Source organism: Mesoplodon mirus, assembly GCF_964341445.2.
Source record: "Mesoplodon mirus genome assembly, chromosome: 9".
Lineage (NCBI taxonomy): Eukaryota > Metazoa > Chordata > Mammalia > Artiodactyla > Ziphiidae > Mesoplodon > Mesoplodon mirus.
In genome coordinates, this window is record NC_138985.1 from 98,548,778 (window position 1) to 98,692,956 (window position 144,179).

At 40.0% G+C, this 144,179-nt stretch overlaps 1 long non-coding RNA gene across 1 annotated transcript; it reads right to left on the minus strand.

The window, feature by feature from the left end:
- Positions 1 to 21,698: 21,698 nt before the first annotated feature.
- LOC309810526 lies at positions 21,699 to 107,153 on the minus strand. Its single transcript, XR_014295012.1, has 6 exons — positions 106,519 to 107,153; positions 103,484 to 103,547; positions 75,822 to 75,912; positions 50,989 to 51,155; positions 25,516 to 25,649; positions 21,699 to 21,717 (listed from the first exon to the last, which is right to left on the minus strand). It is a non-coding gene; the product is annotated as an uncharacterized lncRNA (long non-coding RNA).
- Positions 107,154 to 144,179: the final 37,026 nt, after the last annotated feature.

Consider the following 144,179-nt stretch of genomic DNA (forward strand, 5'->3'; position numbering starts at 1 on the left):
CTCTCCCGTTGTGGCCTCTCCCGTTGCGGAACACAGGCTCCGGACGCGCAGGCTCAGCGGCCATGGCTCACGGGCCTAGCCACTCAGCGGCATGTGGGATCTCCCCGGACCAGGGCATGAACCCGTGTCCCCTGCATCGGCAGGTGGACTCTTAACCACTCCGCCACCAGGGAAGCCCCAAACATGCATTTCTTATCTTTAGACCTTTCAATGGCTTCCTGTTGCATTTTAGGATAAAATTCTAAATTATTTGCTATGGCCTTCAGGGCCCTCTGTGATCTGACCCCGACGGTCTCTCCCATTTCATGACACTCCCCTCCCACCCCACAGCTTCTTTGTTTCCCATAGATCTCATCTTCTGTCAGTTTCAGAAAAAACCAAGCTTATTCCACCCTAGGGCTGTTATGCTTGTTGCTTATTGTCTGGAATGTTCTTTTAATTCTTGCTCACTCCTGAGGTCTCAGTGCAGATGTTACCTCTTCAGAGAGGCCTCTCAGACCATCCACTTTAAACAGGTCCCTCAGTCATGTCTACCATATAGTCCACTTTTTTTGTTTTTAACCTCTTTAAGTTCACTTATCATAAATATCTTCACTATTGTTTTTTGTTGTTGTTACCTATTTTGGCAGGTATCCAACAAATATTTCCCTTTGTCTGCCATCCTAGGCATAAGAGAGAATTGCTCTTCCTGGCTTCCTTGTGGTTGGATAATGTCATGTAACTAATTCTGGCCTATTAGTTATGAGCAGAAGTAACATGAGTCACTTCCAGGCTTGCCAATGCAAGACGCTTCAGAGTGCTTTATTCCCTGTCCCACAGCAGCCAGCAATATTCAATACAATGGCTGCAGTCATCCTGGGTTCCTGAGCAACTTACAATGAGCAGAACTCCTCTTCCATCCCATAGTGGATATCCAGTAAAATAATAATTAAACTTTTGTTGTTTCAAGCCACTGAGATTGTGGTGTTTATTACTGCAGCAACACTGAGTCAATCTTGACTGACACAGAAATTATTGTCAGAAGTGAGCTGTTACTCGAACAAAAACCTTAAATACATGGCATTGGTTTAGGGCCTAGGTAGTACGCAACAAAGGAAGTGATATTGGAAACCATATGGATAGTGAGTCATTTTCACAGGAGTGAAACATTTGGCAAAACAATCTCCTGTGATAGCATGGTGATGCATGGAAGACAGATCATGTACCCTGTAAACTTGTAGCTTTAGTGGAAGAGGCTGGGAAATGGAAAGCTGGTGGCATGTGTTGGGAGCTATTTTTGTGTGTTGCCTGGGGTGGAGGGGAAGGGGAGGGGGAGGGTGGGCATGTTTTTATTTACTTTCTTTCCAGTTTTACTGTGATATAATTGACATATAACATTGTATAAGTGTAAGATATACCACATGGTGACTTGATATGTGTATGTATTGCAAAATTATTACCTCAACAAGGATAGTTATCACATGCATCACCTCATAGTTACTTTTTTTTTCTTTTGGTGAGAACTTTTAAGATTTACTCTTTTAGCATCTTTCAAGTATACAATGCAGTATTGTTAAGTATAGTCACCATGCTGTACATTAGATTCCCCAGAACTTATTCATCTTGTAAATGGAATTTTGTACCCTTTGACCACCTTCACCCATTTCCCCCACCTTGCAGCCCCTAGTAACCACCTATCTACTCTCTGTTTCTGTGAGTTTGGGTTTTTTTAGATTCCACATTTAAATGAGATCATACAGTGTTTGTCTTTATCTGACTTATTTCACTTAGAATAATGCCCTCAAGATTCATCCATGTTACAACTAATGACAGAATTTCCTTCTTTTTTTTATGGCCCACTGTATACGTATATCACATTTTCTTAATCCATTCATCTGTCAGTGGACACTTAGGTTGATTCTATGTCTTGGCTATTGTAAATAATGCTGCAATGAACATGGGAATGCAGACATCTCTAATATCCTGTTTGAATTTTATCATGAAAGAATGTTAAATTTTTTCAAATGCTTCATCTCTGTCTATTGAGATCATCATATGATTTTTATCTTTCATTCTATTAATGTGATTTTTCACATTTATTGATCTGTGTATGTTGAGCCATCCTTGCATCCCAGGGATAAATACCACTTGACCATAGTGTATGATCCTTTTAATGTGTTGTTGAATCAATGTTGTTGAATCAGTTTGCTAATATTTTGTTGAGAATTTTTGCATCTATATTCATCAGGGATATTGGCCTGTAGTTTTCTTTTCTTGTAGTGCCCTTATCTGGCTTTGGTATCTGGGTAATGCTGGCCTTGTAAAATGAGTTTGGGAGTGTTCCCTCTTCTTTTTTTTATTTTCTTTTTGGGGTGTGTGTATGTGATGGCACATTTGTGGGGTCTGTGATGGGAGGTCTCTAGAGTCAGTGATGGGGGAATCCGTAGGGTGAATGATGGGGAAATTTGGAGTGATGGGAGGGTCTGTAGGGTGTGTGACGGGGGGCGGGTCTCTGGAGTCAGTATTGGGTGAGAGTGAGTGTTGGGAGGTTTATGAGGTCTGTGACAGGGTGGTGCTGTTGAATGATGGGGATCTGTGGGAAAAACAAATGTTCTTTCCCATTTTTCTTGGCTACAGCATGGCCATTTTACGAGCTGGCATTTATGCATTTCTAGCCTGATGATTTTGTGAACTTTCTATTTTTTTTGAATTTTTGAATTTTATTTTATTTTTTTATACAGCAGGTTCTTATTAGTTATCCATTTTATGCATATTAGTGTATATATGTCAATCCCAATCTCCCAATTCATCACACCACCCCCCACCAATACTTTCCCCCGTTGTGTTCCCTCTTTTTCAATTTTTGGTAAGAGTTTGAAAGGATTGGTATTAATTCTTCTTTAAGTGTTGGTGGAATTTGCCATTGAAACCATCTGGTCCTAGACTTTTCTTTGTTGGGAGATTTTTGATTACTGATTCAATTTCCTTACTCCCTTACTTGTTATTGGTCTGCTTAGGCTTTTTATTTCTTCATGATTCGGTCTTGGTAGGTTGTATGTTTCTAGGAACATATCTATTTCTTTTAGGTTGTCTAGAACAACCTAGGCATATAATTGCTCGTAGCAGTCTCTTATGATCCTTTATATTTCCATGGCATCTACTGTAATGTCTCCTCATTCATTTCTATTTTATGAGTCCTCTCTCTTTTTTTTCTTGTTGAGTCTAGCTAAAGTTTGTCAATATTGTTTATCTTTTCAAATATCCAACTCTTATTTTGTTAATCTTTTCTATTGTTTTCCTATTCTCTAAGTTTATTTCTGCTCTAATCTTTATTATTTCTTTCCTTCTGCTAACTTTGGGCTTATTTTGTTCTTTTCTAGTTCCTTGAGGTATAATGCTAGTTTGTTTGAGATCTTCCTTTTTTCATGATGTATGGGTCTATATCTGTAAACATTCCCACTATAACTGCTTTTGATATATCCCATAAGTTGTAGTATGTTGTGTTCCAATTTCATTTGTCTCAAGATATTTTAAAATTTCCCTTTTGATTTCTTCTTTGACCCATTGGTTGTTCACAATTGTTTTGTTTAATTTCCACATATTTGTGAATTTTCCAGCTTTCCTCCTGTTACTAGTTTCATGCCACTGTGGTTGGAAAAGATACTTGATATAATTTATATCTTCATGAATTTGTTGAGGCTTGTTTTATTGCCTAACATATGATCTATCCTAAAAAATGCTCCATGCATACTTGAGAAGAATGCATATTCTGCTGCTATTGAATGGAAAGTTCTGTATATGTCTGTTAGGTACATATGGATGTTGGTAATTATTGATTAGATAAGCTATTATAGGAAAAGATGAATCAGAAAATAGTTGTTGAGCTTGCAACTAGAAATGGAGGAGATTACAGAGAGTCCAGAGATTTGGAGACTTGCACTGTTGGAAGATACAAATGATTCTCATCTTTAACTGAGGTGAGCAACAAAGGCTGATTAGAACTCATCCATGTGTCAAGGATCAAATCAAGGATATGACTGTCATACTCATGACTAAAACCTCTGAGTGGATTAAATTGGTTCCCAGTAAGTTGATTTTTCTTTTTTAAATTTTTTCATTTTATTTTATTTATCTTTTTAAACAGCAGGTTCTTAATAGTCATCAATTTTATACACATCCGTGTACAGATGTCAATTCCAATCGCCCAATTCATCACACCACCACCCCTATCCCCCCGTGGCTTTCCACCCTTGGTGTCCATACGTTTGTTCTCCACATCTGTGTCTCAACTTCTGCCCTGCAAACCAGTTCATCTGTACCATTTTTCTAGGTTCCACATACATGAGTTAATATACAATATTTGTTTTTCTCTTTCTGACTTACTTCACCCTGTATGACAGTCTCTAGATCCATCCATGTCTGAACAAATGACCCAATTTCGTTCCTTTTTATGGCTGAGTAACATTCCATTGTATATATGTACCACATCTTCTTTACCATTCGTCTGTCGATGGGCATTTAGGTTGCTTCCATGACCTGGCTATTGTAAATAGTGCTGCAGTGAACATTGTGGTGAATGTGTCTTTTTGAATTATGCTTTTCTCTGGGTATACGCTCAGAAACGGGATTGCTGGATCATATGGTAGTTCTGTTTTTAGTTTTTTAAGGAACCTCCATACTGTTCTCCATAATGGCTGTATCAATTTACATTTCCACCAACAGGGCAAGATGCTTCCCTTTTCTCCACACCCTCTCCAGCATTTGTTGTTTAAAGATTTTCTGATGATGTCCATTCTAACTGGTGTGAGGTGATACCTCATTGTAGTTTTGATTTGCATTTCTCTAATAATTAGTGATGTTGAGCAGCTTTTAAAGTGCTTCTTGGCCATCTGTATGTCTTCTTTGGAGAAATGTCTATTTAGGTCTTCTGTGCATTTTTGGATTGGGTTGTTTATTTTTTTTAATATTGACCTGCATGAGCCGTTTATATATTTTGGAGATTAATCCTTTGTCCGTTGATTTGTTTGCAAATATTTTCTCCCATTCTGAGGGTTATCTTTTCATCTTGTTTACGGTTTCCTTTGCTGTGCAAAAGCTTTGAAGTTTCATTAGGTTCCATTTGTTTATTTTTGTCTTTATTTACATTACTCTAGCAGGTGGATCAAAAAAGATCTTGCTGTGATTTCTGTCAAAGAGTGTTATTCCTATGTTTTCCTCTAAGAGTTTTATAGTGTCTGGTCTTACATTTAGGTCTCTAATCCATTTTGAGTTTATTTTTGTGTATGGTGTTAGGGAGTGTTCTAATTTCATTCTTTTACATGTAGCTGTCCAGTTTTCCCAGCACCACTTATCGAAGAGGCTGTCTTTTCTCCATCATATATCATTTCCTCCTTTTTCATAGATTAGTTGACCATAGGTGCGTGGGTTTATCTCTGGGCTTTCTATCTTGTTCCATTGATCTATGTTTCCGATTTTGTGCCAGTACCATATTGTCTTGATTACTGTAGCTTTGTAATATAGTCTGAAGTCAGGGAGTCTGATTCCTCCAGCTCCGTTTTTTTCTCTCGAGACTGCTTTGGCTTTTTGGGGTCTTTTGTGTCTACATACAAATTTTAAGATTTTTTGTTCTAGTTCCGTAAAAAATGCCATTGGTAATTTGATAGGGATTGCATTGAATCTGTAGATTTCTTTGGGTAGTATAGTCATTTTCGCAATATTGATTCTTCCAATCCAAGAACATGGTATATCTCTCCATCTGTTTGTATAATCTTTAATTTCTTTCATCAGTGTCTTATAGTTTTCTGCATACAGGTCTTTTCTCTCCCTAGGTAGCTTTATTCCTAGGTATTTTATTCTTTTTTTTTTTTTTTTTTTAGTTTCTGCTTTATAACAAAGTGAATCAGTCATACATATACATCTGTTCCCACATCCCTTCCCTCATGCATCTCCCTCCCTCCCACCCTCCCCATCCCACCCCTCCAGGCGATCACAAAGCACCGAGCTGATCTCCCTGTGCTCTGCGGCTGCTTCCCACTATCTATCTACCTTACGTTTGGTAGTGTATATATGTCCATGCCTCTCTTTCGCTTTGTCACAGCTTACCCTTCCCCCTCCCCATAGGTATTTTATTCTTTTTGTTGCAATGGTAAATGGGAGTGTTTCCTTAATTTCACTTTCAGATTTTTCAGCATTAGTGTATAGGAATGCAAGAGATTTCTGTGCATTAATTTTGTATCCTGCAACTTTACCAAATTCATTGATTACCTCTAGTAGTTTTCTGGTGGCATCTTTAGGATTCTCTATGTATAGTATCATGTCATCTGCAAACAGTGACAGTTTTACTTCTTCTTTTCCAATTTGTATTCCTTTTATTTCTTTTCCTTCTCTGATTGCCGTGGCTAGGACTTCCAAAATTGTGTTGAATAATAGTGGTGACAGTGGACATACTTGTTTTTTCCTGATGTTAGAGGAAATGCTTTCTGTTTTTCACCATTTAGAATGATGTTTGCTGTGGGTTTGTCGTATATGGCCCTTATTATGTTGAGATAGGTTCCCTCTATGCCCACTTTCTGGAGAGGTTTTATCATAAATAGGTGTTGAATTTTGTCAAAAGCTTTTTCTGCATCTATTGAGATGATCATATGGTTTTTCTTCTTCAGTTTGTTAATATGGTGTATCACATTGATTGATTTGCAAACATTGAAGAATCCTTGCATTCCTGGGATAAACCCAACTTGTTCATGATGTATGATCCTTTTAATGTGCTGTTGGATTCTGTTTGCTAGTATTTTGTTGAGGATTTTTGCATCTATATTCATCAGTGATATTGGTCTGTAATTTTCTTTTTTTGTAGTATCTTTGTCTGGTTTTGGTATCAGGGTGATCATGGCCTCATAGAATGAGTTTGGGAGTGTTGCTTCCTCTGCAATTTTTTGGAAGAGTTTGAGAAGGATGGGTGTTAGCTCTTCTCTAAATGTTTGATAGAATTCACCTGTGAAGCCATCTGGTCCTGAACTTTTGTTGTTGGAAGATTCTTAATCACAGCTTCAATTTAATTACTTTTGATTGGTCTGTTAATATTTTCTGTTTCTTGCTGGTTCAGTCTTGGAATATTATACCTTTCTAAGAATTTGCCCATTTCTTCGTGGTTGTCCATTTTATTGGCATAGAGTTGCTTGTAGCAGTCTCTTAGGATGCTTTGTATTTCTGCGGTGTCTGTTATTACTTCTCCTTTTTCATTTCTAATTTTATTGATTTGAGTCCTCTCCCTCTTTTTCTTGATGAGTCTGACTAATGGTTTATCAATTTTGTTTATCTTTTCAAAGAACCAGCTTTTAGTTTTATTGAACTTTGCTATTGTTTTCTTTGTTTCTATTTCATTTATTTCTGCTCTGATCTTTATGATTTCTTTCCTTCTACTAACTTTGGGTTCTGATTGTTCTTCTTTCTCTAGTTCCTTTAGGTGTAAGGTTAGATTTTTTATTTGACATTTTTCTTGTTTCTTGAGGTAGGCTTGTACAGCTATACACTTCCCTCTTAGAACTGCTTTTGCTGCATCCCATAGGTTTTGGATTGTCGTGTTTTCATTGTCATTTGTCTCTAGGTATTTTTTGATTTCCTCTTTGATTTCTTCAGTGATTTCTTGGTTATTTAGTAATGTATTGTTTAGCCTCCATATGTTTGTGATTTTAACGTTTTTTTTTTCCCTGTAATTCATTTCTAATCTCATAGCATTGTGGTCAGAAAAGATGCTTGATATGATTTCAATTTTCTTAAATTTATTGAGGCTTGATTTGTGACCCAAGATGTGATCTGTCCTGGAGAATGTTCTGTGCGCACTTGAGAAGAAAGTGTAATATGCTGTTTTCGGATGGAATGTCCTATAAATATCAATTAAATCTATCTGGTCTATTGTGTCATTTAAAGCTTCTGTTTCCTTATTTATTTTCATTTTGGATGATCTGTCCATTGGTGTAAGTGAGGTGTTAAAGTCCCCCACTATTATTGTGTTACTGTTGATTTCCTCTTTTGTAGCTGTTAGCAGTTGCGTCATTTATTGAGGTGCTCCTATGTTGGGTGCATATATATTTAAAATTGTCATATCTTCTTCTTGGATTGATCCCTTGATCATTATGTAGTGTCCTTCCTTGTCTCTTGTAACATTCTTTATTTTAAAGTCTATTATATCTGATATGAGTATTGCTACTCCAGCTTTCTTTTGATTCCCATTTGCATGGAATATCTTTTTCCATCCCCTCACTTTCAGTCTGTATGTGTCCCTAGATCTGAAGTGGGTCTCTTGTAGACTGCATGTATATGCAGCATATATATGGGTCTTGTTTTTGTATCCATTCAGCACGCCTGTGTCTTTTGGTTGGAGCTTTTAATCCTTTCATGTTTAAGGTAATTATCGATATGTATGCTCCTTTGACCATTTTCTTAATTGTTTTGGGTTTGTTTTTGTAGGTCCTTTCTTCTCTTGTTTTTCCCACTTAGAGAAGTTCCTTTAGCATTTGTTGTAGAGCTGGTTTGGTGGTGCTGAATTCTCTTAGCTTTTGCTTGTCTTTAAAGCTTTTGATTTCTCCATCGAATCTGAATGAGATCCTTGCTGGGTAGAGTAATCTTGGTTGTAGGTTCTTCCCTTTCATCACTTTAAGTGTATCATTCCACTCCCTTCTGGCGTGTAGAGTTTCTGCTGAGAAATCAGCTGTTAACCTTATGGGAGTTCCCTTGTATGTTACTTGTCTTTTTTCCCTTGCTGCTTTCAATAATTTTTCTTTGTCTTTAATTTTTGCTAATTTGATTACTGTGTGTCTTGGTGTGTTTCTCCTTGGGTTTATCCTGTATGGGACTTGCTGCGCTTCCTGGACTTGGGTGGCTATTTCCTTTCCCATGTTAGGGAAGTTTTCAACTATAATCTCTTCAAATATTTTCTCAGGTCCTTTTTCTCTCTCTTCTCCTTCTGGGACCCCTATACTGCGAATGTTGTTGCGTTTAATGTTGTCCCAGAGGTCTCTTAGGCTGTCTTCATTTCTTTTCATTCTTTTTTCTTTATTCTGTTCCACAGCAGTGAATTCCACCATTCTATCTTTCAGGTCACTTATCCATTCTTCTGCCTCAGTTATTCTGCTATTGATTCCTTCTAGTGCAGTTTTCATTTCAATTATTGTATTGTTCATCTCTGTTTGTTTGTTCTTTAATTCTTCTAGGTCTTTGTTAAACATTTCTTGCATCTTCTCCGTCTTTGCCTCCATTCTTTTTCCGAGGTCCTGGATCATCTTCATTGTCATTATTCTGCATTCTTTTTCTGGAAGGTTGCCTATCTCCACTTCACTTAGTTGTTTTTCTGGGGTTTTATCTTGTTCCTTCATCTGGTATATAGCCCTCTGCATTTTCATCTTGTCTATCTTTCTGTGAATGTGGTTTTTGTTCCATAGGCCGCAGGATTGTAGTTCTTGCTTCTGCTGTCTGCCCTCTGGTGGATGAGGCTATCTAAGAGGCTTGTGCAAGTTTCCTGATGGGAGGGACTGGTGGTGGGTAGAGCTGACTGTTGCTCTCGTGGGCAGAGCTCAGTAAAACTTTAATCCTCTTGACTGCTGATGTGTGGGGCTGGGTTCCCTCCCTGTTGGTTGTTTGGCCTGAGGCAACCCAACTTGAGCCTACCTGGGTTCTTTGGTGGGGCTAATGACAGACTCTGGGAGGGCTCACACCAAGGAGTACTTCCCAGAACTTCTGCTGCCAGTGTCCTTGTCCCCACGGTGAGCCGCAGCCACCCCCTGCCTCTGCAGGAGACCCCCAACACTAGCAATTGGTCTGGTTCAGTCTCCCCTGGGGTCACTGCTCCTTCCCCTGGGTCCTGATGCGCACACTACTTTGTGTGTGCCTTCCAAGAGTGGAGTCTCTATTTCCCCCAGTCCTGTCAAAGTCCTGCAATCAAATCCCACTAGGTTTCAAAGTCAGATTCTCTAGGAATTCCTCCTCCCGTTGCTAGACCCCCAGGTTGGGAAGCCTGACGTGGGGCTCAGAACCTTCACTCCAGTGGGTGGACTTCTGTGGTATAAGTGTTCTCCACTCTGTGAGTCACCCACACAGCAGTCATGGGATTTTATTTTACTGTGATTGCACCCCTCCTACCTTCTCATTGTGGCTTCTGCTTTTTCTTTGGAAGGGGGTTATCTTTTTTGGTGAGTACCAGTGTCTTCCTGTCGATGATTGTCCAACAGCTAGTTGTGATTCTGGTGTTCTCACAAGAGGGAGTGAGAGGATGTCCTTCTACTCCGCCATCTTGGTTCAGGGCCGGTTCCCCGTAAGTTGGATAAAATTGTCCAGGTCTTCCCATTAACAAAGCCTGATGGGCTCAAGTTACCCACAGAGAGAAATAAAAGAAAAAAATTGTGTCTCAGAAAATATAATGGCTGTGACTATGGCACATGGGACTGACTTGAATCAAATATAGAAGATGACTGGGCCTCCCTGGTGGCGCAGTGGTTGAGAGTCCGCCTGCCGATGCAGGGGATACGGGTTCGTGCCCCGGTCTGGGAGGATCCCATATGCCGCGGAGCGGCTGGGCCCGTGAGCCATGGCCGCTGGGCCTGCGCGTCCGGAGCCTGTGCTCCGCAACGGGAGAGGCCACAACAGTGAGAGGCCCGCATACCGCAAAAAGAAAAAAAAAAAAATATAGAAGATGACTAAATTTTTCGGGTAGTGCCAAAATATCTACCAGTAAGTGCTAAAGGCAACTGTGAATGAGACTTAAAATGACCCTTGGGGCTCCGCTTTCTGTGGTCAGGAAGTAGTCTGAGAAAGCTGCTCAAAATCTAAGGAGGACTTATTCTTCCTGCTCACTTAATATAAGGGCAAGGGGAGATGATTGAAAAGAACTTCCCTAGAAGGTGGAAGGTCAGCCTAAGGATCAGAGAAAAACAATGCAAGGTGGGAGGGGAGCCTACTATGGATCAGGACTGGGGCCTAATCAAGGAACATTCCCCACACTAGTGGAGAGGATCATTGCAATGTCTGCCTGGTAGGATTCCACAATTGCCATAGACTAGTGATTGCTATCTCTATCCCATTCTTCACCATTTCAAATGGGAGCATTTATGTCAGTTATCCTGTTCCTACTCTGCCATTATCTATTAGGTATGGGGTGTGGCACAGATTTTTTTTTACCTCATATGTCTCCAGATCAAGAGACTATACAACTAGGCCTGACTACTGTGAGATCCTGGACTTTGAGCTTGATACTGTTATAGGATAAAACTTTTTGTGTTATTTCTCTAGAAGCGAGTATGCATATATTTTGCACGTGGGAAGAAAAGTAACCCTAATATCTGATGATCAGGGCGGACTGCTGTGGTCACTAGTCTTGCCTGCTCGTGCTCCCTCTTTTGAATCACTTTCTGGCCCCCTAGTGATTGGGTAGGGCTATGTGACTAGTTCTGGCAAATGAGTCATGAACATAAGTGATATATCACTTCTGCGCCAGAACATTTTTTTTTGTTTTTTTTTTTCACCGTGCAGTGCAGTGTGGCTTGCGGGATCTTAGTTCCCCAACCAGGGATTGAACCCAGGCAACAGTAGGGAAAGTGTGCTGAGTCCTAACCACTGGACAGCCAGGGAATTCCCAAGAACATTTAAGCATTTAATTGGCATTGTGAGTTCCTCCAATATACTTTTTCAATAGGGTGGCAACCCTCAGCCTGAGTTCCTGAGTAACTATAAGAAGCAGATTCCCCTGCCAACCTGTGATAGACATGTAGTATCAATGAGAAATAAGTCTTTTGTTTTAAGTCACTACAATTTTGCTGGTTGTATATTACTGCAGAATAATCTAGCCTATCCTGAATAATACTTATTTATTGTCTGCCATTTGCATTATAAAGTAGGCCTAATAAGGACAAGAATCTTGTCTATCTTGCTGTAAGTTATATACCAGATATTTATCACTACACTGGTTCATAGTAGGTGCTCAATAAATATTTCTTGAATTAATACATGGGTGAATTCTCTTAGCATAATTAGGGACCTTAATTTTAATTAACCAAGATTCGTGCCCGAAGAGTCACCTCACTTTTGCATGATCATGAGCCAAGATAATACCAGCAAACAGGGCCTAAAGAGTTTTCAAAACGAATTTTGAGGTTGCTTCAAAATACACACAGTAAGAATAATCTTAAGTAGGGCCATGACAATTTTACCTAAGGCCATGTTCTTTAATTTTCATTTAAAAAGTACTACATGAATCCATGTTTATTTTTTAAATTTTAAGAAAACATCACTGTACATAGAGTAAAAAAGTGAAAATACCCTTTCTTGCAGTCTCTGATCTCCCTCTTACATCATTCCACTTACTTTCCCATAGGTAAGCACTGACAGAGTTCAGCAGAACTGGTGAACTATGGTATGCACTTTAAATTTGAGATAGTAAAGCATATAAAAATGGATTTATAAGATTATTGTGATACTGTGATTTATAATTAGAAATATATATTTGGTCTTTGTCTTTGACACAGAGCTCCTGAAACCTTTGGAATATCCTGAGTGGTGAGAGGTATAAAGGTGAATTATATTATGTTAATGAGATGACTTTGGGATCCCACCTAAGGATGGGGGCTGGTTGCCAGGAGAACCAACCATGTGATGAGAGGGTTGGAACTTTCATCCCCACTCCCTGACCTCAGAGGAGGAAAGTGGGAGCTGGGGGTTGAATCAATTGCCAATGGCCAATGATTTAATCAATCATGACTCTGTAATGAAGCCTCCATAAGAACCAAAAGGATTAGGTTCAGAGAGCTTCTGGGCTGGTAAATGTGTGGAGGTACTGGGAGAGTAACCTACCTGGAGTGGGCTTGGAAGCTCCATGCCCTTTCCCTATACCTTGCCATATGCATATCTTCCATCTGGCTGTTCCTGAGTTATATCTTTTTATAATAACCTGGTAATCAGGTAAGTAAAATGTTTCTCTGAGCTCTGTGAGCTGCTCTAGCAAAGTAACTGAATCTACAGAGAGGGTCAAGTCACCCCTGATTTATAGCCAGTCAGTCAGAAGCACATATAACAACATGGGCTTTCGACTGGCTTCTGAAACTGAGGGGGCGGGGCAGTCCTGTAGGACTGAACCCTTAACCTCTGGAATGTGATGCTATCTCCTGGTAGATAGTGTCATAATTAGGTTGAACTGTAGGACACCCAGCCAGTATCTGAACATTTCTTGTTGGTGTGGAGAACCCCTCTCTCCCCCTCCCCCTACCTCCTCCCCATATACAATGGAATTGGATACAGAACCCTTAACTGTGTGTGTGTTAATTATGCCATTCTCTGAGTTATGGGAGTTTGGTTGATTTCTTCCCTATACTTTCCTGTATTTTCTAAGTTTTCTATCAGCAAATATTAATTTAAGAATCAGAAAAATAAAATTACTTTTATTAAGTCATATATCTAGGTAGAGCAGAACTTATGTCCAATTCAATTAAATGAGTTGCAGTCATTGTGATAAAACAAAAGTGTATAAAGTGAGGTGACAAGAAAGAGTAATGAGGTGGACATAACTTTATCAGATATTCAAACATAATATGAATTTACAACAAATAATTAATTCAATAAATATGCCTGACACTGTTTGGAGAATTGAGAAGAAAATGGTGACTAAAACAGATAAGATACCTGTTCTCAGGGAGATAAGTAGTCTAGTGGAGGATAATAAACAAGTAAATTAGTAAGATAATTTAGGTATTATTTAGTGCTATGAAGAAACTAGAGAAAGGTGTTTTAATAGTGAATGCTGTTGGAGGGGATGACATTAGCTAGATAAGGTGGTGAAAGGTAGTTTCTTTGAGAGCAGAATATTTGAGCTGAGACTTGGGTGAGAAGGAGTGAACCACTCAAGCTTCTGCAGGGAGAGATTTCTAGGCAGAAGGAACAGCAATTGCAAAGGCCAAGACAGGTGTAGGCTTGGCAGAATCAGGGATTGGGTGTGCTCAGCTAGTAGGTATGTGTAAGTGAACAGTCAGGGCAAGTCCTAACAGTAATGTGGACTTACTGTATGTGTTGTAGGGATTTTCTTGGAGGAGAAGAAAGTCTGACCTACAGAATATTACTGACAAACTTTTCCACTGTGGTAAGGACAGTGCAGTGCTAAAATGCCACTAACATCACCTAGAAAGTCTAATGAGTATAAAATTCAGTTTCCTATTTCTCTTGCTTCCCTCAAGTTCTTATTTAGGTTATATGCCTCAGGTAGATTCCACGTCATGAAGAGTTAAGATCCTTATAGTTAAACAGTTTCAAGATGAGGTTTCAAGGAGCCCTGTTCTTCACCATGCCCTGATTAAGTGCTCTAAGATTAACACATGGTATCAGCACTGAGTTCCAGGCAGCAGGTGCTGATGACTGATAGTCCAAGACCAAAGCTGGGCCGGGGGGCAGCATACCGACCATGTTGTGTGTGCTTATGTGTGGGCAAACGGGGATGGCCATGAATCTGGGAGGTCATAACATTTGGGCTGGGCACACAACTCGAGTTATCAGTATGGTGCTAGAGCCATCTAAGTGCCTCCACTTCAAAGGATCTAGATTCATTTTTAGAATGGGAGTCATCTGAACTTGAACAACCTCAACCATTTTAGGAAGATGGTGAATTAACTTGACCAAACAGAGGTGTTTAGTTTAGAGACAAGGGAAGATTCTGACTTACTGCAGACGTTTATTTGTGAGAATTTACTGAGATATTTAAAATTTTTCTTTGTTCTGAATTATGTTTCACTTTATATTTAACTATTAAAGGATAATTTATTGTTACTGCCTTGGTTTATAGAAACAAATCTATTGTTATAAACAAAATACAATCAGTTGGAAAGGATGCTGTTTTTCCTTTTATTAATCCATACCTATGTGGATCCTCATGCCAGGCACTACTACTCGCCTTTGGCAGTACTTGAATTTTCAGGCACATCCCTGGGTTGAGAAGAATAGTCTCTGAGGTGTTAATTTTGAAATCCTGAACCTAAGATAGAAAAGGCAAATGTCATGCTGCCACAAGTGACAGCAATTGCTGAAATGGACCCTTAGGGAACTAAACGAGACAGGATGGATTAAGAAACAGAGATTTAGCTTGCAAAGTCTGCCACATTGAGTTGAGTTCATGACACAACTAATGACCTCTTAAAGGAAGAGCTGAAATCTCACTGGACTATTAAACAACAATCTGCCTTCAAGAGCAGCATCAGTAAATGTCCAGTGCTGATTTTGGTAACAATATGGAGACACAGTATAAAGTCTGATCATATGCATCAAGAATAATTTCCAGAAACAGGCTTGTAGCTGCAGGGAAGTGAATTTTCCATTCAAGACACACACATCAAAATATCTGCATTTATAACATTCCTGACTAAATAATCCTGAAATGTCTTCTTCGTATATACTTACTAAAGAATACATATAGGGGAGAAGGAATCAAATTTTATAAAATTGAAAGTTGGTTTACTAGGAGATAGAGACAAATAGATACTAATATGTGTAACTGGATGGTTGACCCCCATGATTCACTTTGTTGTGAAAAGACTCACTCATTCTGTAGTCTCTGGAGTAGTGTTTCATGCTGCTGTCTCTGGGCAGTAACTCAGGGAGCAACATGATGAGGGGAGAGGATGGGTCTCCATGACCTGCTGCTCAAAAGGCTCTGTCATCAACAGTCGACTCATTAATACCTTCCAATGTTTACAGCCAAAGGACTGGGATTGTCCTTTATGGCACTTATTTCTTTATAGCTCTCCTTATGTGGCTGGTTTTCCCTTCCAATAGTGGAGGACAGAGGCAATGGGGAACTCAAGTTCTTTGGGAAAGCTTCAAATGCTTAGATACTGCAGTGACTCAAGGCCCTCCAAGGTAAATGGATTATTTCTGCTAAGTTTAGAGAAACTTACTAAGGGAAAAGGAAGACAGTAATTCAAACTTTCATGAGCTGTGTTTTCATAACATAAACTATCCAAGTCATCAATAAAAAAGTTTTATAAACGTTAAGACTAACACAAGTATCACGCATCAATCTGAATGACACATTTATGTTTATTTTCTATTGGTTGGAGTAAATCTCTGTTTCAGAGGTTATAGAATTTTGTTTATTGTTTGTTCTTTCTTAGAATTATTTGATGCCATTTTTTCCCTCCAAACCACAAATCATGATTGTTCCTAAGAGAAAATATAGTATTTTGTGGTGATTCATTTTATTTTCTATCCCTAGGTATCTTATAGTAAAAATCCTGAACCATCTATAATTTTTTTTTCTATTAGGTTTGGGGAGGGTCCAATTGCAGTGTCATCCATTCTCTGCTCTTCAAAACATAACTATGTAGATTCACTGCCGATATGGGTAGGAACAAGGGTAACAAAAAAGCATGTTACAGATATGCTGATTTTGTCGCTAAAAGCAAATGTTTAACTGGCATGCTGTGTGACATCCTTATCAAGGAGGCCTACCTAGATTAACCACAGGGGAGTAGGGTGTGGAAAAGAGTTGGCAAGGAGAAGAATAATAATGGCAAAAACATTCTACTGTTTCATAGATTATTAAATGCTTTTACTTTATTTTATCTGAGCATCAAACTACCTTGGGAAGTTACTTTTATTATATTATCTTGCAGGTGTGGAAATGAAGTAGGGAGAGCTTGTATGACTTTCCAAGGCCACCTGAGCTTTAGGTGGAGAAGCAGGATGCCCAGAGAGGACTATACTGTTCAGAGAAACAGGGGGGCAGCTGTGCACCTTTGGTGAGAACAGGAGTTAAGTGTGTTAAATCTCAGGTTCAAATACACATAACTGAGTGTTTCAGAAAAGGCTCAAAACCAAGGAGTATTTACTGAGGTAAATTTGTTCAAAGAATTTTCAGAATGGAAGAGCAGGGTGTAGCATCATTTACTACAGTTCAAGCTTGAGGATGAGCTCTGGGCTGACCACTCAGAAAGAATCTTGCTTCTTCAAAGACCTGAGGGCCAGAAGAGATCTCTAGCCAGGAAGAGAAAGGACTAGGGAGTGAAGAAGGAAAACTGGAAGTGCCTATGAAAGTCACTGTGTTCACATTAGGATTTCTCAACCTGGGTGTTATTGACATCTTGGGTGGAATGAGTTTTTGTCTGTCGCAGGGAGCTGTCTTGTTCATTGTAGGGTATTAAGCAACATCCCCGGTCCCTACCCACTAGATGTCAGTAGCATTGCCCCTCCCTGTCCCCAGCTGTGACAAACAGAATATCTCCAGACATTACCAAATGTCCCCCAAGGGGCAAAGTCGCCCTGGTTGAACCATTATTTAAGATGAGTCAAGCTGGGACTTCCCTGGTGGCACAATGGTTAAGAATCCGCCTGTCAATGAAGGGGACACGGGTTCGAGCCGTGGTCTGGGAGGATCCCACATGCCACGGAGCAACTAAGCTTATGCACCACAGCTACTGAGCCTGCGCTCTACAGCCTGCAAGCCACAGCTACTGAGCCCGCGTGCCACAACTACTCAAGCCCGTGCACCTAGAGCCCATGCTCTGCAACAAGAGAAGCCACCGCAATGAGAAGCCCGCGCACTGCAACAAAGAGTAGCCCCTGCTTGCTGCAACTAGAGAAAGCCCGCGAGCAGCAACGAAGACCCAACAGAGCCAAAAATATAAATAAATAAATAAATAGATTTATTAAAAAAAAGATGAGTCAAGCTGAATTAGATAATGAAGATTTAAACTTCAATTTTACCAACCTGCACATGAATCGTATCTCAGCATTTTTTTCACACTATTGTAAAGTGTTTTTTTAAAAAATAAATCTATTTATTTAATTATTTATTTTTGGCTGCGTTGGGTCTTTGTTGCTGTGCGCGGGCTTTCTCTAGTTGCGGTGAGTGGGGGCTACTCTTTGTTGTGGTGCACAGGTTTCTCATTGCGGTGGCTTCTCTTGTTGCAGAGCACGGGCTCTAGGTGCGTGGGCTTCAGTAGTTGTGGCGCGCGGGCTTCAGTAGTTGTGGCATGCAGGCTCAGTAGTTGTGGCTCATCGTCTCTAGAGTGCAAGCTCAGTAGTTGTGGCGCACAGGCTTAGCTGCTCCGTGGCATGTGGGATCTTCCAGAACCAGACGTTGAACCCGGGTCCCCTGCATTAGCAGACAGATTCCCAACTACTGTGTCACCAGGGCAGTCCCTAGATGTACTGTTGATAGAACTTGATGGATTAGATGGGGGAGGGCATGAGAAAGGGTCAGGGACTTTATCTGCAATTTTGATTTGAATAAAAGGTTGGATGGTGGTAAAGATAGGGAAGATGGGGAAGAAGAGGTTTGGAGGGCAAAGATGAATGTCTCTCCTCTGGTCACATTAAATTTGAGATGCCTGTTGAACACCCAAGTAGTGAGGTAGAGCGGACCCTTTGTTAGATATGCATCTGGAGCTCTGGGAGGTCAGAGTTGGCTATATAAACTGGAGTCACTGCCGTATCAATGCTACAGAAAGCCACGGAACTGAAGGAGATTACGAGGGAAAGCACGGATGTAGGACTGAACCCTCAGGGCACACCACCATTTGAAGAGAAGGAAGAAAACAGAAGAACGTTATGTATATCACACTGTCCAGCTCTCCTTTTCCCTTCTTTATTCCATAAGGAACTGGATTAGTAGTAACAAGATTAATTCCTAAAATGGAGATCGACTAGACTTTTGTGTAACAATACCTAGCTGTTATTTAGAGAACAAAACTGGGGCCTAGAAGTGGTAGTAGGAGGGGAAGAAATTAACTTACAAGAAAGAGCCAAACCATTTCTCATGTAGGTCTAGAAGGTCTACTCTCCAATCTCACTTTGTGCCACACCACCCGTGGCTCACCAAGCTCTAGCTGCTGTGGTCTTTCAGACCCTCAAACTTGCTAATCTTTCCCACCTCTGGGATATTTGCTCCTTCCTCCTTCCTCTGGCTACCTCTGGTTTCTTGACCACTCTACCTATAGTAAGGTCCCTATGTTTTTCTATCTCACCAATAGTACTTATTACAGTTGACATTATTTTACTTTTTAATTGCCTCTCCTGATAGAATATCATCTTCACAAACGAAGAGACCAATTTATGTCTTTTTTTTTTTACCTTTGTATCCTCAGTGCTTGGGGATAAATATTTGTATGAACGAATTTAGTTATTGAATGTTAGACCCTAAAAGTTGTTTAAGAGGAGGTAAAGCTGCTCAGGTCTACGGTGTAGATATTTTTATTCTTGTTTTACAGATGAGACTACAAAACCTGAGAAAAGCTGAGTAACTTGGTAAAACTCACACAGTAACAAATGGTAGAGGCAGCATTTGAAGCCAGATCCAGTTATCCTAAAACGTGTGCAGTAGCAGGTTGCAGGAAGATGGGCAATGTGGAGCAGTACACAAAGAGTGAGGCTGCACTGCCCTCTGAGTGGCAGAACCCAGGAGGGCTGCTGGTTTAAATAGAGTCAGGGCCTGGGCTGAGTTTCAAAGGGGCAGCTCTGATACTTAGGAAGCATGAGATATGGATTCTACTGCTGAATAGGGCTGTTCCAAAACAAGATGGGGAAGAGTGGGAACCAGGCCTTTTCTTGGAAGTAAAGCACAAAGGAATCAGATAAGCAAGTCATTACTAGTTCACTAGTCAGTAACCAAGCAGACTCCTTCTTGTCACCTGGAAAAAATAGAGGCACTGCAGGTATTAAGAACTGTGGTAAATAGACTCATGATTTTTAGGGGGGCAGTCATCCCTCATGCATGTATATCATGTTTATTATTATATATTTGTGAGATTATTTGATTTGTGTTTGTCTCTCTGCAGGTTCCATGAGGGCTGTTTCTTGTTTGCTTTGCTCAGGGTTGTATTATAATGCCTAGAGTAACAGCACTAGCAGAGACCAGTAAATATTTAATGAGTGAATAAAAACAAAAAAATGATAGTAATTCTAATAGGAATACATTGGGCATATGCTATGCATCAGGCACTCTTCAAGTATTTCACGCATATTAACTCAATTACATCTTGCAACAACTCTATGAGATAGGTACAGTTACTTCCCACATTTTATAGGTGAGAAAACTGAGGCACAGAGAGGTTAAGTCACCCAAGGTCACAGCTAATAAGTGGCAGAGTTGGGAATGGAAGTTGTTCTAGAGATGGTGCTTTTGCCACTTGGTTACATCATCGCTAAAGGAATGAACTTATGCACAAATGATTGTTCTAAGGACCACCTGGCATCCCTACTTTGGGGCAGGGAGCATGCTAAGGCTATTTTTGAAGTCGGAATTTTCTTTTGAGGATGAAGATATCCTGTCTACCTGGTCTTTCATTAGTTCCATGAAGGGAGCAGTTTGGCCTGCAAATAACTAGATGCACAAAGCAAACAGCTGGATGCAGCTAGAATAGGATAGGGCCTGGCAGGGGGGGCATGCTGCAAATAACAGCAGACGTTGAGTAAGGAAATTCTGAGAATTTAGTTCAGGAATAGTGTAAAGTCAGAGGAAATGGGGGTGGGTCACCCAAACATGTGGGTCAGAAGGACCCTACAGGTATACATTGAACAGCATTTCCTAAATATGATTTTTTTAAAAAAGCATGAAGATAAGATACAGGATGAAAGAAATTATAAGTTAGCATCAAGATGAACACATATATATTTATTTCTTGGTTATAAAAAAGAAAACCTTGGATTAAAATCTATACTTAAAAATGTTATAATAACAGAGTACAACTAACTGTAGGTAGGAATATTATATAATCACTGTGTGGTCTTCTTGTGCTTTATGGAATAATGGTAGAGCTTAAGATCCAATGCTTTTAAAGTTTATCTTTCTTTTTTCTATGACTATGCTTCTATTTCCTAATCTATTACTGATCCTGAAAGTTTCACCTGGCAAACAACCATTTAAAATAATATAATTTAGTCTTCCACATTACTCTGAAACCAAATAAAATGGAAACAATTATTTCTTAAAAAGCAATTGCATATTTCTGTGCTTATTACTTGCTCCACATATATTATAAAAGTTGAGTGCTTTATGTTAGAGAAGTTAAATCTGAAATCATTCTTAGCTAAATTCATTGTTCTCTGTACTTGTTAGAACATGTAAAATAAAATGGTAGGAACATTAAAGTTAGAGCATTTTTTTTGTATGCTTGACAAACTATGAAAATTAACATTTGAAAATTACTTCACTATGTTGACATTTTTTTATTGTTTAGCCATAATAAAGGTGGAAATATGAAAATATTCCAGATGGTTATAGCTTATGAATATAGGAGAAAATCATATAAACACAAAGCATAATAATAATAATGTTCATGTAGGATTTTGAGAAATATTTTTCACATATATTATTCTTATTGAATACTTATAACAAGTCTAGAAAGTTGATAACATTATTATTTTCATTTTAGGTTTGAGGGAATAGATTCCAAGGAATAACTTACCCACAGTAGTAGATGGGGAAGGTGGAATTAGAATGCAGTTTTCTTTTTCTTTCTTTCTTTTTTTTTTTTGCGGGTCTCTCAGTGTCGTGGCCTCTCCCGTTGCAGAGCACAGGCCCCGGACGCGCAGGCTCAGCGGCCATGGCTCACGGGCCCAGCCGCTCCGCGGCATGTGGGATCTTCCCGGACCGGGGCACGAACCTGTGTCCCCTGCATCGGCAGGCGGACTCTCAACCACTGCGCCACCAGGGAAGCCCAGAATGCAGTCTTCTGACTTCCAATTCTGTATAATTTTCATTCCACAAAGCTGCCTCTGTGTGGAAGAGCAAACAGATTTGGATCTCAACAATGAGTTTAAGGTGATTTTAGGATTTTCAAAACTAAGTGTTTTGTAAGCGGGTATAGATATTTGGTTTGCTGTCTAGGGAAACTGTCAAAAGTGGAAGTGAGTCCTTCCCAGCCCAGGTACTTTTTACTCTTTCCAGGTAGAAGACACAGAGCCACAGCCAGATGCTCTCTTCCTTAATGAGAAGCATACTTTGTGAAGTGTGGTACTTTGCATAAACTCTGGAGGCAGACCTGGGATCCAATTCTCAGTTCTGTCACCTCCTAGCTAAGCGACCTTGGACAAGTGAATTCACTCTTCTAGAACTCAGTTTTCTCATCTGCAGAATGTGGATGAATAAAGTACCTATATGAAAATATTTTTTATGAAGGAAAAATGCAATAGTTGAAGTAAGGGACCCAACAAATCACATTAGGTATATTATTAGCTACTATCTTAACGTCCCACGTTTGGGGGTTAAAATGCTCCCAAAGAAAGTAAATTGAGTGCATGCAATATTTTGATAGTTTACCCACTAAGACATGATCTCAGCAAATTGAACAAGTCCAAGTCCAAATGTGGATGAGCATTGGTCGTGTGACTTCCAAATTTTCTGAGGATACTAATTCAAATATTTTGTCCCATTGTTCCCATAAGTCAACTTTTTTTTGACTCAGTGGATATGGTCACTATAAGTCTCTGAAAGGAAACTCTCCCCTGACACACAGACAAGAAGGTGAACACGTGGCTGGCTTCTGGCTGAAAAGGTGCAGAGAACAAAACATGTAAGTAGTTGGGGGCTGGTGTGAAATTTGAGCAACTTCCAATATTGACTTTCTGGCCTTAAGCTGGGACTACTTTGAGTAACTTCTGATTCGCTCAAAGTATCATCAGGAGTTTCAGCAAGATTGAGGACAATGGATTTGTTTTTACCGTGGTTAATTAGCTAAAACAAGTTTTAGGAACTGGATATTATTTGGAAAATGTTGCAATGGGTATTTTTTACTCATTGATTTGCATATATGTATCAATATATTATTTATTAATAGAAGCAATTTGCACTGTTGACTCCTTGGTGGGTTTTTTTTTTAGTGTGCTTATTATTTGAATCAAAAGACCCCCTTACAGGGCCTCCCTGGTGGCGCAGTGGTTGAGAGTCCGCCTGCCGATGCAGGGGATACGGGTTCGTGCCCCGGTCTGGGAGGATCCCATATGCCGCGGAGCGGCTGGGCCCGTGAGCCATGGCCGCTGGGCCTGCGCGTCCGGAGCCTGTGCTCCGCAACGGGGGAGGCCACAACAGTGAGAGGCCCGCATACCGCAAAAAAAAAAAAAAAAAAAAAAAAAAAAAAAAAAAAAAAAAGACCCCCTTACAGTTATATCCCTAGATACTGGAGAATATGTGCTTCAGGACAATGAAATGTCCCCAAAAGAGCACTGAATCTCTAGCACTCATTGATCCATTTGGACACAGTTAACCCTGAGCTCAGGTCCTGGGATTTTGGGGTGGAGAGAGTGGCATTTGGAATTTCTGGGTTGATTTGTATTGCTATCATATTGATGAAATGTCTTGATTTTTCTTTTCCAAATAAACTCATTCTTTAGATTGGAGAACTGGCTAAACTGAAAAAGCCTTCCATAGATTGAAATGGTATGAAAGGCAGTTTTTCTTTTAGTTGTTCGGAGTGATTGTTCTTTATTCTCTCATCTATAGATAAAATGTTTTATGGGAAATGGACATATTTTGTATCTGCATACATCCCACTCACTGCTTTGTACTCATTGCTTGTCAGATTCATCTGAAATAACTTCACATTAGACACCACATTTTAGGATCTGGGTGGGATTGGAGGAAAAACTATGACATATGGAAAATGGCTGAAAAATTGAGGGTGTTTAACTTGGAAAAGAGAACTGAAGTTATGATCGTTGTTCTTAAATAATTGCAGTGCAACCCTTTATACAGAAGCAGAAAACAAAACTAGAAACAATGAGAAGTTGTCTTTGGGCCCAATGTGTGATTTTATATGATGGGAATTCTCAGGCTGGAGTGGGTCCCTTTGAGGGGTGGAATCTGGACAGTTAGTATTCTGTCACTGCTTAAATGATGTCTTTTCAGAGGCGCTCCTGAACTGGCTTTCGCTTTGGGCAGGACGGATTGGTTTTAAGATGTGTTTTAACTCGTAGAATCTCTGATTTCACAATCTTTAAGAACTAATCTTGAAAAAAGATGCCCTGAGAACTCACTGTGTGACGTGGACAAGTCCTGACTCCTCGCTGGCCTCTAGATCCCTAATCTGCAAAATGAGATGGTTGGACACAGGATCAAGGTACATTCCGTGGCCCTGAAGCTGTGCCCAGCCTGAAATGTTAAGTAGAAAGATTAGAAGCTGCCACCATGTTTTACCCTTCACGTATGTTCTCATGTTAATGTTTTACTGGTTCATAAAACTGTACCAATCTTCTCATTCACATGTAAAAAATGTATTAAAGTGGATAATCCAAGTTGTAGGAATGGTTTCCTCCCATAAGAAGCAATGATGTCATTATCATTTGGAAGGAAGACAAAAATGTAATCTCAAAAATCTTGATTTTTCTTGATTTGGTCCTTGTATAAAACCATCTGACGACCGTTGTACTAGATGATGTTTATGATCTCTGCATCTTGAATATTGTTTCTAATTCCCTCACTGCTCTTAGAATAATAGATTCTAAGACTAGAAATTTGAAATTGTTGGCACAGGAAGCTTCTACCTCTAGGTCAGTCATTTCCTCTCAGAATCCAGCATTGGCTGGATCTCAGGGGAGGCTATCGAAGGAACGGAGGCAATTTCTCTTCTAGTTGCAGGAGGGAATACATCTCTCAGAGTACAGAGGAGAACAAAATCAAATTGAATATGTACTCCAAGTCTTTTCAAAGTACTTACTTTCTCAGCAACCAGAATCATTCCCTCCCCAAATGAATGTCCTAGTAATAAAAGCTTTTACATAGGAAACAGTGATTATTTCCAGTAGAGGTAGCTAAAAATTAGAAATCAGATTCTAAGTTCCCTGAGAACAAAGGCTTCCCTACTCTATTCCTGGAAAGTAACACAATTTGGCAGTTAGTAGGAGCTCAATGATATTTTGGTGAATGAGCAAATGAATGAATGAATGAACAACGGAGTGAATAATTTTAAATAACGTTTCCCATCTATACTTCTAATGATGAGAGAGCCCCCTGCTGGAAGAATGGATATTCTATACACTATAGCTCTGTGCAGTGTACTGAAAATATTTCAGTTAATCAGTCCTGTTTCTAGACCAGGTCACAGAGAAAGGGTGGCACCTTATCAGACGGAATATTGTAAAAAGCTCTGTGAAGAATCACTGGATAGAATAGGACTCAATTTGCACTAACTGGATATGTTGTAGGTCAAACAACGGATTTCAAAACTGAACCTCATATTCCAAAACTTTTGATATGATGTTACAAACCTATAACCTGTAATATGCATAATACAAGGAACTGTAAGCATCATTGTCAAATGAAATTTATAATCTGATATATACACATATATTTATGCAGCACAAAATTATATATAATATATATAAAATATTCATGCTGCATAATGATTATGCAAATAATAAACAATTCATGAAAATCACTTGGTATTACTTTTTTTGGAATCAAGACGAGATGTTACAGTTTTTCTTCCCATTAGTTATTCAAAATGAAAACTGCTAGTACTTTTTACACATGCAGTTTAAAACACACACACAGGCACACACGCTCCATCTGGAACCAACCTCTCGATTCTTTTGGGGGCTTAGGCAGCTGTCTTCTTCCTGTGTTTCATTCCATGCCCTCACTTCCACCCTCTGAGTGTTTCTGGTGCTGCTCTGCTCTGGGCCTCTTGGATGTTGGAAGCCTAAAACAGAGACTGGGCCAAGGAAGTGGGAATGACCTTTCCAGAAAGCAAAGCACTGTCGCCACACTTTGGGAGGGGGCTAGGATGGGGTAGAAGAGATTTAGGCAGCAGCTTCTATCATGAAGCAGGGGGAGAGCTCAGTGAGATGGTGGACTGGATCCTGGTAGCTTGGAGGCTTGGGTCCAAAGGAGGACACAGAAGCCCTTGGAGACAGTGACGAGGACAGGGTGCCGTTCACCCGAGAATGGAGGAAAAGTATCTGGAAGTAGGTGGCAGCCAACTGGGAGAGCTGCAGATCCCTTAGCCTATTGGGAACACGTCTTTAATCAAAAACCCACAGGAAGAGGCCTTCACTAATCACCAAGTACCTACACCATGGGTTTTCAAACTTGGCTGCATATTGGAGTCACCTGAGGAACATTAAAGAATCCTGATGTTTCCCATGTTCAGAGATTCTGATTTAATTGGCATAGGGTGTGAACTGGTTATTGGGAGGTTCTAAAACTTCTTAGGTGATTGTAATGTGTAGCTAAGTCTGGGAATCACTGGTTTGTCCTCTGGTGAAACAAGGAGTTTCTAACCTCAGATGCATGGAGTTAACAGACACATTGTTATCTCTATTGTTAATTTATCTTTCTCTTGCTCTATTTTATTCTTTCCCCCTTCATCACTATGGTAGGCAATCTAATCGCACCTTCCCGCTCAAAGATGTCCATGCCCTAATCCTTGGAACCAGAGAATATGTTACCTTATATGGCAAAAGGGATTTTGCAGATGTGATTAAAGGTTTTGAGATGAAGAGGTTATCCTTGATTATCCAGGTAGCCCCAAGTGTAATCTCGAGGGTCCTTATACATGAAAGGAGGAGGGAGGAGAGTCAGAATCAGAGAAGGGGATGTGATGACAGAAGCAGAGTTCAGGGGTAATGAAACTCCTGGCTTTGGAGATGGAAGGTGAACATGAGCCAAGGAACGCTGACGGATTCTAGAAGCAGGAAAAGACAATGAACGACTTCTCCCTAGAACCTCCAGAAAGAACACAGCCTGGCCAACACCTGGATTTCAGCCAAGAGACCCATTTTGGCCTTCTGACCTCCAGAACTAGAAGAAAAGAAACTTGTGCTATTTTAAGCTACTAAATTTTTGTTAATTTGTTGCAGCAGCAATAGGAAACGAATACAGTCACCAATCCCATTTCTCTGTACTTACTTCTTCCACCACCTTAAGCAATCACTGTAAGGAATTTACGATATATGCTTGGATACGCATGTGTCCTTAAAGAACGTATACATTTTACCTAAAGGGAACGACCTAGTGTGACTATGGAGGGTTTCCCTAAGCTTCCCAAAGCCCTTACTAGGAAACAAAGACCTTCTCTTCTTTATTTTTATAAAAGTTTAAATGACAAATGCTTGCAATGAGCCTTGGATCATTTTTACTAGTACATACCAGACAGGTGTGAGTGAATGATGCTGAGTGACTTCTGGTTTGAGGCGGAGGGAGTGGGATGGAGGAAGCATGAAGGGCTGTGAGGCAGGGAGTAAGAAAAGGAATAAGAAAAGGGGGCCAGGGAACCCTCAAACAAACTTCCACTGCTTCACAGTTAACTATCTTCAGTTGGTTGCTGAAGATAAAGATGCAGTTCCATAATCAGAAGTTGTGTCCAAAAGTCTTCCCCCGAGCACACTTGCACATGCACAGAATTTAGCAGGAATATTGGTTTGTACGGCATAATTACCCTCCTATTCAACATTTCATTTTTCTTTGGTCTGCCTGTTTCACTAAATATAAGATCATTTCAATAAAAATTTTTTGTGCACTTAATGGAGTGGGAAAGTGTTGACTATCTGTGGTAAAAGGGAGTTTAGATTTAGTGCAAAGGACAAGAATTGTTTAAATATAATACTAGCGGGCTTCCCTGGTGGTGCAGTGGTTGAGAGTCCGTCTGCTAATGCAGGGGACACGGGTTCGTGCCCCGGTCTGGGAAGATCCCACATGCCGCGGAGCGGCTGGGCCCGTGAGCCATGGCTGCTGAGCCTGCGCATCCGGAGCCTGTGCTCCACAACAGGAGAGGCCACAACAGTGAGAGGCCCGTGTACCGCAAAAAAAAAAAAAAAAAAAAAAATCATAAATGTAATACTAGCTATAAATCAATAAGTGACAACAGATTGGGTAAAATAGAGGACTCCTTTAAAATGTCATTTTTTTACATTGAAAAAATTGTATATATAAACACCAGAATTAAAAGAAAATTACTGATTTAGAAATTAAAAGTTAGGGACTTCTCTGGTGGCGCAGTAGTTAAGAATCCGTTTGCCAAGGCAGGGGACACAGGTTCGAGCCCTGGTCTGGGAAGATCACACATGCAGCAGAGCAACTAAGCCCGTGCGCCACAACTACTGAACTTGCACTCTAGAGTCTGTGAGCCACAACTACTGAGCCTACACACCACAACTACTGAAGCCCATGTGCCTAGAGCCCATGCTCCGCAACAAGAGAAGCCACCGCAATGAGAAGCCCACGTACTGCAACGAAGAGTAGCCCCTGCTCGCCACAACTAGAGCAAGCACACACACAGCAACGAAGACCCAACACAGCCAAAACTAAAATAAATAAATAAAAATTTAAAAAACGAAATTAAAAGTTAATCAGATCCCTGTCCCTCTCTGCCCTTTCTTTTTTTAAATAAATGTAAATACAATAGCCATCTGAAAAAGTTTTGGTGTAAAGAGTTATATAATCTTGGAACCCTCTCTCATTGAAATTTTTATTGACATTACTGTAGATTCACAGGCAGTTGTAATAAATAATATAGACATTCCTTGCTCACTTCACCCATTTCCCCCCAATGGTAACATTTTGAAAGCCTACAGTATGACACTACAACCAGGATATTGATACTCATACAATCCATCAATCTTAATCAGATTTCCGCAGTTTTGCTTACATTTGTGTGTGTGTGTGTGTGTGTGTGCTTATTTTTAAATGACTAGTCAATTGACTCAACACCCTGGTTCTTCTTTTACTGAGGGATTTGCAATGTCTTTTCATCAGACAATAAATTCCTTTGTATATTTTGAACTCTGTTTTCCCTCCACGGACCTGTTTTTCCCAATATTTTGTGATACATTTTAATAGCTGGTATATTAGAACTCTGCTCATTACATTCTTCTTTAAGAAATTTACTGACTGTTTATTCTTCCGGATTAGCTTTAAAATAATTTTGTCAAGTTCCATTTTGAATGAGACTACTTAGAACTTAGAGGAAAAATTGGGAAGAATTTATATTTCTCCAGTGTTGTCTTCCTACCAAATATCTAAGTATGTCTCTTTATTTATTTAGTGTTATGTTTCTACATGTGTTGTTTTTATATGTTAATACTTAGAATCAATTTTTAAAATATAGATTCTTATGTTTATTTTCCATATTTATTTTGTAATTTTACTAAACCCTCATTTTAAAAAATAGACTTTACTTTTTAGAGCAGTTTTAGGTTCACAGCAAAATTGAGTGGAAGGTACAGATTTTCTGTTTACTTCCCTGCTCCCACCATAGTCTCCCCCATTATCAACATCCCCACCAGAATGGTACATTTGTTACAACTGATGAACCTACATTGACACATCACTGTCAGCCGAAGTTCATAATTTACATTAGGATTCACTCTTGGTGTTGTACATTCTATGAGTTTTGACAAATGTAAATAGTTTTACTGCCCTAAAATTCCCCCATGCTCTATTCATTATCGCCTCTCCCCTAACTCCCAGAAACCAAGCAATTTTTATTCTCTCCATAGTTTCATCTTTTCTGGAATGTCATATAGTTGGGATCTTATAGTATGTAGCCTTTTCAAATTGGCTTTTCCCAGTTAGTAATATGCATTTAGGTTTCTTCCATGTCGTTTCATGGCTTAATCATCTCTTTTTAGCAGTGAATAATATTTCATTGTCTGGATGTGCTATAATTTATTTATCCATTCACCTACTGAAGGACATCTTGATTGCTTCCAAGGTTTGGCAATTATGAATAAAGCTGCTATAAACATCTATGTGCAGAGTTTTGCATGGACATAAATTTTCAACTCATTTGGATAAATACCAAGGAGTGCAATGGCTGGATTGTAAGGTAAGAGTATGTTTAGTTTTGTAAGGAAATGCCAAACTGTCTTCCAAAGTGGCTGCAGCATTTTGCATTCCCACCAGCAGTGAATGAGAGTTCCTGTTGCTCCACATCGTTGCCAGCATTTCGTGTTGTCTGTGTTCTGGATTTTGGCTGTTCTAATAGGTGTGTAGTGGTATCTCATTGTTGTTTCAATTTGCATTTCCCTAATGACCTGTGACGTAGAGCATCTTTTCATATGCTTATTTGTCATCAGTATATCTTCTTTAGTGAGGTGTCTGTTCAGGTCTCTGGCCCATTTTTAAATGGGGTTGTTCCTTTTCTTATTGGAGAGTTTTGAGTTTGCTGTATATTTCGGATAACAGTCCTTTATCAGATGTGTCTTTTGCATATATTGTCTCCCAGTCTGTGGCTTGTCTTCTCATTCTCTTGACAGTGTTTTTTGCTGAGCAGTTTTAAATTTTAATGAAGTCTAGCTTATCAATTATTTCTTTCATACATCATGCTTTTGGAGTCATCACCAAACCCAATGTCATCTAAATTTTCTCCTATATTATTTTCTAGGAGTTTTACAGTTTTGTATTTTGCATTATGGTCTACAATCCATTTTGAGTTAATTTTTGTGAAGGGTGTAATGTCTGTATTTAAATTCTTTTTTTCCTCACATATGAATGTCCAGTTATTACAGTACCATTTGTTTAGAAAACTGTCTTTTCTCCATTGTATTGCCCTGGCTCCTTTGTCAAAGATCAGTTGACTATTTTGTATTTGTCTATTTCCAGGCTCTTTATTCTGTTCCAATGATCTATTTACCTAATCATTCACTCTTACCACATTGTCATGTTTACTGTATTTTTTTTTTTTTGCAGTACGCGGGCCTCTCACTGTTGTGGCCTCTCCCGTTGCGGAGCACAGGCTCCGGACACGCAGGCCCAGCGGCCATGGCTCACGGGCCTAGCCGCTCTGCGGCATGTGGGATATTCCCGGACCGGGGCACGAACCCGTGTCCCCTGCATCGGCAGGCGGAATCTCAACCACTGCGCCACCAGGGAAGCCCATGTATCTTTATAGTAAGTCTTGAAGCTGGGTTTAGTGTCAGTTCTCCAACTAAATTCCCATTTCTAAAAAGCTTTTAATCTCATTTTTGGGGGCTCTGTAGTATACAATCATATCATTTGCAAATATTTTTCCCTTACTTTTCTAAATTTATAGCTCTTATTTAATGTTTTTAGTTATTGTAGCTCTGTGATATGTTTTAACATCTAATAAAGCTGTTTTCTTTCAATTACTCTAGTTTCAAAATTATCTTAGCTGTTCTAACTCATTACCACCCTTTCACACCCACCATTCCTTTGGGATATCTACAGAAACTAGAGGTGAGTTATTATTATTATTTTCAGTATTCCACAGCAAGATAATTGTCTTGTATTTTTTAAAAATTTTACTGCTTGAAAATATTTTAAAGACCTTTTTATATATTAAGGTAATGAGACTTCTGTGTGTTCCAAATGGTTTTTTCAGTTTCTTTTGACTTATAAAAATTTTTAGATTTTATATTGGACCATAGTTGATTTACAGTGTTGTATAAGTTTCAGATGTACAGCAAAGTGATTTAGTTATACATATACATATATCTATTCTTTTTCAGATTCCTTTCCCATATAGGTTGTTACAGAGTATTGAGTAGAGTTCCCTGTGCTATACAGTAGGACCTTGTTGATTTTATAGCAGTTTTTTCATGTAAATGGGGGATGGAAAGGGGCAGGGAGGATATCTTAGTCCAAGGGAGCAACAAAGGCAAAGGCCTCAGGGCCAGAGGACTGGAAACCTGTGATGGACAAAAGAGTCTGGTGTGAGTTGAGGTTTGATGAGTGAGTGGGAGTCCTACCAGGGAGGGATTTGTTGGCTGTGGTGAAGAGAAGGGCTTAGACTTTATGCTACTTTCAAAAGGAAGCCATTGGAGGACTTTAAGTAGAGGAGTGACAAGACGTGGTTAATGCTTAAAATAATCATTCTGGCCGCTGAGTGGAGAATGGGCTGTGGGGTGGGGGATACAAGTAGAGTGAAAGCAGGGAGGCCTGCCAGGAGGCACCTACAATGGTCCAGGTTAGAAATGATGGTGGCTTGCACTAGGACAGTGGGAGTAGAGATAGGAAGGAACAAATTTCAAAGATATTTTGAGGGTACAATCAAAAGGACTATATGAGAGAAAGGGAAGAATCAAGAATAATTCAGCTTTTGACTTAAACAACTGAGTGGGTTGTTGTTGGTATTTACTGAGACAAAGAGTGGGAGGTGAGTAACAGGTTTGGGGGCAGAGAGAATAAAGAGTTCTATTTTGGACATGGTAGTTTTGAGATGCCTATTTGACAAGCAAGTGGAGATGTCATTAAGGTAGTTGGATATGAGGAAGGAGCTTGGGAAAGAGGACCAGGTTGGCTCTTTTAATTTAGGATTTTTTAGATGGACCAGATGAGTTTACATGAACAAGGGTTTAGATAAAGAGAAACCCTGAGGCATCGCCAATTTGTAGATGTCAGATTAAAGAGGTATAAACAGCAAAGGACCATAGTGAAGGAGAGGCAGGAGTGTATGGTAGTATTAGAAGCCCCGGGAAAAAAGTGGAAAGAGAGGTAAACTGCATTGACTGCATTTAATAAGTTCAGTAAAATGAGAATATAGAAGTGTTAAGTTTATTTCATGTAACTAAAAAATTACAGTTTGTGTGTGTTGTATCAACCAATGCTGGCCTAACTCCTAATGATGAAAAGTATTTCAAGTAAAAATAAAAAAGGAGACAATGATGAAACCTCACCATTATTATTTAATTATTTTCTGAAAGAATTAGCCGATAAAATTATACAAATGGAAAAAAATTGCAATTACACGAGGTTAAAAGCCTTTCCAGTATTTTTACTTGGATCTTACTAAATTTATAGACTAATCTAAATGGAATTGAAATCTTTACAAGTTTAAGCTTTTTATCCCAAGAACAAGGTATGTGATTTATTTAAATCTTCTTTTATGGATCTCAGTAGAGATATAACATTTTCTTCAGGAATGTTCTACTCATTTCTAGTTAAATTTATTCTGAGGTATTTTTAAAATTTTTATTTTGTATTGGAGTAGAGTTGTGTTAGTTTCAGGTGTACAGCAAAGTGATTCACTTATACATATGCATGTATCCGTTCTCTTTCAAATTCTTTTCCCATTTAGGTTAGTACAGAGTATTGAGCAGAGTTCCTGTGCTATACAGTAGGTCCTTGTTTGTTATCTATTTTAAATATAGCAGTGTGTACATGTACAAAGTATTTTAAAAAAACTTTCTGTTGCTACTGTTAACATATCTGTATCTATATATTTATCAATATCTATATTGATATCAATATACAGATGATCTTTAAAATATATAATATATATTTAAAAGATTATGCACAAAAAGGCTAAACTAGAAATGAGCAGAATCTTCCTGAAGAAAGCACAGGCTCTCTCTCTCCACATGTATATATAAGGTATAATTATCCATATACATTATATAGATATATGGATTATGGTATATATATATGCATATACACATACATACTATATATGTGTATATATATCTACACACACACACACACACACACACACACACACCCTTTCTGGGCAATATTTAAACCTATCTCTGGGTGAGTTTTTTTTTCCTCTGTCTGGTACTAGAATCTTTGTCTTTTTCCCTTTTCTAACTGTAACATGTTATATCTTAATTTCTTGAGATGCCCACACTCTTAAAGAAGAGGTGAAGATAGTCCTCTCTCATAGTCTCTCCAAATGAAGGGCCTGAGCAGGAGGGAAGCTTGCGATAGGTTGCCGAGGGGAGAAGACTGTGGTCATCAGAATACTCCTATCATATTTTCAGTCATGACTAAAACTTGAGCTGAAGTCTTAAGAATCCTATGAACTGAGACATTAAATTACATTTTAATTTTAACTCAAAGTTCCTTTGAAATTCCATTTCTTCAGTAACATCTTGTTTTCTCCTCTCTCTTTAATAAAACCTCATTTCCAGAACAACTAAGCTGCTATAGCCCTTCAAATGATTCCCTTCAAAAGCCTTGTGGGGAATATTTTTAATAAATACTAAAAAGTATTTTTCTATTTTTAAGCTTTTACCTCAGGTGTCTGAACAGTTACTATGAGCTTTCTACTGCTCTGTTTAGTCTAATTCAATATAAAACAGGAAATCAATTATATAAACCCTTTCCTAAAAAAGTATAAAACAGATGCTTGATTTAAAGTACAGGCAAACATTAACATATTTGATAATATTTGGATAATTTATTAAATAGTCAACATATTAAAATAGCATTTGACATATACATTTTGATAGTGTTATATATTAATATAGCTGGCTGCTTCATTTCTGTACAAAACCAATTACTGCATGTATTTTGAGTTACAAACAGTGGTGGGATTAAATATTGTCCTCTTCTGGAAATTTGACGTAATAAGTTAATTCTCTGAAAGAACAAACACATAGATAGGAGGCAGGGTGAACACAGTATGCCAAAACAGGATCAATAGTGAGATTTGATGTCTTCAGAATATTGCTATAAGCGAGTTCGTTAAACTACAGGATTAAAATTATATTGAGAAACTCAATAGCAAATAAATTTATGAATTATGCTTGTTGGAAGACTTAAAAGTTCAAATGATTTATGGAATAACAAATGAGAGAAGAACCCAACTTAACTTGACTAGAGATGCAGTCATTAGGGCTTAATTTCCAAGTGATCACATGCTTGTCAAGAGTTCCCTAAAGGAAGAGGGAGAAGTAGAAATGGGACTAGAGGTTGTAGATTTGATAAACTTCAATGAGGGAGAGCAAAATGAATGTGTCCAGAGACTTTATCCTTCACCTTTGTACTACTTGGTTTGGTTCTTGTGTCTGATATAATTCTCATTAAGTTTCTTAGGCAAATTCAATGTTGGTGTCATAAAGGGGGACTGGGACTGCTCGATTCCATAAGGAAACTCAAGGGAATATTTTCAGTCCTCGAGTAAGGATGGAGTATTTTAGAATATTCCCTTCCTATATTCCAGGTGAATCTTAACTTTTGATAATGTCAGATTTTGCACAAGTAGTTTAAGGCTAAGAAAAATTCTATACCAAGGGATTCTTCCATCAACCTCTAGGAGAACCAAGTGAGAAAATGTGACTCAGTACAACTCATGACTGCAGAGGGAAAGTCAGCCCAAAGTGCATTTTCTAATATTGATGAGTGAGTAACGTCCTCCTCATTCAGGCTTCCTCATACCCAAATGTTCGGGATGCTACTTAGGTAATAGTCACTGTAGTACTACAGAAACTTATTTTTACCAGGCTGCACCCTCTTAGGTAGTTCTTTCCATGGGAAAACAAAAATGTGCTAGTCACAGCTCATACAACTCAATAACAACAAAAAAACAACCCAATCAAAAAATGGGCAGAAGACCTAGATACGCATTTCTACAAAGAAGACATACAGATGGCCAACAGGCACACGAAAAGCTGCTCAGCATCGCTAATTATTAGAGCAATGCAAATCAAAACTACAATGAGGTACCACCTCACTCAGGTCAGAATGCTCATCATTTAAAAGTTTACAAATAACAAACACTGGAGAGGGTATGGAGAAAAGGGAACCCTCCTACACTGTTGGTGGGAATGTAGGTTGGTACAGCCACTATGGAAAACAGTAAGCAGGTTCCTCAAAAAACTAAACACAGTGTTGCCGTATGATCCAGCAATCCCTCTCCTGGGCATATATTCAGACAAAACTACAATTCAAAAAGATACAAGCACCCGTATGTTCGTAGCAGCACTATTCACAGTAGCCAAGACATGGAAGCAACCTAAATGTCCATTGACAGATGAATGAATAAAGAAGATGTGGTATATGTATATATATGTATATACACATATACATACAATGCAATACTACTCAGCCATAAAAAGGAATGAAATAATGCCATTTGTAGCAACATGGATGGGCCTAGAGATTACCATACTAAGTGAAGTAAGTCAGAGAAAGACAAATACCATATGATATCAGTTATATGTGGAATCTAAACTATGACACAAGTGAACTTATGAAACAGAAAGACACACAGACATAAAAAACAGCCTTGTGGTTGCCAAGGGGGAGGGGGTGTGGGGAGGGGTGTGTTGGGAAAGTGGGATTAGCAGATGCAAGCTAGTATATATAGAATGGATAAACAATGAGGTTGTTTGTATATATAGAATGGATATATACAGAATAGATAAACAACAAGGTCCTACTGTATAGCACAGGGAAGTATATTCAATAACCTGTGATAAACCATAATGGAAAAGAATACGAAAAATAATATATATATGTATAACTGAATCACTTTGCTATACACCAGAAACTAACACAACATTGTAAATCAACTATACTTCAATAAAAAATACATTTAAAAAATGTGCTTGTCAAAGTCTTGGAGTTACTGACCTGAGCCTGAGCAGACCCCAGAACTCACAAACATAACAATGTCTTCCAACCTCAAGTGTGATTTAAATTATTTTGTTAAAATATTGATTAAATACAGGCATACCTCAGAGATATTTCAGGTTTGGTTCCAGACTACTGCAATAAAGCGAATATCACAATAAAGAGAGTCACATGAATTTGGGGGTTTCCCAGTGCATATAAAGGTTATGTTTACACTATACTGTAGTATACTAAGTGTGCAATAGCATTACATCTAAAAAATGTATATACCTTATTAAAAAACACTTTATTACTATGTTATCATCTGAGACTTCAGTGAGTGTAACCTTTTTGCTGGTGGGGTCTCTTGCCTCCATGTTGATGGCTACTGACTGGTGAGGGTGGTGGTCGCTGAAGGTTGGGGTTAGGTGCAGCAATTTCTTAAAATTAGACATGTGTCACTTTGAAATTGACATCTCACCATCAAGATGGGAAAACTTTAGCAAGTTTGGCCAAGAAAATTCCTCTAATTTTATCAGTCAAGTTTCTTGGGCCAACCTGCCTACTTATATGGGCACAATTTGCAATGACCCCAATCAATTAAAATAGTAACATCAAAGATCACTGATCACAGATCACTGTAAGAAATACAATAATAATGAAAATGTTGGAATTTTGAGAATTCCAAAATGTGACACAGAGACATGAAGTGAGCAAATGCTGTTGGGAAAATGGTGCTGATAGACTCTGTCGACCCAGGGTTGTCACAGACCTTTAATTTGTAAACAAAACAAAACAAAAACATGCAGTATCTGCAAAACGCAATAAAATGAGGTATGCCCATATGAATAAATCTAGAACCAGATAGCAACACTTTATGCTTATAGCTCTTATATAACTATAATAAAAATCAAATTTACAAACTAGTTATATACAACCTATAAGGCCAATAGAACCCAAATCTACAACACTGATTTAATGATGGTTTGTTAAATACTAAATTACCTTTCATTATGTGAATGGGTACTTTGCAGCTCTCACCTTTTATTGAAGATAGGTCATTTCATGATCACTATCTGTCTTGCGGTAGGGCTCAAAAATAATCTCACAATGCTAGCCAGAATGAACAGGGAATAGGTCTTATTAGGGATAACTTCCAACGCAAGAGTGCTTGTCCATGGAGGAAAAGGTGTCAGAGTTAGCAAGCCTTGCTGGACACGCTGTGGATGTATGTTTGAGTGAAGGTTCTTTGCCCCCTACTGCTTTACCTTTTTATAAGTACAACAAAGTAGCCCATGTTAGAAGTGAGACAAATAGACTACTCAACCCCTTGGGATATCTGAATTTTGGATTCCAGTGTTAAAGAAGTTGTCTGGGAAAACCAGCTACTTAGAGGCATTAGGGTCCCACGTGGAGTTGGGTTTGGGTACAGACTTTCCTGCTGGGGGAAGGTAGCCACCTGTCTTGTAATTCAGGTGACGCAGAGTGAGTTCTTAGGACCATTTTCAGAAAATTCTGCTCATTGTGTCTTAGTGCTAGATGCTATGATACAGGCTCATCTGAATTCGGTATATTTAAATCATCATAAATCAAGTGATGATTCAATTCTCCCACCATTTTTTCCATTTGAACTATTGTAAAATTTTATTTCCTATATTGTGTCATCACTTAATTGTGACACTTATTGTGTCATCACTTCATATTCACATGGAAAAAAGCCTCCTTTGTGTATTTGCTTAGATGGTATTAACTTCATGGCAAATCCGAAAGCAGGCCCTAAAATTTTGGAGCAGTATTCATTTATAAAGTGATAAGATGACATGCTATATCATTCTGAACATGGTTTCTTTTAGATTATCAGAAAAACAGAACCACAGAACTAGAAAAACAAACTACTGTACAGAGGATTCCAACCCCCGTGAATTTGGGAAACACTGGAAAGATCACGGATGTTGGGGCTTGGCAACATTGGACTTGAGTCTTAGCTCTAGTACTTTAGAATGTGGCCTTGGGGTGTCATCAGACCTCTCTGGACCTCAAGTTCTGTATTTGTAAAGTGGATGACCTTCACTCACTCACCATATAGTAACTAAGCTGGCACTGTCCTAAGTGCTAAGGAAGTAGCTGTGAGCAAACTAAGTACCTGCCTTTATAGAGCTCATAGTGCAGTCAGGGTGGAGAGTGGAGGGAGAAAACAATACACATAAAGTAATTTCATGTAGTGATAAGTGGTGTGAAGAATACAGGGCAATGGGATAGAAAGGGACTGTGGGTGAAAGGCAGAGTTGGTACTTTAGCCAGGGAAGACTCTCAGATGATAATGTGGCATTTGAACAGACACCCAAATGATGAGAAGAAATTAGGCATGTGATGAGCCAGCAGATGTGGGAGTGAGCTCATTGTATCTGAGGGACTCAGAAAACTGGTGTGATTGGAGCACAGAGAGGAAGGAAATGATGGAGTCTATTCTGCAGGTTCTTTAAGGATTACATGAGCTAAAGACAAAAAGTGCCCAGCACAGAGTATCAAACCAACAAATGGCAAGTATTATTTGTACTATAGATTATAAATTCATACTTTACGATGTGAAGAGTTAATCTGCTCTAAATGGAAAAGTTTTCCTGATCTCGCTTAAGTTCATTTCCTTTAGAAATAAAGAGAGAAGCTAGCAGGAAGACTATTTTAGTAAGCTGCTTTGTTTACATGCATTCATTGCAAAGTTTTTCTCAGTGATGTCTACAGTATGTTCTCAACAATCTCAGGATATACATTATTCATAGAGTCATAGAATCTTTACTTATTTATTAAAGCTGGTGATACTTAAGAGATCATCCTGCTTCACTCATTTTTCTGGTAAGCAAGGTACAGCCCAAGGAAATGATGCAATTTAAGTAAACAGAATTAGTGGCAGAGCTTGTATAAGATCCAGGTCCCTGGACTCTTCATTGTCTCTTCTTTTTATTATCCTAACTTATTCCCTTCTTCTACTCTCCCTTCCTAGTCGTACCTTGGCTTTTTGTTGCTATTATGGTTAGAAAAATGATACTTTAGGGATGGTTGATGTTGAACACAAACCAGTGATATGACTAGCAATTTAAAGCCTTTTAGACAGATCACATCACAGATGATTAGGGCATTTTTGTGGACTGAATGCTTATGTCCTCTGAAAATTCCTATGTTAAAGCCCTAACCCCCCATGTGATGGTATCTGGAGGTAGGGACTTTGGGAAGTGATTAGGTTTAGATGATGTCATGAGGGTAGATCCTTCATGATGGAATTAATTCCCTATAAGAAGAGACCAAGGGCTTCCCTGGTGGCGCAGTGGTTGAGAGTCCGCCTGCCGATGCAGGGGACGCAGGTTTGTGCCCCGGTCCGGGAGGATCCCACATGCCGCGGAGCGGCTGGGCCCGTGAGCCATGGCCACTGAGCCTGCGCGTCCGGAGCCTGTGCTCCGCAATGGGAGAGGCCACAACAGTGAGAGGCCCACGTACCGCAAAAAAAAAAAAAAAAAAAAAAAAAAAAGAAGAGACCAAAGAGCTTGCATGCTCTCTCTCTGCCATGTGAGGACATGGCAAGAAGGTAGCCATCTGTAAGCCAAGAAGAGAGCTCTCACCAGAACCTGACCATGCCAGCACCTGATCTTAGACTTCCCAATGTCTGTTGTTTCAGCTACCCAGTCTATAGTATTTTGTTATAGCAGCCCGAGCAGACTAAGGCACACCTTTATATTGCAACATTTAGGATATGCTATATTGTTGGACATTTACTAGGGTGGGTGAGAATAAAGCAGTAGGCTGGTTGCCCCAGAAAACTTGACTGGTAAAATTAGAGGAATTTTCTTGGCCAAATTTGCCAAAGTTTTCCCACCTTGATGGTGAAGTGTCAGAGTTACACATGCCTTGAAAAATCTGCTTTAGAACTGGTCACTGTTGATTTTATGATGTGAAGGCAAAAGCTGAAGATCTAAAAGAAAAATACAACCTAATAATATCATATTAGGGGAACTTGCAAGGTCTTCTAATGACTTGTCCCGTACTGATGAAATACATCAATGTCAGAGAACAGTTGTTGAACTAGATGGGCTTGATATATGCTAAAATGTAGGGCTCTTTTGTGCTTGTAATTGAGAATTGGATCTTTGCTAGTAATTTTGTTAGTGATATATGAGCCAGAGGAGAACACTATTCTCTTCTAAAGCTATTTTAAAGATATAGTGCTCACACTAGGAAAAAAGGCTTTGTCAGTAAATAAATACAATACAGACACAAGTAATTGATGTGTATGGTAATAATTGTACTCTCTTACTTTCATAAAGTCCTCTGGCCTACAGATGCTTAAGAAAATATACTACTGAATAGCCCCTTAAAAGGGATGAATTAGTTGAGATATTGCTTCTCAAAATTTAGACTCAGGTGCTCTCTTCAGAATAGAAGATGCCTGAGTGCTTAGGACCAAATATCTAACAAATGAAAAAATAAAGGCAATTTCAGTGTATGCATCAGTTGGCAATTGCTCGTATTGTTTCTGTATCCTATTATTCTTGTGAACTTGTTTGCAGAATATTTGTAGTAATTCTTCAATATTGAGGTAATGGGAAGAGCATATGGAGCTGAAGACTCCTACATGCTCCTCTAAGAGTTGATTTTTTAAATCTTCAAAATAGGAGGAGTAATAACACCTACATCTCATCCTAAGAGTTAAATGAGATAATGTATGTGAAATATGGTCTAAAAAACCACTAAACAAGCATTATATACACATAAAATTATTTCACTTCCAAATCAGAAAATTCAAGCGCAAAGGAAATAAAAAATTTCCTTTAACTTTTATTTTTAATAAAAAATAAAAAAGGTTTTATCACCAATAATAAATGAAGAATGGGTGGCTTATAAATGATGGGCTTGTGAGTAGAAGAAAAAGAATCCAGTGACTAAGCTCATTGAAGGAAGCTGGCTTAAGAGGTCTCATCATCCAGAGCCAGGGCAGAATAGCTTAACCAGCAGAGAAGTTAGTTACCTTCCTGGAAGCCAGTTTGGAAGGAGAGCTGGGGACTCTGGACAAGGATGTGGGAAGCAGTGGAATCTTCTTTTCACCTGATTTGTAAGTGAGGGCAGCCTGAAACACTGCCATGCACGGGTCAGGCCTGCAGTAGCTGAGACCATTCAGGTCTAAGCAGAAGGAGGTATTCCCTGTGGGGAGGTTGGCTGGTGCAGTGAGGGTGGGAATCAGCATTCCCAGTCCCAGTCCCATGTGCAGAGATCTTAGGAAGAAGCTAGCTTGCTCTGCACAAAAAGCCTTAAGGCAAGTCTCTATTCCATCCAGAGTGCCTGTAAGCCCTTCCTATTTAGAACTTCTGGAGCTGTCATTCTTTTCTGCCCTGTTTTAGAAGACAAATGTCTAACTCTCTTTATATTTATTTAGAGTTTATCTTTTTCACCAGACAGTAAGGTCCATGGGACATGCTTCCTGTCAGTTTTCTTTCCCACTGAGTCCTCAAAGCCCGGCCAAGTGCCTGGCACATAACAGGTACTCATTAAATAGATAAAGAATGAACACTTAACACAATGTAAATAGGAGGAATAAGTAAATTAAAAAGGGAGAGGGGCTTGGAGAAGTAACATTTACTGTCTAGTCTGCATTACTTTACTTACAATAACATGTTTGATTCTTTGAACTACCCTGTAGATGGATGTGAATGATGTTTAGTAAATGAGGAAATGGAGACTTGGAGAATTTAGAAAAGTTACTTCTGGTTTCACACCTGGTAAGTGATATAGAATTTGGACGAGACTTGACCAATGCCCAAATCCACAATCCTCCAACTGCTGAGGTTCCCCTAGCACAGCAGGGATGATGCCTTAAGGACAGGCAGATCTAGCTTCTATTCTAAAGGTGCCCCAAGGCAACTTAGAAGCTAGTTGCAGTTCTAGGGAAGAGTAGAACTGAATTTTCTGTTTGTTATTAAACAAAGTGTTTGTTTGAACTGCTTGCAATGTTCGCAGTGAATTAGTACCATAGATATACATACTTAGCAGGACGGGAGATGTGGTAGGGACATGATAAATGTTTGTAGCACAAATAAATGAAAATATAAATGAAAGAAAGAAAAGGATAAATCAACCAGAAGGTGGCCAGTTTTAACCTAAAAGCCACACAGATGAGCATGACTAGCAGCAGGGAAATGGAAACATCAAAGGGGAAGAAACCAGAAAGATGGGGAATAGAGCAAACCCTGAGCCTGAAAGTAATAGAAGGAAATGAAAAACAAGGCAAACACATTTAAAGCCCGCACATAAAGGTTTCTGTGTCTTCTATTTAGTTCTCTAAACAATAATAATGTATTTCTTCAGTTCATTAGATAATCTATTAAAAAAAGAAAAATCACAGCCTTTGCACCATCTTTGGAAAGTCATTGAGGCTTTCCAGGGTGGGGAAGGAAATCTTATGAACCCTCTGGTGCCCTGAATGAGTTACCATTCTTGGACCGCAAATGTTCCTTGTGCTGTAATTATAACATTAATTGTAAACTTTATTTACTCACTAGGCAAGCTGTTTGCTATTGGCTATGGCTAGAATAAGGCCCTCCTCACCCAACCCTGGCAGGTCAGAATGAGGAAGCATCACAGTTTCCTGATAAAGGATATAGGCCCCTAAATGATATTAATGTTCCTAAAAAAGGCTGTTGTGCTTGAGTCGTCCTCTGACACTTTGAGGTGAATGACCTCTTGCTGTCCCACACTCCACCCCTTGGTACCATTCCCAGAGGCAGAATCCTTACGTGAAAGGGGAAGGAGCCTTTTCACACTCATCTTCTCTGTCTCCCTTCCTGTGAAAGTGATGGTGAGGATGGTGCTGTCCTGCTTTGGCCACCCGGACCAGAGGAGGTGAGGAAAGAGCTGAGCGCCTCACAAAACCTTAACTGCAAGTTATTTTCCACTTATTATTATTGTCATTTGAAATGGTTATACGAATTTTAGATGAGAGAACTAAGTACATGTGACTTGTGATTTATCCAACTTGGTACCAGGACTGATATCTACATATACCATAGCTGCTTAGGAGCTCTGTCCACATTTCTCAGAAAAACAGCAATAGCTCAGTTAATTGAATAATATCAAGATAGATTGATTCTTATTATTAATTAATCTTATCTTAATGACTTTTGCTGGCTACTATGCAATTAATTAGGAAGCATTTTGATACACTGATTAAGTTGGATAGGCTGGCCTCAAATCCCAGCTTGATTATTATCTAGCTCAGTGGTCTTTGGGAAATTAATTAATCTTATAACCTCAGTTTCTTCATTTATAAAATGGGCATAAGAGCTGTAGCTTTCTAGATTGTTGTGCAGATTAAATGAATTAAACCATGTGAAGCACTTACTTAAAAAGGTCTATCATGTATTAAGTCTCAATAAAGAATACTAGATATTTGCTTGATAGCAAGACATACATTTTCCACATTTTGACATTTCTGAAATTGGGACGTGTCTTAAAACCTTTCCAAAGAGACTCTCCAGTTCCCGACAAGTTACCATTGCTTGCCTGTGTTCATGTACTAACTTTACCAGATATAGAAGGTAAGTGTTGGCCTCAGTTGAGTTAGAAACATTGGTAGTCCCACAGGTGCTATATTATTTAAATCAAATTTAGAAGTGTAATTTTAAGACTCAACAAAAATATTTTAAAACAAGCTTGTACCATAGTGCAGCATAGAAACAAAAAGTTATTGTCTCAATAGAAGACTGCCTTTTACATGTCAGGCAATGCAATTAGAGGCATCAGAGAAGGCCAAGTTTTTCAGAATACATCATGGAATTTTCAAAGCTAGGAAAAAGGTGTGTATAACCAATTTTGTGAAGGTCTATCACTCAAGCTCAGAACATCAGATAAAAGCTTTTAGCTGACTTTCAAGGAAAGCAGCTTAAATTCCAGTGACATGTAAATCCATTAAAAAATCCTATAAGGGGACTTCCCTGGTGGTCCAGGGGTTAAGACTCCGTGCTTCCCATACAGGGGGCCCAGGTTCAATCCCTCTTGGGGAGCTAAGATCCCACATGCCGCGTGGCCAAAAAAAAAAATTCCTATAAGTATAATCAAAGCAGAAATGTTGACAAAATTCCAGATTCTCCGATATGCTTTTAAATTATATTACCAGTCCAAAAACTGTTACAGCTGTCAAGACAATGGACCTGGGTAATGAAAATTAGAATATCTTTATGACCCCAAAGTGACTCAGAATTATTTTTATATTTTGTAAGTGAAGCTTAGAGTCAAATCAGTATGATGGTCATACTGATTCTGCAGAAGAAAGTGGAATGTGATGATATCAACAAATACAAACTTTTATAGACTCTTGAAATATATATGTGTGTATATATATTTAATATGGTGTTTGATTTTTCTGGAAAAGTTGTCAGTAATTGATGCTTTTAACAATGGCTGATGTCTTAGAATCAAGGGACTATAATATAATCAAGGTGACTAAAAGCTTCATGTTGGATATGGTAATATCTTTTTAGAGTGTGTGCCCAGCTCACAGCAATTCCCTGGCAGCTGGTTTACACAAGGGAACATCATTCCTCTGGCCTCGGTTGATCAGACGAGGCATGAACCCCTGGTTCAAGTTGAGCCAGCATCCCTTCCCCAGGAATCTGGAACTGGGACATAGAACAGGAGTCTCTGAACTTGGGAGGGATGACAGCATGCCCTACACTGTTGGTGGGAATGTAAATTGGTGCAGCCACTATGGAAAACAGTATGAAGTTTCCTTAAAAAACTAAAAATAGAGTTACCATGTGATCCAGCAATCCCACTCCTGGGCATATACATGGAGAAAACTCTAATTCAAAGAGATACATGCACCCCAATGTTCACAGCAGCATTATTTACAATAGCCAAGACATGGAAGTAACCTAAATGGCCACTGACAGATAAATGTGTAAAGAAGATGTGGTAAATATATACAATGGAATACTACTCAGCTGTAAAAAAGAATGAAATAATGCTATTTGTGGCAACATGGATGGACCTAGAGATTATCATACTAAATGAAGTAAGCCAGACAGAGAAAGACAAATATCATATGATATCACTTATATGTGGAACCTAAAAAAATGATACAAATGAATAATTTACAAAACAGAAATAGACCCACAGACATAGAAAAAAAACAACTTATGGTTACCAAAGGGGAAAGTGGGGGAAGGAGGGATAAATTAGGAGTTTGGGATTAACATATACACACTACTATATATAAAGTAGATAAACAACAAGGATGTTGTGCTAATGTATAGCACAGGGAACAATATTCAATATCTTGTAATAACCTATAACCCATAATGACAAAGAATCTAAAAAAGAATATATATATATATATACATGTATATATACACGAATCATTTGCTGTACACCTGAAACATTGTAAATCAACTATGCTCTAATAAATATGAACAATTCAACAGATGCAGAAAAAAGCATTCAATAAAATCAACACTCATTAATGATAACAAACAGCAAACTAGGAAAAAAAAGCACTTAAAAAAAAACAGTGGTAAAATTTTAGTTAAGGAAATAATTGGATACTTTTAAGTAATAAAGCTAACAGAAGAATATCTGTTAATGTGGTGTTTTAGGGGCCTCTCAAGTCTGAGATAGTTAAAATCAAACTTACGGAGCTGGCCCCATGAAACAATATTTTTATATTGCCACAAAATTTCCCTTATATTATCTTTCGGCTGCTGGTGGCTTATTTCATTAAAAAAAAAAAAAACGTTTTCCTTGGAATTTCTTGTGGAACTAACAAAAATCTCTGCTCTTTGATTTTTGCAATTGCTCAGCTTCTTTTTTCCCAATGAATATGGAGAGGAAATAGAAGCTTATTAATTGCTATGACATTTCTTTCTAACGTATTTCAAGCCCAGGTGTTGAAGTGAGCATGTGTCAGGTTTTAATCGTTGGTACTTGTTTCTTCATAGGGCATATTTCTATTTTGTTCCTCTGGGTATCAGATCTTCCTCTTCTTTCTCAGTTCTCTGTTTTTTAAAATTATTAATTCTTTGACTTTATGAAGTATGATATTCACCCTAGGTGCAAGGATCTTCCTGGACACTTCAATTCCTGAAGAAAATTCTCTTCAATGATTTTTAGGGAAAAGCAGAACTTACCCTAAGTTTATTCAATAACAGGAGTTCTTAATTCTATTATGAGCCCCTGATTCTTTTGAGCATCTAATCAAAGTTGTGTAATCATTGCATAGAAAAATGCATCTACATGCCTAGACGTATGTTTTGGATGCATTTATGAATTAATGAACTGGCTGAAGCCCATTCATGACCCCTAAGCTAAAAACCACTGTTTGCCATACTCTTATACAGACCCTGGGAAGTTCCTTTAGTTTCCATCTATAAATCTGACAAATCAAGCATTTTTGAGGGCAAAGACACATTTAAGGCCAGAGCATGGGGGGTTCAATTTCTCTCACCCCTCAAAGTAAGAGTTAGGGGTCTTCCTTCATCCTGAGATTAATCCTCTAGTCTTGAGAGTTATGTTATACAACATCTACCATTACTGGGGCACTCTCTGAGTGCCAAGAACTGATAGAGCATTTCAAAGTACTTCATTTTTATAATACATTTTGAGATACATAAAACCATTCTTAGAGGAATAAACAAAATAGCAGAACAAAATTCCAGAACCAGAAGAGAATGGGATTAGGCTAGCAGACAGAAGTGCTTCTGCTCTGGGTAGTTCATTTTCCTATTAGTTCATTCAACAAATATTTCCTAAGAGTGTTCAATGGAATTTGTGCTATGCTGGAGTATTTGGCTATCATCAAAAAAATCAGACATAGTTCAGCCTTCAAAGAACTCATGGTGCCATTAGGAAGATAAGTCAAAACAGTTTATTAGTCTAGGCACTGGGATCCTTGCTCTGGATCATACCAAAACAAGTAAGACCTATTTTTGTGCTCAAAACACCTATGATCTTCTTAGAGGATATTGCAAGTAAACACATGGCATTGACACAGAGGCAAATAACGTAGGTGTTGGAAGAGTGGAATAAACCCAACAAGATATGCTTGATGGGAAATTGAGAGATGGAGGGTGGCAGACTGGACCTCTAAGCTCACTCTCTGTTAAGTTCCCTGGGGAAACTCTGGGGACCATGCTGGTAGAAGACATAATGTCTGTAACAATCCACTGTCCCTGAGATCCTTGAATATAGGGCCTGAGCCTTATCTGTTTTTTAAAACATGTTTTCAGGTCTTAGCACAGTATTGCCAAAGAGAATGTGCTCAGTAAATGTTGGTTGCATGGAGTTGGAAATGAAACATAAAAAAACAGCACCCCTAAGACAAAACTCCTGCTACCACCAAGATAAAAACATAAAAGCCGATTTACATGCTTTTGTCCTGAATGCTAACCAAGGAAGTACTTTGGTCCTTGACCACTAGAACTTGACAGCCTAGTATAGACACACTAAGGTAGGCATTGGAAACGCTTTGTATATATTATGGGCCTCCTTACTCTCTGAAGGAATAATCCAACTCATTGGAGGAAACAGTGTAAAAATGAGGACCTCTAATTAATTATTTCTATTTATGTGGCTATGTTTTGTTCTGTGTTTTTCTTCTTTGGTACGTGATGATTTGGCTGATCATGATCTAAAAAATGTTGATTTGCTTGCTAGCTGTTATAAACTACTTTATACCCAGATCATCTTTTATTATAATAGGGAGATACAACACTTTGTTAGATATTGCTGCTTTTATTTGTCCTTTGTCATAATTTCTAGTAATTTTTTAAATTATTGGGAATGCTTACATAATCACATACTAACACCTACAGGAGTGAATCACAGTTCATCTTGCAGATTTATTGCATACCTACCGAAAAAGTGCCTTAGGATGCAAACATTAAAGTTTAAGTTATCTCCTGAAAGTCCCACAGACAGGCCATGCAGTTTAGAGGTCAAAATTAAACAGAAATCCATTTAAACTCTTTTTCTTCTTCATTTAAATAATGAGACAAGTTAAAGAAGGATTGGGAAATGCTCTTAGCAAGCAGATAAGTCATTTATTCACAGCACAGTTGAAATAGAAAGCTTCCATGCGTGGGAGGATTCACGAATACTTGCAGCAAGCAAACTCTCTCTTCCCTCTAAACTTTGACTAGCAGAAGAACAAAGTCTGCAGGTCTGCGTAGATTCCAGGTAGTTTTTCAAAGCAGCCACTTTGCTTCTTAGCCGTTTCCATGTACCCTTGTACCTGGTTTGCTGTCTAGTTTTCTTCCATTGATAGCTATCTTCAAAATTCAGCAAGAACTTAGCAAATATTTTTGTAGGAGTCGGGGGGCTATGTAGTTATCTTTATGACTTAATTTTTCTTTTCTTCCTTTCTTTTCCTCTTCATGGCTTCTCCTCCCTTTTCTGGTTTCTCTTTCTGTGTCTTTATTCCTATCTCTCTCCTTCTCTCTCCTGACTCTGTATGTGTGTGTGTCTCTCTCTGTCTCCTGTCTCTCTTCTTTCTTCCATCTGCCTCTCTTCACATATTTATTAAATGTTACCACATACCAGGCACTGGTTTAGGGGTGGGAGATTATAAAGATTATAAAGAAGGCAGTTTATGCTTTCCAGAATTCTCAGTCTAACAGGGTAGGGGTTGAGAGGAGGGGAATAGCACCGACGGAGTAATGATAGCAATTTATAAAGATAGAAACGAGATGTTTTCGCAGCACAAAGAAGTGTTTAACTCTGTCTGAAAAGGTCAGGATGAAGTGAAATTTGAATTAAGTCTTGAAGCATAGGCAGGAGTTTTTAAAGTGGGGGGCAGGTAGGAGAGAGGCCATTCCAGACGGGATAGCACGTGCAAAGGTGTGCAGGTGAGACAATATCAAACATCGTGGAAATGGCAAACGGGGCATACACTTAGTCCACTCGGAACCAGAAAGTGAGGGCAGATCACAGAGCAATGACACCTACGGTCCAATAGCAATCCTTACCTGCATACCTACGTAAGTCCTGTGCAACCAGTGCTTTCGGTTTGTTTTTGGTTTTCTCCCAACAGTCGCTCTGAGACATATGTAATGAGCCATAGTGGGAAGCTGTTCTAACCCACAGTCTGAATCAGTGGTGTCGGGCTGAGGGGAGCTCTCTATGGCTCTGACCAGAGGGGTTTATGCTCTTACCTAAACTGAAAGTAGAAGCCAAATGTTGGAGATTTGAAGGCAGCCAAGACACTATTCCACTTTCCTTTCTATGGAATTTTGAGCCGACTGAGAACTAGAGAAAGAATATGCCAGATGGAATTCCAAGTATCCCCTTTGTTAGTAATAATGGCTAGTTTGGAGAATGTGGCTTAAACCTCTGGCAATACTGAGCTTCTTGGCTTCTTACCCCAGAATTAGGGAGGTTCACCTACTCAGTTGTAAACCACGGGCTTCCTTGCCACCCTGAGGAGATGGAGGATCAGACCAGAATTCTTTGCAGGCAGGCAGAGGAATGGGAAAATGAGGCTGAAGACCTCAACAGTCCCAGAAATCATTCCACCCACCGTGGCATAAAATGAGTGAGTGTGTGGGGAGAGGTCATGAGCTACACTGATGTTCTACGGAAACCTGAAGCCAGGTAATAGAAGATGGTCCCTACCAAGTCCAAGTCTGATATTTGTCATTCCACTTCCTCATCATAAGAAATTGACACGGGTGAGAAGTGTATGTGAAAGGTGGTCCTGTGACTATTTTTATTTGAATCCTTATCATGAACTGGTGTGGCAAGCAGAGATATCTTTTGTAAACAATGTTTGTAGCTGCCTTCTTCTTTAGAGTAGAGGGGTAACATGTTGACCTCCCAGGGATCTCCTAGATCAGGGACTCTAGACTTCTGTGTTCTATTAAAATCAGTGGATTTGAGAAACACTAGCATTAAGGTTGAAAAAGTGTGAGAGGGTTTCCCTGGTGGCGCAGTGGTTGAGAGTCTGCCTGCCGATGCAGGGGACGCAGGTTCGTTCCCCGGTCTGGGAAGATCCCACATGCCGCAGAGCGGCTGGGCCCGTGAGCCATGACCACTGAGCCTGTGCGTCCAGAGCCTGTGCTCCGCAACGGGAGAGGCCACAACAGTGAGAGGCCCGTGTACCGAAGGAAAAAAAAAAAAGTGTGAGAGACCCAGGTCTTTAGAAGAAATCTAGAATTGAGCACAAGATTGAGGGTGTGTGGCAGTGCGACCTTTTGAGTAGGCTAGAAATATGGAAAGAAGATTCTCAGGTTGTTGCCGAGACTTCAAGGGCCTGTGCAGGACATTTTGTCCTAGTAACATTTAACTGAACTCTATCAAGCTAACAAACAACTCCCCTCTCCAGCTCTCAAGGACTCATTGCTTTCCCTCTGATGTAGATTTTGTTGGGGTGCTGTGTTCTTTCAAGATTAAGACAGTGACTCTATGTTAGATTCTCTGACGTTGACTCCTGTGACCCTGCTTTTGCTGCTGGATTTGCCCACAGTCTCTGCTTTACATCCTTGCTCCTACCCAGAGTAGGCATTTTTGGCTTATTGACTCCAATTTTCCCTGATCCCACTTTCCCTTGAAGTCAGTAAATCTCTAGTGTTAGTGAACATACCAGTCACTTGGTGCTTGTTCAGAGTGCAGAACTCCTGGGCTGTACCTTAGAGATTCTGTTGTGTTAGGTCTGTGATGTGCCCCAGGAATCTCACCTTGAACTAGCATCCCCAGATATTCTGGGAAAGGGGGTCCACAGGCCTTACCTTGGAACACCCTGCCAAGTATGACGCTCCGTGCCCTGCTTATGCTTATTCCAGTATGCGGCCTCGGTCCACCTCCAATTTCTGTCCTCACAGCTCTCATTCAGCTGCTGAAATCCTGAAGGGACTGGGCTTCTCTAGCTTGAGATGAGGTGCATTCCATGATGTACCTTGAGGAAGAGAATGAAGTTGGTGAAGTGTTTTGAGATTAAAGGGGTAGACTAAGTATGTCATTAACATGCACTTTCCCTAAGGTTAGTAGTTTACGGAATGGGTCAGCTCTGTCCAGTTCAGCTGAGAGCTCCTCTCAGACTCTGTGCTTCATGATGGGGTCCCCACTCTGAGAACTTAGAATTTTAGAGGGGACTCTGTGCGAGCCTTGTCATTCCTCTCTAGGCAGTCTGCCAAGAAGTTGGTTGGCTTCTGTGGTTGTGTTGTTCATGATGTGATTTTTTTTTTTTTTTTTGCGGTACGCGGGCCTCTTACTGTTGTGGCCTCTCCCGTTGCGGAGCATAGGCTCCAGACGCGCAGGCTCCGCGGCATGTGGGATCTTCCCAGACCAGGGCACAAACCCGCGTCCCCTGCATCGTCAGGCGGACTCTCAACCACTGCGCCACCAGGGAAGCCCCATGATGTGATTTTTTTTGGTTTGATTAGTAGTTGGAAATGTGATCTACAGACCTTACTTTGAGACACTCTCTGGACCACCTGCATCTATTTAGAGATATTTTCCCAGAGGTATCAGGCCTCATGAAACTGCAGCAGTGACTTGCAGTTCAGGGAAAACTACCATTAGTCATCTAATGGTAGTCAAGGGACCCTATTTACTTCTCAATAGGGTATTAATCACAGGACTTCTGAATTTCTAGAAATGTTTGTAATTTTATTTTCTTGTTTTCTGATACTCTTTTAATTGATATTTATTTTTTAACTATTCTTATGCTACTTACATCTTCTAGAATACTTTTACCTAACATTGTTGTTTTTAAAACAATTTACCATTTTATCTTTTTAATACATCTATCTATTTAATCATGCCTCATTTATACCATTCTTTCTTATTCACTTTTTAACTTTTAATTTTATCTGTCCAATTTGATCATTTCATAACATGACTTTTTTTTTGCTATGACTTTTTGTAAACAGTGAAATTGAATTTGGGGTGAATTCTTTGCATTTTTGTTTAGTATAGGAAATTAATTTGAAGTTAGACAGATTTGTACCAGTTTTTATGACTTGCTTTGTCATCATCTCACTTCCCTATTTATACTTTCTTTATAAGAAGCGTGTTTCACTCAATAGTTGTTTGAAATTCAAACTGTTCAACGTGTGCTGCCCTCAGGGCAATTTTATGAGAAGCTAGTCCTTTTAGCAGGTGTTGGCATGGTGCCAGCATGTCAGCTATTTTCAGTATAGACTGGACTGCAAGGTGGTGTGACCAGAGGCCAGTAACTTAAAATTCCTGAAATTGTCATTTTTATTTAAAAAACTTGTGTGCCTCAGTAAAAGGCATGCTGTACGTAGTATTAAAAATTATTATTGTTATTGTTTATTGTGGGTGAGGAATGTTTATTAACTTCCTCACTATCCTCTGGAGGAAGCTGTATAGCAAGCTTCATTGTGCAACACTGTGTCACAGACTGAAATGGCCTGGATTAATTTTTAAGGTTGTTTTCCTTAGAACAATTTGGGGCCGTGTCCAAAGACCTAGAAAAAAAATCTGTTTCCACGATCCCTAAAACGTTGACACCAATTCTCTCACTTGCAAGGATGCTGGCCATGGTTTAGTAAAAGGATCCTGTTTTCAAGCAAAAGAAACCCAAACAATAATTAGACTTTAAATAGTACAGAGACCAGAACAGTTGAAAGTTCCATGAAGTCTCTGTACAGCCATCCCTGGAAGTCCAGGGTACTTAGGTGTTCCCGAAAAGCCCTCGGCCTGGTTGGAATCTATCAGCTTCATTGGCTTCTGTAGTACCAGCTCTTGCTCTTTGTTGTTTACAGGTCTCTGGTCAACCACAAAGCACTTTTTGGACCCACTTCTGTTCACTTCCTCATCTGGCAAAGTCTCTAAACTGACTTTATCTTCCATATTTGAAAAAAATTGGAAGCTGGATTTTAAAGACAAATGCTTAATTCACTTTGCATAAATCATGTCTTTAGCTTTGCATGGGCATTTGTTACTGAGGATTTATGGACACTCATGTGTTTTGTCCCCCCACTTAAGGTAGAAATGATTGCCTTACTTAAAAAATCTTCTAATCTGCCTTCTGTAACAATCATTAACCTATCAACGAGTAGATATGTTTTTTTGTTTGTTTTTTTTGTCTACCCAGCGTCTTTATTTCCTCCTTTAGGTGAAAGTTTCTATGTTAGGTTCTCCAGAGAAACAGAACAAATAGGATATGTCTATCTCTCTCATCTCTATCTTTATCTCGAGAGAAATTTTAAGGAACTGTAATAGTTGTAAGCTCTTGTAATAGTTGGAGGATGGCAAGTCCAAAAACTGTAAGGTAGGCAGACCCTGGGAAAAATAGATGTTTCAGCTCGAGTCTGAATATGGTCTGCAGGCAGAATTCCCTCTTTCTCAGGAGTGGGGAAAGGAGTGGGTAGAGACAATGTCAGTTATTTTTTTTCCTCTTAAGGCCTTCAACTGATTGGATGAGGTTCACCCAAATTATGGAGGATAACTTGCTTTACTCAAAGTATACTGATTAAAATGTTAATCTTATCTAAAATAATATCTTAATAGCAACATCTAGACTAGTGTTTGACCAAATATCTGGGTACCATGGCCTAGCGAAGTTGACACATAAAATTAACCATCACGGGACTTCCCTGGTGGTCCAGTGGTTAAGAATCCACCTTCCAGTGCAGGGGATGAGGGTTTGATCCCCAGTCCAGGAACTAAGATCCCACATGCATGGGGCAACTAAGCCCACATGCCATAACTACTAAACACATGAGCCACAAGTACTGAGCACATGAGCCACAATTACAGAGCCCACATACTCTGGAGCTTGCACACCATAACTACAGAGCCCACGTGCTCTGGAGCCCATGCGCCACAACTAGAGAGAAGCCTGTGTGCCTCAAAGAAGAGCCCTGCATGCTTCAACTAAGACCTGCCACAGCCAAAATTAAAATAAATAAATAAATAAATATTTTTTAAAAATGTTAACCCATGGCAAGTTGGGTCATCCTCTTTAAAAAAAAAATTAACTGTCACATACCCCACCTTACTTTCGGAGAACTGCTCTCCTGACCCTTAGTCCATGTGCCTCAGACGGCGCTGCCTTCATTTTTGGTTCCAAAGGTGAGCATGTGACACAGGCTCATACAATCATAGCATAAAATTACCCTGGCCAAAGGGACTGCTTCAAGGATGGACAACAACCAAACCCAGGTCAATGAGAGCCCTTCCTAGGATTTCTGCTAGAACCACCAGGAACAAGTCATTGTCTCGTTCTCAGAGTCTGGGTGCTAAGGCCTAGTAAGCTTAGAGCTGCAGGGGACATCTTTGCTCCCACATGGGGAAAAGTTGCTTGAAAATTAAGCCAACCTAGGGGAAAGAAGGCACGGCTGAGAGATGGAGAACAGAGATTATTTCTTATAGACATTATATGGACATTATCTGAAAATCTGACTTCAGCTACCTGGATCCATGGATTTATTATTTTTAAGTTATATAAGCTAACATATCCCTCTTCTTGCTAAAGCTAGTTTAATCTGAGTTTCTGTCACTTGCAACTGCAATAGTTCTGATTAATACACAGTCTGCTGGGCAATGTTCTAGGTGCTTCCCAGAGACAGCCACTTTCAACAAACTTAGCTGTTTTTTTTCATATTTATCTCTACATAGCTAAACAATATGCCTTTACCACTACTTCTTGATTGGTTGATTTTAGTCAGTAGTGATTGATTTCCTGTTACAGTGATGAATTCCCTCCTCCCTCTCCATTTCTCCCTCCCTACTCCCAACCCCTCTACAGTTACAATGTTTAGTTAAGTCACTAGTTAAGAGTTACATTATTCTGACTTTGGCCAAAATCAATTTACTCTGTATAATATAAAGAATCAAAATTTTCTAACAAGGCAAAGGATTAATAAATAATTTATGAAGAATTTTGCATAGATTCTTTACAACGTTTCAGGTAAAGTTGAAGAGAACAGAGAATGTATGTAAAATTCTAATTGTTAAATTTTCTGTAGGCCAGGAAGTAAGGAAATATTTACTGGTGCCTGCTCTGTGCCAAACCCCATGTTGGTAATTTTATTGGTTATCTTTTTGATGCTTACAATAACCTATGAATTTGTGTTACTTTCTCCTTTTCATAGATGAGAAAACTGAGGGTCAGAGAAGATCATTATCCATGTGAAGAAGAAAAAAGTTGTCATCATCCTTTTGAATAATATGGGAGTAATCCATGTACTCATGGAAGAAAGGCAAATCCTTTTTGGGAAAATTTATTTACTTATGGAATAAAGGCAAAGGGACTCAGTTTAACAGGGGCTCAACTTGCTCAGCTCTGTGCCTTTATTCTGAATAAGCATAGCTGATGACCCTGGTGGATATTATGGGATTTGGGCTGGTAGATCCCATTTTAGAAGCCGTAAGAATTCAGCCTTGGAGCATCAGTGACTGTTATGAGGGGCAGAACTGCGGGTTTGACAATTGGTTCCGTAAAAACCAAAGTAAAAACTAAAACTTTCATTTAGAAATCAGTAGAACTTCAAGAGATTCAAGATGTTTCAAGTGTGGGGAAGAGTTGGGGAAGCAGCTAGATGCAGAGATGGTAGAGGGACCTTGATATATTAGAAAGAGCTCTAGAGCTGTTGTCTAGAGGCCTGAATTGAAATCCAGCTCCAGCAGTAACTTGACTGTGTGATCTTAGGCAATTCATTTGATCATTTTTCTATTTCCTTATATACAGAATAGTTGTAGAAATTGCCATCTTGCTTCTACTTCACTATTGCTATGAGAAGCAAATGAAATATACGTGAGTAATTTGGAAGTTGCCATGTCAACATAAGCATACGCTGTGTTCATCTCAGAGTAACCAAGGACTAGTAGGGCATATCTATCAATGATTTATTTGTACGCTTGGCCACCCAGCACCTTGAAAAATGGCTTATTTAAAAAAAGAGAAAGCTAAAATACATAAGTTTGGTTCAAGAGTAATGGCCACAGGGAGGGTAACCTGATTCAGAGCAAAAGATAACTTGTCTATTCTGGGGAGGGATGGGTTGAGGGTAGTTTCCAATACATAAGCAAGCCAATACTAAAAACCATGGCTTCTCTCAAATGTCTGGCAAATGTTGAGACCACAAAGACGTTCTCAGCAGGTTGGTGGCAACAGTTTCAGCAGTGATGGGAAATGACCTTTGGTGTCATTCAGAGCACCTGAATGCCCCCTTCGGCAGGTGAGATCTGGCAGCTGCATCACAGAGAAGATGAGAGCTACTGAGAAGGAGCCACCCCATGGGGCTTTGGTGGGCTCTTGTTAGCAGCAGCAACTGGAGATTTTACCAGAGTGAAGAAAAGTGGGAAAGGAGGGAAATGTTTCCATGTGACTGAAAAGGAGGTTAGTTCATGTAGCATGTGGAGCACAACCCCAGGGAATAACTTCTGTGACAGATATGAATGTGGGTGGGAAGTTTGGTCAGACAGCCCTCGCAGAGAAACTGGGAGCAGAGTCCTCCACATGTCTACCATTTTACGGCTTTTACTGTGAATCCTAATTTCACCCCAGCAGGAATGACCAGAAACTTGAGTGTTATTTGTTAGGTAGTTATGCAAATGTAAGGGATCATTTTGAAGGCATTTTACAAGTTTCTTTGTGCTTCTATCTGCTAGGTAGACCTCAGAATGTGTAGAAAGTCGGGACCCAGAGCCAGCAAGCTTTTATTTTATTGCTCAAAGTGAAGCTGCATTGCATACTCTTGGATCTTAGATTTGTATCTTAACGTTTTGCTAGGTTTTCATTTATGTATGTCAAATTAATGCTTTGAAATCCGAATGTTCAAATACTGAAGATAACTGTGTCATCAAACTGAATAGAAAAGGCAGAAAGTTGTAATTTAAAAACAAATTACTGTGCATTCATTCCACAAATATTTGCTGAAAGCACACCAGGCAAAGTGCCAGGAAGTCACTCATTCATACGTTTATTTAATGAACATTTAGTGAGCACCTTGTTCTTGTCATTGGGAGACAGTGGAGACAAGAAAAACAATGTCACTGCTCTCATGAAGCTTAATTTAAATGAAAAAAAGTAGTCAATCAACAAAGAAGCAAATAAATATCATATAGCAGGGGTAATTAGGTGGTTGCTGTACATAGAACATCAGAGCGGGTGACTTTGCCGATATTTGAATGCTGAGAAGGAATCAGCCATGTGAAGGAAGATTGGGGGCAGTGCACTTGAGGCAGAGAACATGAGGGCAAAGGCCCTAAGGCTGGGATGAACTTGACCTATTGCGTGAGCAGAAAGGCCTTAAAATGAGGTTGGCATGGCATGAGGTAGGAAAAGAAGGCGTGGGTCAGATTTTGCAGCACTTTGGAAATCAGGTTAAAGGGTCTGGGTTTTATTGTAATTGTGATCAGTTGCTGTTGTGCAGAGAAGCACTTTGGATTGCAGAAGGAGCAGCAGGGTGCTGTGGCAATAACCCAGATGAGAGGTGATGAAGGGTTGGCCACTAATGATAGCAAAAAGATGGTGTAGCAGAGGGATTCAGGATATAAGTTAGTAGCTAGAGTTGATTGGATTTGCTGATTAAGGTCCTCTGTGGGGGGTTTAGGAGAGACAGAACTCAAGGATGACTCCTTGAGGATAGAATGTGAACCAAGATAGACATGGTCCCTAACTTCATGGAGGCTGGGGAGACATTTATTTAAATAACCCCCAAAATACAATGAAAAGTGTAACAGTCACAATGTTTCAAAGGAGGGACTTTCCGAGCTGTGAGATGGTTGAAAGACAGGTGTGACTGGGGGAGGGGGATCTGGGAAGGCCTGTTTGGACTAAAAATCTAAACGTGAAGTGACTCAGAGGGAACATCCCATTTCCTCCAGCCCGGGATCCTCTCCTGTATCTGGGGGAGGCTGTTTAGCAAAGGAAAGGGTCAGACTTGTACCCAGAGCAACCTCATTCCCATACTCCCCTCCCCTTATTCCCACAGCCTACAAAAGGATGTTGTTTTGTTTTTAAGAAGATGCAAGAAGAAAAGGGAAAAACTGTGTGTGAGAGAGTTCCCAGAAGTTGCCTGCTTGCCAGGCTCCAGCAAAGAGGCTGTTCTTTCTTTTTTTTTTTTTTTTTTTTGCGTTACGTGGGCCTCTCACTGTTGTGGCCTCTCCCGTTGCGGAGCACAGGCTCCGGACGCGCAGACTCAGCGGCCATGGCTCACGGGCCCAGCCGCTCCGCGGTATGTGGGATCTTCCCAGACCGGGGCATGAAACCGTGTCCCCTGCATAGGCAGGCGGACTCTCAACCACTGCGCCACCAGGGAAGCCCGAGGCTGTTCTTTTTATTGGTTAGGAGGTCCACTAAAAAGGGCAACAGCCTTTCTTTCCCAGGAGTCTGCCAGCCCGGGGGTGGCAATGCCATTTCTTTTTCTCTTCCTATCATTATTACCTTGTGAGCCTGCCTTCACCCACAGCTGAGAAAGGTTTGAAGTGATTATTGCATGGGATTTGGCATGAGCATCCTGAGTTTGATACCTGGCTCCACCACTTAGCAGCTGTGTGTGCGTGACCTTAGGTAACTTTCCTAGGGCTCAGTTTCTTTACCTATAAAATGGGGTTAATACCAGCTGGTGTTCCCCTGCCCCTGGTCCCCTGGAGTGATCAACATCCTGACTTCTAACACCATCGTCTAGTGCTGCCTGTTCTAGAACCTCATAAAAATGGACTCTGTGTCCGGCTTCTTTCATTCAACTTTATGGTACATGGAGCTGTGGTTTATTCATTCCTTTGTATGAATTCATCACAATTTCTTTCTTTATTCTTTTGTCAGTGGGTGTTTGGCTTGGTTCCAGTTACAAATAATGCTTCCAACACACAGCTTTTGGCTTTTGGTGACCACGTTTGTGTCTTTCTGTGGAGTATGTATCCCAGAGTGCTGGGTCATAAGACCTACATAGGTTCCAGTTTAGTAGATTCTTTGACTTGGTTTTCCAAAGCCGTTTTACCAATTTATGCTCCCATCAGCAAAGTTTGAGCGCTCCAACTGCACCACGTACTGACTTCGTATTGTCAGTACTTTTTATGTCAGCCACTCTAATGATATTTATTGTGATATTTATTGCAGTTTTAATTGCATTTCTATGATGACTGATGATGTTGAATATCTTTTCATGGGCTTATTAATCGTTTATCTACTTTTTGTACTTTAAATACCTTGCCTCATAAATAAAAAAATAAAATGCGGTAACAGTAGTAACTGCCCCATAGAGCTGTGGGGTGACAGAGTGAAGAGTTCAGCTTTTAGTGTAGCGTCTGCCTCATTGTAATGTGCTGCTCATTAGGATGTGCGGCTATAACAAATTACCACAAACTGGGGGATTAAAACACTACATTATTATCCATGTTCTGGAGGCCAGAGTCTGAAATGGGTCAAGGTGTCAGCAGAGCTTCCTTCCGGAGGCTCTAGGGGAGATTCCATCTCCTCGCCTTTCCAGCTCCTAGAGGCTGCCTGGATTCCCTGGCTGTGGGCCCCTTTCATCTTCAAAACCAGCAATTGCACCACTTTGACCTCTAACCCGGACAATGGGAGAAGCATTGGGAAAGTTGGGGAGCACTCCTGGAGGGAAGCAGTCCAGACCTACAGTGGGAATGTAGGGGTCTCTAGCCCATTTGGGGAGTGAATAGTAAGGGATACAATGGTGATTGGATTGACATTCGATTTTGGCAGATCTGAAGCATTTGGACATTCTCTCCAAGGTAAGAAAGAACTAATACAGACTTGAAACAGGTTGATGGCATGTTTCGAGAGATAGTGTTTTGAGAAGGTTAATTTGACTAAAGGGCAGGACTGATAATAAAGGTGGATGAGACTGAGAACTGGGAGTTCAGTGGGAAGGCTGTTGCTCTAGTGATGGTGTGAGGTCAACAGATCAGTAGCTGGGGTGAGGGAAGTGGGCATAACAGGAAGGGGCTGATCCTTAAGAACTGACCGTGGATGTGGGTGGTGGAGAGAGAGAGAGGATTAAGGAAGGCACTGTTTCAGATGGCAGGTGTTAATATGAGGGGCAGGATCCAACACTTGGTGTTGGCAGTGATGGAGTGAGTGTTAGCTGTAAAGATTTCATGGCAATTTGCCTTGTGTCAGCAAACCTGTTTTTATACAGTAATATTTGGTAACTTTGCAATAGAAAAGAAACTTGGCATATAGACGGCATGAGTCCATTCTTTCAAATGAGATAAAACTCTAATATTTTAATACTTATTGAGCCCCTATAAGATCTTCCCACTGTCCTCTGTGGTGTAAGCGTTCACTTAGGGCAGGAGAGGGCATTTTCTCCTCCCATGAAGTGCCTAGATGAAGTTCTATAATAATCAAAAGGGGGCTTCCCTGGTGGCGCAGTGGTTAAGAATCCGCCTGCCAATGCAAGGAACATGGATTCGAGCCCTGGTCTGGGAAGATCCCACATGCCGCAGAGCAACTAAGCCCGTGCGCCACAACTACTGAGACTGCGTGCCACAACTACTGAAGCCCGTGTGCCTAGAGCCCGAGCTCCGCAGTAAGAGAAGCCACACAATGAGAAGCCTGCGCACTGCAATGAAAGATTAGCCCCTGCACGCCGCAACTAGAGAAAGCCCTCACACAGCAACGAAGATCCAACACAGCCAAAAATAAATAAATAAATTTACCAAAAAAATAAGAAATAAAAATAATCAAAAGGAAGACTAAAATTCGAATCCCTCTCTTGTCTTGAAAGGGAGAGAGGTGTAAAACCACAGTGCAGCCTTCTCTGTTGTCTGAACCCCTGAGGCCAACGCACAAGGGCTGAGGGTAGGCTATGGAGATAATTAACAGAGCTACTTCTGGGCCTGTGACGTCAAGAGCTGACCCCAGGAAGACACAGATGAATGTGGCCAGATCATTCCAGAGGTGCATGGAAGGAATCCCTGGTATGAACAGGGAGATAAAAATACTGGAAAAAATACTGGATAAAAAAATACTGGAAAGACCCCCACGTCTGACATGGGGAGGGCGGTCAGGATTCTTGAGAATTCCCAGAGGACATTTTAGTGTTTGAGCACTTTTGCCAAACCACCAGTTCGGCCCCACTGAACATTTGTGTTAGATGTGAGCACGCATCCTTCTTTCTCCCCTAGTGGCTGACGTTGTGAGTAGAGTAGAAGGACCACGGCTAGAAGAACCTCCCATATATTTTCCTGACTCTCCCCAAAGTCACAGGAATAGGCCCTGAGTGGCCCCGGGGGCTGCTGTCAACTACTTGAAGCTGAGTCTATATTTTGTGTGGCTTATGACAGTCCTGCTGGGATTCTGGGTGCTGAAAGAGGCCCTGTGACAGAGCTGCCCCCTGCTCTGAAATTGCTTGGTCTGATCAGCATGTCTCACAAGGCTAGAAAAAAAATTCCCCCTAAGTCATCAGATAAATTATTAGCTCTCTCATATAGACATTTCTCAAACTGGGGGCAGCTCTGGTTTATGCCTCTGGTTTATTTCCTGACATAATTAAACATATCCTGGTTTGGATGATAAATGATACACTCTCCGGCGAGTGCCATCCTATCTCACTGTGCAGTTAATGTGTTTAGCTGAACCCAGAGTTCCCTTATGCCTGGAACTTCCCTTTTGCTCTGCCTGCAAAAGAGTCATCCTCATGGATTCCATATTTAGAGAGGATGACTCAAACCTCAGTCCTGCCTTGGAGAGGTGTTCCTCCAGAGGGGCCCAGAGAGAGCTGCACTGTGACTGGCAAGAAACTGACTTGTTCTTCTGTTTAGACACGCAGGAGAGGGAGACTTATTCATTTGTCTCAGCTGTTGCCCTGAGTCCTGAGGGCCTGGTCTCATTACTTAGAGGAAGTGTGTGAGTCTTGCTCAAGCTGATTGCGGTTACTCTTATGTGTGCTGGGGAGAGGACTGTCCCCACCATCCTAGTCCTCTCAGGAGCCTCCTAGAAGGCTGACTCTCAAGCCTTGATTCTTTCATCCTAATTATACACAGAGTCTAACAAGATGTCAGAAGTACGTAGCAGTTGAATAAGAAATAAATGCAATTACAAGAGCCTAAGAATTATTTCAATCTCGCAGCTATGCCCCAAGACTTTCTGGATTTTATTGAGCAGACCAAACTTTGTTCAGCAGCCAGAAATGCTGCTTGCAATTTACCAAATCCAAGGCACTATTTTCCTCTCTGAGGTTATTTATAATTTTTTTGTTACTTTATTAGGAAAGTTTTTTTTATAAAGCAGAGTCTTATAAAGCCATGTTTATAAGGAACTTTATAAAGGTAATGATTACCGAAATTAAGATGAGTAATTATGACCTATAATCAACTTAGAAAAACGGTTTGCTTTCATGACGCAGCAGCAGTTATTGTCATCTTCCTTCTCTAGTCTTCAGGCTTGCAATTAATTGGCCTTTGGTGGAAGGAAGAGGCAATTTAGCTTAAAACAATTCCCTGGATTGATTATACTTACATTTCTAGACAGAATCTTGAAGAATGTGTTTGTGTGAATATCCGTATTTAGGAGTATAGGCATCCATTTCAGTGATCAGTATGACTACAACAATGGTAAAAAATGGTGTTAACACACCTAAACAATTTAGTATAACAAATATATTTTTGGATTTTTAAAAACCTCTTCTTTATCTTCTTCCAACAAAAGTTTCTAGCTTTGATCAAAGATAAAAGCTATACTTTTTGCCTCCTCAGCTTACTTAGTAAGTGAAACTTAGGGATTACCTTGTGTCCTGTGAGAGTCAGCCTGTCTTTCAATCACCTAGCAAGCTACCCAGCCAGGCAAATCCCACCACTCACTTCGGTGGTCCGCAGACAACTTTTTTTTAACATCTTTATTGGAGTATAATTTCTTTACAATGGTGTATTAATTTCTGCTGTGTCACAAAGTGAATCAGCTATATGTATACACATATCCCCATATCCCCTCCCCCTTGCTTCTCCCCCCCACCCTCCCTATCCCACCCCTCTAGGTGGTCACAAAGCACTGAGCTGATCTCCCTCTCGGCTGCTTCCCACTAGCTATTTTACATTGGTAGTGTATATATGTCAGTGTTACTCTCTCACTTAGTCCCACCTTACCCTTCCCCCTCCCCATGTCCTCAGGTCCATTCTCCACGTCTGTGTCTTTATTCTGTCCTGCCCCTAGGTTCCTCAGAACCATTTTTTTTTAAGATTCCATATATATGTGTTAGCATACGGTATTTGTTTTTTCTCTTTCTGACTTACTTCACTCTGTATGACAGACTCTAGGTCCATCCACCTCACTACAAATAACTCAATTTTGTCTCTCTTTATGGCTGAGTAATATTCCATTGTATATATTTGCCACATCTTCTTTACCCATTCATCTATCGATGGACACTTAGGTTGCTTCCCCATCCTGGCTATTGTAAATAGAGCTGCAATGAACATTGTGGTACATGACTCTTTTTTAATTATGGTTTTCTCAGGGTATATGCCCAGTAGTGGGATTGCTGGGTCGTATGGTAGTTCTATTTTTAGTTTTTTAAGGAACCTCCATACTGTTCTCCAGAGTGGTTGTATACATTTACATTCCCACCAACAGTGCAAGAGGGTTCCCTTTTCTCCACACCCTCTCCAGCATTTATTGTTTGTAGACTTCTTCATGATGGCCACTCTGACCGGTGTGAGGTGATACCTCACTGTAGTTTTGATTTGCATTTCTCTAATGATGAGTGATGTGGAGCATCCATTCATGTGTTTGTTGGCAATCTGTATATCTTCTTTGGAGAAATGTCTATTTAGGTCTTCTGCCCATTTTTGGATAGGGTTTTTTGTTTCCTTGATATTGAGCTGCATGAATTGCTTGTATATTTTGGAGATTAATCCTTTGTCCGTTGATTCGTATGCAAATATTTTCTCCCATTCTGAGGGTTGTCTTTTCGTCTTGTTTATGGTTCCCTTTGCTGTGCAAAAGCTTTTAAGTTTCATTAGGTCCCATTTGTTTATTTTTGTTTTTATTTCCCTTTCTCTAGGAGGTGGGTCAAAAAGGGTCTTGCTGTGATTTATGTCATAGAGTGTTCTGCCTGTGTTTTCCTCTAAGAGTTTGATAGTGTCTGGCCTTACATTTAGGTCTTTAATCCATTTTGAGTTTATTTTTGTGTATGGTGTTAGGGAGTGTTCTAATTTCATTCTTTTACATGCAGCTGTCCAGTTTTCCCAGCACCACTTATTGAAGAGGCTGTCTTTTCTCCATTGTATGTTCTTGCCTCTCTAATCAAAGATAAGGTGACCATAGGTGCTTGGGTTTATCTCTGGGCTTTCTATCCTGTTCCATTGATCTCTATTTCTGTTTTTGTGCCAGTACCATACTGTCTTGATTACTGTAGCTTTGTAGTAGAGTCTGAAGTCAGGGAGCCTGATTCCTCCAGCTCCATTTTTCTTTCTCAAGATTGCTTTGGCTATTTAGGGTCTTTTGTGTTTCCATACAAATTGTGAAATTTTTTGCTCTAGTTCTGTGAAAAATGCCATTGGTAGTTTGATAGGGATTGCATTGAATCTGTAGATTGCTTTGGGTAGTAGAGTCATTTTCACAATGTTGATTCTTCCAGTCCAGGAACATGGTATATCTCTCCATCTGTTGGTATCATCTTTAATTCTTTCATCAGTGTCTTATAGTTTTTTGCACACAGGTGTTTTGTCTCCTTAGGTAGGTTTATTCCTAGGTATTTTATTCTTTTTGTTGCAATGGTAAATGGGAGTGTTTCCTTAGTTTCTCTTTCAGATTTTTCATCATTAGTGTGTAGGAATGCAAGAGATTTCTGTGCATTAATTTTGTATCCTGCTACTTTACCAAATTCATTGATTAGCTCTATTAGTTTTCTGGTAGCATCTTTAGGATTCTCTGTGTATAGTATCATGTCATCTGCAAACAGTTTTACTTCTTTTCCAATTTGGATTCCTTTCATTTCTTTTTCTTCTCTGATGGCTGTGGCTAAAACTTCCAAAACTTTGTTGAACAGTAGTAGTGAGAGTGAGCAACCTTGTCTTGTTCTTGGTCTTAGTGGAAACGGTTTCAGTTTTTCACCATTGAGAACGATGTTGGCTGTGGGTTTGTCATATATGGCCTTTATTATGTTGAGGAAAGTTCCCTCTATGTCTACTTTCTGGAGGGCTTTTATCATAAATGAGGGTTGAATTTTGTCAAAAGCTTTTTCTGCATCTATTGAGATGATTGTAGGGTTTTTCTCCTTCAATTTGTTAATATGGTGTATCACATTGATTGATTTGCATATATTGAAGAATCCTTGCATTCCTGGGATAAACCCCACTTGATCATGGGGTATGATCCTTTTAATGTGCTGTTGAATTCTGTTTGCTAGTATTTTATTGAGGATTTTTGCATCTATGTTCATCAGTGATATTGGCCTGTAGTTTTCTTTTTTTGTGACATCTTTGTCTGGTTTTGGTATCAGGGTGATGATAGCCTCGTAGAATGAGTTTGGGAGTGTTTCTTCCTCTGCTATATTTTGGAAGAGTTTGAAAAGGATAGGCTTTAGCTCTTCTCTAAATGTTTGATAGAATTCGCCTGTGAAGCCACCTGGTCCTGGACTTTGGTTTGTTGGAAGATTTTTAATCACAGTTTCAATTTCAGTGCTTGTGATTGGTCTGTTTTTATTTTCTATTTTTTCCTGGTTCAGTCTTGGAAGGTTGTGTTTTTCTAAGAATTTGTCCATTTCTTCCAGGTTGTCCATTTTATTGGCATATAGTTGCTTGTAGTAATCTCTCATGATCCTTTGTATTTCTTCAGTGTCAGCTGTTACTTCTCCTTTTTCACTTCTAGTTCTATTGATTTGAGTCTTCACCCTTTTATCTTGATGAGTCTGGCTAATGGTTTATCAATTTTGTTTATCTTTTCAAAGAACCAGCTTTTAGTTTTATTGATCTCTGCTATCATTTCCTTCATTTCTTTTTCATTTATTTCTGATCTGATCATTATGATTTCTTTCCTTCTGCTAACTTTGGGTTTTTTTTTGTTCTTCTTTCTCTTATTGCTTTAGGTGTTAGGTTAGGTTGTTTATTTGAGATTTTTCTTGTTTCTTGAGGTAGGATTGTATTGCTATAAACTTCCCTGTTAGAAATGCTTTTGCTGCATCCAATAGGTTTTGGGTTGTCGTTTTTTTGTTGTCATTTGTTTCTAGGTATTTTTTGATTTCCTCTTTGATTTCTTCAGTGCTCTCTTGGTTATTTAGTAGCGTATTGTTTAACCTCCATGTGTTTGTATTTTTTTACAGTTTTTTTTCCCTGTAATTGATATCTAGTCTCATAGCGTTGTGGTCAGAAAAGATACTTGATACAATTTCAGTTTTCTTAAATTTGCCAAGGCTTGATTTGTGACCCAAGATATGATCTATCCTGGAGAATGTTCCATGAGCACTTGAGAAGAAAGTGTATTCTGTTGTTTTTGGATGGAATGTCCTATAAATATCAATTAAGTCCAGCTTGTTTAATGTGTTATTTAAAGCTTGTGTTTCCTTATTTTAATTTTGGAAGATCTGTCCATTGGTGAAAGTGGGGTGTTAAAGTTCCCTACTATTACCGTGTTACTATCCATTTCCCCTTTTATGGCTGTTAGCATTTGCCTTATGTATTGAGGTGCTCCTATGTTGGGTGCATAAATATTTATAATTGTTATATCTTCTTCTTGGATTGATCCCTTGATCATTATGTAGTGTCCTTTGTCTCTTGTAACATTATTTTAAAGTGTATTTTGTCTGATATGAGAATTGCTGCTCCAGCTTTCTTTTGATTTCCATTTGCATGGAATATCTTTTTCCATCCCCTCACTTTCAGTCTGTACGTGTCCCTAGGTCTGAAGTGGGTCCCTTGTAGGCAGCATATATATGGGTCTTGTTCTTGTATCCATTCAGCCAGTCTATGTCTTTTGGTTGGAGCATTTAATCCATTTACATTTAAGGTAATTATCGATATGTATGTTCCTATTCCCATTTTCTTAATTGTTTTTGGTTTGTTATTGTAGGTCTTTTCCTTCTCTTATGTTTCCTGCCTAGAGAAGTTCCTTTAGCATTTGTTGTAAAGCTGGTTTGGTGGTGCTGAATTCTCTTAGCTTTTGCTTGTCTGTAAAGGTTTTAATTCCTCTGTCAAATTTGAACGAGATCCTTGCTGGGTAGAGTACTTTTGATTATAAGTTTTTCCCTTTCATCACTTTAAATATGTCCTGCCACACGCTTCTGGCTTGCAGAGTTTCTGCTGAAAGATTAGCTGTTAACCTTATGGGGATTCCCTTGTATGTTATTTGTTGCTTTTCCCTTGCTGCTTTTAATATTTTTTTCTTTGTATTTAATTTTTGATAGCTTAATTAATAGGTTTCTTGGTGTGTTTCTCCTTGCATTTATCCTGTATGGGACTTTCTGTGCTTCCTGGACTTGATTGACTATTCCCTTTCCCATATTAGGGAAGTTTTCAACTATAATCTCTTCAAATATTTTCTCAGTCCCTCTCTTTTTCTCTCCTTCTTCTGGGACCCTTATAATTCGAATGTTGGTGCATTTAGTGTTGTCCTAGAGGTCTCTGAGACTGTCCTCAATTCTTTCCATTCTTTTTTCTTTATTCTGCTCTGTGGTAGTTATTTCCACTGTTTTATCTTTCAGGTCACTTATCCTTTCTTCTGCCTCAGTTATTCTGCTATTGATTCCTTCTAGAGAATTTTTAATTTCATGTATTGTGCTGTTCATCATTGTTTGTTTGCTCTTTAGTTCTTCTACATCCTTGTTAAACATTTCTTGTATTTTCTCCATTCCATTTCCAAGATTTTGGATCATCTTTACTGTCGTTATTCTGAATTCTTTTTCAGGTAAACTGCCTATTTTCTCTTCATTTGTTCCATCTGGTGGGTTTTTACCTTGCTCTTTCATCTGCTGTGTATTTCTGTCTTCTCATTTTGCTTAACTTACTGTGTTTCTGGTCTCATTTCATGGGCTGCAGGTTCATAGTTCCCATTGTTTTTGGTGTCTGCCCCCAGTGGGTAAGGTTGGTGCAGTGTTTGTGTAGGCTTCCTGGTGGAGGGGACTGGTGCCTGTGGTCTGATGGATGAGGCTGGATCTTGTCTTTCTGATGGGCAGGACTGCGTCTGGTGGTGTGTTTTAGGGTGTCTGTGAACTTATTATGATTTTAGGCAGCTTCTCTGCTAATGGGTGTGGTTGTGTTCCTGTCTTGCTAGTTGTTTGGCATGGGGTGTCCAGCACTGAAGCTTGCTGGTCATTGAGTGGAGTTCGGTCTTAGCGTTGAGATGGAGATCTTTGGGAGAGCTCTCGCCGATTGACATTATGAGGGGCCGGGAGGTCTCTTGTGGACCAATGTCCTGAACTCAGCTCCCCAACCTCAGAGTCTCAGGCCTGACACCTGGCCAGAGCACCAAGACCCTGTCAGCAGCACAGCCAGGTATGTGGGGAGTTTCTTTCCTTTTGGGAAGTCTGAGGTCTTCTGCCAGTATTCAGTAGGTGTTCTGTAGGAGTTGTTCCACATGTAGATGTATTTTTTATGTATTTGTGGGGAGAAAGGTGATCTCCACGTCTTACTCTCTGCCATCTTCAGATGGATGAATCTCATTCAAAGATTCAAGGCTTACAACTTTACATCCTCCAAATCCAGCAAAAGTCACTTTCAATGGAAACCTACTGCACAGTTGCTTAGGATTATTTTCTGTTGTCTGAAACTCTTCTTGTGCAAGTCTTCTGGGACTGCTGCACAGAGCCTACTTCCATCTCAGCAGAAAGCCCATTCTAGACTCTCTCATGACTCACATCTCAGGCCTCTGACTTCTCAACCATCTCTGCCCTCCAAGTCCTTCTCTACAGACCTCACGTCGGCCAGGCACTCCCCAGAACTAAATAAGGGACAAGGCTCAGCTTGAGGGCCAACAGCCTAGTTGACCAGCTGCCTGGACCGTGGGGAGGAGGGAAGAGGCAGTATCGACAGCAGCTCCACTCCATACCACTCCCCCAGACATCTTATGGAAGCCTCTCATTTATTTAAGGCAGAGTCTCTGGTAGATTGCAAAAATGGCCACAAATTCCTGCACTGCCTATATCCACAAGCTTGCAATATCACTTCATAGCTCCTCCCATTAAGAACTAGAATCTTTCCCTACTCCTAGCATCTGGGCTAGACTATGGGACTTGCTTTGGCCAAAGACACAGTAGCATAGCAAAAATGACACAAGCAGAGACTTGCAAGACACCTGTGCATTAGGCCTTGCCATCTTGCTGCTCTTGGGGATTTGAGCTGCCATGTGAAGCCTGGGCTACCCTTCTAGGAGATAGGAGACAAATAGCTCAGTCAATTTGGTCATCCCAGCAGCTAGTTGACTCCCAGGAGCACAAGCACCCAGTTGACTGGCTGTTGCTTTTGTTTGTGTGAGTGAACCCCACTCAGATCAACAGATGAACCACCCAACTGAGCTCAACCCCTATTGCTGACCCTCAGGATTGTGAGCTAAATAACATTGGTGTTCTAGGCCACTCAGTTGCGGGTGGTTTGTTACACAGCAAATGCAAATTATACAGCTCTTAACTGGTTTGAAATCTCTTGCAGGGAGAGCCAAACTAAAGAGGGAGAAGTTCACTTATTAGGCAAATGCTATGTGTCAGACTCAATGCTTCATATACAGTATTTCATTTAAACCTACAAAGTAGGTATTAACAATTTCCATTTAAAAATAGATAAACTGTGACCGAGGGAGATGATTAACTTGCCTAACCTTGTAAGTGGTAGAATAAGGATTCCAAACCAGGTCTGTTTGTCCTGTCTAATTTGGCTTTGCCTAGAAACAGACCTTGAATTAAGGATTCAAGTACAATTCGTTTACTTGGGATGTGAAGAACAAGTGAGAAAATGAGAGGAAGACAGACAATGCAGGGAACTTAATTAGTAAGTTACTAGTGTGGGCAACTGGCCTTTCTTCATTCTGTGTAGTACATGTCTCAGCTATTCCCACCGAAGGGGCAAGGGAGCTGGAGTATTTATGCACCAACTCCTGTAGTCATTGGTTGAAGGTAGCCAGGGGGTGGTGTGCCTGTGTGGGGCATTAGTTATCCAGCACTGCATAGACATGGGGACCTTGCTGTGGCAGTCATAAGAATCACCTGAGCAGTGACACAAGCTGCTTACACAAGCTGCTAGCTGGAATTCTTGATGTGTGCTGAAGTGCTGGGTCCAAAGGTATATGGACTGGTCACTGAATGGATCTGCTACAGCCTCCCAAGATTAGCCTCTTTTTGTTTCACTTGTTACCATTTCTTCATCTGCCATAAAATTATTCTGCTATAAGAGTAGAGACAGGTAAAGAAAAGGGGTACAGAAAGAGACACAGAGAAAGATAATTGCTACCTAAAATATCTAGTGGTTTAAGGTCAGCAAATTGCTTTTTGGCAAAAGTTGGAATCTTTGTGCTCTGAGCAAGGTGGCTGAAAGCTAGTCAACCATGTGAAGGGGAGATGAGCCCCCAAAATATGCCTCCTTGGCATAAGGATTATCTTGAGCTGACACAGGAGACACAGACACAGGAGAAATTCTGAAAACCCGAGTAAAAGTTACCCTTTTGTAAAAGACATTTACATTATAAGGGAAACCTCCATTTGTAAGGGTGTCCTCTCTGTACAAAAAGAGAAGGATGACTAAAACAACATGAAACTTTTCAATGGAGAAGGTACCTATTGAAGACAAATCTGCATGACCACCTTACCCTTATCTCCTGTGCTTTTCCTGGTCACCTCCCATAACTGCGCCTCTCTTTGTCTTTAGCTGGACATGGTATTTAAGATGGTAGCTTGGGCCATTTCAGGGAGTTATTCAGTACTCCGTTTTGCTGGGTCTCTCCTATGTGTACAGGAGGAATACATATTAAACTTTTTCCTCCTGTTATTCTGTATTACAGGGGTGTCTCAGCCAAGAACCTAGAAGGCAGAGGGAAAATTATGTTTCCTCCCCTACATTTATAACATTAATAATGAGGAATAGCAAACAACCAGCAAAAGAAAAACTTGTATTTCCTGCTCTCCTTCACTACTTAACTTTCAGGCAGGCAACACTTTAAATATGCTTGATACCAGTAGCTTGTTTACTTATTTGTTCCTCTATCATATCATTTAGGCAACTGGAGGCTCACTATGAGTTAGCACTACCGGGTACTGAGTTACTCCCCTGAACCCAACACACACGGTTATCTGTAATTTCGGAAGAAGGCAAATGCAGTATCATTTCACATATAAGTGGGATCCTTGTTGGATTAGTCTGCTCGGGCTGCCATAACAAGATACCATACTAGGTAGCTTAAATGACAGAGATTTATTTTCTCACATTTCTGGAGGCTGGCAGTCCATGATCCATGTGTTGGCAGGTTCGTTTTCTCCCGAGGCCTCTCTCCTTGCCTTGCTGACAGCAGCATTCTCGCTGTGTCCTTATACAGCCTTTTCTCTTATTTACATGCATCCCTGGTGTTTCTTCCTCTTCTTGAAAGGGCCCAATCCGATTGGCCTCACTGTATCTTTATCACTTCTTTGAAAGGCCCTCTCTCCAAATACAGTCACATGGATTAGAAGCCACCCATATGACCTCACCTAATGACCTGTTTAAAGATCCTATTTCCAAATACAGTTACATTCTAAGTTAATAGGGGTTGGGACTCCAATATATGCATATTGTGGAGGACACAAGTCAGCCCATCCTACTTGTACATAAATCCGCTTTTATTGGGAAGTCTCCAATACATCAGTTTAAGTACTTACTTCATTTACTCATTTATTCAATAGATCTTCCATATCAGAATACTATGCTCCTCTTTTCATTCCATCTTCCGTAGCAATAAAAAAGTGCTAATGATAGATATTGTGTTAAAGTGCTACCACTTCTGTGGTACTCAGAGAATTGTAGAGAGATTCAGCCTTAGGGGGAAAAGTGAATAAAAATTCCAGCTTCTGTGACGGTTGGGAAAGGAAAATATTTTGTCAGGAGAATAAGTCAAAGCCCCCCAGATGACATCATATATGAGAGAATTCACACCACTCGTCTGGACCAGACACCACACCTTGGTTTTCCATACTCTGGAAAACTGAATAAAGGAAAAGGAGTTTATATTACAACCCAAATAACCAGCTGTATTCCAGAGGCATTTTCTGATTAAAGTTTGTTGATTACTGGTTGCTGCGTGTTAACCAGCGATGTTATTGTTGAAGTTCCCATGGATAACCTTGAACTTCAGAGCTTCTAGACAATTCCTTATTCATTAACCTTTGGTTTTCGTAGTCTTGGTCAGGGCCTGTCTAGGCTTATTGAGGAAGGAGGTAGGAGTCTTGTCCCTGGAGTACTCAGGGCTGTTATGGTTGGCATTGATTTTCTTAAACAAGGAGCATTAGAAGGGCAGTAGGCAGTCACGAAGTGTCAACTTGAGCTGTTAAACATGTTTCTTTTTTGTAAAATTAAAATTCCAAGCTAAAGATGCCTTATCTTTAAGCACTCATTAAATGCAAAGTAAGATCAGAATTTTGTGAAAATCTTGCCATAGAAAGAGACTATTGCCCTCAATTCTACCTTAACTAATTACAATGGAAAACTATAGAGTGTGTTTTGGGGTACAACATGCACACTCTTAATTAAGGATTTCCTCTATGTGCCTGTTATTCTACCTGAAATCTGTTATGCTTGAGATACGCCTTCAGGTTAAGGCACTACAGGGATACGAATGGGAGGCGTCACATGGTGACCAAAACCCATCAGCTCTTGGTGCAACTTACTCTATTACATTTGCTTTGGAATGAAGTTCTGAGGAAATGAGACATGGAACAGGTAAGTTTTGATGAGAGGGGAGTCGGAAGAATGGGTTACTATATAGGAAGACAGACTTACAACGATCATCAGGGTGGGTTTAGCTGGCATCTAATGTCTGAGACCAGGTTATAACAGGAGAGGGAGTTAGCAATGGAAGGAAATTATAAATTAATCTCTGGTCACTTCACAATTGTGTTTGGCTGGGTATGTCTAAGACTCCTTTCCCAGGTAAAGATGAAGGTCAAAGTGGAGGTGTTCTTCACTCATCCTGAGCTTCATCCTCAATCATCTCGAGGCATTGCCTGCCTCCAGAAATTCACCCTAATAAATGGGTGGTTGGTGACAGCTTCTATTCTGTCCAAATGATCTCTTCAGACTTTTCCTTGCATCTCTACTCAAGTGTAAGAAATGTCTTCATCTGTTTGCAACTTTCCAACATAATCAGCATCAGAACATATTAGATAGCCAGTGATGAATGTGTGTCTCAAAGTAAGAATTTTCAGAGAGAGCATCCAGCCAAATTAGTTCTCCATGGAGCAGGCAGTTATCCTCACAGTGATTTGCAAGATGCCATTGAAACGACCCTGTACCCAAACTCTCCCTTCCCCTCCCACATAGCCTCAAATCCCAGTCATTAGAGATTAGTTCCCCTAGATTAAAGATAAGGTTTCTAGGAGCTCTTTTTGAAAATTAAATCCCTGTGGGTAGGACATGAGGTAAGATGGGGAGGTGGCATTTCAGCACAAATCAATTCATCAGCCACCAACAACTCAGTTCCATAAAAGGACAAAGGCAGTGATAGATACAGAGTGCAGGTTGATGAGAAAGAAGGGATGAGTCCAGAGCATGTGGTACGCTGTTAGAGAGGAAAGGGAGAGTGCACCACAGCGGGGGCCCAGTTAGCTCAGGAGGGAGGCATCCAATCTGTGTTTTGACAAGCCTAGAAAAAAGTCAAAGAAATTGAAGAACAATCTCACTTAGTTCACAGTTTGGCTTAGGATTTTTCCTGCCCATACTAATTTAAGTAAGCTCTGACATCTACGGGCCCAAGTACTATGTTAGAAGTTTTCATGATTTTTAATAACACGCAGTGGGCACCATTCTAAATGCTTTACATGTATTAACAAACTTGATTTTCAAACAGCCCTTTGTGGTTGGTACGATTAGTTTCCCGTTTTACAGATGAGGAGACTGCAGCACAGAGAAGTAACCCAAGGTCAAGTTCACATAGATGCTAAGTGGCAGAGCTTGGAGCTGAACCCAGGCTATCCAGCTCCACAGTCATGTTCTTAACAACAACCCCATTCTATCCTTCATACATGTTATTTCTTTTAGGCATGACATTTGCTACTCCTATGGCTGTTCCCTCATTCAAAAACTGTTTATTGAAGTGGGTGCTAGAGGGTGGGGATCAACTATCCTGGTTTGCCTGCACCCTAGGCATTTCCTGGGATGCAGGACCTTTAGTGCTAAAACTGGGACAGTCCCAAGCAACCTGGAATTATACATCACCCTAAGCTAGGAGTATGATGTGAAAAAAATAAACATAGGACCTGCTCTCATAAAGCTTACAGTCTAGTGGCAAATAATTACACGTGTGGTTATAAATTTAGTTGTGTCTGAAAGAAAAGACAATGTTCTCTGAGTGCAGGTAATGGAGGAATCATGGGGATAATGAAGATGGTGACTATTGTAACAGAAGCAGAAGGGTTCCTCAGGTTTGTTAACTGTCTCTATCTCTGGGCTCAAGAAGAGAAAGATATGGGTTAATTTTTCCCATTGGAGTGATTTTTATTATTACTACATTATAAAACCAGAGAAGAGCAACCAATAATCAAGAGTTATACCTCTAATGCCTCATTTATCCCAAGGATACATTCTTATTACATACTTTTTAAACCCGATGTGTTGCATTTTAAATAATTATTCACCACACATGTGTATTTTTTAATCCTGCTTTTGTTTTTATAATTTACAGCTGCAGAGAGCCCCAGGAACTGTTTTTAAAGAGGATTAAGGTACTGCATCAAGAAGCCTCCAATTCTAATCAGCAAAATCCATTGTAGCGTGCAATTAAAATTAAATATCATTACATGTTTCACAAGAAGTTTAGGAGAATGTGAAGTTTAAAAAAACAGAAAGGTTAAAGGTAGCAGGAATGTCATATGTGGGTAAGAACTCCAAGGGCAAATCTCTTCTGGCTTTCTGTGATTAGAAACAAGGATGTGGATCTTCCAGAGCCTGGAGACCTACTGGGGAAGGATGGCCAGTCTACCACGACATAGTCCTCTATCAGCTTATTCATTTTCAGGACAGCACTGGTTAGTCATGTGTTACTGAGAAAAACTGAACCAGAAGGCACCTTAACTGCAGGTCAAGTGAAATTGGAGAATTAATTTTTTAAAAAGTTATGTGCTCATGTGTTAGGCCGCTCAGGCTGCCATAACAAAATGTCACAGACTAGGTGGCTTAAACAACAAGAAATTATATCTTACTGGGCTTCCCTGGTGGCGCAGTGGTTGAGAATCTGCCTGCCAAGGCAGGGGACACGGGTTCGAGCCCTGGTCTGGGAAGATCCCACATGCCGCGGAGCAACTAGGCCCGTGAGCCACAACTACTGAGCCTGCACATCTGGAGCCTGTACTCCGCAACAAGAGAGGCCGCGATAGTGAAAGGCCCGCGTACCGTGATAAAGAGTGGCCCCCGCCGCAACTAGAGAAAGCCCTCGCACAGAAACGAAGACCCAACACAGCCAAAAAATAAATAAATAAATAATTAATTAAGACCACATATTTAAAAAAGAATTATATCTTACTGTTCTGGAGACTAGAAGTCCAAGGTCAGGGAGCCAGCAGTGTCAGTGTCTGGTGAGGCTTCCCCTTTGTGTTGCAGATGGTCTTTCTTCACTGCAGGCGAGTGAGGAATGAGGGGAGAGAGAGGAAGCACGCTCTATGCTGTCTTTTATAGAGGCACTAATCCCATCGTGAAATCCCCACCCTCACGCCCTCATTTGAAACTAATTATCTCCCAAAGGCCCAGCCTCCAAATTGAGGGCTTGGGCTTCAACATATGAATTTGGGGGAACACAATTCAGCCCATAGCAGCTCGTATTTTCGTTTAGAGGCAAAATTAGAAGGAAAAGTCTTAGTTTCAAGAAATCAATAAAGAGGCAAGAGGTCTTTTCAGCTGGTTTGGAGAAGATGGTTTAAGCTCTGAATTGAAGATACAGCATATCCCTCACCTGGAGAGGGTTCTGTCACAGAAGCAGTGAAGTGTAGTAGGTGGGAGGCTGGATTCTGAGCTGGCCCACCTTGGTTTCAGCCTCTGCTGCTACTTAGCAGCCAGATTAATGGGAATCACCTTGTTTCAGGTTAATGGCAATAGTGATAGTATTTAACACCCAGTGTTGCTGGATGATTAAATGGTCAATGGAAAGTAAGGGATACAGAGAGCCTTTACAGCAAACTCGAGTGAAGGGGTCCCTACGGGGAGACTGGGAGATCCACAAGCTAGGGATCTAACCAGCTGTTGAGGCTGCACTGGACAGGGCACAGGCTCTACATTCAATCTGCTGAGATTGTGTTTTAATCAATATACAGGAAGAAAATCTGGCCTCACACTGATATGTCGTTGAAAACGAGAGAAGTATGTTCAGAGTTTTTTCAGATGATTGTGGATATTTTTCTCTGATACGATGCCAAAACTTGACAAGTTGTACTTCCTTAAAGGTTATTTGCTATGTGGAATCTGAAACCACATTAATAAACTTTCCTACTCTATTACATTAAAATCTATTGGTCTGTCTTGCACTTTGAATGGATCTTTTACACATGCATGATTTTATAACACTGTGCATTCGTGATTTGGAAAAAATTGATTCACAGAATTATATTGATCTTCCAAATATCTGGACATTTAATTATATAATATAGAAAATCATATTCATTAATATCACCACTGATTTTACCAAAATAATCTTTAAGAATTGGGACATGTCCAGCTCAGGTAGTGGATTCAAGTCTTCTGAAATTCTAATTTTTGCCTGAGAGCTCAAATGTTATTATTGGCAACAAACACTGTCAATCATTTTCCTTGAAGTGATAGATTCCCTTTGTTCATTTTTAAGAAAGTATCTGCCATGTCTGAGTAACTATAGTTTATCTCTCCATTGTTCCAAGTCAAAATGATGTTCCATGGAAAAAGCAGCTATTTCAGCTCACAACTCAAACATTTACACAAGTGCTTTTCCTTGAGACAGCATGGCACTCCTGGATGTAACAGAAGGGCTTTGTGTGTACTTGGCACCATGGCCTTCCTTTGTATTATACTAAGCAGCAGTCTCATCCACTATTGCTTTTGCAAATATCAACAGTGAAAAAGTCCTTAATATTATTAGGAATCTAGCTTTGACATTGCCGACTCTCTGAAACAGTGCCCTAATGTGTTAATGCCAAGCCTCTCCATGTGGTGAAGTGCAGTCTGATGAAAATCCTTCGGCTCCAGTCCTACCAGAGGGAGAACTGTGGAAAGCCTGGTTCTGCAGGGGGAGGACCATAGCAGGATCAGTTTGAGGTCAGAGGCGGGATTACAGACACAAGTTTCACTGCAAAGAATTCATGCTCACAAATGGCAAAAGGCAAAACCAGAAGCAGCAGGCGGCATGCAAAACATACCTAAAACTAAAACAAACAAAGCACCACTGACTAATCCACTTAGGAGAGAGAGGTATGAAAATGTCAGTAGGAGGTAGAGAAAGGTTATTACAAAGTATCTAGCAAGTAGTATTGCCAGAAATGTAATTTTTAGGGATTTTTTTCAAGCCACCCAGTTCATATCATTTTTTGGCTTAAGATCTCAAAGCCCATTATCAACATGGTTTTTCCTAGTGGGGTTAAAGGTAAGAGTACCTTCTGCTTCCTCTGGTTAATTGGCATTAGTATGCTTATTATACTTGAGTTCAGTATAACCAACATGTTCCTTTATTAATTGTCTGTAACAGAGTGATGAAATGCCAGGAATGGCTGGTGAACTTTCTTTCTTTTTTTTTTTTTCTTTTTGTGGAGAGCTGTGTTTTTATTTATTTATTATTTATTAAAAAAAATTTTTTACATCTTTATTAGAGTATAATTGCTTTACAATGGTGTGTTAGTTTCTGCTTTATAACAAAGTGAATCAGTTATACATATACATATGTTCCCATATCTCTTCCCTCTTGCATCTCCCTCCCTCTCACCCTCCCTATCCCACCCCTCTAGGTGAACTTTCTTGAGGAATAACCCCATGTCTTTTGCTCCCGGTGGTTGAAGCTTGACTCTTGCTGAATTCCCAAGAACACTGCTGTGCATAGTGAAGTAAGACCTACTGCTTCCTAAGGAGTGGGGATGGATGGTCCTTATGATTTAAAACATTTTTCACTAATGGTCTCCTTTTGGCAGCTGGGGAACACAACTGATATTCATTCTCTTGGTCTACTAGATTGCCTAGTCATTGTCAACAAGATCTAAGAGAATTAGAACTGCATTTGAGAGTTGTTTGTACTCAAATCCCGAGGTGGTCTTCATGACTATAAGAGCTTTAAGTGTGAAAGAGAAGGGAAGATGTTCACCTTTTGGGACGGCTATTAAGAGGGTCTGCTGTCTCTAATATAGAATTTTTCTATATCTTCTGCTTTATATGGTATATCTTATATGGTATTTAAGTTATATATTGTATATCTTCTGTTTTAATCCCTTCTTGACTTTTTCTGTTTATCACCATCTCCCCCATGACATCCTCCTTTCTTTTCCTTGAAGTGATGGCCTATGTGCAGCTAGGAGAAGAAAATAAGGAATAGATAATTTCTGCTTTCTTTCCCCCCCTCTTTCACACTTCTCATACTATTTGTTATATACATATTTTCTCGTATACTGAACTACTTATCACTGCTTGCCTACCACTTACAGTGTTTGTATCCTTATTGGTTAGTTGTTGTGATGCTTAGAGTCAGTCATTCTTTTTAGAACTAGAAGCAGCCTAGGAGATCACCTAATCTAAACTTTCTTATTTTTATAAGAGAGGAAATTGAGGACCAGAGTGATGAAGTGATTTACACAAGTTCATAAAGTGGCAAACCAGATGCCCTCGGTGCAGGAGTGAGGCACTAATGTCTACTGTGTGACGTCTGTGTTTCAGGTGCTGTCCAATTGCTGTCTCATTTCATCATAGTAACCACTCCCCCCTTTATAAATGATGAAATTGAGGCTCAAAATACTTAAGACATCTTCCCACCCCAAACTGTAGAATGCCAGTCAGCCTGACTGCTCATTCTACATTTCATCTCCCGTCTCTTAGCTTTTTCCCTTGTCCCCCCAACTAGACCAAGTAGTAATATGTCCCATCAGTTTACGGGTTTACACTGGTAAGAGATGTGGTTAAAAATAGTGTTGAAAAAGTAGCAAGCCTCTGTTCCTTTAAGACTTAGAAAACTGATCTATGAAAACAAACTTTCTTGGAGACCTCAATCATGTCCCACAAGTTCATTAAAAACATCTCTTCAATACCACCCCACTGTAGAAAGAAACCATTAAGTATAAAATGTATGCATCGGTATTTTAATCAAGTCAGAAACCTCCTTCTTGGCTGCCCAATATGGGAGTTAAAACTCTGCATTTAAATTATGGTTCTAAAATATAAATCCCAAGGACCCAAGAGGCTCTTCCCCAGAGGAACGGTATACAGAGAGTATGGACTTTTTGCTTATCTTTGATTCTGCCGGCTCTCAGAAAAGAAAGTTCAGGGATGAGCCGGAAGGAGGAACAGCTTTAGGAAATAACAAGAAAATGCTTAGGGATTTGGTATAGAACTTCATTTAATGATAAGATTTTCCCACTCATTCATAAGGGCTGAATCTGCATAATCTGACATGAATTATGGTGTGGGACTGCTAATAGGCAATTTATTCAACAGCTGAGGAAGGGTTATTGCTTTCTGTCAACAGTCACACTTATTTGTTTTGTGGTGATGCCTGGCAGCTGCTGGAGAAAGAGTAGGGTCCCTTAACAGATGTACCCATGGGCTTCTCAAATGCTCAGGCTTTGCTTAGCCTCTGCATGTAGGAGCATCAAAAAGTAAAGGAAACCTCAGCTTAGGAATTGCTTTGGTCATAAAGGAAACCATGGGTATATAGTGTGTAACAGAGAAACTTTTATTTGTTACCCCATAAACCTTTCCCCAAAGTGTCTTCCTGGTCTCAGGCTTTTCCACTTGTGTACAACTCACACATCATGTTCCGATTAGTTTCCCTAAAGCCAGTTCTGAAGGCATGCAATTAGCCTGCACATATATACTCATCACTGACTTCACATTGACCATGGAATCAAAACACAGGTCTCTGCCTGGCCTTTGAGTCAGTCCTCCACAATCTGGGCCTCAATACCTTTCCATCCTGACCTCCTCCTTCTCTAGGTAATGGATCCACATCCAAACCAAACACCTCTTCTCAAGTGTACCTTGTACTCTTTGGCTTCTGCCACTGCTCACGAAGGCTCCTCTCTCCCTCTCTCCCTCCCTTCCTTCCCTCTTCCTTTCCATCGGCACCTCCAGCACTACCTAGAGCAGACCTGCAAAACATGAATCACTCAATAGTGGTTGTGAATGAAGTGAAACTCTTTGGGACTCAGTTCCTCGCTGGAATTGTTGTTAGCATCAAAAGTTATATGTGGAAATGCTTTTAAACTGTAGGGACTTCCCTGGTGGTGCAGGGGTTAAGAATCCGCCTGCCAATACAGGGGACACGAGTTCGAGCCCTGGTCCGGGAAGATCCCACATGCCGTGGATCAACTAGGTCCGAGTGCCACAACTGCTGAGCCTGTGCTCCAGAGACCGTGAACCACAACTACTGAGCCTGTGTGCCACAACTACTGAAGCCTAGAGCCCGTGCTCCACAACAAAAGAAGCCTGTGCACCGCAAGGGAGAGTAGCCCCTGCTCGCCGCAACTAGAGAAAGCCCGCACGCAGCAATGAAGACCCAATGCAGCCAAATAAATAAATAAATAAACTGTAATAAAAGTATGGGTTTTGTCTTGAGCTTTCTGATGATGGAGGTAGCGGATAAGAAACCTCCACATTCCGCATGGACTGAGTTGGCAATGTGCTCAGTCAGTAGGAGGGGGACTTTCCAAGTCACTGGCAAATGTTGACATAACTTCTGGGGCCACTCAGGTCTCTGGGGAAGGGGGCAGCTGGCTGATTAATCAGACAGGATCAGCCAATCTCCTCTCTTTCTGGTTAATTACTGTCATCACGTGGCTCCTGTTCCTCATCAGCACCACCCTTTCCCAAACTCCATTCCGTCTACTCCTGCACACCCTGTGTTCCTTTTTAATACTACATGGAGCTCCTACCACAGAACCTTCCTTCCTGTACTTATTCAGAAGACTCCAGATTTTGCTTTGCAAATAAATATATGAATTTCATCTTGCTGCACAACTGTGCCCTTTAATCCAGGAGTCACATGATTTTGGTATTTATTATACCTGCTTAGGGATAACAAGCAGCTCTTTGCCTTGTCAGTTAAGTTTTAGTGGCACTCCTTCCCCTGTCCTTGCCATCATCTCCTGCGGAAACTAAGAAGTCCTTTGAAGCTGACCTGGTTACAATGCCTTGATTAATTCCATGCTGCAGCCCTGCCTACTTGTAACTGTGGCATGCCAAAGCAAAAATCTTAATGATTTACACCAAAATCAGATGCTGGAAAATTGCTTTCGAGGTTGCTATTGAGGATGATTTCTCAGGGGCTAGGTTGGTGGTAAACATTACTTAAAGGTAGCAGAGCTGTGTCATCCGGGTTTAGGAAAGTCAAAAAGTTACAAGTGGAAAAATTGGCTGAACAATTCAAGGGAGTAGGGTTATATTTTTTGTTTTGTGTGGTTGTGTGTGTGTATGTTGTGCTTACATATATTTCTTTTAATATATCCGTTTGGATTAGGTTTTGCTTCACATAACATTAAAATCTGATATGAAAGTCTTGAGTATTATAGAAATTAGTTCTTTTTTAAAACAAAACAAGTAGTAGGTGGGCTTCCCTGGTGGCGCAGTGGTTGGGAGTCCACCTGCCGATGCAGGGGACACGGGTTCGAGCCCTGGTCTGGGAAGATCCCACATGCTGTGGAGCGGCTGGGCCTGTGAGCCATGGCTGCTGGGCCTGCGCGTCTGGAGCCTGTGCTCCTTAACAAGAGAGGCCGCGACAGTGAGAGGCCCACGTACCGCAATGAAGAGTGGCCCCCGCTTGCCACAACTAGAGAAAGCCCTCGCACAGAAACGAAGACCCAACACAGCCAAAAATAAATAAATAAAAAACAAAACAAAACAAAAAAAACAAGTAGTAGGTAGTGCAGGCTTGGTATGTGGCCCTATGAACTCCTCAGGGACCAAGGCTTCTTCAAGGGCTCACCAACCTTAGGTTATGTATTTCATCCTCATGGTCCAAGATGACTGCTAAGGTTTCAGTCTACACAAATGAGTGTTAGGTACATAATGAAGAAGAGAAGGGTGCACCCCTGTAGGTTTTATAGAGCCATGTTGGAAGTCCCACACGACACTTCAGGTAACACTCCATCGGTCAAAACATAGTTGTATGGAGACACCTAACTTCTAGAAAGGATGGGAATGGAATCTCTTAGTGAGGCAGCAAGAGGGGACCAGCTAAAATCAGAGTTCTGTTGTTAAGGTAGAAGGGGTTGATAGATATTGGGAAATATTGAACTCTTTCTTTCACACCAATCACTATTTCCCATAATCCTTCAGTTTCAACTCACTTTTTTAGTCACCTTGTCTCCTGAACACATTTGCTTTTTCCCACTTTTCCTTTGTTCCTGTGGGGTTTCTCTGCTTGAAATGCATGTCCTCTGCTGCCTCCAGCTAGTGACAATCACCTTTTCCCTCAGTCTTCCCCTGAGTGCTCCCCTAAAAGGAAGCTCTCCCCTCTTGGAACTCCTATAACACTTATTTTCTCTGCCACTTAAATCATACTTATCACACCTTACCTTATAGGACAATCATTTGCATATATATGTTTATATGTTGTATTAATATATGTTTATCACAGTCTAGAGACTAGACTCCAGAGAGCTGAGGGCCAGTTTTAGGCATGATTGTACCCTCAAATATATAACACTTTGCGTTGATCATATTCACACATTCAACAAAAATTTACTGTACAACTATCATGTGCCAGGATACTGTGGCAGGCGTGACGTATCTTTTAGGGGAGATAGACTAATATGTAATTACAATGTAGTGTGGTAAGTGCTTAGTAGGGAACTTGCTACAGAAATAAATGAATATTATCCCTTGCTTCACTTATTTTATAGTTCTAAACTGAGAAATGTAAGAATAGTCTTATTTGTCTTATTTACTAGAACAGATAAACACATTTTTAGAAAACCACAGCAATGAACTATGAATATCTTGAAGTAATATGATACCCATATTCTTAAGAATATCATCTGTAACAAGTAAATAATACAAAACACTTAGTGAAGAGGGAGAATTGGGCTCCAGCTGCTCTAGAGTACTCTCTCCCACTTTCTCCCCTTCCCTTCTAATTTTTTTCTTTCTCTTTCCTTGCTCCTCCAAAGGATGTGGGGCAACTTATAAAAATATATAGCATGTAACAAAATAAAATACAATTAAATATAAGAGAGTCAAGCAAGTGGATTAAAAGAAAAGTTGGGAGACTTCCCTGGTGGTACAGTGGTTAAGAATCTGGCTGCCAATTCAGGGGTAATGGGTTTGAGCCCTGGTCCGGGAAGATCCCACATGCTGCGGAGCAATTAAGCCCATGCACCACAACTACTGGGCCTGCGTACCACAACTACTGAGCCTGTGCGCCTAGAGCCCACGCTCTGCAACAAGAGAAGCCACCGCAATGAGAAGCCCACACACCTCAACGAAGAGTAGTCCCTGCTCGCCGCAACTAGAGAAAACCTGTGTGTGGCAATGAAGACCCAATGCAGCCAAAAATAAATAAATAAATAAATAAATATTTTTTAAAAGGTGGAACGATAAGATGATGCTAGAAGTGAGGTTAGTAAACAGAACCAACTGATGAATGTTCTAAGGACTTTTAAATTTTCTCTAGGCGTACACTCAATTTAGATTTAAAATTTTTAGCAGCCAACACAGAGAGGGTGGCATGATCAGTTACTTGATGCAGTGTCCATTCTTAGGTGATAAGTAGGAGTAGATGAAAAGTCTGACGGATGCACGTCTAAAAGTCATTTCATAACTAATTATCTGTAGGGGTTGCGTGAGGGTCAGTGCTAGTTACAGGGGTTCTTCTGTCGCTCTGGCTTTGGTGTGTTAGATATGCAGATGGCTACGAGCATTTGCTGGCAGAGGCACATTCTCCCGAGCTGCCTCTGGACCCGGACTCCTGTTCACTGTCCCCCACCGCAAGCTGTCTACACCAAGTTGCAGGGCTTCAGGCTGGCATTCAGGGCAACTCTGCCTCCTTGCAATTGCAGAAATTCCTATTATCATTATTTCTAAGCCAGGGAATTTGTTTTTTAATGAGCCTTGCCTCAACGATAAGCATGACAGAAGGTGGAAGAGGATGGTCCTCTCTCCCAACCTGCCTTTTCAGAGAGAGAAAAAATCATAGTTCTTAAAAATGTGAAGAATTATGGCTATGAAAACTGAAAAAAATTTATTAAAACGTATAACTTAGCCTATTACTACCGTATCCAGTAAATCTCGAGCCCCCTTCATTTGATGGTTGCTTTATGAGAGTAATTGATATGTTGAGTTCACTGTGCTCAAGAAAAGGGTTTTGCAGCCTTAAGTTTGCATCAGCAGTCCCTTTAGAGCTTTATAAAAAGTACATTTACCCAGGCTGCATACCTAGAGGTTCTAATTTAGTAGGTCTAGGACCAGGTCTGGGAATCTGAGTTTTAATAGGCCTGTGAATCTGAATTTTAATAACACTCAACAAAAGATTCTATAAACTTCCAGGGCAGAGATTTGCTGTTTTAGACCTCACTGGATAACCCTGACATACCACTTAGGATGCCAAGGAGACTGATAAACCAAAGGTGATCCTTCAGTAGCCACATCTAGACAACGGGCTAATGGTGGTATTCTGGCTTCACTGAGTTCTTCCTGGTCTGTAGTGCTGTGTCATATCTGGTCTACAAGCATCCCTGGTGGTATGTGCTGGGCTTCCAGATTTGGTTTTCTTGTTTTCTGATATGACAGGCACTGTGGCACCTTGAAAAGCACACTCAGCCTTGGAATCTGGAGTCTTGGGTTCAAGTTCTGGCTCTGTGACATATTAACCCTACAATTGTAAAAAGGTCATTTAGCTTTTCTGAGTCTCTGTCTCCTTTTAAAATGGAGATAAAATTATCTTCCCATCTCATAAGATTATTGTGAGGATTCTGTCATATAACCTATGAAAATAATTTGTGGACTGTCCAGTGCTCCGTATATGTAAAGAATTATTTTAAGGAGATCCTTTTCCATCAACCCATTGACAATCTCTTGTTGATAAAACAGCTGTAGCCATTTTTGAGTTTTCTGGCTTGTCACTTCACAACACTGTAGTGTTTGGGGTACCAGGACTGCACTAGGCATACCTAAGAGGCCATGAGGTGAGTGTCAGTGCCAGAACAGCTAGATGCACTGAGAAATCTCAAAGACTGAGGCAGACACTTACTGACTACTCCCAACTTATAACTCCTCCTTCTCTAAGCAAAGCAAGAGGGCACCTGTATACATACCCCTGTGGTCTATCTAGGGATAGACCATGACTCAACAGGACCAAGCAGATTCTTAGAGCAGAAACTAGTCCCAGGCCATTAAGAGCATTGAGCTGAGAATCTACATGGAATTCTTTGTGTTTGGAAGAAAAAGTTAGGGGTTCAATGTTGAGAATCATTCCTTGACAAAGGCTGCTCAAAGGACATATCTATTCAGAATCTTTTTTGGTGTAAACTGTGGGTAGGCACACCTATTTGCAGTGGTTGGGAAATCTAAAATCTATTAGTATGTTTTCCAGCTGAGAGAAAAAAATCTGTACTTGTGTTTGCCATTTCCAGTAGTTTCTAGAAATGATGGTATTGAAAGAAAGGGATCGCTGATTTCTGTGGCTAGTTTTACTAAGTTCCAGGCTTTGTCACCTTAGGAAGGTATAGGTTGAACAAGTGCCAGGGTTGAAAAGGGCCTAGAAATAGATACTTGATAGCTGTTTCTTTCATTCCCTGCTACATGGAGGAGAATTTGCATCAATTATAATTCAGTTTGAAAAATGGAAAGAAAACCAAGTACAACTAAGTGTTTAACCTTGAGGATGAAATTTGGTAAGTGGTGGTGGGGCTCTTCTCGTATTCTTCATATAAGCACTGCTAGGAAATAACTCTCAAATTAAACTTCAGGAAAGGGAGGCAGGTGGGTATGGAACAGAAGGAAGATCTGGGAATATTCCATATGGAACCAGCCCCAGGAAGGGTTTGGAGGAAGCTAATCTTTACTACCTACCTTCTTCCTGACCCTCGGCACCCACTGTTCCCATGATGCCGTCTGGCTGCCAAGTCCTTCCTTTCCTGCCCCTTCCCCATTGTGACTGACCTCCCTTTCAACACTTAGAATCACCCCTGTCAAATCCCGTTTCTACTGTGCCTTATTTCAGGTTGGTTTTGGGAAGGAATAAAGTAACCTAATGAAATTGATTTGAGGTCACCTTACATTTGCTCTAATAATCTATGCAGGATATTAAGACCTTCTCTATCCATTCCATTGTAATCAACTCAAATGTAAATGGAGACTGGACACAGGAAAATACCCAATGTCTCTGCTGATGTATGCCCTGTATAAAATTTGTGGATTCTAAATATCAGTTTGGTCTGACACTACTTCAAGGACTTCTCCCTCTCACATTGTTTTATTTTATAAATTGATTTGAAGTTATCCTCATTGTTTTGACTTGTTATGTAAGTTTCAATTTTGTTGCTTGCTGCAAAATGCCCTTCGTTAGCTAATGAGATGGAATTTATTTCATTCTCTCAGTTAATGATTCCCCTTAAAATATAATTAAGATCTGAAAGAGATCATTTTATAACATCAAAGCTATTTGGTTTCAAAATCTTACTTCTGTTTTAGTCCAGGAAACAACGTCCGAGGATATCTGGACCACTGATTTAAATCCCTCAATCTTCTTGGAGAATCACTGCATCCAGTGGGACTTAGTACCTTCATTTATGGGAAGGCTTTGGCTTCATGACCCTGTGCAAAGTTGTGTATAGGAAAGAGGTAGATGAGCTTTCTGCTCAGGCAGAAAGTAGAACCCAAGGGACTTTAGTTTGGCAAAATAATTATTATTTGATATCTTTCATGATATTTTATTGAAAATATCTTGACTTTAGTCACTTTTCACACTGGAAGAAGTCACTGATTACTAATTTAGAGGAGTCAACCTTATTGATTTATGTCTCCTTAAATTTGCATACTCAGATTCTGTGTTGACAAGTTAGACCTGGAACTTGTGCTTTGCCACTAGTTGAACTTTTCAGCAGATTTCAAAATTAATGAACCAAAGCCTCTTCTTCTGGAATTTATTTAAAAAGAGCCATGTCCGTAGAATAAGAGCTTGTGTTCCTCCCCTGCATTTCCACCCTAAGAAAACCATATAATTCATTGAGTGTTCATAATGTTTACTGGCTGATCAGTAAAAATGAGGTGGAATGGTGGGTCTGAGTGCTGCCACCCATCTGCTTGTCTGGTTGGCATTAAAAGCATTCTTTATTTAAAAAGGGATTTTACTAATGAGCTCACTTGATCGTATCTCAGGGACAGGTCAGAATGAAAGGAGGTTGGGCTTCCCTGGTGGCACAGTGGTTGAGAGTCCGCCTGGCAATGCAGCGGACATGGGTTCATGCCCCGGTCTGGGAAGATCCCACATGCCGTGGAGCGGCTGGGCCCATGAGCCATGGCCACTGAGCCTGCGCGTCCGGAGCCTGTGCTCTGCAACGGGAGAGGTCACAACAGTGAGAGGCCCGCGTACCGCAAAAAAAAAAAAAAAAAGAATGAAAGGAGGTTGATCAACGTAGTAAGAATTCCTGAACATTATTTACATTCATTTTTGTTTTCGGATCCTCAGGGAGCCTTGGGGTACAACATTAAAGAGGTTTTCTAGCTGCTATTAAAAGCTGAATATTTGGGAAGTGGCTTACATAAACGTTTTCTTTTCTTGAATCTGGCCCTATAAATCAGTGGTCCCCAACCTTTTTGGCACCAGGGACTGGTTTTGTGGAAGACACTTTTTCCACAGAAGCAGGAGGGGGATGGTTCAGGAGGTAATGCAAGCGATGGGGAGCGGCAGATGAAGCTTTGCTCACTTGCCCGCTGCTCACCTCCTGGGAGTTGGGGACCTCTGCTCTAAATGGAATATGATTTTTTTTTCAGTCTGTTTATAAGGAACCTGCTATTTTGATGCCAGGGTTAAGTGAAAGAGAAGAGATGAGAGAAATATGTACAGCTTTTCCTTTTGTGTACAGCTGATAGAACTCAGGATCAGCAATGGAGAATGTTCTTGGGAAGGCTTTTCCAGGACTGACTTTGGTTTATGCCTAAATTCTTTCTCACAGTCAATGAGATAGGTAGCTACAACTAGAGTTCAATGCCTGTTCATGGAACAGAGAGAAGGTAAATCTGCCTGGTACTCTTAACTTCATTATTAACATGCCCAAAACCCAGCTTAAGTATCTATTGGCAGGATAATTTCCACACCGAAAACAAAACTAAACAAAAACAAAAGAAAGACAAAAAAACAAAAAAAAAAACCAAAAATAAATGGGTCCATAATATACAACCTTTGAGAATATCAAAAAACAAAACAAAACAAAACAAAACAAAAACCTTTGAGAATATGAACTGAGGGGAGAGTGGTTTTCTATAGGTCCCTGTGCAGGCTGGTCACTAATCTTATTGCTGTTGGTGGTTCCACCACTGGCTGACCTTATGATCGGAGGAAGGTAGGGCTGGAGCTAGCAGTAGGATAGGGTCAGAGGTCACAGCCACAGAGAGTGTAAGGGAAGACAGGCAAAACCCGACTCCTGGCCAAGACCAAGGCCAAGGCCAGGGCACAGTGTCATAACAACTGCATCCCTTCTTGTGTTGTAGGAATCGTAGAATTTGGGTTTGAAGGAATCTTACAGACCAGAGTCTAATCCCCTCACTTTTCAGCTGAGGAATCTGAGATCCAGACATTTAAGTGACTTTCCCCAAATCAGACAACTAGTTGTTGCAGAGCTGTGACCAGAACAGAGGTCTCCAGCCACCCATTTGCCAACCCCTTTCCCACTGACATTCTCATCCCTGGATGCTGTCTTTGCGTGGCAGGTTGCTCATGGCTCTAGTGAAAAACTGTTCAGTAGATAACAAAGAGCACCCCCCCATTCGACGAATATCTACTGAGTGTGGACTGCCTGCCAGGCCCTGCCCTAGGCACTGCTGTCTTTAGAGCAACCTATTTATGTTCTTCATTTTCCCCTGTGACTTCCCTTTCTTCTCTTTTATCAGCACCTCTCTGAGACTCATTTTCACTGTTTACATTAGCTTCCAGTTAGTTCTTGACGGCGTGGCGGTGGTAGCAGTACCACTGGCAGTTTCAGAGGAGAGGGTGTCTGATGTCTATTGGAGGTGATTATTCATAACTTTATATTAAAAATGTCTAAAAGGCCCACAAGGGTTTGTTTCCTGAGGTCTTTTAGAAAATCAGATGGGCACAATAGATTTTCACAGAGGAAGGAGAACCAATAAATCTTGGTTGCATTTAGTTTCAAAAGCTGCCTCCTGCATAAGAATTTGCATATAGATTTCTCAAGAAATTTGAAAAAGGCATAGAGTTTGGAAGTGAGCTTAGAACAATATCTTTTATATCGTGAAAAGTAGATAGATGATTATTTTCCCCCATAAAGTAAATATGATGCTCCTTATTTTTCTAGGACTCTCATGATATCCCAAGTGGAAGATTATCTTAACAATATGCAAATAATCAGAGGTAAGCATTCTTTGTTTCTATTTGCTGCAGAAGAAGGATGTACCTCTAGTACTTCCACTTAATGAGGAATATAAATATTGCATTGATAGGGCTATGACAGAAATTTATTTCATATAGAAATAAGTCACTTCCATAGTTCCGAGTTTGAAATGATAAGTATCTCGAGAATTTTCCTATATATGAGACAATTACCTACCATTCAGATCAACACAGGACTCATTTCACAGTCCATGAACACTCTTTATTTTTCACCTTCAGGAAAATTCTACAAGTATTAAAATAATTTGTTAATTCTACATAGACTTAGCCTTCTTAGAAGAACTGTTAGGATGCAGAATGAGTTGTTGCATTGTTAGAAGTTGCATTAACCGACACAGAATTTGGGGGATGGGTTTCTGCAAGGAGAGATTATATCTTGGTCATCTAACCAACATCTTTTCACGGGGAATCCTATAGAGAAGGGGAAGCTTGGTGTGGCTCACTGTAACTTTGTTTATTTTTTCCTATCTGATATACTTGTATTTAATTTATTTTTTAAAATCTCCAAATATTTTTGAGTCTGTTTTAATGACTTACCGTAGGATGAGGATGAGAATGAGCAAGTATATTTTGTTATGGGCAGATGTGATATATAGAAAAATTCCTCCTCCACCCCCTGCTCCCAATTCCCAGAGCCTGTGAATATATTACCATACTTGGCAAACAGGATTTTGTGGATGTCATTAAGTTAATGACCTTGAGATGAAGATATTATTCTGGGTTATCTGGGGTGGGGGATGCAATCTAATCACACAGGTCCTTAAAAGAACCTTCCTGGACTGTGATCAGAAAGAGATGTGATGATGGAACAAGTCAGAGAGTTGCTATGGAGGAAATGGGCCACTAACCAAGAGACGCGGGCATCCTCTAGATCTGGAAGAGGCAAGGAAATGGGTTATCACTTAGAGCCCCTGGAAGGGAACGTCACGGTCCTGCTGACACCTTGATCCTAGCCCAGTGAGACCCATGTGGCAGTCCTGACCTCCAGAACTGCAAAGTCATCCAGGTGTGTTGTTTTAAAGTCACTACATTTGTGATAATTTGTTACAGCAGCAAAAGAAAAATGATGCAATAGAGATTTGATTTCACAAGAGAAAATGTGGGACGGGGATGAATGGGCTTTTCTTTAGATGGAGAAGTGGTAACATTTGAGACCTGAGAGCGTAAGTAATAAATCTGGAATTTTAAATGAAGATTTTTATAGATAATTTGGAATTAGGATTGTACAGTGAAACTCCAGGTTTCCACATAATCGTGCTCTTTTCTTCGTAGTGAAATGTCAAACTTCACAAACTTCTGTGTGGGCAAGTGGCAGACAGTACATTGAGGGGAAATTGACCCAAGTTATGGGGTAATAATACCACCCAATTATATGTCTTATGGGCTGTTTCAGCTTCTGATCTGATATCTTTAAACATAATTTTTGAATCTAGTTGCTAGGGCAACCTAGACAAAAGACATACATTAACCTCAGGCACTGTGTGCCCATTAAACAAGTCTGGAGTTGGTGTAGAAAAGCAATGGTGAGTTAAGATGCCCTGTCATGGTACAATGTTTTCTTCTCACGAGCAGAAACTTTTAGCCAGGAGAAAGCTAGAGGGAGAAAGAGATCCTGAACTCAAGAGAGGCTGACATGTGGGCCCTAAACCAGTATGATTGGTGTCCTTATAAAAAGAGGGGATTCGGACACAGACATGCATGTGCACTGAGGAAAGACCGTGTGAGGATACAGAGAAAAGGTGGCCCTCTGCAAGCTGGGAAGTGAGCTGTCACCACAAACCAACCCTCCTAAAACCTTGATCTTCGACTACTAGCCTCCAGAACTGAGAAAATAAATGTCTGTTGTTTTTTTTTTTTTTTAAAAAAGAAGCTGACATGACTTTCCTTAGATTAAACCCTGAAGGCAAGAAGAGAAACAAATCCTTTAAAGGCTGTGCCACACAATCTGGGATACAAATGCCCTTAGGGGTGAGTGGCTGATTCTGTTAGGTGTGTGAAGCTACAGGACATAGGGGAACATCTTCCGGGAAGTCAATTAATGGAATAATTTCAGGAAAAACATTTTTAAAAATGCAAAGTAATGACTTATGAAACAAAAGTCATGATTTATACCAGTAGTTGAAGGAAAGACCTCAAAGGAATTTCATGCCACCACAGACCATGGAGGTTTACCCTGTCCTGGTGGAAAGGTGTAGGAAGCACTGATCAGAGACAAGTAAATAACCCTTCACCATTCTACCTTCTCTTCTTCAGCCTCTCCACGGGGAGTGACAAACTACTGGGATTTTCCAGATACTACTTCTAAATTATAACACTCAGTGTGTTTTATGAACTAGTCCGTCTTGCAACATTTAACTACAGTGTGTGTACGCTTCATAACTTGACCTGAATCTTCCTCTTCAGACCACCTCCCACCTCTCATACCATTCACCTTGTGATTCAGTCAAAAGGCTTTTTATCCATTCTTAGGCCCTGTCCCAAGTTGAGTTTTCAGGGAAGCAGACTCTAGGAGGGAGATTAGTGCGCATGAAGTTTATTACGGAGTGCTCTTTGGGATTCATGACTGATGTAGACAAAGAAGTAGGACTGGGCAGAGGGAGAAGCTGGGCTGAGATACAGCCTCAATGAAAGACCTCCGTTGACCCCAGCGGGAGCTCTTAAGCTGGGGTGACTCCTCAGAATTATACCAAGTTGGGATAAGGGGCTGGGCCTTTATCCTTCTGTGTAGAATAGTTATGGAGTTCTGGCTGCCTGGGAATAAGGGTGCTAGATTTAGCAAATAAAAATACACAATGCTGGGCTTCCCTGGTGGCGCAGTGATTGGGAGTCCGCCTGCCGATGCAGGGGACACGGGTTCGTGCCTCGGTCCGGGAGGATCCCACATGCCGCGGAGTGGCTGGGCCTGCGCGTCTGGAGCCTGTGCTCTGCAATGGGAGAGGCTGCAACAGTGACGGGCCCGCATAGTGCAAAAAAAAAAAAAAAAAAAATACACAATGCTTAGTTAAATTTGAATGTCAGATCATCACTGATTAGTTTCTCAGTACAAGTGTATCCCATACTATATTTGAGACATAACTACACTAAAAATTATTTGCTATTGATCTGACATTCACATTTAACTGGTGTCCTGTATTTTATCTGGCAACGCTACCTGGGAAGGGAGCATGGTTATTCAGAAAAGGAAAGAACATTCAGAAAAGGAAAGAATCTGGCAAGGCCTCTGGAAGAGGGTGGTATTTGAGCAGGACGCTGATGGGCAGGCTGGATTTGGACACACAGAGATGAACAGCCCAGGAGAGAACACCAGGGGAGCATGGGGGGTCACTATGCATTTGGGCCAGGCGCAGATTGCCTCAGCAGATTCCCAAAGAGGCTGACAGGTGAGGCAGGAATGTGGGCAGCACTCCTGGCAGTTGGGGGCACAAATCCTAAAGGGGGACCTGGGGGTGCACCTCAGCATCCACTGTAGACACACATCACTTCCCATGGTGCACCACTGAGACTCAGCTGTCACTGAGAGGTTGGAGTGCATGGGCTTTTATGAATCAAATAATAATATTTGGTAGGAATAAAACAGGGAGGCTTTATGATTCCTCTCACTCACTTAAAAAAAAAGGAACCTGTTCAAGTTGAGCTAGATGAATGACCTCCCCATCTCCAATCCCCAAGAGAAAAAAAAAGATATTCTCCTGGACGCCCAATATGTGGTTTTATTATCAGCAACCAGGACTGACTTGAATTGACAACTGATTCTGTTATATAATAGTTTCAGGAAGAATAGCTACAGAGCATTGGTTATCAAACCAATGTTCTCAGATATGTAAATGACTCTCCATAGTTAAATCCCTTGTGGAAAACATCCCTATTTAGCAAGTCAACTTATGTGCTTATTTAAGTTTATGTTTTGCAATCAAGCTATACTGAAAGGATGTCACTTTATGGGAGTCTTACTAAGATGTCGTGTGGCTCAGATGAACATTTGGGAATCCTGCTTTAAATTTTTTCTAGGCTAAAATCTTTAGGGCTATTAATCTGTAGCATAAACATTTGGGGCCCATATCATCTAACTGTCTTTATGTTAACATGGACACCTAATCTCTTCCTGAGAAAAAACTTGGCTCTGGCTGGGGTTTATTTCTTGGTCTGTCTCTGCAGGTATTAAAACTTATTTTCAGGAATACCTCATTTTTAGACCACTTTTTCTATTCCTAACCCAGCTTAGCTGAACCAAACCTTATAGCTGTGCTCTTCACGGGAACATGGAATAGCTGTTTTCCAACTGCTTTCAGGAAATATAACCCTAACTTGTAGCTTCATCATAATTATCAAATCTTTATTTAAGAAGGATTGTCCAAAAATATGCAGTTTATCGATTCCCTTAGACGTTTTGAAATTCGTATCTTGACTGCTGAAAGCTACATTCTTATGCCGCATTGTTTTGACTTTCACAGAATTGCTTTCGCAAAACTGTTTTAATTTTATCCTCTGCTTACCTTGAAGAATATAATACAAAAGAGTTCTATGAATCCTGCTAATAACACTGATATATTGATAATAATAATACTCATTATTAATTAAATGATGATAATTTATGAATTCACTCATTCAATAAATATATACTGAGCAACTTCTATGTGTCAGAAATTCTTTTGAACCCTGGGAATGCAGATAAATGAGATAGACAAAAATGTCTGCCCTCATTGAATTTATATTTAAGTTAGTTGAGGGAGAGACAGATTAAAAAAAGGTAAAGTCTGAGTTGATGATAAGTGCTATGGGAACAAAAAAAGCTAGAAAGGGGGATGGGGAGTTGTGATTTTAAATAGGTGGTCACCGAAGGACTCTTCACTGATGCCCGGTATGATCCACATATTTTCCTGAGTATTTTACATCAGGATGTTGTTCATTACTTAACCCTGTGAAGATGCTGTTCATTATATTACACAGTGTCCTCTTTATGAGGCCCCGTGGGAGAATTTTCCCTTTGGTGGTAGAACTTGGAATAGTTGGACTTCTCCTGAGTAACTGGTTTCTTTTTATCTTCTGGGCACCAAGAATCATGTAACAGATCATGTTTACCTTTTGTTTAGACTACAAGGAAACTTGAAACTTTGGCATGAACTGGGAGTACTGACCTTGCTCTTGGCTTCATCTTACCTTTTCTACCTCGTTTTAGCCTTTGTCCCAGTTGACTCGCCTACTTATTTTACATTTCATTATATGTTATATTTATTTTGGTAAGCTTCCTTAAATATATTTTTTGAACAAAGGCATGAAAAAAAATAATACCCCGATACTTATGTGCACACACACATAAACATACATAAGTAAACAAACCAGCATGTGAAGGTGTCATCCATCTTCCTTATTTCACTGTACCTGGAGTTCTTATTTGAAAAACATTTTCACGCTTCATGGGACCTTGCTTATATAGGTGCTCAATAAATATTTATGGAATTACAATTTTAGTAGCAGTTACAATTTAAATGAGAAAGATATTCATGAATACCTTGAGAGTTTTTCCACTTGAATAAAAGACAAGTACAATTTTTCTGGCTTAGTTTTTAAAATAATGATATTTAAAATATGATATTTAAAATATCATAAACCTTTAATATAAATGAGTGGGAGCAAATCTGGAACATGGTCAATATGTAATAATGACCCTTCTAAACCACTTTCTAAAAGTTTTAAATCAGTGGGTTCTAATAATTCTGGCGTGATGAAGCCCTTTGAAAACGATCACTCTCTCTCCAGGCAAATTCAGTAACACAAATAATTATATGCAGTCTTAGCTGAGTCATGGACATGCTGAAGTCCATCTATCCACCAACCCCAGGGTCTGAATGCTTATAATATTTTTCTTTTTAAGTAATACTGTATGTTCTTAAAATTTTAATATCAAAAAGCAGAATTAACTTTAACTTCAGCACCAAGACAGCTATTTTTCACAGTATATGGACATATTTATTTTTGATCCTTGTATTTTCGATTTTTTTTTTTGCGGTACACGAGTCTCTCACTGTTGTGGGCTCTCCCGTTGAGGAGCACAGGCTCCGGACGCGCAGGCTCAGCGGCCATGGCTCACGGGCCGCTCCGCAGCATGTGGGATCTTCCCGGACCGGGGCACGAACCCGTGTCCCCTGCATCGGCAGGCGGACTCAACCACTGCGCCACCAGGGAAGCCCTATTTTCATTTTTTAAAATGTTGGGCTTACGTTATTGATATGATTTTATATATTGATTTTTTGGCTTAACACTATAATAAGCAGTTCCCAATGAAATGAAAAACTTTTTGTAGACATCATTTTTAATGGTAAATATATACATATATTTATAAGTAGTATATAAACTGAAATATTACATAACCATTAAAAATTATGTATAAAAATGTAATGTGCTTAAGCGTTTTTCTAATGTTTTAAATTTACTTCCCCACCTCCCTTTTTTTTTTTTTCTTTTGGCTGCACCATTTGGCATTTGCTGCAGCTCGAGTGTCATAGCAGTCTGATGGCAGAATTCCTTCTTCCTGGGGGGAGGCCAGTCTTTTTTCTCTTAAGGCCTTCACCTGATTGGATGATGCCCACCTACATTATGAAGGCTCGTCTGCTTTACTCAAAGTTTACTGCATTAAATGTTAATTTTGTTAAAAAAGACTTCACAGAAACATCCAGAATAATGTTTGGCCAAATATTGGGTACTGTGGCCTCTCCAAGTTGATGCATAACATTAACGGTCACAGACCCACTGCATAATTCATCTCATGACCCCTGCCCACGACTCTTACCCCAGCAGCACTCTTCTTCCTGTTGAGTTTCCTCACCCTAGAAAGCCACTCTCCCTGGAGGACTATCTTCAACCATGCTCAAGCCTGCCTGCCTTCCCGGGGTCCTCCTGGCCCAGAGAAAACTCTCTCACCCTTGTTCCACTACACTGTTGCCTCTTTTCTTCTTTTCCCTTCCACGCTTCTCCAGCCAGGCTCCAACTTTCAGAATTGTTCAAAGGAGTAATGGACACTTGTCTCTCTGTTCTTTAAGGCCCCAGTCTCCCTGGGATGCATGTCAAACTTCAAAGAATTTTCTTACCTGTTGCTGCTCTGCTCTGATAGCAACACCAGGAAGGGTTTACAAGTTTCCATAGTTTAGCATGTTGTGTACTTGACAGGAAACTGAGATGCAGGTCTCCTCTTCTTAAAGGCACCCCCAATCTTTCTAGATTGTTTTCATGGATCTGGGTGCTCATACTCCTTAGCCTCCTCCACAAGGGGAGAGAAAAACCTCAGCACATTTTCCTAATGAAGCCTACTCTAAAACCTCTCCCAATTCAACCAAGCTTCCTTTGAATTGTTCGTTTTTCTTTATGTCAGCAGGGTGGGGCGTGGGCGTCTTGCAAGCCTTGGAGGCGTATGAGAGCTACTTAGTGCTTTCTTTAGAATTTGGTAATACTTGGCTTCTAATATACTCAGCCTTGGGGCTCTAAACAAATTCTGAAACAACAGGAAATGTCCCCTTCAACCGCAAAAATTTATCATTGCTATTTTTTGTATTTTTCATTTTTCTTTGTTGTTTTTGTTTCACTATAATTTTTATAAACATAGATTTGTGTTTTAAAATATTCTAATGACGGGACTTCGCCAGTGGTCAAGTGGTAAAGAATCCACCTTCCAGTGCAGGGGACACGGGTTCAATCCCTGATTGGGGAGCTAAGATCCCACATGCCGCAGGACAACTAATTCCGCGTGCCACAACTACTGAGCCCATGTGCCTCAACTAGAGAGAGAAAACTCGCATGCTGCAACTAGAGAGAAGTCCATGTGCCACAGTGAAAGATCCCACATGCTGCAGCTAAGACCTGAGGCAGCCAAAAAAAAAAAAAAATTCTAATGACAAAAATTTCTTTTAATAAAATAACAAATTACCTTTATACATTTTTCATCTACCTATGTTTGGTTTTCCTTGACGTTTATCTTATTTTTTCTATTTTTGTGTCTCTTCATGCTTTCCATTGTTTTTTGTCTTTGACTACATGTACTACGTAGTTTGTCTTCTGTTGTGCTTTTGAAATTAAACGTTTTCCTTTTACCTGTAGTAGTGATTGACTTCGATATTACCAAATATCTAATTAATTTATATTTCTCTCTTTATAGAAGTCAAGAACAGAATGATAACTTTAACTCATTATGCCCAGTGAGGGATTTTGTATGTCTATACCTGAAAGTCCCACCCTTTCTGTTCTCCACTTTCTTATTTTTTTTTAATTAATTAATTTATTTATTTTGCTGCACCGTGTCTTAGCTGCAGCATGTGGGATCTTTTAGTTGTGACATGCGGGATCTTTAGTTGCAGCGTGTGGGATCTTTTAGTTGCAGCATGTGAAATCTTTAGTTGTGGCATGTGGGACCCAGTTCCCTGACCAGGGATTGAGCCTGGGCCCCCTGCATTGGGAACGTAAAAGTCCTAGCCTCTGGACTATCAGGGAAGTCCTCTGTTCTCCACTATCAATGCTTGTTAATTTAAATTGTTATAAAGGAGCCATATTTTTTATTAAATATCAATTATTGTTTTTTTTAATTTTTATTTATTTTTGGCTGTGTTGGGTCTTTGTTGTTGTGCACAGGCTTTCAGTTGTGGCGAGCAGGGGCTACTCTTCGTTGTGGTGCACGGGCTTCTCATTGTGGTGGCCTCTCTTGTTGTGGAGCACAGGCTCTAGGTGTGCAGGCTTCAGTAGTTGTGGCACACAGGCTCAGTAGTTGTGGCTTGCGGGCTCTAGAGCACAGGCTCAGTAGTTGTGGTGCATGGGCTTAGTTGCTCCGCGGCATGTGGGATCTTCCGGACCAGGGCTCGAGCCCATGTCCCCTGAATTGGCAGGCAGATTCTTAACCACCACACCACCAGGGAAGCCCTATTTTTTTTTTTAACAAGAGAAATCAAATAAAAATTTAATAAGATGTATATGTGGGAGAGACCCAGAAAAATCAAGTAACTTACCAAAATGACTGAAGCCCTCACCTTAAATGCCATCATCAGCTAAAGACAAAAGAGCTCAATTATTGTTTTAACCATGGAAATTACCTTTTGAGACATAATGGTTACTTGGACTTTGAATTGAATTTTTCAAGCATTTTAAGAACAGCTGATTAATTTTTGTGCTCACTGTCAGTCTATTTATATTATAGTTTTTCCTTTCTTGCATTTATAATCTTGAGTCATCAATTGTTTACTTATATTGTGTTTCTGAGCAGTTTTTAGGAAAGCTACTGGTATACTTCCACACTCTTTGTATAGCTTGTGAGGTCTTTTTGTTTTTTTCACATCTAAATAAGGCTTTTCCTATTTTTGAATTCTTCAGTCAAGACAAGAATTCCCATAACATTTTATAGTCATTGTTTAACTGTACACCAGTATTTAGTATTTCCAAGAAGTCTAAGGTCAGCTTGATATTTAATTGTATCTTCTGTCTGAAAACGTCTAGTATTTTTTCTTTTCCACTGACGTTTAAGACTTTCACCAGGTTAGACCTAAGTGTAGGTCTTTTAAAAATTAATTTTCTTAGACATATTCTTAGTTTTTTCAATTTTCAGATTGGGCCTTCTGATTTGAAGGAATTTTACTAATTGAGAAATTTTACTAATAGTATTCATTGAAATATTTTTTAATCTAAATAAAGAAAACTCCATCTCAAACTAGCTTAAATAATAAACAGTGTTTATTAGATCAAAAACTAAACAATCCAGAGATAGAAAAGTGTACAAGCAACATATATCCTGGATTCATGTTGTTTTTAGGTTGTCAGTTCTCTTGGCTCTGCCCTTCCCTAATCCTTTGTAAGCTGCATTCTCAGCAAACATTCTCACATTTAAGTGACATGTTGCCAGCAGTTTCTAGAGCTACCGGCTTCCTTATTCACATCTAGGAGGAGAGAGGGCATCTGTTCTCACATTTGCTGAATAAAAGTTCTGTGTTTGACTCTGATTGGATAATCATAGGTCACATGTCTGCTCTGAACCAGTCACTATGATGGTGGGTGGGGCTAGGGCTGCCTTGATTGCCATAGACCAGTCAACTTCTTTCTTTCATTTCTCTTATCACCTCTCTCAATGTTTAAATTTCTTACATCTTTCTTTTTTGTTCTGGGAGACTTTCTGAGGTTTGTCCTCCACACCTCTGAATGGGTTTTCTTCTTTAATCAGTTTTGCTTTTTACAGCCTTCAACGTGAATTTTAATGAAGTTTCATCAAAATTTGTACTCTAGTTTTTAGTCGCCTCTTTTTATTTCTGTCTTTATTTCAATCTGTTCTCTTCTATTGGCTTCCTGTACTTTTTTTTTTTTTTTTTAAACTCAGAAGCTATCTCTTTGTCTTTTTTTTTGGAAGCAGATATTGTAAAGGAATATAAAAAATATGTTCTGGGGGCTTCCCTGGTGGTGCAGTGGTTGGGAGTCTGCCTGCCGATGCAGGGGACATGGGTTCATGCCCTGGTCCAGGAGGATCCCATGTGCCGTGGAGTGGCTGGGCCCGTGAGCCATGGCCGCTGAGCCTGCGCGTCCGGAGCCTGTGCTCTGCAGTGGGAGGGGCCACGGCAGTGAGAGGCACGCGTACCACAAAAAAAAAAATGTTCTGTATAACAGTGTCAATGTACTTAATGCCACTGAACTGTACACTTAAAAATGATTAAAATGATAAATTTTATGTTATGTATATTATACCACAATAAAAATATATTATGTTTCCTAAAGAAAATAATTTTCAGTGTGTATTCTCCCTATGTGTATCCAGAGTAATATTTTCTTTACCTTGCAAGAAAATATTTTATTATACCATATGTGTTGTTTATTTGCTTGTTTTTCTGTTAACTTATCTCCAACATTGTCAGGATTTATCCAGGTTTAGTTTTGTCAAAAGTCAGGGTTCATGCAGAATCCCCAGTATCTTTTTGAGTAAAAATGACTCTTCTTCTCTGATCTAGACCTGGAGTGGTTTACATGTTCAGAATCCCCAGTACCAATTCTAATTTTTGATAGGAATTGACTGGGATCTTCTATTCTTCCAGCTCTTTTTTTTTTTAAATTTAAATTTTGTAAAACATAAGAGATAGTATTTAATTCTTTTGTATGTATGGAATTATTTATATAGTCATCCCTCATTATCCACAGGTTCTGCATCCACAGATTCAATCACCCTCAGGTCAAAAATATTTTTAAAAATTCCAGGAACTTTCAAAAAATAAAACTTGAATTCGCTGTGTGCAGACAACTGTTTATATAACATTTACATTGTATTTACAACTATTTACATAGCATTTGCATTATAAGTTATCTAGAGATGATTTAAAATATTTGGGAGGTTGTGAGTAGGTTATATGCAAATACTACACCATTTAATATAAGGGACTTGAGCATCTGCTGATTTTGGTAGCCATAGCAGATCCTGGAACCAATCAATGCCCTCTGGATACCAAGAGATGACTGTATGTGAGAGATTACACACTTTTCGTAAAACGCTCCCATAAATTCTAACTTTACTTTTGTTTACAGAGCATTTCTGAAGACATATACACATACAGAATAAAATATGCTGCAGCCAGACCCTCCACCTGTGCTGGGAACTGAGATCTGTAGTTTCTCAGTATGAGTGAAAGAAAAGTGACTGTTTAGAGGTGGAGAAGTATGAAAGTCATGAAGCCAGGTCAGACAATATTGGCATTGTGTGTGTGTGTGTGTGTGTGTATGGGTGGGGGTAGTTGACTGCATGAGTTCTCGTCATTGTAGCTACTGCACGCTGGCATTGGGACAGACCTTAAGAGTGAGTAAAATTTTTTCCTAATTTATTTGATGTCATCCTGGGGGTTCTGTTTCAGAGATCTAAATTTGTTTTAGTCAAGAATCAAATTTTTAAAAATTCCCATTGATTCTGCAACTAGTGTAAATGGTCCTGGCTTTTGTCAAGTTTTCTTCAAAGGCAGGAAACATCTTTCCTTTCAGATCCACAGGTAGAATGAATGAGAATGGTATAATTACTTAGAAGAAGATCAAGTTAGACGCCGGGATGCAGACTAAAGCTGGAAACAACAAGAAAGTCTGGTATCCAAACAGGAAAGTGGGGTGGTGTTCAAGCTGTGTGGCAAGAATGTGTCATCAGCATTGGTGTTGAGAGCTCTGACCTGAGCTGGCACCAGTGTTGTTATGGACACTGAATGAGATGCACATATGGGAGAACATGGAAATGAGTGAAAAACTCTAGAGATTGTTATTTATACTATTGTCATTATCGAAGAGCAACTTCACAGTCTCTTTTCCTTGTTTAGAAGAAAATGGGAACTTTTAGAAAATCTGCCAAGTTGTCCCTAATGAAGTTGGTCAGAATCCAAGCAGAGTTGTAAGTACAGCAGAGGCCAGAAGAGGCAGGTGCCGTGGAGATGATGTTAAGTGGTACATAAGAGGTGTGGGCTACGTTGGGGAATTGCAGTTTTGGTAAGAGGTGGACTAAGGCAGTGTCCAAAATCTCCCACTACAAATACATAGAAATACTAGATAAAACAATTTTGAATACATAGTTCTGGTCACAAGAAAGAATTCCACATGTCAGAAATGAAGAAAAAAATGAAACCAGAGTGTTATGGATATTGATGTATCTGTCCTGATATGGGTATAGGTTGGGGTGAGAGTTTCTGTCTTGGTGACCTTAAGCCAAAGTGAAAGGATGTTTTGTAAAACATCTTTTGCATAAAGCAAAAATCCTCAAGAACTGTACCCTCGATGTAAACAGTGTCTAGAAAACAATCCACCATTTTAGGTAGATAAAGAGGATATTCTCTCTCTTGGTCTGAGCTCTGGATAAAAAAAAATTCTCCCAAGAAGAACTTATAACTCAGGCCTGTATCTCACAAGTGTGGTTCCTAAAAACCATTTAGGTGTCCCCCAAATCCCTAAACTGAAAAATAATTAGAGTTAATCACTATGTATTGATATCCTGGGGCACCTGGCTGTAGCAAGGATACAGACACTTTGAAAATATACTCCCATAACTGGGCCTGTAGGCTTTTCATATAAAAGTCAAATCACTCTAATTATTATCTCATAATCAAAATATTAATTCATGTGAGAAAATAATCCATCATGAAAGAGAGGGAGACAGAGAAAGGGAGAGAGTAAGCCAACAAAATACACAGGGAGGTAAAGTCCTTGAACTAAATGAAATAATCTGAATGAAAATACAAAATAAATGTTTGTAAGGATTTAAAGAGATAAAAGAAAAAAAGTCTATATAAGTAAGTAGCATAACACTCTGGAAAAATTACAAAAACATTTGAAAAAGAGCCAAGAAATGAAATTTTAGCCAGTGAAATTAAAACTCAGTGAATGGGTTAAACATCAGATTAGACACTCCTGAAATGATAAGTACTTACCCAGAAGGCAGAGCTGAAGAAATTATTCAGAATATAGCACTGAGAATTGCAGAGACGGAAAAATCTGAAAGAGAGGTTAAGAAGCACAATGTATATAATGAGAACACAGAATGTATCTAACAGGAGTTCCAGAGGAAAGAATAAACAGAAGAGAAGAAATAGAAATATTTGAAGCGATAAAGGCTAAATATATTTTAGAATTAATGAAAGATATGAATCTTCATATTCAGTAAGTGTAACTAATCCTGAATAGGATAAGAAATAAAGCTATTTAACAATACTCTGGTAGACTGTCAAAGGAAAGAGGAAATCACAGAAGCAGCCAGAGAGAAATAAGTTATTCTCAAAGAAATAAAATTTATCACACAGAAGTTTTCTCAGAAGTACTGATAGACATCAGAAGACAATAGAATAATAGTTTTAATACTGCCAAGGGAAAAACAAATAGAATATAGAAGTAGAGTGACCAATCATTCCAGTTTGTCCAGGACTGTCCTGGTTTTAGCACTGAATTCCTGTTTTGGGAAACCCCCCAGCCTAAGGCAAGCCAGGACACTTGGTCACCCTACACTGCTCTATGCAATTAAACTGTCATTAGAGAGTAAGACTGAAAAAGCAACATCTGACAAAGTTCACCTCTTGCAGACCAATGGTCTGATAGGATCATTGAAGGATAGCCAATGAAGGATAGAGTTTGGCAAAAATGAAAACTGAATCCAGATAGAGGGAGTGGACTATAGGAAGCAATGGGGGACAACTAAGTAAAATATCACTTAACATAAATAAGCATTGACTAAACAAAATAATAATTAAGGTGGCTATAAATTTTGGAGATATAAAAAAGGAGAAAAAACTCTGACAACAATAACATGTAAGAAGCTGTGGTGGGGAGTATAGTGAGGACAGAAGTTAAACTTTCTAGAGTCCATGAATTGATTAGGGACAAGATAGGATTATTGGCTAACTTTCCTCTTTGTTAAGTATGCACATTAAAAATCTCCGGTACCTCTTCTCCTTCCCCTTTTCTTCCTGAACAATCCAGTTTTAAAGCTATCAGGGTAAGACAGGCATCCACGCTGGGGCAGGCAGGTACGAGTTCCAGTGGCCCAGAGTGGGGTGACAGAGCCCAAGCAGAGTAAGGTGAGCATCTACACCGTGGGCGGCCTGGTGCGTGGTGTGGAAGCTTGAGTGGGGTGAGGGGGGTGTCCCTGCAGCAGCCTGAGAAAGGCATCTGCACAGGGGCTACCTGGCCCAGGGTGTCAGAGCCCAGGGAAGGAGGAAGTCTCCCTATGTGGGAGGTGATGAAGTTAAGTAGGGTGACGAGGGTGTCCACATGGGAGTGGAGATTAGTTACATATGGGGTGTTGTTCAAATAAATAAATATATTAAATATATATTTATATATATATATTATATATATATTAAAATAATTGGGAGCCAGATACCCCACTATCAGAGAGAGGGAGAGAATTACTAAGTAGAAAGGGACAAAACCACAATCCTGTAGTTGTTGGATTGGAATTGGAGGCATCTGTGTGGAGTCAAGGTTCTCAGTATAGGTAGATGTAGGAACAAACGCAGATTTAAATGTACGTATGTATTACGTGCATACATATATTTCTAAGCTCACTCCACTGGGATGGCCTGGGATCGAAATAGGGGACACCTGGAGCATCACATTGAATGTCACTGTCACATCAAATAGCTATGGTAACAGTTTATAACACAACGTGTGTAAACCAATAGAGGTTACCAAATGAGTACAGTGAAATTTTGATGAGCAATGGAAACTTTACATAATTTCAAAATCCCCACAAAATACTGATTACTTATAGAACAAAAAAGAGGCACTTTCCAATAGACTGGGCTGGTAGACACAAACTCAATCAAGTGAATGTCATCAGTACTGAGACAAATCAAAATCATGTGCCAACTGAAAAAAGTGCAATAATAATAAAACAGCCTCACTTCCAAGATGTTTCTGCCAAAGATGCATAATCATCAGACAAACCACGATTCAGGGGACTTTGGCAGAATTACCAGGCTTCTTCATCGAGTTGTCAAGGTTGTGTAAGTCAGGGCAAGAGGGAAGAACTGTTCCATATTAAAAGAGAGTAAAGAGACACGACCAGTACAGGGAGAACTTGATTCTGAATTGGATCCTTTTGCTGAGCAGGACATTATTAGGACAAATGGCGAAATTTGAGCCGGGTCTGGGGGTCAGGATATTGGTGTTAATTTCTTCATTTTGATGGTTAAATGACGTTTCAGGAGAATTACTATAATTGTCATATATATATATATATATATATGTTTTGCAGGAAACACATACTAAAGTATTTGGGGACTGGTGGATGACAGGCTCATGCTGGCAGCTTATCTTAAATGTTTCTGGAAAAATCATACTGTACTTGCAACTTTTCTGTACATTCAAGATAGTTTCAGGGCTTCCCTGGTGGCACAGTGGTTGAGAGTCCGCCTGCCGATGCAGGGCACACGGGTTCGTGCCCCGGTCTGGGAGGATCCCACATGCCGCGGAGCGGCTGGGCTCGTGAGCCATGGCCGCTGAGCCTGCGCGTCCGGAGCCTGTGCTCCGCAGCGGGAGAGACCACAACAGTGAGAGGCCCGCGTACCGCAAAAAAAAAAAAAAAAGATAGTTTCAAAAAAGAATGTTCTCCAAAAAAATTTTTTTTTCTGGCAACATTGTGGACTAGATGTCTCAAGAAAACCCTTCCAGGACTGGGTAGTTAAAATGCCGAATTCGAAACAAAAAGAAACAACTTCTTAAAAGCATGAAGTAAAAGAGAAAAACACTCAGAGACCAGATATGCAGAAAGGCATGATTCCCCAGGAGTGAGTGAGCTCTGGACCTCTAATTTTCCCCAGATCACACTGTACCGGGAGCCTGAGCTTTATTTGGTCAGGAGCAGGAAAGAAAACAAAGATAGCTCAGTGCCGGAGAAAGGAGAGACCTCTGATTAACAACTTGAACCTGCTGAGGGTGAAAGAAATGTTCCCTGCAGAACGAGACTTACCTGTCTCTTCAGTCTTGGCAAAGCATAGCGTGGCATGGTAATTTAAAAAATCTTTTGAGAGGGCTTCCCTGGTGGCGCAGTGGTTGGGAGTCCACCTGCCGATGCAGGGGACGTGGGTTCGTGCCCTGGTCCGGGAAGATCCCACATGCTGAGGAGCGGCCGGGCTGTGAGTCATGGCCGCTGAGCCTGCGTGTCCAGAGCCTGTGCTCCGCAATGGGAGAGGCCACAACAGTGAGAGGGCCGCGTACTGCAAATAAAAAAAATAAAAAATATCTTTTGAGAATTCTCAATCTTAAGTGTGCATTCCATGGGGTTGGTGCTGGAATTCACATTACCTGTGTGATCTGAAACACCACCACCCCCTCCCCGCCCACAGGTGTGTTGAGTTTAGAGTGACCCTGGTTAAGTGTTATGCAGTTAGCCAGGTTTTCTAAAATACTGAACCTGGAGCAAGGATTTAAAGTGCTGAGGCTTTATTTGGGAAGTGCAAATCCAGGGCAGCTAGAATGAAGGAGAGGGAACTGAGGCAGAGGAGATGGGAGGTGATGTCATGAGGTCCTCCTGCCCTGGCCATCCTCATCCTCAACCACAGACGGACCTGGAGATGGATAACAGCCCACTCCCCACTGTGTAGCTTCGTGTGTTCCACACTGACTTCGAGTTGCCCAGCAGGACTGCATGCCTGTTGCCCGCAGTTGTAAATTCGTTGATAATACTGGTTTTTCTCTTCCTGTCCTGCTTCCCATTTCTCTACTGGTCTTTTCTGGGCTTAGTCCCAAATAAACTACTCATACTCAGATCCTTTTCAGGGTTTGTTTCTGGGAATCTCACATTGAGACACATTTGCTGTAACTGCTCATTGACAGTTAATACTAGGCTTGGTAGTACTATGAGACACCCCAGTGAACCCCAAGCCCCAGTGTTCAGACATGCTCATTCCTGCCCCCATTGTGGAGTCGCAATCCTAGTTCTTCAAGGGTACCAGTAAGCCACCAAGCTTACAGTTATTTCTTTGCCTGCTGGCTAAGCGGTACTGCACCCTTCAGCTTAGTGTAAGTCTTACTGATGTCCCCTCCTCCAAGAAAGCCAGTACCTCTAACCCTTCAGAGTCCAAATTTGGGGTATGAATTCCACAAGTGGGCCATTGGGTACGATTATGAGAGGGGCTGCTTTTAATTTCACTCCTTGGTTACTGGAGTGGACTGGTTTTCTTTTGATCAGAGACTAAAATACGTTGGCTGTTGGTTCACTTCCAGCCATTGGAAACTAGAGAATATAATTTGTTAATTCAGTGCATATGCTACATTCGTGCTCCCTAACTTCACATGTGTCGAACCCCAGTTGGCAGCTTAGCCAGCCTTCGACAAGCTGTCCCACCATTCCACCAGATTGGCAGCTTCTGGTTGATGGGTACATTGTAAGACCAAAGAATGCTGTGGCCACAAGCCTATAAATGCACCACTATTGCTGTAAAATGAGTTCCTTATTCTGAGGTGAGGTTCTGTGGGGTTCCATATTGGTAGAGAGCATGGTGCTGGCAGAGGCGCTGTGGTCAAGAAGGGCAAACACATAATGCGAAGTAAAGAAATTGCTGCCCCTGGGAGTCAGAAGAGATGCTGTAAAACCGACCCACCACCAGGTGGCTGCCTGACCTCCTCAAGGAATGATGGTTTATAATAGGCCACTTTAGTCTCTTGCTGAGCGCTGGACATTCAGCAGAGGCTGTGGTTAGAAGAGGCTGCTGTAGGCTGAGCTAATGCAGCCTCCTGTTCTTTCACTTGCCCCTTATCAACAAGCTCTTTTTAGCCCTTCATACGGTCTGGATAGGAGCTGGCCTGTATACTGCATGAGTCACCGATTATGACTTTCAGGTTCTACTCATTGGATTGAGGTGAAAAGCAAGTAGTTCCACACCCGACTCTCTCCTTGGTGGGTGTTCACAGGGCAGGCTAGGACATATAGCGCCATTGCTCCAAGATGTTCTCATCACAAATTCTCTCTCCTTCATCTGAAACAAGCTGGTCCTTTTTTACATTCAGTACAGATGGAGGGTGTAAGAGTAGTGAAGCCATGGTATGTTTTGTCTTGGTCTGACATCTCACTTTGATAACTGATATCTATCATCTTAGGATCTCAGGTGAAACTTCTGATTTTAATATTCTATAAAATGTGCATAATCTCAAATCTAGCAAGTCAGCTTAGAGAAATTTTCACATATATATAAGATGACGTGCAAGGAGCTTCACTACAACACTGTTTACAATAGAAAGAAACATGAGAAGAAAACAATCTAAATAACCCTAAATAAAGGAAGGGGCTGGTAAACTCTAGTTATTCAAACAATGGAAGACTATATAGCAATTAAAATGAATGGATAAATATGAATAAAAATGAGTTCAAAAAGCAAGTTGGGGCTTCCCTGGTGGCGCAGTGGTTGAGAGTCTGCCTGCCGATGCAGACGACACGGGTTTGTGCCCCGGTCCGGGAAGATCCCACATGCCGCGGAGCGGCTGGGCCTGCGGGCCAAGGCTGCTGGGCCTGCGTGTCCGGAGCCTGTGCTCCGCAACGGGAGAGGCCACAACAGTGAGAGGCCCGCATACCGCAAAAAAAAAAAAAAAAAAAAAAAAAAAAAAGCAAGTTGGATCTATACAGTATAAGATCATTTATTAGAAACCCCACAGAAAACTGTGGTTTTCTGTGTATTCAAAACTGTGTATTCAAAACTATGGTGGTTTTGAATACACACATATAAAAATATTAATTACAAACATAAAAATATTAATTACAAACATAAAAATATTGCATATCAATCTCCAGGAAAGGAGAGGGGAGAAAAGAGTAGGTAACAAAAATCATACCCTTTAATGAAGACAGAAAGATATTTTAAAACAAAGATAAAATATTTACATTTAATTATTTAATTTACATTTAAATTTAATACAGTAATAATATAATGTGATTAGTATTTAACAAATTAATACATTTAAATTTAATATTAATTTAATCTTGACAATTTAAAAGAGGATTTTATAGAGCTTTTGAAATTATTCACAATTAAATCAAAAATTTTAGAAAAAATAGTGGCTGGATGTTGTCAAAAGCCATAAACATTAGTTCCTAAATATTTTAGTATGAGGATGATTTTTAACATAAAGTTGCACTTCTTATTAATTATACCAGTATCCCTGCATATTTGAATAACAGTGGCACTGTGGCGTAAAGTAATACTTCTTCCATTTCTGAACAATGAATGATGTTAAATTAGGAGTCATTTGTCCTAGAGTTGTCAACCATTTAGCTTTTTCTCTATGTATTAGTGTTTTTTCTAAGTTGGACACATTTGGAGTTCTATTCAAAATATAAATCTTCTACTCAGTTTATCCTTATTCATTCTCTGCATAGAGATTCCCCTTCAGTGACTTTAGGAATCAAGCCCTGAGAAATGTCAGTTGTTGGATCCCACCTGCTCCTTCCTCACTCCTCCCTGCCACCATGGGCCTCAGCTCTCACCTGTGGACCTGTGGCTCCCACTGGGTCTCTGAGGTAGGATGTTCCTGTCTGTTCACATGCTTCTACTGGTCTTCACACCATCAGAGGCAACAGAGGGCAGATGTTAGCCCAAACTATGACTTTGGCAAAAATTATTTTCAGAGTCTCTGACTGTTCCCTGTTAATCACTTCAGACTGTTCATTTCAGCTTAACAAACATTTATTGAACATCTATTATGTGCTAGGAACTTTGCCAGATCCTGGCAGTAAAAAAGATAATTAAGATATAACTCTTGCCTTCAAGACTTGAGTCTGGGGACTAATGACCTCTCTAAGGACCTTTCCTGTTTTGAGAACAGGAAAGATCTGGTTTTGATTCATCTTGACTTGTCTGCTGAGGCCCATGCTCATATTTCTGGCTGACCAGTAAACCTTTTCTCTAGGTGTTTCACAGTAACCGCAAATAAAAGGTGAACATTGTTTTCTCCTATTTTCAAACTCTTTCTCTTCCTGGCATCCTGTTTGTCTCTGACCTGGCTTGAAGCCTCAACTTTCAGCCCTCCACCATCATTCCTTCAATGGTTACAGTTATTTTCCATTTCAGGGGCTGCCGCTCTTGGTACTCAGGCTCTGGCCACCTCAATTCTGGACTACCCTAATCGCCTCTTAATTGGTCTCCCTGACTCTATTTTCTCCCTCTCTGATCCATCCTACTATTGTTGGCCTAAAATACCCCTTAATCATGTCACATCTCTGCACCCTAACTTTCAGTGATCCCCTAGTGACTGGCATGAAGCCCATTGTTCTATTCCTGCATCCACTGTCCTTCATTCTAGGGCGCCGACCTACCTTTCCAAACTTACTTCTGTGTATTCACTTTCTTGAACCTCACCTTCAGGTAAACTCAGTGCTACTACTGATACTTTTAAGCATAGGAAGTGGAAAGCTGACTTCTTTGCAAATTTTATTTGATTACCACTTTGAACTGTTCTCATTTAGTAGTCGACATTTTTTGCTTTTGTCTCACATTTCCCTGCACATATTCAGCATAGTTATCTTAACAGCCATGGATCCCTATCTATGGTGCACATTGAAATCATCTGGGGCCTTTAAAGACTACCCAGGCTTGGATCCACCTCCCAGAGATTCTGAATTACGTGGTCTGGGCATCAGGATTTTAAAAGGTCTCAGGTGACCCTAATGTGCTACCTAGACTGAGAACGTGGCTTCCCGGAAAGGCTGCTGTGAGCCAACTTTGCTGGTGCTGTAGGACAAACCACAACAATAACAGAAACAGCAGCAAAACAAGATGATGACATATTCGTTGGCCACTGTGCACTGTAATGTAGGGAGAGACCTGGTATCGGGTCACTCTGGTATGGGCCCGGGAATCTTACTGATAACTGCCCTCATTAACACACAACTTGAAGAAAAAAAATCTAGGCTTCTAAGAGCATTCTTTGAGGGGGTGGGCTTATACACTAGTTGGAATGCTACATTTTTCCATCTCCATAGGAGGTTGCTAAGAAAAACACAAATGGGCTCTCACGTTACCGCCATGGGCAAATAAATCATGTCCTAAGTGCAGATTGTCAACAGAATAGCTACAGTGTGTCAGAAAAGCTAAGAAAATTATTTGCTAAGGCAGACAAATTCTTCTGATCTTTTATGTTTATTTTTAGATAAACAAGAAGCCTATTTTGTGTTTGACACTGACTTGGTGCCTGGAATATTTTAAGCACTCACACACTTTTCTATGTGTCAGATTATGCCAGACTATAATATTCCCTAAAATGATATATTTAAAATGAAAGAACTTTCCAGGGAAGAATGCTATACCCTGTGCGATGAGCTTCAACTTTACAAATGGACAGTTAGACTCATGTCCAAAATCTATCAGGCTTAACATAAAATTACATGAAATTTCATTCTGGTTTGTAGATTCTGAAGATCAGAATTCCTCCAATAAACTTTAGGTAAAATTAGCAAGAAATGTCATTGGGAAGGTATTTTAGGACTTTCATTTGGGAATACAAAAGCATTGTTCTTCACTGAGAAGCATGGTTCTTCACTGAGCTGTGGAGTAGTTTGAAATTATTGGATGTCTCAAGTGATGATTTTGACCGTTCTATGCAATTTGGGAGTTTATGGGTCTCAATTTTTCAATCTGTGAAATAAAGTCATAAGAATAAGGGGTGGTATCGTAAGTCATGTTGTGGTTTGTTTACATGTTATTCTTATTGTCTCTAGATGTTAGGTTATTGTATAAAAGTATTGTTATATTCCTAAACAGCTGGAGGTCTCACTGTATTTGTGCCAAGTGACTATGGATGAGGTTTATCCCTAAGTGGGAAGGTCCTTATAGGTGGAGGGTTGGGATGTGGCTGTTTGATGGTGTAGAGAGGACAGGCACCATGCCAGAGAATGATTCTGTTTTTTTGTGCTGAAATTACAGCAAAAGTATAAAACTGAGGACAAAACAGCTAAGTACCCCATACCCTGAAGATAGTTATCAAAGGGTCACCACCTTCGGGGCCCTTTGGGTTTGTCTACTAAGAGATGGTTAAATCTGCCTCATGACCATAATCCCCTGTCCCATCCCTGTCTGGATGGTGTCACTAGGGCCCAGGTAAGAGGTTTCCAGCCTCCTTCCCCATGGGAGTTTCTTTCTTCTCCAAGAAGCCAAGGGAAGGGCTTTCAAGGGGCATCAGCCATAGGGTTTGAAGGCATCGTATCTTCTCCCTGATGGAGGGGCGCTGAACTCCAGAAGTTGCAGGCTCATTCTGTGCTGACCTGGGCATGGTACAGAGCAGGGCGGGAAAGTTTTAGGTGAGTCTGACACACGCCTCTGTCTGTGTGTGAGGCCTGGGGACCCGGCCGCTACTAGTCTGGAGATTCCTGAGCAGGAGGCTTGTTAGAAGAGCTGTCCCCAGCTGGGTAAGGAGCGGCCCGGGTGTGAGGAGAAGGTGCTGGAGGAGAACAGGATGGGGCCACACCCACCCTAGTCCTTCTGAGGGCACAGAAGGGACCACCCAGAGGTGAGGGGAAGGGCGGGAGCACAGGGATGCCCAGTGGCTGCTGGGTCAAGCGAGGGGCCACCCAACCCGAGAAAGGGCTGGAGGCGTGCGCTGTAGATGGAACAGATGAGAGACGGGGAGGCCTCTTTTCTGGGGGGCTCCTCAGGGCTTGCGGAGGGGTAAGGTGAAATTAGCATTGCCCCAAGAAGACCATGTGTTTAGGCAGAGACCGGGAGGCCAGGACATCTGCCCTCATGGACATGACCACCACTGCCTTCCCTTATTTCTCCTCCCTGCCCCTAAGGTGCTAGGAGAGCCAGATCTTGAAAGGAGAAGAGGAGAGAAGTTATTTCAGAGTCAAACCATGTTCATCCTTTACACCAAGAACCCAGGACCTATGGATCTAGCTATTTTGAAGAAGGGGAGATGAACAATTTTTAGTTAGCTAAGGTATTAGAATTTTTAATATAAATAGTGCTAATAATCAGAAGGGACTGCTGAGTTATGGATGGTGCCAAGAGGTCATTGCTAGGAAGTAGGACAGGGTTATTGGAAAAAACATGATTGAGAGAAAGATTTGAAAAAAATAACAATTTCGTATTACTAACCATTGAGTTGAAACTCCTTCATAGACTGTCTACATTTGAAATGTTGGAATGTTCTTAGTAATATTGAACCTGAGTTTGGGATTTCCAGGGACCAGGACAAAGGGAGATCGGGAGTTTCCTATATCTATTTTTCAGTGAAAGTAGCTGGAGTGAGGTTTGGAGTCACAAAAGATGAGCATAGCCTTTTCTTGGAGGCCTATGCTCTGGGATGCCCAGGGCAGGGAGATGAGGGTAGTGGGGGAGGAGCCAGTCGGGGAAGAGGCCCCTTTATAAGAGGGAGGAGCATGAGCAGGAAGGCAGGCTGGGCAGGAGTCACACTCTGACCCTCCCAAGGAGGAGGGAAGGGTATCCTATTCAGCAGTGGTTGCTTTTGTTCCTGTCTTCTGGAGGCTTAACTTGCTGTTGGTGAGGACTGAAGGCAGAGGTTTGGGGCAGGGCGCAGCGGGCAATGTTTCTTTTCCCCACCATCAGCTACTTAGAATTATAAAATTGTTCAAACTCAGAGCTGGAAGGTATTAAGGAAGGACTTTCGATACCCTTTTTTTATATAATCCTTGTTTTGCTGGTACCTAATATAGAATCACAGACCCCTGCTCTTTCCCCTCCCTCTACGGGTGTTTGGGGAGTCCCTGTACGCTGAAAAACAAGTGTCTGATCAAACTCCTTGTTGGTTGCCATAGGGTCCTTGCTATGCCACCCCTGGTACACTGCTCCAGCCCCATTGCTTAGAGGTACCTTGAGGTGCCTTGAAAGTCCGCTGAGTACCACACCCCACTCTCTCACCAGGCACCTTTGCCCCTGCTGCTAGGGCATCACTTCTCAGAGCAGACATGGCCACTGCTGCCCAAGCTCATGACCCTTTGAAGAGCTAAGACTTTTTAAAAAACTGGATCAAGGTTGTTGTGGTTGGTTGGCTGCCTCATTCTCTTGGGATGTACTCTCTCCCCAGAAGTGCTTAGTCTTTCTTTCCTCAATTATTTTTTGGCAAGTCCCCCATTAGTTTACTGGACGTGTCCCCACATATCTGAACTTCAGTGGTGAGCATAGTTTAGGCTTAAGCTGAATGCCCTTCTTCAAACCATGAAGAAATGGAAATTGAATAGACAAGAAAGTAACTTACCCTGGAGCCTCATGATGTGTGTGCCTAGAACTAAAATGTTCAGTAAGCATGATCATTATCTATGCTTAGAGGAACTGGGGGTGGAGAGAAGCAGTGAGAAAGAGGAAGAAGGAGATCCAAGTCAGCTTTCTGGAGCCACAAGGAGATGGTGTGTGGACTGACAGCTGAGCAGGGAACCCTCCAAATGAAATTTTGTCCATGTGAGGCCATGGACCATCCTGCCTGATATTAGGTGACAGCCAAGATTTAACATGACTACTTTGCTTTTACAATAATATTAAAATCTTGAATTGTTTTTATTTTATGACTATTATTCTTTTCCAAATGTGAACACTTTCCTTGGAAAATAATGAAAATTATTTTTCACATTGAGTGAATCTGGAGATTAATGATCTCAGTCTTGGCTTTGTATTTGATTAAAGTAATCTTATTTATGACCCAAGTCTGGATGCCTAATGATAGCTGGAGCTGCAAATAGTGGTCTTGTTTTAGATTTTTCATGAAGCATTGAATACTGTTTACAACTCTGAACACTTAATTTTGATTAGACAGATTTACTGTTTCAGAGAATAGTTTCCTGGAACTGTTGTGGGGTGATTATGATGTTTGCTATAGAGTGAATAGAGAAACTGTTCTTCAATATATTAGTAATGAAATCCTTCTCTTCCATTGCACTTTTTTTTTAAGGCTAAAGGACCTATTCTGTGAGGTGTGGATGTCACATGCTTAACATGTTGGAAAATTCTAAATCAAACTTCGAAGAAACATTGTTCTCTTATTTGATTAACATCTATCTAGAATTGCTCCAGATTATATTTTCTTTTCAACCCAGCAGTGAGACGTAATCAGTGTTTCTGATTGTTGGCTTTTCAGCTGTGGTGAGGACAGCAGAAATACATATTTAAAGAATTCTTAGTCCTTGGTGAAGTGGGAGAAGGGAGTAGTCAGAGGTCACTAACGCTTCACCCCTCCATAGGACTGGGCCTGGGAAAGGTGGACATTGAGCCCCTGGACCAAGCCATAATTGAAATACACAGCATGATTTACTTTATCCTCAGTTTTAATGGTAAAGGGATGGGTAGGATAGACAAATTAGAAAATAAAAATCAAGAGCTTGGGAAGTGAAGTTAGTCAGAATAGAATTTGATTCCTGGATCTCCCAGCAACTAGTCTTTGACGTTTTGTGTGTTTCTTGGCTTCTCTGGGCCTTAGTGTCTTCATTGGTAAGTTATTATTTGCCTGACAGAATTGTTATGAGAGTTAAATGAAGTGGTCTGTGAGTAGTACCCAGCCCAGCGAATGACATACGGTAGGTGAATAATGAACATTTGCCCGCTTGACCACCAAGCATCCGTTCTTTTGGCGACAGTATCTAATTTTCCCTTTTGAGAACCATCTTCTTCCTGTTGTCTGAGGAGGTGCTGCCAGTGGAGCTGATTCTACTACCAGCTTCAGGAGTATAATGTGTAACTCAGAACTGGTCAGGTAGCATCAATGCACCTGACCAATGCATCTTGGCTATATGACTCCTTCAGGGATCAACATAAATCAGGCCATTCAAAAGACAATCCTATGTGGGAGCTACTAGGGAGAGATACCTTTTCCCCCTCTGAACTTGAACATAGAGAAAGACTGAAGCCGTTGGCAGCCATTTTGCTCCCACAGAGCCTCAGAATTAAGCCGTTATATGGTAGAGAGCAAAGCTGAGAGATATAATTTAAGACATAATTTGAGCCACTGATCCCCAAATGCTTCAGCTAAATTAATTAATATATACTAATTTTTTACTTAAGTTATTTACTTGCAATCAAGAGTCCTGACTGATATAAGGAACAGAATAAAGTTTTGTCATTCTGCACCTCCCCATCCCCCCAGTTCAGGCCAGAACCCTGCATAAAAGCATTAAAGTTCTCCCAGAATTCCTAACAGGAGGCAAAAAATGCAAGGAAGTGCTTTCCAGACTCTACAATTTCACATACATAAACAACTTTGAAAATATATTCTATTAAAAAATAAAATTTATAAAACACCAACAACTACCATGTACTCTCACTATTTTCTCATAAAAGAAAGGGCATTTTTAATATTCTAAAATAAGAAGTATGGAATATAATAAAGGATAGTATTTAAAATAGAATAAATCTAGCTTTAAGAAAAATGCACTGTGCCACCCTTATTTCTTTCATTTACCACAGAGCAGCGAAAATGTCAGTGGTTTTATAAGTTCTAGGTCTGAAATAAGACATCCTAGAATCAAATCCTCACTAGCTGTTCCTTAATTATTCTGAGTTTCAGTTTCCTCATCCTTAAAATAGAAATAATACTGATCTCTGACTCCTAAGGTTTTGGAAGAGCTCAACAACAACAAAAATAAACAAGTGGGACTACATCGAAGTAAAGAGCTTTTGGTAAGGATGAAAGGAGTGAATGCATGTAAAGTTTTTAGAATAGTACCTGACACATGGTTAGTACTCAATAAACATTATTATTACCATTACTTATCAACACTCAGTGTACGTCTCTGGGACAGATATCAGATTCTAATTTCAGCCTTGACACTAATTCTGTGATCTTGGGCATGTCAGTTCAGCTGTCTGGGTTTCAGAGGGTTTTTCGGAAGAATGCAGAAATCTAATGCAGGAAACAACGCCCTTTCTCCGATTCGTCTCCTCTCATGGGGGAGTGAGCCACCATGACTGGTCTCTCAACGCTCACGCGGGACCAGATTGGCTCCCCAGAGGGGAGATGAATCATTCATCCTGCCCCACAGTGTTCCTGTCAGCAGATGGCTGCTTTTCTCTCTGGATGGACGGGGAGACATGGGAGAGAAAAAACCTGATGGAGGAGTGAGTGGAGGAGAGATTCAGGGTAAGAAGTTTCCACACATGACTTTGGGAAAATCCCAATGATACCAGCCGCGGTGGGCAACAGATTTAGGGATGACAGGTTACTACTTCCAACCACTCCACTGCCCTCTACTGGCAAAGCCTAGTGAGTGGTGAGGAAATCTTGTGTATCCTGCTTGTCTGAGAGGGCAAGTCCATCCTTGAAGGAAAGCCGAGCGTCCTCTTTCGGGAGAAAAGTAAAGACAATGCGGTAAAGCATTGTGACCGTTAATTTTTAAAAAGGAAAAAAATGGTTCAGGCAACTCATATAGAGTTTCAAGGCTCTGTTAGCTGATGCATATCAGGGAGCACCTCAGGGTTAGAAAACTTCCTCATCAGAAGCAGGGCTGGAGTTTCAACAGAGACAGGAGAAGAGTTGGGTATGTGATCCTGGTCTTGACTCAGGGAGCAGTTTTCTTCCACTGAAACTGCTATAAAACGTGTAGTTGGAACATTGGGAGAGGATTACATGTCCTCACACCTCTTTCTTGGAATCGTTGGCCTAAGTCTCATGTTAGCTGCTGTCAGAACTGTTCTTTGGAGAGCTCTCTGCCTCGTGGCTTGTCTCTTAACTGTCTCATGTCACTTAAGATTCAGGGGAAGGGGAGATAGGGGAGAAAAAAGAGGGAGAGAGGAAAAGAAGAAAGAACATAAAAAAGGGAAGTGGACAAAGTCTAAGCAGGCAACTGGGTCTGTTTTAATTCTTTTTCAACTGAAAAGGAAACTTTCCCCAGTCTTAAGATTTTTTCTTATGTCTCAGGAGGCTTTAATGTGTATTTTCTTCCTTAGAACTTACCATTTTCATTCTCATTTCCTAAGTAGTCCAGTAAGTGTTTAAAAAATTCAGTTAAGAGAGAAAGAGAGCTAAATCACACAGATGTGTGTCATATTATTCTTTCAACTGTAGGTATGTGTGTAAACATTATATACATTTCCTTATGCGTGGTATATTCCACAATAAAAATGTCAAAATAAAGAGAGAGAAGGAAGGAGAAATATTTAGTTTCAGGCTGGAAAGGAAAACAAAGTCAGTATCTTTCGATTCTCAACTCATCCTCATTTGGGTCAGTTATACGTCTTAGGCTTAGTGTCAGATGGGGGAGGAACAGATAGGAAGCAGTAAAGAAGTTCAAGAACGGCACGTTTTGGGAATTGTTCCACTGAAGTGTGCTCCAAGATTTAGTTCATGTAATGAGAGTTTTTGTGGTATATGACACTAATGAACTGATGAGGAGCAATGTGGAGTACATCAAAGAGTAAAGTGGTTCCAGTGTTAGTGTTAAGATGGATGAAACATCTTGCTGATGATGGGCTTTATGTTTATGGGTCAAATCCACATTCACACACATGCACTGCTCCTTTCTCCTAACTGCTTTATGATTCTCTTTTAAGATGTGCACTCATTGTGTTGCTTACATAAGGAATGCATAGCTACTTTCTCGAGAAACCTGGTCCATGGGTATGTCTTAATGAAAAAGGGTTGAACTGGAAATTTTAAACCTGTACTCTTAAAGGCCAACTGATAGTAATCTAACAGAGACACCAAACTGGAGGCAGAGTACAGAGGAGAGGAGGGTATGGAAGTCCTGAGGAAACAGCCAGTAAGACTATCTTCTGCTTTAACCCAGGACTTCAACCTGAATAGGGATGTGTTATGGACTGAGTGTTTGTGTCCCTCCCATATTCACGTGTTGAAATCCTAATCCACAAAGTGATGGTATTAGGAGGTGGGGTCTTTGGGAGGTGCTTAATGCACCAGAGTGGAGCCATGATGAGTGGGATTAACGCCCTTATAAAAGAGACCCCAGAGAGCTCCCTTACCCCCTCATTCATGTGAGGACACAAAGAGAAAACAGCCATTTGTGAACCGGGAAAGGGGCTCTTACCAGACACCAGATCTGTAGTGCCTTGGTCCTGGGCTCCCCAGCCTCCAGAATTGTGAGAAATCAACGCTTGTTGTTTAATCCACCCTGTCTATGGTATTTTTGTTATAGCAGTCCAAATGAACTGAGACAGAACGGAGGAGAGTCACATCTGGCACAAGTTTATTCCTGGTGGCACTTCTTCCAGTGTCCTTGAATCTCCCGATATTCTGATTTTTCTCTGCCCTGCTTCAGCCCTTCTCATGTTTATCACCCATTTGAGATTCCACAACCATCTCACCTCACCCTTATCATTCTCTCTCCCTCTCCTTCTCTCTCTCTCTCTTTCTCTAGTTGTACATGTCAAGCTTATCCAGAACTAGCAGTCATAACTGGACATATCTTGTAACCAGATTCAAGTTTGGCAGCATGAAGAACCTCATTTGTTTATTAGCTTTGGTGTTCACATTTCAAGTTAATTAAATCCAACCAAAAATTTTGGGAACTCAGTATATGTAGATATGGGGAATAGCAAGACAAAAGACATGGTACACAGCTGGTTGTGCTTTGGGGCCATTCTTATTACTATTGCCAAGTCCTCTGAATAGACTGACTTCTGGGTGTACTTCGGCTTGTTGGATAAATTGAATCCACTTTTAATAATATCATTGATGATAATCGTTGCTTAGTAAAAGTTATTGAGAAACAGTAAAAGATCGATTGAATATTTCAATTACTTTTTTGCTCATAGAAAACTGGCCACAGAAAAAAGTAAGTCTCAAAGGAGTTGAGTGCGGGAAGGGTGGAAATCAGGAGGGTCAGTGAGCTGCTGGCGGGATGGTATGGTGCTTGTGAACAGTGTGGCTGCTTAAAAACCCAGACTCTTCCCTGAAAGACCCCCAAGTGCTAATGGGAAACAAGAAGGAAGGGGAAAAAATGATGCTTTACCCTACGCGATTTTAATTCTCAACAAGGAAATAAAAAATGAATTTTGTCCCAAAGACTTGATCTTTCACACTGTTATTCAATTGAACTTCAGTTATCTAGAAGTGAAAAGTTATTCAGTTTTCAAAATCTATTTAATTTTTATGTTTTGCCTTTTATGTAATGACTTTATCCATTATGATTAAGTTGCTTAGATGAAAGGAAAACAATTCAGTCACTTGAAGCAACTTCAAAATTCTGAAGAATCAACAATATCAAGGTGGTAGATTAAACTTTTAAACGTTTGATTTAGATGTTGGCATGTTGCTAATTGTAACGTCGGGGGTATCTGGGTTTGAAATCTGGCTCCTCCACTTATTACATTACCCCCAACAGATTTTTCAATCTCCCCATGCCTTATTTTAGGGGCTACTAAGAGCACTTAATTAATAGGGTTTTTGTGAGGATTAAATGAGTTCCTCAAATAAAGCATTTAGGAGAGTAGCTGGCATGGAGTATCCTATGTAAGGTGTTTTTTTTTTTTTTTTTTTTTTTTTTTGCGGTATGCGGGCCTCTCACTGTTGTGGCCTCCCCCGTTGCGGAGCACAGGCTCCGGACGCGCAGGCCCAGCGGCCATGGCTCACGGGCCCAGCCGCTCCGCGGCACATGGGATCCTCCCAGACCGGGGCACGAACCCGTATCCCCTGCATCGGCAGGCGGACTCTCAACCACTGCGCCACCAGGGAGGCCCTGTAAGGTGTTTTAATTCCCATCATCATCATCATCATCATCATCATATCCTGGCAGGTTGAGTGACTCAGCATCAAACTTTTTTTTTTTTTTTGATGAAGAGTGAATTTGCATTATTTATCTTTCAGAGAAGTTCAACCAAAATTGTCTGTGATGATAAAACTGCAGCCCGCGGTTATAATCATCGTACAAATGTTCAACTCATGCTGCTTGTCATTTTCTGGGTTCTCCTTACTATTTCACAACCGTTTAATTCACAGATGAGTCAGATGACTGAAAGGACATTAGTTCTCCTGTCTCCTTATTTGCTCAGGGTTGAAGCAAGTAGTATTTGTCTTTTGAGAAGAGAAATTGGCAAATGGGTTTATTTTATTTTATTTATTTTTACATCTTTATTGGAGTATAATTGCTTTACAATGGTGTGTTAGTTTCTGCTGTATAACAAAGTGAATCAATTATACATATACATATGTTCCCATATCTCTTCCCTCTTGCGTCTCCCTCCCTCCCACCCTCCCTATCCCACCCCTCCAGGCGGTCACAAAGCACTGAGCTGATCTCCCTGTGCTATGCGGCTGCTTCCCACTATCTACCTTACATTTGGTAGTGTATATATGTCCATGCCTCTCTTTCGCTTTGTCCCAGCTTACCCTTCCCCCTCCCCATATCCTCAAGTCCATTCTCTAGTACGTCTGTGTCTTTATTCCTGTTTTACCCCTAGGTTCTTCATGACATTTTTTTCTTCTTAAATTCCATATATATGTGTTAGCATACGGTATTTGTCTTTCTCTTTCTGACTTACTTCACTCTGTATGACAGACTCTATTTTAGATGCATTCTGCTCTGTTCTTGCTTTCTCGCTTTGCAGGGTAAAACGATAAACTCCCTAGTGGGTGGGACGGAAGGAGGTCTCACTCTGACTCTCATCCAGGGCCTCTCCTTAGCCAGGCTCCAGAGCTAGGGATGTTTAAATTCATTCCAGAAGAAATGGCTTTGGGGTTGGCTTCAGAAGAGGCAAAAATAATTGGATTAATTTAATAGGGATTAAAGATCATTCATAGTCTTCAAGTATACACATAATGAATATGTAGAGAATGCTGCAACCATTTAATTTATCTACTAAAGACAGAAAAAGATATTTGTTGGCTTTTCAGAAATACAATTTTATGTAGGTGGTATAAGGTAAGCAAATTCTACAAAAGGGTTTTCTTGGGCCAAGGAATTTTCCCTTTTGTGGGTGTGGTCCATGTTTCTTATTTCCACCTGTTAATGCAGGACCTCTATCTAAAAAGCCTTCCCTACTCACTACCCTCACTGCTAATACCCATCCTCAGCTTATCTCACATTTGCTAATTAATAAGCTACTATGCATTGACTGTGATTTTTTTTTTCACCTTTCCCAATCTGGCCCTGTGGGTGGAAACTATTGACAGGGTTTTCATTGTCTTTAAAACTGCCTTTAGTGAATAGCTACTGCCTTCAGTGCCCCCATCTGAGCTGTCATTAATTTAAGGTGACTCCACTAGGGGTGCTTGGGAGATCACCAGGGGCCAAAGTGCAGGAATGTTTTCTGGGACCTCAATGAACCAAAGCTGTGCTGGATTCTGTACAGAAGTGAATCTTGCCTCCTTTTCTCTTAGGTTTTTCACATGGCTCCAAAAGCAGAGCTACTTTTAACCCAATGTTTTATAGAAATATTAGTGAACAGTACTTTTATTTACTTTGACCTGTAGCCCTATCTGCTTCCTGGTTTGCTGAGCACAAATCAATAAGAAATTATCTAGAAGGCAAACCTGAGCCACAGACACCATGCTGAAGTCAGCATCTCCCCTCCAAAGGCTGAGGCTCTACTATTGGACCACGTCTCTGTGTCTGACATCTTGGGAAGAGTTTTCCTCTGACTTCTGATGGGTTGTCCATCGGCATCCATTGGCATTCCCTTGTGTCCAAGGGAAGGTACTGTCTAGGCTCAGGCTGGACTTAAGGCTGATGAAACTAAATAGAGCTTCTTGCTTATCAGGATGGTTGTGAGTTGGGGAAAGATCAGGACTTTAAAATATCATGAAACACCAGCAGACAAGGAAATTTAAATTACAATGTCAATGGATCACCAATGTTAGACTCTAGTATACGCATTTAATGATAGAAAGGAAATGTACTAATTTATAACTGATTATCTCTGGGGTTGTGGAATCAGAGCTGATTTTTTTCCCTTTTTTATGTTATATTTTCACTTTTGTTTACAATTATTGTACATACTTTTAATCATCAGAAAAATATTAACTTTCTTTTTCATGAGAATAAATATCAGCAATTTAATGCTAGCTGGCAAACGATAGAGGTGGAACTGACAGATAATGATGATGATGTAATACAAAGAGCACATCCCAAATTCCTGAATACTTTCATATTAGTTCCTTGATCTGTTCTCAGTCACACTGAGAAAACCAAGGCAGCTTAGTGGGCCCAATAAGAACAGTTATGTCTTAATCTCTTTAGATGAATTCAGGTTGAGTTTGGTATTTTCAAGGCCTCAAAACATCTAGGCAAAAGGTGAAAAGTGGTCAGTCATAGCTAGGTGATTTCAGTTTTGGCTTTCTGTTCAGGTGCTTTGACATTGTATCGGCAGAGCGATAATGAGAGGAGTTTACAGGAAATAATCTAGCATAGGAACAAGCTTCCATCTTCTTTTTCCCCCTTTATTAAATAGGGCCAAGGGGCTATCAGGAGGGAGATCTCTAGGAAAGAAAAAGGAACAAATATTCTCTTTCTCATAGAATTCTGTTGAAGAAATAAATTCTTAATTTAGGCCAAAGATGTTCAACTAAAATAGAGTTCCCTTGCATAGTACTAAGTGTTTATTGCATCTAAGTCTTTAAAGAAACACAGTATTAAAATAAACCTAGTTAGAGTTTGTCCTACTAGTCTTTTAGAAACAATGAAGACAGGTAGGAGATCAATTAAAAGCCTCCAGAAATGAAAATGTTATGTTGTCTCAAAAGTAAACTCTTTTTCAGGGCAAAGGCCCCTCAGGCAGCTTCCTAGTTCTCGTCACTTCCTTTTGTTCTGAAACCTTCAAGGACTCCTGTTAAATTATTCATATTTTTTTTTCAGGAAGAAGAATATTTTATTTAAAAAAATCATAGTAGAATATGATAGATGTAGAAAGTACACAGAAAATCCAAATATTGTAGCAAAATGTTGACTGCAAGTGTTTTTACATTCTAAGAATTGTGTCAGAATTCATCTTAGAAGAAGGAATATCCTTTTGTTTGGGAAAACAGTTAATAGGTTATGTGAAGGCAAGGCTTAAGCATGACCTGAAAGGAGTGAGTAAGGGCAAAGAGAACCATGATAAAGCAAAAGGGTAGTTTTCTTCATCTGAGGGGTTCCCAAGATATTAACTAACTGAGTTTTCAGCCTCCTCTGGTGGCAGATGTGGAGTGGGACAGGCTGAGGCCTGGGAATGGGCTTTGAGGCTCAGAACCCCAAAAAACTCCTTCCGGTGGACTCTAAGAGCAGTAATATGGCTTTTGAGTTTTGTTTTCCTTTTCTGCTTTATCATTCTCTTAGGATATTCTCAGATTTCAGTAAAGCTAAAATGCCTGTCTTGTGTGCAAGCTGCCTTGGGGAATGCAGGCCGCTGGCTGCGTTTCCTCCTCCAGCTATGGAGAGGTTAACTCATGGAGAAGCAGAAGACATACATCCAGGAACGATCCGGGAGAAAGAGGAACAGCCATCTGGATTCCAAGAAGACAAGAATCAATTAAGACATGTAAGCACTCTCAGAAAATCCCCAGAAATATTTAGAAAGTGACTAGATTTTCTGTTTATAAATTTGGCCTATTTTATTTGGATATTAAGAAATGGGCACATTTAAAAGCCTGGATAATTTGGAAGCACTCAGATGTTATATGAAATGGATAAAAGTGGTGATGCTTTTGTCAAAGGGGGACTCCTGGCTTTCAGGAAGGGGTTGTCCGAGCCCACAGAATGTTAGTACTGTTCTTGATATATTGCAGATGATCAATAAAGGTGGGCTGAATGAATGATTGAACAAATAAAGGAGCAGTAAACAAGAACATGAGGTTCACTATTTAAAGATGATGAGTAAAAGAGGTTTTGTCAAAGTCAAAGTAACTTACTGAAAAAATGAAATATTTAGACAATTGTGCCATTAGACAAGTTGTTTAGGTAAAAGAAAAAATCATTTTTCCAGATAATGATCCAAATAGGATAATAATCATCCTATTTCAAGATTAGGAAAATATAACAAGCTGGTTATGCTATCTAGAAAAATGATCAATTGAATCATTGAATTTTTTATTAATATGTTTCTTTATAACAAGTAAACAGGATTTTTAAAACTTATATTATCACCTCATTTTTGAATTGGCTGAGAAAATGAGTTGTCTGCTTTAGTATATATGACTGAATAAATACAATTTACTCGTTTTACAAGAACATAGTTCTTATAAACACATTATCTATCGAATCCTCATGGTTTCGAAAATTATTTATGTATGTGTCTATTTATTATTGGAACAAAAGAGAAGGACTAGGAAGAATAAGTATAATGTACATATAAAAAATTCGAAGACAGATTTGTATAGGTGAACTAGAGCTGCTTTTTTCACGTTAGAAGAAGCAAAGGAAGGGCTTGTTAGAATTAAAACTCATGAATTTTGGTTTTTCTAATGAAAATGATAAATAAGATACAGGACGGGCGGTGCCAGCTCAGGAGCCCCAGTTGCAACACTGATTGGAAGGAAGGCCATAATGACAGAGTGGGTTCACCTGTGGGACTTTGGGCAGTGTTTCGATGGGTTTTGGCCATTGTCTCCATGGTATAAGCCTAGGGAAGAATAAAAGAAAGAATTGGTTCTTTGATTATAACATTTATCAAGACTCTAAACAGCCTTCTCTCCAGATCTAAGGTTAAAACTTCTATTTAATTCACTATTGTCAACCTACTATATGCCAGGCATTGTGGTGGAAAAGTATGTGGTATATAACAGTAAACAAAGTGTATAGTATCTGCCCTCATAAAGTTTAGACTAGAGGGGTGCAATCAATACATAAATGCATGACTACAAACTATGTTGTGTGCTAGGAAGGAAACTATGTGATGTTCTATGAATGTATTATTGGGGGAAGCTGGGGTTGGTGTGGGACGAGGTGTGGATAAAAATGATAGTCAAGGAAGTCTTTTCTGAAAACACGACTACTGACCTGAGATCTTAAGGTCAATTGCTTTTATTTTAAAGAATTTACCATATGATCCAGCAATCCTACTTCGGGAGATATACCCAAAGGAAATGAAATCGGGATATCAAAGAGCTATCTGTACTATTATGTTCACTGCAGCATTATTTACAATAGTCAGGAAATAGAAATGACCTAAGTGCCCATCAATGGATGAGTGGATAAAGAAGATGAGGTATGTATGAATATTATTCAGCCATGAGAAAGAAGGTAATCCTGCCAGTTTCGACAACATGGATGGACCCTGAGTGCTTATGCTAAGTAAGATAAGCCAGACAGAGAAGGAAAAATACTGTATGATTTCATTTATATGTGGAATCTAAAAAAAAAGAAGTCAAACTAATTGAAACCGAGAGTAGAAAAGTGTTTGCCAGGGGTGAGGTGGGCAGTGGGGATAGGGAGAGGTTGGTAAAATGGCACAAACTTTCAGCTATAAGATGAGTAAGGTCTGAGGCTCTAACGTAAATCACAATGACTATAGTTGATAACACTATAATATAATTGAAATCTGCTGAGAGAGTAGAACTTAAATGTTCTCGCCTATCCCCCCTCCAAAAAGAAGATAAATATGTGAGGTGTTGGATGTGTTAATTGACTAGATGTTGGGAATTTTCACAATTATATGTATATCAAATCAACCCAATGTACACCTTAAATATCTTACATTTTTATTGGTCCATTATACCTCAATAAAGTTGAAAAAAACCCTTCATTTTCTTGGTTAAAAAAAAGAGAATTTATTACCTCCTAAAATCCTCCCAGCAATCTAAGGGGTCAAATGCTTCCTTTATGGTTGGCAACATTGAAGTACCCATAGGATAACTGAATGAGTCAAGACCTAACAACAAGTTAAGTGGCTTATGTGATGTGAAAATCCCACTTTCTTGATTCATAGTCTCATTTATCTCACCAGAGAAAACAGACTGTCTCAATACATAGCAATAGCTTGGTTACGGTAAAACCCCAGGTAGACACATTTCTGGGAATGTTGTAAGTCTACATCAGAATGTTTTCCAGCAAAAAAACAGAAGTGGATTTTAATTTTCATATCAATAGCATTTGAATTTATAAAGATGAGGATAAGAATCTGCTGCATAAAGAATAAATAAAATAAAATTCAAAAATTCAAAAAAAATTAAAGATGAGGATAGATTTCTTTTTAAAGACTTTCTGGGTAAATAGAGCCTATAGTCAGGATGGTACAAGGTTATTTTCACATTTTGTTTTAGCAGCTCTTATTGTTTTTAAACTCCACGCTGACTTTTTTCTTTTCCCAAAGTCTATGGTTGACTAAAACCAGACTGACAGCAGAAGTAGTGACTCTGAGGTCTTTATTATTCCTTTCCAGTGTTCTCATTCCCCTCATGCATGCCACTCTCATTTTGTGCTGAGATATTTTAATGAGTTTCTGAATGATTGTTTCCCACTTTTCCTAATATCCCTGCTCAGGTCACTCAATTAGAGGAAAGTATTTTAGCAAATGGGAAAGGAAACAAAAAGTATCATTAGCGGGAGGACTGCTGAAGTCACAGCTATTACTAATGTGAAATGTCTGTTGCCTAGAAGTGTGGAAAAGATGCTGCCAGATGGAAGGGTTAATTACTAGATGTTGGCTTCAAAAGAAGAGAGGGCTACTTAGAAGATCCATTTGTCAACAGCAGTAAAGAACACATTTCTTCTCCTAGTGCATTCTGCGATCACAAATTGCCCTCTCCTGGAATGTATTGGGTGGGAGAAACAATTGCACAGATCTTGATTTTCTAACATTCCTATGGTGTTTCATCATCTGTAGACTAGGAATCTGGCTACTGGCAACAAAATGCCAGAGTTCTCATGTTTAAAACCAGAGTACTGGGCTTCCCTGGTGGCGCAGTGGTTGAGAGTCCGCCTGCCGATGCAGGGGACACGGGTTCGTGCCCCAGTCCGGGAAGATCCCACATGCAGTGGAGCAGCTGGGCCCGTGAGCCATGGCCGCTGAGCCTGCGCGTCCGGAGCCTGTGCTCCGCAACGGGAGAGGCCACAACAGTGAGAGGCCTGCATACTGCAAAAAAAAAAAAAAAAAAAAAAGAAAAAGAAAAAAGAAAAAAAAAAAAGAAATGAAGAAAGGGAATAGATAGCAGCTCTATGCTCCCGGACCAGGGTTCTTACATAAGACCTGGTGAATCCTGGGATTCAAATCCCAGGATGTCCAGACTGTATTCTGAGGAACCAGGAAATTGGGAGCATCTGGTTGAAGTGATAAATGTGTGGGGAAGAGAAAATGAAGCTTCTGGATGGCAGGTTTTGAAGCACAGGTGCTACCAACTACATTATCACCCAAACCTGAAAACTTGAAGCTAAGTATGTACAGAGCATTGGTACATGACATATGGTGTTTCAAATATAAAACTTATAGACCATCTGTCAAATCTAGTGGGGCTTTACTCTGGAAGGATCACTGAAGATTGGAGAACTTGCTACATTTTCACACCCAGAAGTAACTAGACAATCAATACATATTAACTGAGTAGTCATCATGGATACAAGTCTAGTTGCTGTAAAGAGTTATAGGAAATGTAGAAAATATGGTCTTGCCCTTCAAAATGTAAGGGAAGACAATAAAAGAAGGTCAGGCAGAGTACGTGGCTTTAGATTGCTTCTAGTTCTTAGGCTTCAATTTCATGGTCCATCATCACTACTGTTGTGCATTCTCCATAAATTCCCTTGCCTCCTCTGGCTTCTTCCTGCTTGGCAAAGCCACAACGCTGGATAAATAGAATCTCTCTGCCATGCAACTGAACATCTCTGGAGAAAAACACACAGTCACGTTGTCTTGTCTCACTTTAAATTCATGACCGTAAACCTCAGTGGGTTCTTGAAGTGGTTAGCCCCTTGAATTATCCATCCCCTCTACCCTCCCTCCCCTACTCATCTAGAGGGACTCTTTCCCACCTTCTCTGCTTTGCTTCCCTGTTCTCATTCTCGGGGATAAACATTTATTTTACTGAGAAGATTGAAGCAATCAGAAGAGAATGTCTAAAAGCCCACATCCTATTTACCTCCCTACCAACACCTGCATCCATACACTCGGCTTTCTTGCTTGTTCCTATATAAAGCATCTTTGCTTCTATCCAAAGCTAGTTGCTTCACTTGTTTGGAAGATCTCATCTCCTTTTGCCACGCAAGGATATTGCTCTAGCAATTCTTTATTCTTTCCCTTATGTATCGTTCCCTCCTTCCTTTGCTGGACTATCCTCACCAGCATTTAAACATACTTTCCTCTTAAGTGAAACAAAATCTTCTCTCTCTCCACTCCATCAGCTACTACCTTTCTTTAATCACTTTTGTATAAAGCTCATTGCTTATAATTTCTCATTTTCCATTCATTCTTAAACCACTTCAAATCAAGCTTTCATTTTACGAATTCCACCCAAACTGCCCTCATTAAGGCCACCAGTGACCTATACCTGGTCAGTTCTAATGGTCAGTCCAGAACCTCCTCCCACTGGCAGCATTTGGCCCCTTCCTCCTCATTGATACACATCATTCACTAGACAAATCTTTCTTTGACTCTTACCTCACTGGTTGCTCATTCTTAGTTTCCTTTGCTGCTTTTTCCTCTTCTCCCCGACCTTTGATGTTGGAGAGCCCTAGGGCTCAGACCTTGGTCCTCTGCTTTTCTCTATGTTCGCTTACTCCTTTGGTGATTTTTATTTAGATCCATTTTATTTAGAACCGTGTAACATCCATATAGTTCTACATAACATCTATTTGCTGATGATCCTTAAATTTGTACTTCTAGTCCAGAATTCTTTCCTAAATTCTACATTTATCTACCCAACTGCTTACTCACCTACTTGGCATTTCTATTTGGAGGCCTAATAGGTATGTTCGTCTCTTGTGTGAAACCAAACTCTTTTTTTGGGCCTCTCACTGTTGTGGCCTCTCCCATTGCGGAGCACAGGCTCCGGACGCGCAGGCTCAACGGCCATGGCTCACGGGCCCAGCCGCTCCGCGGCATGTGGGATCTTCCCAGACCGGGGCACAAACCCGTGTCCCCTGCATCGGCAGGCAGACTCCCAACCACTGCGCCACCAGGGAAGCCCGAAACCAAACTCTTGATTGTTATGCAGCTGATCTCTCTACCTATTCATCTGTAGCCTTCCCAAACTCACTTGATGGGAATTGATGACTCCAATCACCCTTGCAGTCATCTTGGGCTTTATCTCTTTTTCTCACACTCCATATTCAACCTATTGGAAAACCTTCAAATTATATGCAGAATCAAAGCATTTCTTACCAATCCACTGTAATTAGTCTCACCTGAGCCATCATCTTCTCTTACCTGGGTTGTAGAGGGAGCCTCCTGAGTGATCTCTCCTCTACTTTTCTTATTCTCCTACAGACTATTTTCAACCCAGTGGCAGAGAGTGATCCTGTTAAATGCAAATCAGTTCATGACCCTCCCTACTCAAAACCCCATCTCACTAAGAGCAATAGCCAAGATCCACCATGATCTGGTTGCAGTTATCCCCCAGACTCCTCTTAATACTCCCCCACCGTGTCACTCCCCTGAGACACACCTGCCACCTAACTGCTCCTCAAGTGTATTCTGTACTCTCTCACTTATGAGCTCTTCCTGGAATGCTCTTCCCCCAGATGTGCTCTTGTTTCCATTGCACAACTCCTTCACATCTTTGCCTGTGTACCTACCTTTCTCACTAAGCCTACCTGACCACTCTCCAATCCTGCAAACTACTCTGACCCCCTACACTCCTCATGCCACTTAGCTTGCTTGACTTTTCCTTTTTGATAACATGTACCATCTTCTCACGTATGATATATAACCCATTTATCAGGTTTATTGTTTAGTGTATGTCTCCCCCCAACCCCAGTAAGATTCCACGAGGGCAGGGATCATTTTTTTTTTCTTTCACTGATTAATCCCAAACTCCTAGAACTGTGCTTGGCACATAGTATATATTCAATAAATATGTGTTGAATAAATGAATGAATAGTGGTAGCTCTGATGTCATCACCTATACTAAAATTTACACAAGTGCTTCTTTGCTTCTCTTTTGTCTTCTGGGCGTATGTCTCACATATTCTTGAAAATTACATAGCCATAAATCCTAGATAATTTTTGAGGTAGAAAATTACAGGCTTCCTATTTCATATATAAAAATGTAAATAGAGTCGATAGTTTTACATGAAGTCTTAAATTTCTATGTCCCTAGACTTTTGATTTGGTTCTAGCAAATTATCTTGCCTGTAGGCCTTGGAACCATAGTCCTTCACAATGAGCAGTTCCAGTAAAGAAAGGAATTCTGCAAACTCAAATGCAAAGGGCCAATTGTAAGAGACATTTTGGGTAAATCTACATATTGAAAACATTTACAGGAATGAAATTCTGTTGTGGATTTAGTAATATGAACGTGTACTTCAAGACTTTCTGTAAAAAAAACAACCTTTTTGAGACATCTGGACATTAAATTTTAGTATATTTAGTACAGAATGTAGACTTCATTTTCTAAAAGCCACTCATACTAATTGATTATCATGGATGAGAGTATCCAAATTATTAATTGTAAGTTTGAAAAATATATTATTGGATTTATCTTTATAAGACATGAGTCTTGTCTTTTTTTCACTTTGTGCATGATGGTAAATGAAGCGATGATTTTATGTATGAGAAATTTGTTTTGGCAAGTATAAGAATGTAAGGGAAAAACCCTGTAAACTCATTCTCCTGTCTTTAGATGAGATCAGTCCTTCCTAGAGGAAGTGTGTTGGTATATTTATACTTGATGATTTATTTATTCTTTTTTAAATAATTAATTTATTTTTATTTATTTACTTTTGGCTGCATTGGGTCTTGGTTGCTGTGTGTGGGCTTTCTCTAGTTGTGGTGAGTGGGGGCTACTCTTTGTTGCAGTGCGCGGGCTTCTTATCGCGGTGGCTTCTCTTGTTGCAGAGCACAGCCTCTAGGCGCATGGGCTTCAGTAGTTGTGGCTCGTGTGTTCTAGAGCACAGGCTCAGTAGTTGAGGCGCACGGGCTCAGTTGCTCCATGGCATGTGGGATCTTCCCCGACCAGGGCTTGAATCCGTGTCCCCTGCATTGGCAGGTGGATTCTTAACCACTGCACCACCAGGGAAGCCCTATACTTGGTGACTTATATTTGTATTTTTCCCTTAATTCTTATTTTCATTTAGTCTATTTTCAAAAACTAAAGTTGTTTTCATTACATCTAAAAAATTACATCGGAACTAGTTTTTCAATCTAATTCACTTCTTGGATTACCAAAATCCAATTACCAGAAACATTTCAGGATGCTTTGTCTTTGGTTTCTCTCTGACACCTTGCTAGTGTCTGGAACACAGGAAGTTGTTATTAACTAGATAACTGGAATAACTAGAATTAACACATTTGAGCATCTTAGGTCGATCAGAGTTTCAAAGGAGTTTTCAGTGCTAATATGTGTATTTCAGAGACATTTACTTAAAATGTGCTTTGAAAAATGTTTTTTAAATTAGTTTTTATTAGAAAATTTAGAAAAATTAATACAAATATTCTATTCAATTGTTTAAACAACTCTAATCAGAGATATTGTTAAACTTAAAAAGTCTGAAAGACTTCTTTTAACTATATTGGTTTTATTATGATTCTGGTGATTTTATTGCTATTTATGTTACTCTTCTGATTCTATTTGTATTAGGAGGTAATGAAAAATTACTTTTATTTCATGTTTATGGGTATTGGATTTTTTTTCCTGTAATATCCTTCCAGCTTTTATTTTTTATTATGTCAAATCTAAAATTCCATATCTAAACACATTTTTCATAAGTATTATTGCTCATTGTAGTATATTTTTATGGTTATTAAAATATAGTTTATTAAATCATACATGCTTTTACTGAAATTTTAGTTTTTTAAATTATTCTGTCTTACTTTCTTAGAGTATAATTCCCACAGGATTCACATATGAGAACAAAATAGTTTGTTTTTATCACTTTTATTATAAATGTCCATACTGTTCTTTAGAATATTTGTGCTATTTTACATTTTCACCAATTATGAGATTAAGGTCCTGTCTGGCTGTGTGGTGTTGAGCATTTATTACCATTTTAAAAATCCATTATTACAAAGAAGATTGATATGCAATGACATCATTTCCTTTAATTTCATTTTCATCTAAGTTTGAATATATTAATTCGATATACATTTTAATAGGTTATTTTATTTTTATTTCCTGTACATGTATTACTTTCATTTTCCTATTCTTTTTTCCTGGAGAGCCTTTCACTTTTGTGATTTACATCTTTCTTTTTTTATTATTTCATACAATAAGGCTTTTAGTCAGTGATAGAACCTTGGGTCTTAAGAAATACAATTATAAAAGTAATATATGTTCATGAGAAAAATTGAAGCAGTACCAGAAGATGAAAATCAAAGTTAAAAGTCTTTTTTGGGACTCTCCAACCCTCCTTTTCAGACTCCATTTTTGTTTGGGACTGAGGTTACCTCTATAATACTAAATTATATGTTTATACTAGCATTTATTGATTTATCAGATTTAAATATTATTTACCAACTTCCCAATGTAAAAGAAAAGGAATTTAGATTATTTACAGATATATGTTTTTGCATGCAGCATTTAGTCCTTCAATAAATATTTACTGAGAACTTTCTATGCTGGAGATAGAGCACTGAACAGGATAGAATTGCCTTCTACCCTCATGGGACTTACAATCTAATAGGAGAGAGAAAGAGATTAAACAAGTAATTGCAGATGTAATGAGTGTTACCAAACAGGAAGCATGATGAGAAAGTGAGTTTATAAGAGAAGGCTTACCTTAGCGTGTGTTGGGGGAAACAACAAAGAAAGACTCTTCTAAGGAAATGTCATTTAAACAGGAAGGAGGCACAGGAATTAGCTAGCAAAAGAGCAGGAAATCTGACATGTGCGAGGATCACATATAATTTTTATACCATCCTTTTCTTCAGCCAAACTGTTAGTGATATAGTACATATGTATATATAATTTATCATCTCAAATAACAAACATAAACTTCTATTTCTTGATCCATCACTTTAGACAATATTGTTTCCCTCCCTGCTATTTAAGATGAAATTAACATTCTTAGCTCATGTCTACATTGTCCTTCTTAATCTTCCAACTTCTGTAGGTATACTCTTTACATTTTCAACAATAATAACATTTTTCATTCTTTTCTGTAACTTTAATTAAGGCTTCTGTGCTTTGTCTATTGACTTTGAAAATCAAAAACCAATAAATATTTACAATATAATAATTACCTAAACATTGTTCACTGTAAAAACCAAGAACTGTGATCGAAACTGAGGGCTAAGCCTAAGTCTCTTCAGAAAAAATATCCTTATAATCCAGGGCAAATTAACTCCCATTTTTTAAAGTGCATCAAATGATCAAAATTATGGCATATGTTGGTTGATTTCCTTTTTGAACCATAGGTTTCTTATATACTTCTGTCTGCAAACAATTATTTTTTCCTGAATTAAATGTCCTACTCTTTTCTGAATTCTTATGTGTTTTGCTCAATAAATTTTTCCTTCCAAAAATAATACATGAGAGGTAGGCATTTGATGTCTTGGCTGGTCAGAGGTTTATGGGGAGGAGTATTATATCGAGGCTGTGGGGTGACCTAAAGGATGGGAGGCAGAGAGCTGGGCATCTGAATGTGTTGGCTACAGTACTCAGCCTGCCTTATTGTTGATTCAGATCCTCTGCCTCGTTTTGACTTTAGGTCCTCTTTTTCTCTTCAAATCCCTACCACTCCCAGCCTCTGATTTATAGAGCATTAAGTTTGCCTGTTGTCTGTTCCCTTTGTTGGTTGGAGAAAGGGCCCTTGGGTCTTCAGATTTTGAGCCATAAGCTACAATAATTAGATCTGAAAATGTAATTGAAGCAATGAGGTGAATTGAAAGAGCACCGAGGTTGACCACACACTCAGGTTTCATTCATTTAAGAAATGACTGTTGAGTCTCTGTGATGTATTACTGAGTATCCATGATCTATTGACATCTAGCCCCATTCTGGGTGCTGTGATATAGCAGAGAACTAGATAGACAAGGTGCCTACCATCAAGGAGCCTGCATTCTAGTGTGGGGTGAAAAACACTAGGGAAGCAAATAAGTATATAAGATAATTTCATCTCGGGTCAGTGCTATGAAGCAAATAATATGATAGACAGTGACTATCATAGCACAGTGACTAATTTATTTTTATTTATTTATTTTTTATTAGTTTCTGCTTTATAATAAAGTGAATCAGTCATACATATACATCTGTTCCCCCATCCCTTCCCTCTTGCGCACAGTGACTAATTTAGATTGGGTGGTCTGGGAATAATAAAAATAGTGTAAGAGGTATTTTAAATAAGCATGACTCATAAAGTAATCAAAATGCAAATTTGTTTTTGTCACCTGCTATCCTTTAGAAATTTTATTTGTGAAAGTAATCTTTCCCTGACTCTGGATAAAATCTTGACTTTTCTCTTCTCTCTTAGAAGATGTCACAAACACAGGCTTAATTTAGTGATTAGGATGCCCACTCCTAGACATTAACCTATCCTTAAATATTCATTCAAACTCATCCTCAAGTATTTATTTCCCCCTTTCTGCATGCCAGGCCTTGGGGGGAAGTGGCAGAATGGTGGTGGTGGCTGACTTTTGCCCTCTTTCTCTTTATTCATCTTCACCGTGATATTGTTGCACCAGGCATATGCTCTCAGCCTGGATAAAGCAGGTGGGGGCTGGCTAATGAGAAGAGACAAATGTACAGGGTAGCTATTACTTGGCTGCTTGGCTTTTCCTATGTTGGTGTTGGTATTATAAATGATTAAAGCTCACATCTCCTGGGTGCTTTCATGGCTCTTCAGATATTCCTTCCTGGGCTCCTCTGACTACAACTCTGAGTGATGCACTCTGAGAAAGTGAGGTAAAGCTAACTCTGCATCTCAGTTCTGGTTTTGCCACCCAAAGAGTTAGTATAGTTCATCTCTTGCCTTTAGATTTCCCAGGTAGGAATCAGACCTTGTACACTGTGCACTCTCTAAAAGTTTGCAGATGAAGATTTTCTGGGGGACCTGAGGCTGACAGTGAAGGGCCATCTCTGCTCTCTGTCCCCAAATGGAGAATAATAGGTTCACAGCACAACTTTCTCCAAAGAGAATATCCTCACAAGCCCTCCTGCTTTCAAACATCTTCTTCTGATTACTTTATACTTGAGGTAAAGTATTCAAGTGGGTAAAGTGTTCGAGAGTTATAAAACTATTTCTCAAGATAGCTTAAAATATTGATATTTTGGTCTGATACCTTACTTGGAATTTCATATCTTCTCCATCTTGTTGTCTTATCAAAGCCTAATCATCATCCTACTAAAATAGTCAATGTTTATTGAGTGCTTACAATGACTTAGTCACTGTTCTATGTGCTTTACATACATTAGCTTACATAATTCTCACAGCTATCAAAGCTATTAATTACTATTAATACTCACATTTTATAGATGAGAGAAGGGAGATTCAGAAAGGTTACATGACTTGCATACAAATGCTGAGCTAGTAAATGGCAAAACTAGAATTCAAACCCAGAGAGTCTGATTCTGGAGCCCATGACACACACACAATCTTTTAAGCTGGGAAAGCCTATCCATCTAACTCTCATATATCTGAGACCTGAATGGTCAGTAAATGCCAGCAATGCATTCTGGGGGCAGAATGTTCTAGGTAGCAAACTGTAGACATGTACTGGGTTTCCTCTTGCAGTTCTGTAGCCCATCACCTTCTTGTTTTTGCTTTTAGTTAGTGCTTGATTCTACCTTATAAGTAAGCCAAGTATCAGCAGACATTTCTGATCTTCCTGGTTTAGCCATCCAACTACAGCCATCTGTCACCTTGGATAGGGGTCTTTTCTGCATATATATCCAAAGGAAGTGAAATCAATATCTTGAAGAGATATCTGCACTCCCAACTTCATGGCAGCATTATTCACAGTAGCCAAGACATGGAAACAGCTAAATGACCATTGACAGATGAATGGATAAAGAAAATGTGGTATATATGTGCAATGGAATATTAATCAGCCTTTAAAAAGGAAGAAATTCTGCCATTTGCAGCAACATAGATGAACCTGGAGGACATTATGTTAAGTAAAGTAAGTCAGAGAAAGACAGATACTGTATGATCTCACTTATATGAGGAAGCTAAAATAGTCAAACTCATAGAAGCAGAGAGTAGGATGGTGGTTGCTAGGGGCTGGAGGGGTGGAGAAAGTGGGAGATGTTGGTCAAAGGGCACAAAGTTTCAGTTGTAAGACAGATAAGTTCTGGAGATCCAGTGTACAGTAATGTGATTATAGTTAATAATACTGTGCTGTATACTTGAAATTTGTGAGATCTTAAGTGTTCTCACAGAACACACAAAAAATGATAATTATATGAGGAGATGGATATATTAACTAGCTTGATTGTAGTGATCATTTCACAATGCATACATATATCAAAACATCAAGTTGCACACCTCAAATACATACAATTTCTTTTGTCACTTATACTCCAATAAAGCTGAAAAAATAAAAAAAATTAAGTCTGAGATAACGATTGAGTGATAAAATCAATCTTTGGGTGACTAATTGCAGCTTTCTCCTAGAAGGAGGAGAAGAAGTCAACAAATTTAGATTGTTGAATTTTAACTCATTTGAAACAAAGTACTCATGTATATTTCAAATTTGCTTTGCATTTTTACTTGGTCTAGTTTCTCATTGTATTTTGAAGCAAAGAAGTTTATATTTGTTTAAAAAATCAAGCAAGGAGACCAAACTGCTTGGTCTAGGATACTCTAAATGAGCCCAGTTATTCACCAGTGGTTCTCAACTGGGGTCAGAATGCCCTCTGGGGCCAGAATGCCCTCTGGGGCATTCAGAAATGTCCAGGGCTTTTGGGTTGTCACTGTGCCTGAGAAATATACTAGCATTTAGTTGCTGGGTCCACAGATGTTAAACGTCCTGAAACATACAGTCCCCCATAATGAAAAATTGTCCTACCTCATTGCTCCTATGGAGCCCTCCTACTGGTAAATATCATCATGGAGGCAGCTGACATAAGTGAAGACAGAGTGCTGAGTTGGGCTCATTCACCTGCACAGAACTAGTCCTTTATTTTCTTACCCTGTCAGTAACAAGAATGCCACTCATCCCTCTATCTGCAAACAATACCTTGGCAGCTGGAGTAAATAAACAACTTGCTTCTTAAATATAATTAACTCTTTCCATGTTGATTAGAAGTGCAAGATCGTATACAATTAAGATTTTGTCAAAAGAGATGCTGATTAGGGATGTAGTTGAAGTGTACTCTCCTAATACTGTGGCTCTGGGAACAGGATCAAGAGCTGGAGCTGCAGTTTATTTGACTCTATTTCCTCAGACTCCACCAGAAGTGGTTGCTACAGGATGGAGAGCTTAGCACCAGAGGCTCTGAGAAAGGGTTTGGACCAGATTGCTTCCATTGGTCCTCAGCAGCATCACATTTCAGACAAGCAAGGATGAACTAGCTCCTTATTTTAAATGGGCTGTCTCAGGTGAGTGAATAGTTAAGTTTCTTTGCATGGGTTTGCAAGGATAAGAAGCTTATTTTTTTTGCCTGTCTCTGATACCAAATGATGTTCTAGAAAAAAATAACATTCGTTTGTGACTTAAGGTTTATCACACAATCTTGTATATATTGGCAGCAATTTAATATCTAATTACATTTAATCTGTTCTACTAATACTCTTCCCTTCGTCTGTCTTCCAAAATGGCCCTGGAACTTTACATAACAGATAATGGTTTGTCACTTTTGATTTCCCCTTACTCTGAGGAAAAGGCTTTCTGATAATGTCTGAAAGGCAAGTAAATATAACTTTAGCAAATACTTTATCACTGAAACTCATTATAAGCTAACATTTATCCATTTCTATAAACTTTTAAAGAACAGCATCATCTCGCCTCCACATTACCAACAATTTCTCTATCCATATATTCATTTTAGAACACTTTTACTCTGACCCTATTTCTTATCATGCAAAGTAATTATTAAGTAAGACTTTTACTTTCACATGTAAATCATCTTCCTTTAGCTCACATGAGTTTAATTATCTCCTAAAACTTTCTCTTGACTTGTGTTGCTCAAAGAGCCCAATAAAGGATCGTTTGAATTCTCCACATAATTGATGATACCTCATTTTTCTTAGAGACCTGCTGACTTGACATTAAACCTAAGTCCTGTCTCTTTGACATGTATGAGATTAATGAGAATCACAATCTATATTATTCTCAGAGCCATCTGATTGTTGCCAGGTAAAAAAAATTACGATAGAGGACTTATGATGAAGAGACAGATGAACTATCTTGGTCTTGCTGATATGGCTCTGCCCATATAGCTCTCGTGTCGTACGGGGAGATGAATATTGGCAGGAACCATTTGGGAACCTTAATAGAGGGGGTTAATGAGGAAATCAGGCTGGAAAAGAACTAGCCACAAAGGATGGCTCTGAGAGGGAAGCCAGTCTGTCCAGTACTGGGGTCAAAAGGATATAGGAGCTCAGGCTGGTTGAAGCAACTGTTGTGTCTAAGAGGACTAATCCAGTCAGTCAGGGCATAGTAGGGAGGAGATCCAGAAACTGGTCAGTGTCAGAACATTCATTTATTCCCATCTGTGGAGGTGGTGGATGGGAGGTGTGGAGAGCAAGGTCATTTTTCAAGAGAGGAATGGCTAAGAGGAACCAAGCAGGGTTTTACAGCTTTCAGTTACCTGTGGTTTAGGTCCTGAGACAGGGCTGTCAGAACCGGAGTGTTAGGTAGGGAGTTAATGTGGAAGCCTGGCTTTTAGATCCAGCCCTAAGTGGTATGGGGGAAAGAAAGGGCTACACAGTTACGAGAGCATCCCACAACTGATGGTAAAGGAGCATCAAGGATCCGAGCCCTATCTACTAGATTTCAAGGTTTTAAAACGTTTTTACTAATTTTCTTTTTCTTTTTTGGCCATACCGTATGGCTTGTGGGATCTTAGTTCCCTGACCAGGGATCAAACCTGGGCCCTCAGCAGTGAGAATGCAGAGTCCTAACCACTGGACTGCCAGGGTATTCCCCCCAAATTTTTTTTTCCGATTTAAAAAAGTAATATAAAGCTTTTTTCAGGTAACTTGGAAGATGTGACAAAGTATCACAAGAAATCAAAATCCCTCATTACCTTACACCAAGGCATAGTTGCTCTTAATGACTTACTTTACTGCCTGTCCATTTGTCTACATGTCCATTCATTTATCTTTAGCATTTGGGGTTAGACAGAATTTAATAAACTGTTTTAAGTTGGGCATGTCCCCACGTCATTACGTATTGTTTAGAGGCAGATTTAAAGAGTTTGCTAATATTTTATTATAGAGCAACAAAATGATTTATCTTAATGTTACACATTTATTCATTCAGTTAATATTTATTGAGCATCTGTTTTGTGCCAGGCACTGTTCTGGTTGCTGGAGATACTTCAGTGACCAAGACAAAGTCCCTGCCTTCCTAGAGCTCATGTTCTAGTTAACTGATGTTCCAATTGTTTCATTTTCTTTTTGTCATTATAAATGCTGAACACAGATAATCCTTGTCACATCAATCTTGGACCCCATTTCTGATTATTTCTTTGGCCATAATTATTTCTACAATATTTTCAAATTTTATCCAACTTTTTAAAGTGAACAATAAAAAATATAAAAGTGTTAAGTGAATAATGCTATATTGATGCATATATGTGTATACATACACACACATATGAAAGGAAATTGCAGGCTCATGCCACTTCATCTCAAAATACTGAGCATCTGCCTTCTAAGAACTACAATACCATTATCACCTAAAAGAATTTAACAATCATTACCTAATATCAACTAACATCTTGTCCATATTCACATTTTTCCAATTTCTCCAAAGTTTCTTTTATAGTCTAAAATAAACCCAAACAAGGGAATGTGTTGCAATTTGTTGTTATATCTTGTCTCTTTCTCAATTTTTCTCTCTCATTGATGTAGCTGAAGATTCATGTGCAGTTGTAAAGTATAAAATAGAGATCCCTTGTACACTTTGTTCATTTTCCCCCAATTATAACATTTTGCAAAACCACAGTATAATATCATAACTAGAATGCTGACATCGATACAACCCACTGATCTTTTATCAGTTTTACTTGTACTTGTATTCGTGTGTGTGTAAGTGTGTGTATTAAGTTGTGTATAATTTTTACCACCTGTGTAGATTCACTTATCCACCACTACAGTCAAGATCCTGAACTGTTCTACACCATAGGATCCCTCTTGTGGCTCTTTGATAATCACACCTGCCTCTCTCCTGTTCCACACCTCTGCCCCATCTCTAACCCTTGGCAACCACTAATCCATAATTTTTGAAATTTTGTCATTTCAAAAGAGTTATATAATGTAATCATACAGAATGTCATCTTTGGGGATTGCTTTTTTCACTCAGCATAATTCCCTGGAGATTTATCTAAGTTGTATTTATCAAGGATTTGTTCCTTTTTATTGCTGAGTAGTATTCTATGGCATGTTTCCTTGATTTGTTTGACCCTTCACCTGTTGAAGGATGTCTGGGCTGATTCTAGTTTTTTGGCTACTATGAAGCTGCTATGAACGCTTGTGTGTGAGCTTTTGCGTGAATACAAGTTTTCATTTTTCCAGGATAAATGTCTAGGAGTGCAATTGTTGGGTCTTATGATAAAGGTGCATGTTTACTTTTTTCAGAAATTCCTGAACTCTCTTCCAGAGTGACTGTACTCCCATCAGCAATGTATGAATAATCCAGTTTTTCTGCATCCTCACCAGCATTTAGTGTCACTAGTTTTTACTGTAGCCATTCTGTCAGGTGTGCAGGGAGAGTTCATTGCGGGAACCTCTAGACAATTATAGGTGTTGGTAGAAAGTAAGGAGAGCACAGAAGGGGAACATCTGCTCCAGGCTATGTGTGCAGAGGCCTGTGAGTGTGTGTGTGTGTGTGTGTGTGTGTATGTGCTGTTATATTCATGTACATGTTAGAAAGATTTCTGGAGGAGCTGAGCCCTGTCGCCTGAGGTTTTCAGTGTTTTGGGGAGTTAGAGTGAGCAGAGAAGCCTGGTTTATTCTTCAGGTCTTTAGGATGCATATTGGAAGGCAGGGTCATATACACTGGGCTGGTCTTTCCATGTCCCCCAAGAGTGTGGGGGCCTCTCCTTCCTTGAGCGTTTCTCCCTCTGCATCAGGGAGCAGGTCCTAGTATTTCATTTGTGTTTGTGCACAGTTAAGGCAGATAACACCATCATCACCCTGCAGAGATCTGCCTGCTTAGTTATGATTCCTTAAGCAGCACCTAGCACTGCACCTCTGTCTACAGCCAGCTGCTGGCTTCTGTGACTCGTGGCTTCCAGGGCTCCTTGTTTTCATGGTGGGTTACATTGTCCTTCTCGGTTCTTCACTACCTGCCCCATTTTGCTCCATTTCAAGTCAACATTCAGAGGCTGGTGATAAATTCCATTGTCACTCAGCATCGTGTCTCCTGGTACATGGTTGCTGCTGCAGCTCTTTAAGATCATCCATCACTAAATGGGAGATTCCCAAACCCTTTCCGTGTTCTCTCTCTCTAATGTGCACAGGGAGCCTGCCACCTTCAGTAACATCTCTCATGCAGTAGTTCTCAAAGGGGCTTTAGGAGGAGACGTGGGACGTGGGGGGAGGCCTGTGGCCTTGTGGACCGCAGGAGATTGACAGCTCCATCCCTGCTCCTCTCACTCCCGCCCTAACACACACTGGGAATCAAACGCTAAATCATCCAAGTTCTTCACACAGTAGCAGCTCCAACTGGACCAGGTTAAAGCTTTTTTTTTTTTTTTCGGTACATGGGACCCTCACTGTTGTGGCCTCTCCCGTTGCAGAGCACAGGCTCCGGACGCGCAGGCTCAGCGGCCATGGCTCACGGGCCCAGCCACTCCGCGGCATGTGGGATCCTCCCGGACCGGGGCACGAACCTGTGTCCCCTGCATTGGCAGGCGGACTCGCAACCACTGCGCCACCAGGAAAGCCCCCCCACCTTATTTTAACACTTAAAATCTGAAGTGTTGTTTTCAGTTAAATTCAACCAACATTTCTTGAATTCTTAGTACAAGAAGGGCACTTCCCAATAACTACGGCTGAAAAGATATGGTGTCTGCCCTGAGGAAACTCTAATTTGAAGAAGAACATATATATACATAACTGTACAGCCTGGCAAAAAATTGTGGTCATTTCCGTTAACTTTGGGGGTGAGAAATTAATGTTCCTTTAGGCAAGTCTTCAGCATACAGGAGATGTGGCATTAACTCTCCAGGAGGGAGAGTGGTGTCCTCTGTGTTCGTCTGGGCTCCTGTGGGGTGATTGATCATAGAGACCCAGACCTGGAAGAAAGATAAGATATCACTGCAGGTCCCCTGAGGTCACAGGTGGCTGGGATTGGATAAGCAGATTAGATCTTATGACACAGCAGATACGACTCAATGTAAGAAAACGTTCCTTGGAAGGTGGTTAGAGGTCATTGGTGGCTCAGAACTCTGACAGAGCCTGATAGACAGACCTCCAGGAGGAGCTATATTATGACATGGGCAGGAAGTTTTGACTTGGAGTCAGTGTCCTGGTCATAGCACAGGAGCCTCTGACTTGCTTTGGCTTCCCCATATTCC